Raw genomic sequence first — 107145 nt, 5'->3', positions numbered from 1 at the left:
TCGTTTACCCATACCCCGAGATATTTATATTATGCTACTCTAGCTATTTCGATGCATTGCGTAAGCACGAACAAGGTCTGATCTAAGCGTCTACTATTTCTAAACCCGTTCAGAAGTTCTCCGAGTACCTTTATACTTTCTACCCATGATTGCATTCCTAATTTCATCGCCTACATATCCAACCTGTATATAACAGCTGTTACCGTAATCGGCCTATAGAATTTTATGTGCATCCTGTCTCCTTTCCCGTTATAAATCGAATTCATTTTACTGTACCTCCAGCTATATGAAATTTCCTTATTTGTTATGACTGTTTCCGAAGCTTTTAACAACGTTTCCGTGCTTCTTGTACCAAGTTCATAATTCAGAGTGATCGTATATTTCATCTATTCCTGTAGATGTGCTTTTGGGAATATATCTGTTTCCACCTTTTTCAGTTTAGATTGGTCATTTCTATGCTACTTCATACCCGGCTATCTTGTGTTGCTCCCTGATTTGCCGAGATTACCCTATCGTCGCTCTTAAATGCCTAGGCTATAACTGATGTAATGTAGTTCACATCGTTGTCTTCGTTTAAACAATTTCCCTTCTCATCTTGAATTCATTTCTGCTGTTTTTTTTTATTCTTTTACCTAGCCAGCTTACATGGTTCATGAGTTTCCTTGGTCCTCCTTTGTGGCATGGTGGATTTCAGCCATCAAGCGATCGGTGGACTGCTTTATTTTACTTTGGGCCAGGGCCGGCATGTCAAGATTTTTTTTTTTTGTGTATACGATTCATATTTTGGTCCATTTGCTTTCAGGTACCCGTGCTTTCTTTACCACTTGGTGTTCCCTTGAAGCTGGCTGTCGTTGCTCAATGACTTTGCTGATTTTCTTATTCCACCAGCACCATGGGGGCTCTTTCCTTTCCTGCGGTTTGCTACTTCAACCTCATTTTTTCTCTTTATGCGTAGCTCTACCTTATCATAATCACAATATCCATGGGGCGTTTCTCTTGCTTTTCATATGCCTGCTTCTATTGTCACGTAGTGGTGACAAGGCCGTAGACACCTAAAGAAGACACAGGCTTGATGGTACCGAAAACGCTCTTTAGGATAGGATAGGATAGGAAATACGTTAGTTTCTCTACGAGGGTCTTGTGCTAGTAGCGGAAGAGTTCCATCTTCCGTCTTCTCACAGGGTCGGTGCCCCTATTCCAGGGCTCCGCTGAGCTTCGCTGCTCGCTGGGCGTGCTGGATTAAACCTAGTTGGCAATCCAAATCGCCGCTGGAGAGCCGGCTCTCCCACTGTTCCGCACTCGGGTCTTTACGGAAGCTGTCGTTATTTTTACATTGCCACGTGATGTGGTATAGCGAAGGTTTGCTACCACACCATGGGCAGGTGTCTCGATATTGTGACGGGTAAATTTTGCTCAGGGTATGCAGGTTAGGGAATGTTCCTGTCTGCAGTCTTCGCCAGTACACGGCCTCTTGTTGTTTTAGATCCCGATGAGGCGGCGGATAGCGGATCCGTACCCCCTTATAGTAGTTAAGAATGTCGGAGTACGTAGGGCCGACTCGCTCGGGTAGATCGTCCGATTGGGAGGAAGCTCGGCTCGTGTACCCTCGAGCTACCTGATCGGCGCGTTCGTTCCCCGCTATGCCGGTGTGTCCTGGCACCCAGTAGATGTTGTGTTTGACTTTTGATGGGGTCGTGCTATGGAGGAGCCTGAGGGCGGCGCGACCTATGCGGCCGTTCATGTAGTTACGGCACGCTTCTCTAGAATCTGTAACGCTCTTTATTGGGCTTACTTGCGCCCGCAAAAGAACTAAGCAACTCGGCGGTGGTGATAGCAGCAAACATGCTCGTCGATCGTCGAACAAAGAATGCCCGTCGCACTCGTCAACGCTCAATTTAAAGGCTGCTCAGAACAATATAGATAACGTCGCAACTGCTACAAGCACAAGGTGGAACATTGTACAAAGACGCACGAGTGGCCGGAATCTTCGAGACAGATCTCGGTGCATCTTGCGCTACAACGGAACTGATAAAGGTGCGTCTCGCGACATCGAGCATTATCAAAGAATACAGAACTGATACGCTATTCAGAATCAGTGATAAAGCAGCATGCCGGCGGCTGTTAAAAAGCAACAAATACAGTTTTGAAGGCTTCGCGGCACTATATACCCTATTTAATCGTCGTTTATTTGGAGTTTACTTTTTGTCCAAGTTTCATTTCTCTTTACAACAGGGGCCTCACCTGCCGACTAATACGTTTATGATCACTTCCCAGATTGCACTCCCCTCATTCCTATATTTGCATCTTTGCGAGCTTGCTATACATTCGTTGCGACAAAAGGCAGTAGGTAATTATCGTTCGACTATTCTAGAATTCCCAAGTATCTTGTCTCCGACAAATTGTTTCTGTATTTACAATAACTTGGTTGTGTCGCTCACAGAAATCTAAATTTCGATTCCTGTTACAATTTGTATATCTATCCAGATCATCGATGTGGCCATTCATGTGCCACAGTAGAATTATCGGCGCAGTCCCCAAGCTGGCTTATACCGTCGCTGAGACATTTAACGAGATCCTTGTATTCCTGGCTGTGTTACTCCCCTGTCTCTAAATAAATTATCCCTGGCCATGTCCTTATGCCGGCAATTGTTCCTACCCAGATATATTCTTTGCAAAATGATTTCAGTCTTTCCCTATTTGTTCCTTGGTGTACCAACATATCTACTCCTCTCACTTTTCCTCTGTTGCCATTCGGTTGCACTCTTCTCAGACGTAGCCTTCTTGTACATCCCCGAAATACGTCTCGCATAGAGCGTACACATCTATTTCGTCGTTCTTCAACTGCTGTTCTATTTCAAGTCATTGCGTAAAAGTAGCACACCCTCTATTTTATCAGTTTTGAAATACGCCCCATATAAAAGCGTTCATTGAAGCGTGTTTGAAAATTCACCGAAGGAGGTCGCGCCGCCCCTGCCGCGATTGATAACCAACGCACGAGCTATAGTCTGGCTTCTCGTTGTTCAGTCGGCTCGGCAGCCTGCTCATCATGGCTGCAATCTCTGGTTTTGGTTTGCGGGATTCAACGTTCCAAAGCGACTCAGGCCATGAGACACTTCGCAGTGGAGGACTCCGGAGATTTCGACCACCTGGGGATCTTTAACGTCCATTGACATCGCACAGACCACAGGCGCCTTGCTTGTCGCCTCCTTCGAAAAACGGCCGCCGAGCCTGGCATTCGGTCCCGCATCCCTGGGAACAGTAGCCGAGCACCGTAACTACTGCGCCACCCCGACGGGCTGCTGCAATCTCTGCGTTTAGCGAGATAACGTTTCGGTATGGCGTATTATATCCAGGCTAAGTGAAGGAGTGGCACCGATGGAACTTCATGGAGCCGACGATGCGCGATAGCGTTTTCTAGTTGGAACTTTATGAAAATGACATTTAAAGCGCAGCGCAAGAGTGTTGCAATTTTGCACCAGGCGTGGTCGGCTGAGGCAACACCACAGTGATCTTGTGCCCGGGCACGACGAATGCGATAGGCAAGCTTGATATTGAAGAGATAACCAAAAAAGTATACAAACGTTGTCGCGGAAAGAAAAGGTGATGTTAAAAGCGCTTCCACTCAACACTGCTAAGCTTTAACGTCCACCTAATTTTTCTAGCTCATCGAGTTTCAAGCGTGTGAATGCAATGCCAATTTAAAGGTCAGTTATTCTTTTCAAACAACTAGAAGCATGCTTACAAAGTTTATTTTTGTATCCCTTTGTCTATTGCGTGCAAGCTTTCAAGGGTGCCCACTTTGCCGTTTACTTTTTAATTTCTGAATATCCTCTGATATCAATTTTAGGTTTTTGCGGTCAAAGTGGGGCCGGGTTTTTTCTCAATATCGTCACCACAAAATAGGAATTATGGCCCATAGGCGCTTATTTTCGAAGCATTTCACAGAACAGTTGAAAGAGTTGTAGGCGAGGCAGCAACCGCGAGCTTACGTTGCTCCTGACGGGTGACTTCCCGCTGTTTTTCCTCACCTAAATGACGAAACGAAATGCATTCTTTCGTCCTAGTTTTTCTGATGTACCTACTGCCAGCTGATCGTCAAGAGGCTTTATTCATACCTTTATTTCTCACCAGAGTTTGCTTCGCTTGTTCCATGAAAGGAACGGCCGAGCTGCGTGAATCATTATCTGCATCTGTCGGAGTGCATACGCCCGCTGCTTCGCTGATGGTAGGATCTGTGGGCAGGAGCCGAGGAAGTAAGTCTGGTGTGCATGGCATCCCGTAGCAAATGCTGTCTTTCAGACTTTATAGCTTGCAAATGCAGAGACAGGAAATGAACATCTAGAACACGTTCGTGTCAGTTTACCATATTTTGTTTCATGTAATCAAATTCAGAGCAAGGTATTCTAGTAATGATCGCGAAAGCACATTTAAACGCTTTATTTTCAAGCTCTTCTAGGGACACAGCTCTTTGCTGTACAGGGTGTACCTCTGCGCACCACACTTTTCATCGAACTGTGTCGCGCAGTTCTCGGGCACTGAATCTTTGTCTTCGGTCTTCACAAAGAGGATGCAGTCTGCAAAAGGAAAATAACATGAAAAAAGCGAACACGGGCAAATGTTAGCATCTGTCGGAAATAAAATATTAGTGTGTGAAACCCCTACGATGAGGCAGTGTAGTTCAAATTATTTCGAACTGTGTTCACGATGCTCGTTGGACAAAATAGACAAAGCGATATCTGTATTCGATATCCGCTTACTTCAGGGACAAAATAAAGTGTACAGGCAGCAAAAAGCCCGTTCACGCTGCTTGGATGTTAATAATTATCGCTCGGTTACATCGTAGCGGGTGTCTGCCTTACATTCTGGGTAGTGCACAGGGCCTGATGAAGCATTTCCAGTTTCGTGTGTGCGCGGCTTAGACGTTTTGAGGCACATAAATGAAGTGAGAATTCCACCACCTACAGTCGCTGCCGTACACTTCCGATGAATAAATTAATGCAATGCTCTAAAATCTCTTAATTCCCCAAGCTTATACCAAATATTTCGCGTCTTAGTTTATGTATTCTTATATTTAGAATTTTTAAGGATGCTGAGGTTTCTTACAACACCCGGTATATCTGACTAACAGTAATTGATTAACATAGTTTGGTTTGCGGCACCAAACGTCGCAAAGTGACTAGGGCTATGAGAGACGCCGTAGGGGAGGGCTCCTGAAATTTAGACCTCTGGGGTTATTTAACCTGCACTAACATCACATAGTACACGGGCGCCTTGCTTTCTCTTCCATCTAAAAGCGGCCGCCGCGGCCAAGATTGGATCACGCACCCTTGGACACAGCAGTCGAGCGCCCTAATCACTGCACCACCACGGCGGGGCAATCTTATATATGATCGTGATTTTTATTTTCAGCATGCGGTGGATGTGCACAGAAACATCTCTACTTAATGATTTGGTCCCGACCTATACTAACTGAGCGACCGCCCATAAGCAAAATAATAAATGTTGTAGGTAACGTAGAAGACAGTTACCATCACAGAGTTATGTCGAATATTTAAAGGAAAACTTATATTACAGTCCTACATGAAAAACAAGTTAATGCAGAGCAATGACTTAAAAATTTAGCGATGCACACTTTCTAATTTATTATTTTCCGTTTGTTTTTGCTGTTGACATAGCTAGCTTTTGATCTATCTTCTACGTTCAGGCTCTCTTTACATGGAGTGTTCATTCTTTATTGTCATACACGTTCAACACGATCATCTACGAACAGCCTTGCTCTATTTATAGCGAGTTTGTTTTTATTTCGCTGGAGCATCCGAGAGTATTTCCTTGATAAGGATGAGCCTCAGACAGACTTTGGATTGGCCGTATACACAAGAGTGCATAGAGAGCAAACAGCAAGGGAACATGTCCCGCACTTGACTTTTCTGTCCATGTGTACCTACACTTGACATCCTTCTTATAAAAAAGAACTAGCACGGTCAGTCTCCCTTCCCGAAATAGTTTAAGACTGCTCGCTGTGAGTTGTCTCTAAAAACCAGTGGAATTCTGGCCGCATATCTAGAAAATGCGCTTAAATTTAAGCGAAATAAGCTCAGGACTACAGAAATTGAGAGCTTGTTCGAGAGGTAGAAAGCGAGAGAGTGTTTACAGTTTACCAGGTTCGTTGACGCCGGCATCTTTGAGACTCGAAACTTGGGCTGCACTGCTAGCTGGGCATCTATGCAAAGCATCTACCAAGCGAGCTGCGCAGTGCTGCGAGGAGCCAAATTCTTTCAGCAGCATGCACACCGGTGCCAGCATGTTGCCTCTTCCCCATCTCCTCTGCAGGCCATGGTGTGGCTTATCAAGTGCACGCCTTTTAGAGGCTAAGTTATAGCCTTGACTCAAATTTGCGTGACCTGCTATCGAAACGTCTCCCCCATCTCAAGCGGTCCAATGGCTGAAAACCACTGTTCTAACATGCACAGTGCTACAGGGCTGTGTCAAAATGGAACTGCCATGTTTCATTTTGCTATTTTTGTGTACTACCACTTGCATAGCCATATGCAAGATCTATTTGTGTATGGCATGGGCTGATGAAGGAGAATTGAAAAGATACATGTGTTTTCTTTTTTTTTCAGATTGTCTGACGCAGTACATAGCAAAACATCCGAAAACAGATGTGCCTGATGAAGTACAAATTCAGTCATGCCGCCAACATCTGAGGCGCTTCTTCATTGAGGCTAGCCGGCAAGGACATCGCAGGAAAATCTCAGTTGCCGATGATTCCAATAAAGCTGGAATCTGAGCTCGACTTTCTATATGCTGCTTATTCAGTGCGTGCTTCAGTAGGTGAGCCATTTCTGCTGCTACCTGGATGCATAGAAGCTGTAAGCTTGCATGCTCAGTATATCACTTAGCAGGTTAGCAAATACAGCATCGGCTCCTTAGCCATCAGGGAAAATAGGGGCACTACCAGCATTCTGTATTTTCTTCACCAATGAACTGTATCTATATGTGGTACGCAAGATGACACACCATTCAGTGTGCTGTACCACGGCCGGTCTCGAGGGAGAGCGCGCTTCTCTTCTCTTACGACCTCACCTAGTGGGGTCTGTTTTGACCTCCCGCCGCACCTCGGTGGGGTCGCCACCGCCCCACTGATGTGCCTCTGCTACCGCCGTTCATGCGCAAAGGAAACGCACTCGCTCTTTGTCTAGCCCGCGTCAGATGCAACCGGCAGGTCCTGACATTTCACTCCTTTTGTTTATACAAAGATGCCATAATCAGCGTCTAAGATTTATCATGTACGAGGAATAAAATATAGTCAACACCCCTTGTCCTTCAACGAAGGACAAGCGGTGTTGACTATAATTCTTGTCCTCGTAGAAGAGTGTACATGAGGCTGCTTCTTTAGCTAGTTTCAAGATAGTGCAAGCGTCACACCCGAAGTCGCCGATTAACTTATCAATGTATTCATCGACGTAAGCTAAACCTGAATATGTGACAGTGGGTAATGGGATGACAGGAGATGCTACCACAATTCCTTCATTTCTTCGGTTACTGATTGCGGCCAAGCAGAAATGATTTTTTCGGCATCGACGAAAGCTGCCTTGATTTTGCTCCAAGATGAAAGTTCAGTCTTGACAACGTGGTCAAGTGCCGCTGTTACGGCCCTTGCGTCTAGCATCTCGTTCTTTCCGCACATTGGCCTTACTTTCCCCAAGAGAGCCTCAATGGGGTCGCTATTGAGTTTCCTGGTGAGGGCAGAGCCGACACCATTCCCCAGGAGGTATTCTAAAACTTGTACGGTAGGCTCGTGATGAACAGAATTCCTTGAAACATTTCCTCAGTGAAAGTTCCCTTCTTTAATGCTTTAGAAGTTTCTTGGGTGCTTTATAAGCAAGTGAACTCGTTTGTCAGCCACTGCAATTGAGTATCACCAGCTGCGTCATTTATTAGCCTCTTTTTACCGCTTACAGCACAAGTGGTGTTATGAATATCAAACCATTCCTTTGTTTTTATAAGCATAATATGTAAAATTTCTTTAAAACAGCATTTTAAAATAATGTTTAAATACAACACATTTCCTAATATATAAATTATAATAACATTAAAAACTCAACCTTAGAGTCTACTTTGACTGTTATGCTAATACTTTATATCATGCAAGCATTATGCAACTCACATCACATTTTTATGAAATTATTTCCATCTTCGGTGCTATAAATGGATGGTTTCGCATCTAGCGCTGAAACACGGTTTTGCTGTTGCAGAGGAGTAGCTGTAATGTTAGCCTTGAAGAAGCTTCAATGTGATCACTGCTGATTTTTTTTTTTTGCATTTTTGTGCAGGCTTGGAAAGAATTCGGATTGAAATGGGCAAAAGTAGCTAACATGCCGCATCGTATGTCATATATGCTTCCGAGCGTCCGCTGAGCGACAATGTTTTTTATATAAAGTCTGTTCACGTGTATAGTACACTGACGATAGTACACTGACGACATGCCGCTGCAGCATCTATTCCGTGTTCTTTCATTTTGGGGCTGCACTCGCCATGAAACCCGCGAGTGACAACATGAAACCAGGCAGAAGCCACCCGGCGCCGCTGAAGCAGATGCGGAGCGAACAGTGAGCAGGTCGCGTGCCTTGCAGCGGTGGAGAGCGTAACTCGAGGAAAAACGTTCCCATTGTTCCCGCGGCTATTGAGGATGCCGGAAGAAAGAGCGCACTCTCTCCCTCGAGACCGGCCGTGGCTGTACATACCTACCTTGCTATCCACCATGCACACCATAACGACCATGTACACCATAACGACCATGCGTACCATAACGACCATGCGCACCATAACGACCATGCACACCATAACGACCATGCACACCATAACGACCATGCACACCATAATAACCATGCACACCATAATAACCATGCACACCATAATAACCATGCACACCATAACGACCATGCACACCATAACGACCATGCACACCATAACGACCATGCACACCATAACGACCATGCCCACCATAACGACCATGCCCACCATAACGACCATGCCCACCATAACAACCATGCACACCATAACAACCATGCCCACCATAACGACCATATGCCCACTACCATAATCCACCATGATCATGGTTCCATCATAACCACCATGAGAAAAATTTCCGACAGGGAAGGGGCACCTCCAAGCGGATTAATCTTAAAAACCCGGCGTACGTTTGAGTCGCTGCAAACATGCTGAGCGAGGTCTGCAGCGGCGCGCAGAAGTCATGTACTATGTTGATTTGTGGTCCCGTGCATACGGTGCGACACTTTCAAATATGGTTTGCACGAAAACTTTCCACGTTTCGTGACGGTATCTTTTTACGTCTTCGCAAGCAGTTGGATGTCATTACTATATACGTGTTATGTTAGGTTGCAATCACCCAAGCAATTTATAAAGAGCAAGAAACTAGCCGTGAAACTTTGCTGCTTCCGAGCGAAGGGTGGGAGAAACAGATGCGCGTCACCTGAATGAAGTAGAATGCTGGCACTCTTGTCGGCTTAAAGGCAGTATTGCATAGTAGCTGCGGTAATATTTAGAAGTCTTCAGAGGCTCAGTTAGGAGAAATGTCTCTTTCTCACAAGTGATCTAGCTTTATTTTCGTTGCTATAGTTAAGTGAAGATGCGGAAAAGAGGCCTACTTCTGTTGCGTTCGTATAGCTTTGAGAGAACATGACCGTGACACAAACTTGGAGGATACTGGGTAGAGTTTTTTTATTATTTTTTATATAATAAAAGAGCACGAAACTCGAAGCACCAGGATGGAAGCAATTCACTTTCAGTGCTTGGTGACATTTTTTTCTGGCTTCTGCTTTTCCATTCTTTTCGGGTTTAAAATACCAGTTGACGTGACTGCATAACGGCTATTTGTTTTTTTTTTTAAGGAGGTAGTTAGTGCTACAGCGAAGCTAGCAACCCTTGGCTCTATATCCCTGGCGATACGCTACGCTAACTTAATCACCATCGCCGGATTTATGAACGCATATGCATGGTCGGCTGGTTGCATAGGACAAGTTAATAATAACGTTACTCAAACCAGCAATCCGTTGCCATTTTTATTCAGTGAAGTTGTTGGCTAGGTTGGGTAGATCTTTAGTGTCACCATTGTAGCCCTGTTTTATAATATTTGCGCATATCAATTACTTGTAGCTTTTTTTACTAATGGTAGCACTTAGCAGTTTCGAGTAACTTTGGCCGGTTGTATTCTAAGTGGATGCTAAATATCTGCGGCGGTCTGTGCGGCTACAATTCTTTAGTGATCAATAAATAGTGCACAGTAGCTTCTATTTTCTGTCTAACGATTCTTTGCATTACTACTACTGTACGTGAAGCCGTAAAATGCATTTCAGACCTCGACTGACACAATACTTAAGATCATTGAATGCAGCTGTGCCGATTTTGGCGAACGAACCGAACATAACCATTTTTAACCGCCGGTTTTTGGCATAGAGGCACAGCCACCTATATCATGCTCTCCTCACGGCGAGTGCCGACTCCTCGCTTCGAGAAGATAGTGACTTCTTGTAACAGGCATAATTATTTGAAGCAAACACATCTTAGCCTCATGTGCTCTTTTATGGAATGTCTAATTTTGAGGAAGCAGTAAATACGGGATGGAGTTATGCAAATTTCGAACGATTTGGTCTTAGCTCAGTATGTTTAGGGAGAAGTTGATTTTAAAGTTTTTCCTGCTCTCCTCGAAACAGCGAGATTTTCATAGAAGCCCCACAGGGCTGTATATTTAAAGCTAATGGCAAGGCAAATGCGGAACATTTTGAGGTCATTTTCTAAAGATAATAACTGAATCCCGGTAGCTTAGGAAGCGTAGCTAAACGCTTGCTTTCGGCGTTTGCCTTAATGTTACGACGGCAATTTAGGCTGCAAGAAAACAGAAAAGAAAAACAAAGGCGTGTATTTTCGCAAATACGAGCAGAAAACTAATCCTGCTGACGAAGGTTCAGCGGATGCAGGAATTGCTGTGGTGGAGCTCAATCACGTGAAACCATCCGCCTTGTGCGCGAGAATTCTGCGCATGCGCGAAGTCGTAGCGGCGACCGATAGAAACACATTGGACGGCGTCGACGGCGTTTCTCGGCGCCGCCAGTGCACGGGGGCTAGCGGCAACGGGCAGCACGATGACCATCAGAGGTTTGGGAAAGCGATGCCAACCACATCTGCCGCGTACGGTTGCCACTCTCTAGGGGTCCCGGGATGCAAGACGCGGCTTTTCAGGTTTCCTTCATCGAGCCTCGACCAACAACGACGTGAAGATTGAATTAAGGCCTCCAAGCGTCAAGATGTGAATAGCCGACCTTAGCAACCGACTGCGTACTCTCGACTGTGCCCAAAACACTTCACTACAGGTATGCATGTTGAAAAAGTAGAAAGGTAGGCTTGAAAATCAATATGCCGAAGACTAAGGTAATGTTCAACGGCCTTGGGAAGGAACAGCAGTTTGCATTAGGTAGCGAAGTACTGGAAGTAGTAAGCAAATATGTCTACTTAGCACAGGTAGTAACCGCAGATCCGGACCATGAAAATGAAATAACAAGAAGAATAAGATTGGGATGGAGCGCATTTGGCAAGCACTCGCATATTATGAGTAGCAGCTTACAGGTATCGCTCAAGAGGAAAGTATACAACAGTTGCAACTTACATGTACTCACCTATGGGGCTGAAACGTGGAGGCTAACCAAGAGAGTTCTACTTAAGTTGAGGACAACCCAGAGGGCTATGGAACGAAAAATGGCAGGAGTAACATTAAGAGATAGGAAGCGTGCAGAGTGGGTCAGAGAAATAACTCAAGTTACCGACATTCTAGTGGAAATTAAGAAGAAGAAATGGACATTGGCAGGACATGTAGTGCGAAGAGAGGATAACCGATGGTCGCTGAAGGTAACAAACTAGATTCCAAGGGAAGGAAAGCGTAGCAGGGGGCGGCAGAAAGTTAGGTGGGTGGATGAAATTAAGATGTTCGCAGGGGTCAAGTGGATGCAGCTAGCACAGAACCGGGTTAAGTGGAGGAATATGGGAGAGGCCTTCACCCTGCAGGGGGTATAGTCAGGCTGATTATGATGGTAATGAAGATGTATGCATCTAAATGAAATGTGCATGATGAAAAGTATCTACTGGAGTTTGCACCAAGCCTGTACCCCACAAATGATAGCCGCAATGAGCATTTGTTCGGCGCGTGTTTACTTCATGTGCGACGGAGCCTGGTAGCGATGTATTTTGTCGTTTGTTTTCTTTAGGTGCGAAGGGGCCTGGTAGCGCAGATATCAGAGGTGGCTGTGTGCGCTAGATCGTAATATTTAGCATGTTCTATCACGACTGCCGCCTAAATAAAAAGAAACAAAAATTGGAGTTTGTTGTGACGCACTGCCGTTCGCGAGGCGAGTGGTCGAGCTGGCCATGAGGCTGTTCGGCAGTGTATTAAAACGCCGTATTTTTTTTTTCTTGTTATTCAGGTGGCAGTCACAATAAAACATGCTAAACATTACGGCCTAGCGCACACAGCTGCCGGTGATATCTAAGCTACCTAGCCCTTTCGCACATAAACAAAAGAAACGAGAAAATACACCGCCATCTAGCCCCGGCGCAACAAAAGCAAACACGCACCGAAGAAATCCTCATTGCAGCTATCACTGGTGCGTTACAGGCTGGGTGCAAACTCCAGTACGTACTTTTCATCATGCATGTTTCCTTTAGGTGCATACATACCTGTAGTATCTGTTTTTGCCGCTCGGAGCATATGACACACTTGACACTTTTGCACGACGCACAGTGTGTTTTTTTTTTTAGCTTAAAGGCTCACCTTCGTGCATTCGGATTTTCCTTCGCAATCAAATGAACTTCGTTAGGGAGCTTGATAATGTCTTCTTCGTCCAAGTGTTTACGACGGCAAGGTAACCGTCCGGTAAAAATGAGTCTTCTGGAGGGTTCATGCTCGTTCACTTGCAGAGTGGATCGCTGTGGACGTAGAAAAACGTTGGCTCCTGACCGAGATGCGCATCCGATATGTAGGAGATGCACATGTGTCACCAAGTCGTTCATTCGACCCCAGAAATCGCGGCGGAGGGAGAAAGGTTGTGGATCCTTTCACAACAGAGTGACCATTCTCTGTGCACTGAGAACCTTTTCACCACTGCGACCACATCCGTTCTGACTCCTGAGGGCAGATACCGGCTACAGTGCTGAATCATCCGTTGCCAGAAAAATGCCGCGCGTTTCCTGCAGGTGTGCATTCCGGCCGGGACAACGCCCTTTTCAGGGGGTGTGTACAAGTGCCTCTCTGCCGAGCTTCGTAGATTAATTCCTATAGCGGCACGCTTGTAGATTACGCGAGGAGGAAACGACGCCCATTGCACCATGCCGGCGCCGCGGTGACCGCATTGTGCTTGGTAACTCAAGACACCCCGCGCATATGCGCCGCTCGTAAGTCACAGGAGAGAGAGAGATATATATATTTTAATGGCAACAGGAGATGTCTGCCTGGTGGTAAGCCTAGCATGCTACTCCTGATGAGGGTTGAGGGATGAGGGTGACAGAATGTGGGAGGGGAAGGGGAAATAAATGAGAAAAAAAGGGAATCGGTGTCGCACACTTTCACACGCACATAATCACACACAGATGAGTTTTAAAGGGTATTAATCAACCCTGTGACCTTCAGAAAAGTTAGTAAGGCCTTGGTAGCTCGCGCAGCAGACGATCCGTCGCACCAAGGACCCAGGACATGTTCAAGGTGCAAGGTTGTTTCTTTAGGTAAGCTTAAATTATTGCGCAGTGTCCTGCGATGTGCAGTAAACCGTTGACAGGAGCTAGGTTACCAAATCTTCAAAATTTTCACACACATCACATGTAGAGCAGAGAGGCCTGCTCGCTATGCCCATTTTATGTATTCTCACAGGAGAATATTCCATTTAGCTCTGCAGCATCAACAAACCCCTGGATGCTTTGCCATTTGAGACCTCTTTCTCTCTCTCTCTCTCTGCCTCCGCGCTCTCCTGTCTACCGAAAACCTGCACGCTGAGAGCGTCACATTCTGTCACGTCGAACACAGCCCGCGCTACTCGCTCTTACAAAACGAACATAGTATATGCTTGCGTTATGAGTGGAATTTGAAAACGCTGTAACATTCCCCCATACTGCGTGAATATGATATACTGCAATCACTGTCACTACTTTCCGCTCCGAGGCCAAAAAAATGGGGAGCTTTCGCTTTCTACCTGCGTTGGCGTGGCCATTTCGTATGGTGCGCTTTCGCGTAGTCTGCTACACTGCCGTCCAATGTGTTTCTCGCCCGCTCCCGCATGATGGCGCCACATCCTCCCGCAAAAGGCGGATTACGTTACAAGCAGTTTCTCAGTATTTTCCCAACATTTCTGGGTAAGTATAACGTTCAGACTGATTTCTTTTTCGCCCCTCAAAATTATGTGGTGCTATGTTTTGAGAGTCACAACGCCTGAATAATAGTCTAAAGCGCATTTAACGCAAAATGTATACTATGTATAAACGCTAATGGCCTGTACAATGAACACCACTGCGAAATAAATACGAAATACATGAAATGGGAACAACAAGGTACAAGCAGCTCTCTAATTACATCCAGCCAAAGCTATCATGTGAATAGTGGTCTCAGTTTAAAGGAGTATTGACACCAAATGTTGGTGGCTTTTTTTTTTCTTTTTAATAGTGCGTAAGACATTCCTGTATATGAATCAGGACTCAGTTTTTCCCTAAGACCGCCGAATAATTTATATAAATTTTCGTTTCTCGCAGATTTCGGTTTCTGTTTCAGCAGCCGAGATATGGCTCTCACGTCACAATAAAGTATATGTTACGCGCAGCATGAAAAAACAGCAGTATAATCGCAGACTTCACGTTTTGTAATTGTTGTCCTTGTGGCAGGCTGGCTTTAGTGTTCTAGTGAATAAAACGACACAGGCATGATTACTCTTTTATTCATCCCTCTCGTGAACTAGACTTGACTATGACGTATAAGCTATCCCTGAACTTTTGAAACCAAAACAGAAACTGGTGAAAAAATAAATTCGATTCTATATTATTCAGCGGCCATATGCGAATATCAAGAGGCGATTTATGTATAGTAATGTCTTACGCCTCACTACTGTGGGGATTCAATATCCCCTTCCTCCATTATAACGCCCGCGCTTAATTAACACGCGTGATTACGTGCGCTGTTAGAGAGGTTGCGGAGGAGAGGGCACGCTGGCCACCCATCGCCGCCTCCCGGTCTCCTGCGGCGACGTTACCGTGGGGTCCCTCTTTCCTGCCGGCGTAACCGGGAGACCTCTCCCGTTCCGTGTCGAGGAGCCGACTGTAGCAACTCGCTCGGGGTCTTCGGCGGTTGGGCGCGGTTCATGATTTCCGCCGAGGAGACCACCGCCGTCACCGAGAATCGCCCATTGACCGTAGGCACTTACCGCAACGGGATGTGAGCGAGAAGCCGTGTCAGGTGAGAAGACTTCCTCTCACCTCCTTGACGCACTTCCCCATTAGGTGGTTTTTAGTTCACCCCGTACGCGGCGTTCGCTCGCTACACGGCGGTTGTATTTGTACGATGCTGATTTGCCGTGCACAGTTACTCGGACTAATTGAAGCTCGTTCGAGTGCGCAACTCGTGTTTGTCCCCACTGGCCCGAACCCGCCGCAGTGGCGACTTCTCGCACTGCGGGTTGATCTAGCTCTGTATGCTAGGGCTGGCACGTCGGGGCTAGAAGGCGACTGTAGCATCTAGCCCCTCCCTCCGTGGCGCATTCTTGCGAGAATGAACCCCCATACTACAGAAGATAAAACACGAACCCAAAAATGAAGAGTCTATAGCCCTTTAAGAGTCGGGAGCTGACATAGTAGATCAGAAGTCGACATATTACCTGCGCAGAGAAATTACAGCTCCCAGAGGTTGAAGAGTACGCCGAGATACGTCATACCTTTTAAAAAGGCAGACCTGATACTCTTGCCTTCACATTCTCGCATACTTGTAAGGTGAAGCTAATTACCGCGAGCAGGTGAACTAAACATCTTTTGAACCTAGATGCGTCAAAAATTATAAGGGGAAGTTTGGACCATGAATGTGCGATAAGAGAGACTTTACAGCACGGCGCTGTTTAGTCTTTACCGCGATGCTTATTGAAGATGTATCATACAGTTAAGATTCCTAGGTGCTAGACATTATTCTGTAACTCTTTACTACGGCATCTCTTTCTCTCTTCTTTAACTTACAGCTCCCCCCTTCCTTTGCGATGCTGGTCAGGTCTCCGCAGAGAAGTGACAGGTACAATGCTGTTTCTTTCCTGTAAACCAATTTGATGCCCCGCTGATTCCTTCTTTAGTGCGTCTGCTTCGGTTGGCTGTGGGTGCGGCGTTCGAGGAAGCCCAAAATGAAAGGCGCTTCAAGGACGCCTGGATCGGATCCCGGCGGGGTTAGCTTCACATATGCGGGAATCGCCTCGTGAAGTCATCGGTCATGGCCACACGTAGCGTCATGAGTGAACGTGACGTAATAGTGAATGATGTCAACTGATGATTGCGACACAGGTCATCATCATAATCATCACTAAATGTAACAGCCACTAGCTACCACTATCATTATCAGACACTATTACTAGCTTAAGTTCTTCACTGACAGCTTTAAAGGTAAACAAAGCCCCGCGGAAACTCGCGGTATCCCGCAGATTTAAAAAAAAATCACATTTCTGTGGACGCACGCACACACGCACGCCCGGACGGACACTCCTGAGCCTATAAAGGCTTATAAAGGTTATAAAGGCTATAAACATAGCGCTATGCAAATTATGTGCTACTCGACTGCGGCCCAAATACAACCTTTAGCGCACTGTCTATGATCCGATGTAGTATAGCTTCAAAGAAAGAGCCTACAAAAACTGCAATCTGCAGGAACTATGCATATGAGCCTCTAATTCAGGGACCACAGGCAAAGTCGCCGTGTGGATGTTTACGGAGCATGTGGAAGACCAATAATTACATGGTCCCTGCGTACGACTGCCCTAGCGGTCTCGCAAGAAGGGCATTCACTTGAGAACCAAAGCAATCCCAATGCTATGAAATTGCACGCGCCCAATACTTAGTCATTGGGAACAAACGTCAATGGCATCAGCCTTTTGTTTCGAAGGAGTTGTCGGCGGTCGAAACTATCCAAGAGGCTTATGCTGCATACAGCATTCCTACAATGCTGCGCCGCTGTTCAACGGACAGTAGCCGCGTTCAGGTGGGTTGGCGCACTGCTGCGTACGATGCCTTCCACACTCCATCCATTCATAGAAGGCAATGAGACGTGGAGCCCAGAGGAAACAGAAGGTGGCCTGAGTCATACGGCCTGGAGTGACGTATACATATGGATATTTCTCTGCGCTCACTATAAGAGCACACTTTTGGAGCAAAAGCTGTGCTCTCCGAGATACACACTTCAAGATCAGCAGTACCGCGCAACGACCTTCCAAGGAACGGCTGCGCGCGCATGACGTCATACCACGTGACTAGCTGCGGTAACATGACTATCCTCGCTGTAGTGTGGTCATGTGTCTGCCGCACCTTCTACAGCCACGCCAACCATGTAACTAGCCGAGTCTCATCCTTATCTTCGGTCAAGTACATTGTGAGCATTGAGAGCCAGCCTTCTGCCCACCACGAATACCCTAATAGTGATGGGCAGCTCAGTATACAAGAATCGCGCTAGTTTAGCTTACGGTAAATTCCGTTGAGTGGGATCCGTGTGACGTAGCAGAGGCTGCCATCGAAGAACAGTTGCTGGGCCAATTGGTCCGTTGGACCAGCTGGAAAAGGAAAGGTAAAAGATAAGCGTTTTGGTCTGGAAATACAATCAGTTTAAGAGGTAGTACGTTTACTTATGAAGGTCACAAATGCGAACGTCACGAGGCTGCTAGAAAGCGGCTCTACATCTTGTGTGAATTGCTTTAGCCGCCTGAAAAACAAAATAACGCGGATTCCTCTCCCGGTCGCCGCTGACCGATTTGTCAGTCTACCCTGAGTAGATTGGAGTCTGTCTGGCCCCGCCTGGTTGAAGGGAAAATAATTATTTGGTGAAACCGGTATCAGGGCATTACATTTCAACTCAATAAACGGACTAGCCCCGAAAATGTTCTCGAGGTGCTGCCATTGGTGCCCACATAGGTTGCGAATGACACGCTAACGTCTAGTTAGCGGTTATTTTATGCCTAAAACACGGGCTTCATTTTAGCATAGTGAAGGTACCAGCAGGCCACTGATACTTTGGCCTGCTGATTATAACTGAACAAGACTACTGCGCTGAACGTGCTATAGATATTTTTCTTCATGGCTGCAAAAATTATGTGTAACCCACTACAGAAGGTTGTGGAAAATGTTTAAGCAAGCCAAAATAATTTACACAGGTAGCCAGATCTAATGGTAATGTTTCGTCTCAGCTGCATGCTTCCAAGAGTCCCGGCGGATTCTACACTAGGATCGCAGTACAGGAGAAACATGCCTCCTACTTCAAAAACATAAGATGTAGAAGTTTGCCGATAACTCCTCAAAGTATTTGACAGCACAAAACACGTACAACTACTTTAAAATAGACAAGTGTTTTCAGTCGTCGAGCAGGTGACGCTGAGAATTAGGCACGTAAATTATTTATGAAAGCTCAACACCATGCAATTACCACATCGCTTCTAACATTCAGGCATATGCGCCACTTGCATCCTGACTCCCTGACGCCGTATTCCGCACCGAACAGATTTATTCAAGGTTGTAATTTTTCCTCGCACTGTAACCGACTGGAACGATTCCTTATCGCCTCTCATCACATTTTGATGTTTAATACCTTTATTATTGTTTGGATCTGACCAAGCTTTGCTGCATTGAAAAGGAAAGAAATAAGGAAAGGAAAAAATAAAGAAAGAAAGGGAGAAAGAAGTTTCTTTTTCAAATTTCCCTGGTGGTATCTTTTTGATAAATTTAAGCGACTGCTGATAGTCAACAAAAAGGAGAACCCGAAAATCGTAATGGCGGATTTATATTCCCTTTTAATTCGTTCCCGAGGTTGTTTCCTCAATAAAAACTAAAGCATGCCACACGCCAAGTACTGCTCAATGATTTTCAATATTTTGTAAGTCCAGTTCATGAATAGGCTTCACAGGATACGGACTGTCGATGCAGCCCGAATTATAAGTACTTCAAAAATATTTGGAAATAATTTATGAGGACCGAGAAACGATTGATGTCCTCCCGACATCAAAAGCAAAAGACGCTGATAGCAATGCTTGGGTCATGCAACCTCAAGCCGTCAGAATTAAAAAAGCAAAGATATTACTTTAAACTATTTTCGCAGGTACTCTAAGGGCAAACCCATATCTGGAAAGAAATAAAGACAAATTTTAGAAAACGGAGCTCTAGAAGAAGCAGCTATGAGGGTATATGGCTCTACCACAAATGTAATAATAACTGCAGGCATTCCCTCTTCCCTGAAATTATTGAACAACCAGATATATAGTCCTCATGAGTTGTAGAATAACACTAGCAGTTCACCTCAGCAAGCGTACCTTATTATGGTGATGCATTAACCTTCTGTTGGTTTTCATCACTGCACTATATAAATACTGTCGCGACCCGTTTTCTTGAAATAAAATAATTATTAAAAATGACAATTGCGTATTATTCTACGTATACTACTGCATTTACGGGACTACGGTATAATGACAAATGTATAAGCGCGTTCAGTTGATTTTAATTATGAAGATAACTAAGGCATTCCATATTTATGACGATCTGGTGAAGGCAACCCACTTCCATAGTAGCATCTCCCGAGTACGATAACCGCGAAAGGCACGCAATGTGCTGAAACCATTACAATGTGCTTCTGGGATGATTCATTCATTTCGAAGGGAGGAAAAAAATGGGCGAAGAAACAACGTCCAAATGAAAGGAAGAACCGAAACCCTGTCGCAGCTAGAATGCCAACTTTTTATACATAGAACCGGAAGCACCGCTGTAAAGCGGTAACTTAAACATGTGAGTACTTTTCTCGCCAGCTCGAGAAACCAGACATAAATGAGAGTAACTAAAGACAATCAGAATCAAACTAATGGAATAATATTGGAGGCTGGGTGAGACATGGTATTCCGATAGCGCACCACTCTGGAATACTCGTCAATACAAATATAGAAAGGAATCTAGGACTCAAAGCTGATAACATGTCCCTGAGCACAAACCACTGTACAATGCGAAGGGTGAGGCAAAATCCAGCAAGCGAGCCTGGATAGTAAGAATAAATAATATCAATCAATACCTTTAAATGTGAAGATGGCGGAATCTGTATAAAAATTCACTCGTGTAAAGAGAAACACACTTGACCGCAACAAAATTTAAATTCATGACAATGGAAACCTACAACGCGATGGAAACTGAGCGCAAAACGGCAAAAATTAAGGCCAAGAAATGACTCAAACCACGGATGGCAAGAGAGAGAGGAAAGTATAAAGCAATGCCTGGAAAAACTGCTCTATTTCTTTTTTTTTTTTTGCTTTTACAGGTGCATTCCAGAATAGAGTGGTCGTTAGCTGTGGTGATATAGACGGCGTTCTAAAACAGTTTCCATAAGAGGTACAGATATGAAACGCTCTTACAGTCAAGCTTTCGCTTTTTTTACCTGATCTCAAGAAAATTGTCGGTTCTTCAAGGAACGCTTCGCTAAGAATCTTATCCTTGCCCTTCGAATTTTCCTGCCATCACTTGCAATATCAGGTTTCAAGGCCTCCAAAGTCGTTCGTCGCTGAAATGGTGTGCATGATCGGGGCCCTTCATCGAAGCACGTATACCTGCCCGGCTAAACCAAAACCAGCTGCAGGCGAGATTGAAATTAAAAGCTGCCCAGAGGCACACTCAGGTAAATGTTTCCTGTGATGTTTGCGACACAGCAATCTACACTTTTTTTTTGCCATGCGTCCAGGGCACATGCGTCCAGTTTTCATCGGGTTCAAAAAATATTTGAACGCGTAATGGCCCGTCACTTTTTGACATTGTGCGAAACGAGATGAACGTATAGGGCGTTACTTGTAATTGGTTTTTCTTGAAAGCGTCCTTCTTCTGTCCTTTTATTTTTTCCGCAAACATTCACACGCACTAGTGATCATGTCGTGAGGTATTGCGTAGAGCGATACTTGCGGCCAGAGCGGTAGACTACATGGACGTAAAGTTCCTGTAGATGAAGAGCCCACCTGCTAAAACGGCCGGATGAGTCTTTCAGGGAAGAAAGCCAGCACAGCGCATGATGGTCCGTCAAAACGCCAAAAGGGCGGCCGCTGAGGTAAGGGCGGAGTTATGTTAGAGCCCAAACTATTTCCAAACTCTTTTTCAGTGACTGAGTAATTTGACTGAAGTCTTGTGGGGCTCGTTGGTGATCCATTGAGATGTACTAGTAACGCAGACATACATGGACAGAGGGCGGGAAATGAACAAAGCGCTGACTTTCAACTCAGGTATATTGGTAAACAGAGGGTAATTTATACATATTTTTTGTATCTTGTGAATCATCATCATCATCATCGTAGTCGTGGTCGTCGTCGTCAGCCTGACTATACTCACCTGCAAAGCGAAGACCTCTCCCATATTTGTCCAATTAGCCCGGTTCTGTGCAAGCTGCATCCACTTGATCCCTGCGAACTTCTTAACCTCAACTGACTCAACTGAACTCAAAACGTTATATTCACATGTAACGGTTTTCTCTCCTAACAAAGCATTGACAAAACCAAAAACAAAGTAGCAAGAAACAAAATCTCAAAACCCCAAATCACAGGTGAAGCATACGCCATGAGTAAGCACAAGCCTCACGGCTAAACAATCGACGAAAATGATGAATGAAAAAGCCCGATTGAGCTGTATATGGACTTCCGTTGTCAAACTGTAAAGCATGAATGAGCATGATTAATTCATGTGCATGTGGTGAGCATGATGGAGCTAGCGTCACACGGTGTCTGCAACGCTCGGCACAAGGAAGAAAAGAAAAGGACGACGCAATTATGTGGCGCGCGTGCGGGAAAGTGACACGTAGGACAGATCTAGACGGAGCAGTGTTGCCTGAGAACGGGTGGCCAAGGAGCGGGGGCTGATCGTATCCCGCCTGGCCTACGATCTAGGATACCAGACCTGGGATTGGCCACGGAGCTCCTACTGATCGCGTCCAACCTGTCCTCAACAGCGCTCGTCTTGTCTTCCTTCGTCCATGTAGTTTTTTCGCGCTGTTCTGCACAACAAGCGTGACGGTGACCTGAGACCTCTCGCCTCGGCCGAGCGTGTCCGCCGCCGAGCCACCTGCTGGCCTGACCAAAACACCTGTGGACACCGGGTGTTCCTTGCACTATGAGCCCACGCGACCGGGAGCGTCTGCATGGACTTCATGCTTATAGCGTCCGGCGACTTTTACTAGTTTGTGTTAGTCTTCGTCTTGTTTATTAAGCTCGTTATTTATCTGTTTTTATTTGCCTAGTCCTAGGTTTCTATATAAAAAGATATGTTCCTAGTTTGACCGGTCTCGTCGTGTGTTTAATCCCACCAAATCAGCACTCCGAATGCTGGGTTTTAAAGAACCTCAACCCAGTGGTTAGCCTTCAAAACCATTCGACATAAAACCGACAAACGGCATACAAGAAACGAAATAACATATTAAGCATTTTGACTAAACCTACGCTACATACAGGATCCCAAGTTCTATTTCATGGAGCATTATCGAAGGTGTAGTGACAAGCACGGCATTTTTGAATTCAATGTTTCTTGCCTCAAGAATCTCTCTTAATATGATTGTTGCTTCTACAAATAATCTGTCTTTTAAAGCCTAGGTATGCAACCTGTGCCCCTTCTGCAGTTCAAAAGCATCGTTTCCTTCAGAAATATTTTTTTTCGCAAGTTTTAATAGTTGAAGCCGTTCATTGAGGCATCTACCTGTTTGTCCTATGCAACCTTTCCACTGCTTGCGGGATCTCATAAACCTCACCTTTGCTGATTACAAACTAAGTCTGGTGTTTTATGCTACATGCGGGTCACTGCACACCCCCAGTTTGAATGATACTACAAAGCTTCGATAACGTCTCCGGAGCTGGAAAGTCTACTTACCGCTTACTTTTTGCCTATTCGTTTTAAATTATGCTATTTGCTGTTCAGGCAGTGTATTGCACTAGATTTCGTTGCTGTATTCCTTCCATTGCGTTTGACGTAGCTTTCTTGTTGTTTTCACTTGCATTTTTTTTATAAATTCCTTCAGAAACTGAGATAACATGTTCCAGATAGCCGGCTTCTTTCAACCTGTCAGTTTGATGAATGATGCTGCTTTCTATGGTATGCGAGCAGGATTGTCTCAAAGCATTGATTAGATACAAGTAGACAACTGAACGTTTTACCAGTTTTAAATAAGCTTAGCTCATTCAGAGAAAACATTTTTTTTTTTGCGCGCAGATCATTCGTGCAAAAGGCCTTTTCTTTCAACACTGGTACTCAAATCTAATAATCTGATCCTTCCGTCAACCAGCATCTCATTCTTCAACTGCATTAGTTCAAAATGTTCCTGAAAAACTGATACTTGTGATGAATCTACCCGAAACGAATTATTGATATAGTCAAAGGAAATTAAATAATCATCAATATAAATGAAGGCTTTTATGGCTCTAAATTCTTCAAGGCAGCTTGAAAACTGGTTGTCAATATCACCTAAAAAGATATCGCTAAGAATGGGCTCCAGGCAGGAACCAATGCAAGCGCCTTCTTTCTGTAAATCATTACAGCTTACAAAGTTGGAGGCGAAGTAGAACGTGAGTATTTCAAGAACGATTCGACACTTAGCCAAAAAGCATTTGGGAAAGCCACCTAATGGAATGGTCGATCCTATCTTCGATACAATAAAGTAATAATTCCTTCGGTAGAGAATTAATGCATCTATCTATACGTTGAAAAAATCCTGCCCGCACGCCACGGAAGCAGCTCCATTCATCAAACAGAAAGGTTGAAAGAAGCTGGCTATCCGGAACATCTTGTCACTTCAGCTGCTGAATGAATCTACAAAAAAAAAAATAAAAACAGCAAGGATGCTACGCCTAACACAGTTGAGAGAGCACAAAGAAAATCTGGTTGCAGTATACCTTACCTGCACAGCATATCGCATAATTTGAAACGAACAGGCAAAAAGCCAAACTTCAAAGGAGTCTTTACAGCTCCGGAAAAGTTATCGAAGCTTTGTAAGTTCACTCAAACTTGTGGTTTACATTGACCCGTATGTAGTATGAAACACCAAATTTAATTATTACCCTGTAGCATGATATCCCGTTAAGCGGCGGAAATGTTACATTGGACAAACGAGTAGATGCCTGAATGAGCGGCTCCGAGAACACAATACGAACTATGACAACTAGCAAAAAACAAACATCTGGAAAGAAAAGGTTTTACCCTGCAGCAAGTGCACAGGTTGCATACCCTGGCCTCACACAACAAATGTTATTGGCAGAAGCAACAATCAGAATACAAGAAGTTCTGGAGGCAGAGCTATCAAAGAGAAAGAGGACGTCTGCGTCAGTGCACCTTCGATAATGCTCCAAGAAATTGAACTTGAGATCCTGTAAGCACAGTAGGTTTAGTCAGAACGCTTGTTATGTCTTTTTTTTTGTACGACAGTTTTCGGTTTTATATCTGGTAGTGTTTAAGCCTAAGGAGTCATGACGTAATCCTGCTCGTTCATGTTTTACTTTACATTTTGACAATGGAGGCCCATGTGCAGCTCAACGCGGCTTTCATTTGCCGTTTTCATCGATTTTTTAGCCGTGAAGCATGCGATTGCTCATAGTGTATGCTTACCCTATATTTTTTGGGGTTTTGTGATTGCTTCTGTCTTGTTGCATGATTTTTGTTTTGTTTTTTCATAGCTTTTTTAGGAGAGATAACCGGTACATGCGCATATGAAGTTTTGACTTTGGCAGAGTCAGATACGAAAATATGTATAAATCCCCCCTACCCCCGCTATTTTCTAAAAACTTCAGTTGAAAGTTCATGTCTCTTTGCGCTACTGCTGCATCTCAAAAGTAATTTGACTCCGCCTTCCTGACATTTGGTTTGCATAGGCGACGATGTATTCAGCAAAGCCGGAATTCCGCTGACCGAGTACAGAGCCGAGACAGACACCACTGGCGCTGTGTACTTCAGTAGGGGCTGTCGGGTCGAAGTGACACAGGACGGGTGGTGTCGTGAGGATGCAACACAACGTATTGAAGGCGTCGTCGCCTGATGGTGACCAGAGCGAAGTCGGAACTGCCCGACAGCAGCTGTGTCAGAGTGGCAGCAATGGAGGCAAAGTTTGGAAAGAACCGTCGAAAGCAGGAGCAGAGGTAAAGGAAGCTGCGCAGGTCTTTGGTCGATTTCGGCTTGGGAAAGGCAACGACAGCACGAAGGTTGGCAGGGTCTTAAAAAAAATCCTTCCTTGGAAACAACGTTGCCTAGAATGGTCAGTTGATGGGCAACAAAACGAGAGTTTTTTTGTTTTTTTTAAGTTGAGCTAGCCGGCATCAGAAAGGCAGGTCAAGACGTGCTTCAGGCGGGAGAGATGGCTGTCGAAATCGGGAAAAAAGACGACGATGGCTTCATGATAGCAAAGGCAAGTTTTCCATTTGAGTCCATGCAAAATTATGTCCATCATTCTCTCAAATGTCGCAGCAGCCTTGCAAAGACCAAAATGAATAACAGTAAATTCGTAAAGGCCGTCGGGAGTAACAAAGGGGGTTTCACAGCTGTCGGCCGCTTCCATCGGGAGCTACTAATACCCGCAATGTAAGTCTAGGGAGGAAAAGTGTTGAGCCCCTTGCAAACAGTCCAGCGCGTCTTCGATGCATAGAAAAGGATAGAATTCTTTATTCGTATTCTTATTAAGTCGGTGGTAATCTACACAGAAGCGGATGGAGCCGTCTTTATTTTTAACGAGCACTACAGGCGAAACCCAAGGGCTGTTTGAGGGCTGAATTACGCCGTTCTGGAGCAGCTGGTCTAGTAGCTCTTCAATAACCTGGTGCTCAATTGCAGTCACACAATATGGCAGCTGTCGCTTAGTGCATGGGCTCCGATGTCGATGCGATGTGTGGAAGTTGAGCTTTGCCCCAGGGAATTTTGATAGGAGTCGAAGGAGCTAAACTATTGACGTAGGGCAAGAAGTTGAGTTCGCTGAGGCGTAAGAAGATCTGCGTCGATCCAGTGATATAACAGGCCTGTGGAAGAGGGGGCTGGTACAGCAAGTGGAGGGCTGAGCGCAGTCATGAAGAAGTGCGGCGTGTCGTCAGCCTCTTCGCACAGAAGAGATGTGATGGGTTGTGGGCACCCGAGACATTCACCTTCGCGTAAAGCAGTGGTGTTGGGAAACGGGTTAGAGACCCAGAGCACATTGAAGCCATCAGAAAGAATGAGCACAGCATAGGGCAACCGAAGGCAATTTCGGGCCAGCAATGTATGTGCTGATGTGAAGCGGACAGTTTGATTGCATACACATTAACAAGCCATATTTACAAGCAGGAAGAAGAGGGGGGAATGTGGATGTCTTCGGCGACGAGGGCTTGAGTGTTTAGACTAGAAGGAGCATTGTGCGACATGCCCTCGGGCAGCGCAGATAATCCGACTTCAGAGTGAGCACAATTGATGATAGTGGCGTGACGCGATAGAAAATACGGAAATACGGAAATACAGCCGGAAAGATACCACATGTGAACAACGTGGCAGCCGACGAGCTCAGTTGTATAAAAACAATTCTGGATTACTACTCCAGCGGTGCACGCTGCTAAATGATTTATTTGCTCAGAGCTGGCCGTTCGCCACAAAAGTCATGCCATTAGGGTCGTGACTTTCTTTAAACAGCTCCAGGGTTTTTCGTCCGTTACTAAAATCGCAGCCCCCCTATGAATAAGGGAGGTTGGCTGGTGAGAGATGAGGACTTGGAAGGTTTGACGGTGGCGCAGTTCTCGGCTCAGGAACTGCGAACTCTAGTTTTTCTCACGAGAAGCGCCGGTCGACATTGCATAGGAGAGATGGAGCGGGGTCGCGGCGATGGTGAACGGTGGTTGGAGAGGGCTAAGCGGCGTGGTGAGAAACCACAGGTTGCTGCAGGTTCAGTAGGCGCGGAATACTGAGGCGTTGATGACTAGTACCCGGAAGCATGGGTAGGTGATTTTGAGACTAAGAGACGGCACCGGCAATAGCGGTAATTATGCCCAACCAATACGCAAGAGTAGCAAATTGGCCTGTTATCTGTTGTGCGCCAGGAATCGCGTGGTCTTAGAGCCGGTCGAAAATAGGGTTCTGGCGATTTCCCAGGCACTGACGGAGAGTATAAGTTGGCGGTCAAGGTCGTACAATGATGTTGGCGCAAGTCAAGGGAGCGCCGACAGGCTTTGGGATGAGATCGTCATAGGCCATAGAAAAGGCAACCGGTCTAAGAACAGCATCGACGTAAGCCAAAGGAGGAGTAGCGACAACTTATGCCGGACGGACAGATGAAAGCGCCTCAACAACCTGCTCGTAAATAGCCTACCGCAAGGCCGGGGCCAAATCGGGTGGCCGATATTAAGGGCTAGGAATCAGGGAAAGCTGACGCGCCACCTCTTCAAGAATTAATGCTTTAATTTGCTGCAGAACGAGGGGTCGGCTGCAGTCGTCAGACTTGCAAGCGATAAAACCTATGCTTGGGACTGACACGTCAACAACATCTGCTTGCACAGCTCTTGATTGCAGCTACAGAGCTCCAGGACTGATGTTTCTACCTTGCGCGACTCCACCAAATAAGGCTGCGGGTTTATTGCAGGTACTGGGACTGGAGAAGCACGACAAAAACCGTCAGAGACAGGTCAAGCGCACACACCGATAGCGATACTACTGAAGACAGAGCGCAGAATTTTCTTCATCTTGCAAGTGCATAGTCATCTTTACATTATAGGTATTTACTTGGTTAGATCATTGATAATTTGTGAAAGCATTGCTTGATTTACCCGGGCTAGAACACGTGGTCACTAACTTCACGATCAGGCTGCAAAATCAGTTGTCAGGCACAAACGAGAACGTTGCTCTACTCTGGTGACTTAATGTTTTCGTACTCAACCGTTTTTTGCTGCCGCACAGCCGGCAGCTAAGCCATGATATGCCGAAGTATCGAAATACGTTAGCGCTCGGGTTTGATATAGCCGCGTCCTTGCGATTCCGTTAATTCATGATAAACGTTTGCAGAAGCGCTTTGTAGAATTTTTGAAAACTACCCAAAATTGCGTGACTTACTTTGACAGGGGAAAAACTGGTAGTCGCCCGAATCAGTGACGTTCAGTCCAACGCAGTAAGGGCGTTGTGTCTCCCCTCTGAAAAAATGAAATGTGGCATTAGTGTGATTGTTTGCTTAGAAAAGGCGCCCTCTCGTCAATAATTTTTGTGCGCTGAAATTCTATCAGTTCTCTCATAGTTTAGCTTGTCGACTGTATTCCTTGTCATTACTTCCTCCCATCACCTTGTTTCAGAGAGAAACGTGAAAGTAGAAACACGAATCAGATTAACAGTTTTTTGCTTCTATGCAGTTAAAACAAAATGCTGGCTGGTTGGTTCTGCACATCTTAAAGTTAGTGCGCCTTAGCTCTACTACGCCAGTTATGAAATTGAAAACTTTGTTATGCTTAGTTATGATGTGCTGCTAACCCAGGTCAAGGTCATACAAATAACCTTGTTTACAGTGTGTAAGTTCGACAGGGTGTTCAGACACGATTTTCTAGGGTTCAACTCTTGCACGTCTGTCTGCGATCGTGAAGGAAACTCAGCCGAATTACTGGTTTGAGCACACAACTCCTTCATGGCTGTAAAAGAACTTCAAATTCACCACAGCCGTGTCTAGACGACACGAAAATATTAAAGGCACTTTGAGGGGGTGAGGGGGATGCCCCAGAAGGCCAGCGAGATAGTCAATGGCGGCGGTAGAAAGGATTGCTGGAGACGAAGGTTGTGTAGCATTGTGTCAGGCAATATTATATATTGGTGTAAATATGTACAGGTGAGAATCAAGTTTATGAAGTGTGCGAACAAGAAGCATATTTGTGAAGTAGAAGCGTGACAGCAAACGATTTGGAAGGAGGAGCGAGTGCCGACTCCTAGCGCCGCACCTGAAGTAAAATTGGGACACCGATGACCTTAGCTTGACGAGATAAGTAAAGCGTTTGCTTCAAAATAGGCTAATATACAAGCATAACAAAATAAAGCAGAACTGACTGGGGCACACGGCTTCATTGTTATGGTGCTTTTTTTTTTTCAGAAAACATTGCCATTAAAATTTAATATTACGTGCAGCAGCCATCCTGCTGGCCTTAGAAGGCCGATGTGAAAATCAGTGTGGTTCTGCTGCATTGTGTATTCGCTGTTTTATGCAATTCAATCAAGAAATCAGTTTATTGTTAATTGAAATAAAATAATTTCAAAGCAATAATTAGCAGGAGGCCTAAAAGTGGAACCGTGGGGGAATTTGAATACAGGTTACATGTTGGAAGCACAATACAATGCGCGAACATTAACCACATATGTTAAACCGTTCAAGCTTATTTATTCTACATATCGAATAAGAACGCAACCAGCAATACAAGGGCAACAAAACAATTTGTACCCGCGAACAATGAACCGCCCAAGTTCAACATATCAAACATAAACACGTTTATGGTGATGTTAAAAACGGCATCATAAATGCGCAGTCATTATTAATGAATATAATATACTGTGCATAAAAAAGGACTTCCTTAAGCTTCTTTTTTGAAGCTAAATAACCAGGCGATAATTTTTAACTGGTCACTATGACTTCCTAATAGATGCGCCGGCCGAAACAACATCTGTTTGCTTGCCATAATTTCTATGAAAACCTAGACGAAACAGGTCGTTTTGCCGCCAAAATCGCGTCTTGTTCCTGTCTGGGACGGTGTGCTGAACGAAAGTTTCCACGTGAAGTTGTGCACTAAGTATTCGATACACTCAGGCGACTACAGAAAACATTCTCCACAGGTAGAAAGTTGCAACGAGCAAAAAGCTGAGATGCAGCTGCTGTGAAATGCTTGTTAGAGCCGCCGGCAAAAATTTGCTACAAACGTTGAGAAGGGCTTTTATTTTGCAAGAATTCTGTTAGTGCATTCCTTTTAAAAAGGTTGAAAATGCCGCGCATAGCAGTTGAGATGCTTCTCAGAAGCCGATTTCAGGGAATCGTAGCGCGTAACCCACGAGTTGTTTTTACAAACATCGGCTAGAAATGCTGGCTAGCCTTTTCCGCAAATCTTGCAGCCAAAAAGCGCGTCTCAATAAGTGTAATAAACTAATGACCTAGAGAGTCATATCAACGCCAGTTGTGCGCGTCCTTTCGTTACACTTAGGTCTTAAAGTCTGAACTCTGCTTCTTCCTACACCCAGGTCGCGAGAAGGCCTTGCCGTTTTCATGTCGCTGGACGGCTGTGTCAACTTCAAGTGTCCCCATGCCCAGCAGAATCAATTAATATGCATTTGCATGGGACAGGGGATAATTATCGCTTTACGGGTGAGCAACTCCACCTCCAAATGTAGCCTGCACAATCTTCGACAGACGGAAGATCTTCCTAGAATAGCTACAGCTTAGCTACGGGCAGGCAATGCAAAGCTAGTGCTGAACTGCTGTGGAGAGTGACAGACTGCTTCACAAGAGCGCTCCAGTGAACGGGAATTTGAGCTAAATACTGCAGTCGCTTTCCGTAACCTGGTCATGGTCGTTGATGACAGCCCTACGCACACCGATAAGTCTATCCGACCAGTTAGAAAAATGTGGCTGCCCTCGCCGCAGTACAGGTACGGTCAGGGACAAACGTTTCCAGGATACGGATTTGTGGAAAACGCATTTCTTCGTTACTTCGCTAGTTTTTCCTGCGATATTTTTTCTCTGAACTGGGCGTGCATGCCCCCCCCCCCCCCCCCCCCCCCCCCCGGTGATTCAGCACACTTCCTTTAATATGTTTGATATTTTTGAAATATATATTTAATATAATATAAATGATATTTTTTCTCAAACTTTTCTCCCTTAGTGTACATCAGAAGTTCATGGGAAGTTCTTCAAGTGTAAGTTACGGGTCCTTGAGCATTGCTCATTGTTTAGGAAGTCAGAGGTTTTGAGGGGCATTAGTGAAAAGCTGATCCGCATCTAAAATGGCCTGGTAAGTATTCTCGGCACGCTAAGCGACATAGTGTGGTTGCAGAGATCATCGCTCAGGTTGCTTGCGTGGAAGCCATTTCTAAAGAAGTACCCTATTTTCACACTTCCGAGTTTCTTGAGCAGAACTTGTTGAGGTCGCGTTGGCAATGGCAAGATTCAACACCGCAGTGGTTACGTCGCTCGACTACTGTTCCCAAGGATGCGGGATCGAATTCCGGCCTCGGCGGCAGCTTTTCGAAGGAGGCGAAAAGCAAGGCGCCCATGTGCTGTGCGAGGTCAGTGCAGGTTAGAGAACCCCAGGTGGTCGAAATTTCTGGAGTCCTCCACTACGGCGTCTCTCATAGCCTGAGTCGCTTTGGGACGTTAAACCCCACAAACCAACCAAGATTCGACACCGCTCTGCGCGCGCGATATAACGAATACCTTCCTGCAAGCTCTCGTGGCTTGGCGACAGTATATCCGGGTGTTTAGCGCAGACTTCGGCTAGGTAGGTATGTTTGCGGGCTCAGACGTCAAGGGTTCATTAGCTCAAATTTTGCACCGGTGTCAGAGGGTAGTGCGTGAGGCTAGTAAGCAGCTGCTACTTCATCTATCGCACCAATAGACTATGTGTGTCCTTTTATTTTCGTTGGACTTGAAAAGCCACTTCATTCCTTTGGTACAAATTACGTACGAATCTGAGTCCTTGAATATTTTTCTATTCGCGTACGGCGCTTGTGAACGCTTTTACTTTCTCCTGCGTCTACACAGTCGTCCATTCATAAGGTTAACACGTAAACTGGTCGTTCACATGGTCGAAAAGTCTAGGCATTCTTTTCTACACCACGGGAACAATCGCATGTAGGATTGAGTACGTTACGGTGCTGGGCAGCTACTACTGAGGCTTTGAAACTACGGCCATGTGCGCTGGTTCTAGTTTCAACCTCCGTTAGGCACCAGCGCTCAGGTAGCAGCCCTGGAAAAGAATGGCTGCCTTCATCTTAGTTTTGAGTGCGTTCTGCTTCAGAGTTGCAGCCTGCACCTGGTACACCAAGCGCATACCCGAGATATCGTGTAGTGGCGGAGATTGTCCAGAACGCAGGAAGAGACCAAGAAAGCTAAGCAACCTAAGTAACACTTAATCGAGCTTATGTTGGCGACCGGAAAGTGATTAATTGTTCTCAGTGGCTATAGCTACAATTGTGCGCAGCGGCCGTCGAGTAACAATGTTTGTAGCACTGAGCCACGCATGATGCTGGCTTTGAAACTTGAGATCTGGCGCAAATACAGCTTGCTTGCAGCTGAGATTATTACATTCCCGCCACATCTAGCATTCCAAAAAACTCCCTAAGGCCGCGTGCCAGTGGATTTGAGCCTCAGCAAACGAAGTACACAAAGCGTCCCTGGACTGTATGAAACAAGTGTGCAGCTCCTGAAATCATGGCTAAGGAGGAGGAAGATGAGGAGAAAGGGCAGGGAAGTTAACTCGTAACAGCAACCGGTTTGCTACCCTGTATTGGGGGAAGGGGGAGATGGTTAGAAACAAGGTTGTATTAACGGCTACAATGATGGGAAGCGAAAGCCTCTTTTAGCTTGCTCCAACACGATAACTTGTCTCAAGTGGAATCGTTTTTACCCCAAAATGTGGATCGACTTGAAATTTTACATGAACGCTTCGCGCTGTTCAAGGTTCCATAATATTTCTTAGCGCACTCACAGGTGTGCAATTGTGCGAGCCACTAGCATGTGTTGGTGGCTCTTCATGATTCTAGACCTATACGATGCCATTGCTCTCTTCTGCTATTCTCATGTTAAAACATATTCTTGTGTGCAGTTGTGGCTGTAGATATGCCAAGACATCAATATCTTTGTTTATTACTTGTATGAACAAAATTTGTTTTGACTGATTTTGTAGTACCTACTTCTATACATCCAACTGTTGTTACACTAGATGTTTTTTATTCAACAGTTATGATCACTGTTGGGTGAAATTCAATTATTAGCCATTTGGTGCTGACGTGAGCGAATGGTCGAGATTAGTCTGGTATCGCACCGTTATTTCCTTTCGAAATTCCTCACTGTGCTAATGCTTGAATGCAATCAAATATTAGCTTATTTCACAGTGCGAAAGTCTTGACGTATACCTGAGGGCATATTCGGCTGATATAAGGATGGCATCCTACTTCTAGTGGTGCGCTATCGTATTTCCAGGTTGTGCAATTAGTCAAAGTGTATCTAGTAAGTTATGAAAACCTCCAGGCTGTACTTCAAATAGCAGCTCTTTATATTGTCTGCTAAGATAAGGCCTCACCTGTGGAACGGATTCACGCAATTGTACGTTTTTGTAAACTGTTTAGAACCGTTGTTTAAGATGTAATTTCCCGGCATGTTTCGACGGTCCATAGACTGTGTACATACAATAGGAAGAGAACATGAGAGTTATTGAATTCAGATTTCGTGGAGTCTCAATATTTGATTCGTATGCGGTTCGGCTTTAACTAAATTATTTTATTAGATTAGGTAAATCTGTGTCATCTTATCTCAAACGCCTTATGATGCCATACAACGTTTCCTAGAGTCAATGTACCTATATAGTTCGTAGCTGTACTTCACGTGGTGAAACAGTTAAGTTGGCCTTGAGGCAAAACAAATTAGCGTTTCTTTACGCAGATATTTCACGCCACCTAGGTTGAGATTTCTGCTCCTTCTTACACATGTATTTTCAGCTTTGAATATATAGATGCTTGCGTTGCAAAGAAAAATGGTGACAGGACTGTGCGTCTTTTGCAGAGATTTAAATCCGAAATTCGGACATATGGACTACCAAAATTTCATAAGTGGTAGACCACAAATGACTACCAGCATTTTAGCAAGCCTTTCTTCTATGCAATGCTGCACATGCGTGCTTCCCTCGCGTTAAGATACCCGACTACCATGGACTGTTTTCTTTCCGAGAAAAATGCTGCTCCTGCAATTCCGAACAGCAGCTTAAAAGAAGCAATTTTAATTTTGAGGAAGAATGCTGTCCCTATTAATTACCTGTCTTTTCTCAGTACCATCTTCACGCCTGTCAATATTTAAGCAAGATATTAGTATTAAACACGTTCAGATATTCATTTAAGAGAGAAACAAAGACTGGAACATAAGACACAGCGCTAACCCACCCGTTTCCGTCCGGGTAGTGGAGAACGTAGACGGCGAACTGCTCTTCGGGGAGGTACACTGGCCGAGTGGTGTACATGCAACGCTGGCTGGGGTCCTCGACAGAGTCGTAAATCGCCACGTCGCTCTCAAGTGCTCCAGCCGCGTCTATCAGCGTCTGCGTCTGGTTGTTCTGAAAAGTAGGTATTGAAGCACTCAGAGCAGCGTATTTATAGTTTAACACACGGGTTATTTAAATATGAATAGCATTATAGTGCACAAATTACAGCGCAAACGCAGAAAGGATCGATGGAAGAGAACACCAGTTACTCTGGCATTCTATCCTTCCCGTTTGAAAATTAGGAAACATTACCATGTTCTCGCAGAAAAATAACACGTTCTCTACACTAATTCTTTCAAAAGCAGAGTTCGTGGCCATCTTTGTCGTATGTCAGACGAAATATGGCGACGTGGAGGCGCAGGCATGATTACTATCAAGAAGTTTACTGCATTTCCCTTTACCGTTATCTCTAAGGTCAAATAGGTAGTATACCTGATGTATGAAGATCCTAATCAATTTTTTTGCCATTAAGACCCTTGGTCTCAATACGACCCGGCGAAAGTTGAAAAGGATATCAATAATCATACTGAACTAAGCTAAAACAACAGAGTGCAAATTATTTATTATTCCCACAATGAGGCCAAACTAGTTTAGTGATGTAATTTTTGAAAGCTTGTGGACAGATTTGAATTATGCCTTATTCCACTGGACTCAACTGCCCACTACTACGAACGTTCAAAAAACATTATGATCCAGCGTCGACAAAATCATTGCAAATTGATTGAATATAAAATCGTCGTCAGCAATAAGGTTGGGCAACGTCTATTGACCGACGCTCAAAGGTGTAATAGAAATGCGTGCCGACCACGCAACGATAGTAACAAGGGTTCTGTTTTTGTAGGTCTTGGAACGTTAATTCCGTTTTGTAAAATTTTCGCGATCTGCTGTGGTCTGTTTTAGAAGCCGACAGTTGCACTACTGAAACAGCGAGAGTAGCGTTTACTACACAATTGCGCTCTTACTTTCTTGTAGTCGAAAGCGGTACGGGAGAGTACGATCATAATCAGGTAGAGCGTACCAGCACTAGTTGTCATCATCCTTGGATTTCGTAGGGCAGCAAACGTCTGAATTTGAATATCGAGTGCGCGACATGCAGACGCTTAGCAGCAGTGGTGACTCCTGCGATAACGCCGGGTTATAGATACTCAGCATGTCAGGGTGGCCTGCCACACTCACTGCCACCTGCAAGCCACGTATGCAACAATTGGGCGCGTAGCAGATATTTTTCTCAGAATTAACCTAGAATATTTTGATCCATACGCGTTGCGCCCCGCATTATTTCATGGCCATCTAGTGGCTCTGAAGCCTCCATCAAACAAGGCGTTGATTTACGATTGCACGCAGAGATCACATTTGCCGGCCACTATGCTCGACCATTGCACCATCCCAGTAGCTGTTCTACGTGTGAGACTGCCCAGTTTTTTTATGCTGCGCTTCACATGTATTCATCTTCATCGTCCTCTTCTACTTTGACAAAGTTTATATCATCCACTACATACTCAGCTGAACATGCCAAAAGATGACAAATGAAACGAAAGCGCAAAAAAAAAAACAATGGCTAGATAAAGCATCTCTATGCATATGCGAGCTTAGAAAAGCTACACCGCTGATAATCGTTGCGTTATTACATCGCGTAGAAGCATTCTCAGGATTCTTTCTGCAACACGCCAAAACAGCAATTCTGCTTTTAGGAACTCGTAGCGTCTTCGCGTTTTGTGTTTTAGGATGTCAGCAGCTTGTATTTTCTACTGATTGCGATTCACTTACAGACGCAGAGCTCCCAGAAACCACTGATGCGGCCAGGGCGAGCAGGAACGCAGAAAGAAGACAAGCCATGGCGAGAGCTGTAAAACGGTGCACACTGGTTACAGCAGGGTTTAAATGCAAGCTCGAACTTTGCCCGAGGACTAGCCTGACACCTGTGGCTAACAGATGTTGCGTTGGAGAAAAAAAAGGCTTCGACCAGTTCTGAACATGCTCATGAGTACCGAGCGGCACCGGAAACGCGCACTGCAAGTTATTGCACTACGTACTGACCAGCTGCTTATGTGGGGTATTCAAAGTTTGGATTCCAAGATTTTTAAAGCACAAAAGAGCACTGCACAATTGTTGCTTTTGCACATGGGATATGTGACTAGGTGGAGGAAAACTGTGAAAGTAATTTCATTTCATTGTCAGTATTGAACTAAAAATAATTACCTATTTTCCCGGCAGCGTGGAGGTTTTAATCGAAAACTTCGAAATAGTGGCATTTGAAGAATGTACTATACTGTTGACCTTTCCAGCACACCTGTGCCATCAAATATGTGTTGCTATATTAAGGTTAGCCATATCCCTCTGCGCTTGCAGGAACGCAGCAATCAGCATGGAGCTCCTCCCCGCTGGGACGCAACTGTTTGGTATCACCCATCGTCTGACAAAAAGTAGATTAACAGATGATGGTAATTACGTTTCGTTCTTGGCAGCCGAAATCGACGCAATTTTCTCGTGTAGTGTAGTGGTGTCACTTGCATAATATTGCAGGTCATAGCACGTTACTAAAATTCAAAACATTAGAATAGCAGTCTAATGCAGCTATCTCCAAGCTTTCGGTAGAAATATCCGTGCTATCAGCTGTTAACATAAACTTGATTATAGCGTTTATTTGTTCACTGCTACACGCTAACAATTATTTTCAGTTTGCTTCCGTCTGGCCTCATATTCCGTGTACAAGCGAGAAATTTGTCTAAAGCTCTCTGTATTCCTTTAAAAGATTCTGAAAGTCTAACATATAACTCTGTTCACAATGCACAATACTTTGCCAAGTAGTTTCATCAGCAACAAATTCTTTTGACAATATTGAGACTTCAGCCTCTCTAAAACAGAATATTATTTTCACTCGCAGTACTGACGCAGGCTTGGAACCTCGTTTCCGCACTAATGAGCTGCAATCACTTCAAAATAATTTTCAAATCTTGCAAACAAAATACAGACAGCCGGGCCCACAGTTCAGCATTTAGCTCGGCCATTTTGATCATGACCGGAATATTGCTTACATTTAACACCCAATGTAATCAGCTTTCCAAGCTGCAGATTTCTCTTATATTAAAAGCGCACAACATAAAAGTAACAACTGTACAGAAACTAACGAAAGGAAATTGAATATGCAGTGAATACCTGAAACTGCTAGTTTCTTAAGACAAAAACGTTTCATTACTGCCACAAACTGCAAATACTCATATAATGATGCCAGTTATGCAAAGTTTTATATCGCTTGGTCTCACATTTGCTGAACACTTGCTTTAGGTTTGGTTTGTGGGTTTTAACGTCACAAAGCAACTCGGGTTATGAGAGACGCTGTAGTGGAGGACTCCGGAAATTTCGACCACTTGGGGTTCTTTAACGGGCACTGACATCGCACACAACACGGGCACATCTCTTTCGCATCCACGGAAAAGCTGCCGCCGAGGCCGAGATTCGATCCCGCATTATTGGCAACAGTAGTCGAACGCCATAACCACTGCGTCCCCCATATTATATATGGGTGACGCAGTGGTATATCTATATATATATATATATATATATATATATATATATATATATATATATATATATATATATTGTAAGGCTGCGTTGAAGCTCAGGTCGGTGTTCAGGTCGACCGTTTAACTAACCGTTTAACGGTCGACGGAGTGTGAAGTGGCGGTCTGGCTTGTTGCCTCAGGCATAGCGGATGGAGGAGTGAGTGTGCGACTGCGAAGCTCCAGCGTGAGAGGAGGGAACGAAGAGCAGCCTTCACCAAATGTACGGGTGCGTTGAAGCTCAGGTCGGTATTCAGGTCGACCGTTTAACTAGCGTGTCAGTCTCTTGCGTCTTCGTCTTTGTCTGCCTGTCTTCTTTTTTTTAACACTCGCCTTTCGACATACGCTCGTCGTCTTTGTCACCGTCGACAATCACCGAGCGTTGGTGTGACACTACAATATATATATATATATATATTCTCAATTGTACTTTGAAGAAGGACGGTCCACCATCCGAAACTGTTGGAATAAAATAGATAATCGGGAAAGTTGTGTGCCATCCAGTTTGCATTTAACCCTGGCCCATTAGTAACAAGCAAACCATGTTTATATATATATATATATATATATATATATATATGAAGGAAAGAAGCCAACAGTTGGCGAGGCCAAGGAAAACGTTGGGGATTGTCCTTTAATGTTTTTTTTTAATGTTTGCTTAGATAATCACAGAAATTAGTAATGTAATCTGTTTAGGGGAAAGATAATTAAACGCAAAGTAGAAGAAAAAACAACGTGCCGATGGTGGAAACCGAACCCACGACCTCCGAATATCGCGTTCGGTGCTCTTCCAACTGAGCTACATCGGCCGCTGTCCCCCCTGCTACTTGTTTGGGTATTTGTGTTGTCTGTATACGAACCTTGAGAGTGTTCACCAGCGCCACCCTCAGCCATAGCGGCGGACGTAGAACGTCCTTTGTTACCGCCAGCGTCACGTAGAACGTGATCAAGAGCGAGGGCGAACACTGTGCTAGAACCCTCTTACGCTACCTATGGCTTCAAGACTGCCAGAACCGAGACCTCCGTAAGCTACAAGCAGATCAATTAAGGGGAAATCAGGGTGCTCGTTATAAAACATGAAGGAAAGAAGCCAACAGTCGGCGAGGCCAAGGAAAGCGTTGGGGATGGTCCTTTAATGTTTTATTTTTTTATTTTTTTAATGTTTGCTTAGATAATCACAGAAATTAGTAATGTAATCTGTTTAGGGGAAAGATAATTAAACGCAAAGTAGAAGAAAAAACGTTCTACGTCCGCCGCTATGGCTGAGGGTGGCGCTGGTGAACACTCTCAAGGTTCGTATACAGACAACACAAATACCCAAGCAAGTAGCAGGGGGGACAGCGGGCGATGTAGCTCAGTTGGAAGAGCACCGGACGCGATATTCGGAGATCGTGGGTTCGGTTCCCACCATCGGCACGTGGTTTTTTCTTCTACTTTGCGTTTAATTATCTTTCCCCTAAACAGATTACATTACTAATTTCTGTGATTATCTAAGCAAACATAAAAAAATAAATAAAAAAAAAACATTAAAGGACCATCCCCAACGCTTTCCTTGGCCTCGCCGACTGTTGGCTTCTTTCCTTCATGTATTATAACGAGCACCCTCATTTCCCCTTAATTGATCTATATATATATATATATATATATATATATATATATATATATATATATATATATATATATATATATATATATATATATATATATATATATACATACATATTTATATATAAGAACTTTCAAGGCATTCTAAGTGAGCATAAAAATAATTACTAACATAAAAGTACGAAACGTGTGCGGCCTCATATTACCAACTGCATCCAGATTTTGCTCTTTATGTTTTGAAACTATCTAGCAACTTGGTTAGTACTTAAAATCTGAAATGTGCAACTTTTGCTTAAGCCGCGATCATACTTATGCCGCGACGGGCCAGCATATCATAGTTTGTTTGCGTTTTCAAATTGTTTCCGCTCTAACAGTGAACTATCTCCTAAGCTGTGCTGAATGAATAATAGCATACTCACGAGTTCTTTTGTTAGGTGGGGTGGAAACAATTCATTTTTGGCATTTCTGTGGCTCAAACTGCAACTAAACATGGCAGAGACGGTCGATAGTAGCTTCAGAAGCTTGCATACCAAGATTACAAGTTCGCTTTGTTCATCAAAGTTACAATTTTGCCCTGCATCTTCTAATGAGCGCCTAGAGAGCGCCTGTTATCTCTTAACTTTAAACAAATTATATATTTCATTGAGGGTTCCGCCCATTACCAAGCCACCATTTAATTGTTGCTGTTAGCTAGGCGCAACAGCTCTAGAGGTATAAGCTTGGAGCCGATCACAGGAAAACGAATGGCTGCGAGAGCACCAACGTTTCTGCGACTCTCATTAGTCTGAAGGTACGCATGTCTAACGTTTCAATTCATAGTGCGTTCAGAGGTGGAATTTGGGTCAGCACATGACTTGTGATTTTTTTTCCCCTTCTCTCCTGTTATCTGCACACCAAAGCAGATTGAACTTGGATCTTCTATTTCGTTCTTTTTCCAACTCTGTGCGTTTCTCACTACATCTGTCGCTGCTTGATTTATTGATGGTAGGCATTACCCTATCATTCACATGGGTGCTTTGGTGACCGATACTGTCATTAAATAGGCTATAATAGAGGACATGGGAGAGGCTTTTTCTGCTGATAAGAACGGACACCTTGCTGCAGCAAAATAAAACTTCAAGCTTTCAGGCTTTTCCGCTTCCAGCACTGTATACTTAGATCACATTGCTTATAAAACGGTATTCGCTATCTTGCTATTCATAGAACATCTCTAAGCAGCCCTTGCAGCAACCGGCGATCCTCAAGAAAATAAACTGCTGTTTCACAGCCAGCCCGGTAGCTGTGTGTAGAATTGCCACAAGAAATATGCAATGAGCAGAGCAATTCTAAGTGCTCACTTTAAAAGCCAGACTAGCACAGGATAGTACAAACGCCAGAAGGCTCTTCTAGGTGGAGCCCTGGGACAGTGCATTGCGGGAAGAAGTGTAATCTGCTTTATTGCGGGCAGTACGACTGTGCTTTCGTGTCGCTACGCATGCGTCAACGCTCCAAGTGTAGCTTTCACACTGAAACCGACTATCTCGTTCACACTATAATATTCTCTTTTGCCGACGACAGCTGCTGGAGCGCGCCAGATTAGGGCTCACGTTTCCAAGCTCGCTCTGGGTCAACACTCGGCGGAATCAAGGCACACCACTAATTGTTGCAGCGCTGGTTTCATTGACTGAGCTACGAACAGCTGCAGGAAGCTCACATATTGCAGAGGTGGTCGCAAAGTAGTGTGAAAATCTCCTCCGGCACTTTCAAAAGCTAGGCGGTAAGACAAATGATCAACACCAAAGCCGGGATTTTGGGGGATGCCCCACCTTCATATGCGAAACAGCTGATGTAGCTGTGACTCTTGTATCTTGGCTGCATCAGACTGCGTGGCCGATGCTGCGGTCCTAGGATACGAAAGAAGTCATATCAAGCTATACTACAGATCGAACAGGTGTAGAGACAAGGCACGAGCGGGTCGTCGTATTTATTACTGTAGTTTGCTATGCATTTTTGTCTGTTTCTGTACAATGTCTGCAAAGTTGACGCAGCTCAGGTGTATATCTGCAGACAATATATGTTAACGCATCAAAATTCTTGATCACGTCCCGGTGGAGTTTCGTACTTGCACGCACATCTTTGCATGTTTGGTTTTGTGAAAGGTTTTAAAAATGTATGCCGCAAGTCTTTGTTGGTGTGTCCGATGTACGAATATTTTTTTTTATTTTATTTTCTCTAATCAAATTGGGCATGGTAACCAGAAGGTTTTTGGTAATGTCGGCATTATTATTGCCATAAAGAAATTTGACATAATCGCTAACCTTTAGCACAGCATCCTGTACGTACTTATAAAAAAATTACCAAAATATACATTTTGTATATAACGTTATTAGATTCAAGGTAAACAATTAGGGAATGTCAAGGACGTTTGATAGCAATACTCAAACATTGACCATTTTTAAATCAGATCTAGCGTAATTGTACGTGATACAAACGTTGCTAAGGAGCGCAAAATTCTAGCAGATTTAGCTAAGTTAGCCACTTTGAAAATATGTTAGTGAGCACGTTGGGTTTCATTTCGCTTTTATTTGGAAGCTTCTGTTTTGATGTAAGGCTTCAGGCAAACATCGAGAAAATTGGTGACTGTGACCTTACTCAGTACCGCTCTATAATATTTTGGACCGTTTACATTGCAGTGACAGGACAACGTTGCAGCGGTATGTTTAAATCTATTTCGCAGGGATTGAATGTAATGCAATGCATAGTTCGATATAGCGAGGTGAACGACTGCAGCGACAGACAGGAGGTTTTGTGCAAGCTGCCTGTGGAGCATTCCTGAGCCGAATCCAATCCGACGGGTCTGGGAAGTCGAAGTTCAAGGCTTCCGAGATATATCACGGCTTTCTAGAAGGAGTGCATTCACACAAAAGTTTTATCCAAATACTAATTTACTAAGCACATCATATCAATCTTAAAGAAACAGTTTTCCATAGCGTTGCCGTAATTTGAAGTCTTCATAACGAACAACTTAGAACACTTACTGCGGAGACGCCTGACAATACAGGGCTTGTAATAAGCTTAGTATCGCACGAAGAGCGCCTTAATCATTTTGTAAATTCTTTTATTTTTGTCTGAACGTTTTGTAAACTTAAGAATATTGATTTTGTTTGCTCACTGTAATGTTTCCTTCACAACACTTAAGCAGACTATATAGGCACAGCGCGCAGTTTGTCCTCTGTAAAAATAGCAAAATAATGAAGTTAACAGTTAGAACTTGAAAAGAATTGCGTTTAGAAGGAAATACTGCGACGCAACATGTATCAGTTGCGGACGACAAATTATTTTTGTAAAAATGCTTGTAACATTTGTAAACAGTACGCACTTACATTTATGGAAAAATCATACTCGTATCCGTCTTGCGTCACAAGCATGGGTAGACCGCATTAGCTCCAGGGAATGTATTCACATGGCTGGCGCGTTGTTCGGTATAATGGAAAAAGTAAATAACGGTGTTAGTAAACGACACGACTTCTGCTTAGATCCTGTTATACTGGGTTGTGGAAGCAAAACCTCATGTTGAAACCTTATTAAATTGAACAGACATTTTGTGGGTGAGATGGACTGAACGGTGCCAATCTTCAGAAGTGGACTGCTTTCACATTACTCTAGTCTGTCCTATTTCGACGATTTAACAAGGCATTTTTTTGCCGAAGTTAAATTTAGCATCGCCGACTGCTCTGGGCACAAGTAAAAATAATCCGTCGGCCAGCAAAAACGTTCGCTGCTATTTACGCACAGAGTTGCTTAGTTCTTTGCGGGTGAAGTCCTCCCGGTAAAGAGCTGTTTTCAGTTCTACACCTGTCTTCGTTTCTTCGTCAGATCAATGCTCATTTATTTTTATTTTCCTCTTCTTGTACGGGTTACGGAGACCTTCGGATTAAACTGAACAAATGTAGATACCACACCCCAGTACGTGCCATATGCTGGATTGTAACTGAAAATTATAGTTGTTAATTACCAGGAGTTGCTAGCTATGCTGGAAATAACTTTCGATGAGCTGTAGGAAATTACATCAAAAACTATAATTCTCAAGTGTGAGGAATAAATTTGTATGCTTTATTGAATCAAATTATTTTGAGAAACCTACAAAAATTCCTAGGGTTATATTTTTTCCTCAAACGAATGTAAAAATTTTTTATAGTTAGCAGCGCCGTTTCGGTTGATTTTCCTTTGATAAAATCAAATTGTGAATCTGATATAATTTTGTGTTTGTTTATGAAGCTAGTGATAGGAACCTGTAGAGCTTTTCAGAACATTTTAAGAAAACGGGAAAGATATAGTTCTGTAGTTAGCTAAGCTATTTTCGTCACCACCTTTGCAAATTACAGTATCCTTAGCAATCTGTATTTTTTTTTTTGGAGGGGGGGGGAGATTCCCGAGGAAAAGGACAAGTTCACTATAAGTTTATGTATTGGGGCTGGTTTTGAGATGTGTACTTTACAGCCGTTATTTTAAGGTCTTCGGTGTCTTTACGTTTAGTATTTTTCATGGACTGTAGTACAGAGAGAACTTCACTAGCTGTAGCAGGGGCAAGAAATGCGCTTTCGCTAACCTATCGACTCACAGTGCTCAAACATTGGCTAGAATGCATAATTTCTGAAACGGATGCAAATAACTTATTAACAACATCTGCCAGTTCACAACCAGTCAGGGAAGTGCCATCTACTGTTATTTCATTTATTACAGTCTTTTGGTGTAATGTCAGCAGAGTTACACCGTTAGGTTTATCGCAGCTTCGAACTTCTTAAGATCTTCTAAATCGCTTGCTTTTAGAAAGCGCTAAAGACTTTTTTATTCTTATCGCCTTCAAGCATTCCCAGTTATTCATGGCTTGCGTGTCTTTGAAGCTTGCATCTGTCTTGTATCGAAAGCAGACAATACGGCTGTTTATAAATGCAAATAAATGTACTGTACGCTTCCTCTGCGTCATTTGCCTCATAGACGCTGCTCCAGTTTACTTGCTGTAGGTTATCATGAAATGCCATTAGTGTGGTCTGGTAATGCCTTGAATACGGATAGAATGCACTGTTCTAGCTGGTTTACTATAAAGGTGGCTCAGAGGCTCAGAAACAAGTAAAGTGACAGATGATCAATGAGATCAGCTGCCAGTACACCAGACATTGGTGATTTATCACATGCATTAGTGATGAAAGTGTCCTGTAGAGTTGAAGCTTCCCTCGAAACACGTGTTGGCTGGTTTTATAACACTGACAAATTCGTTGGCCTCTAGCATGGTGTCGGACTCTCACTATAGAGTTGACATTTCGAGTAAGTTGATGTTTAAATCTCCGCCTAAAATAAGTGCTCAATAATGATTATTAATCCAGCTAAAATACTCGTTCATAAAGGAGCAAGTTGTGCGACAATTTCCGTTGGGTGGGCACTATGTGACGGTAAAAAGTAGATAATCGGTTTGCAGGGTAAGCACTTCGTAGTTATAACACAAAAATTATGGAGTAATTCGCGTTTTAAATATACAGTATCGCAACTCTTCCTCTAATAATGTGCCGGTTAGGAATAAATGTGGAGTATCCAGGAAGATATAGAACATCAGATTGGCTTTCGTGCCAAGCATCAGAGATAGTGACAACGACAAAAGTAGAACTAAAACTGGCAATAAAAAGTACATATATCACCATTTTAGTTCCGTGTTGATCGAGAATTGAAATGTATAAAGAATATGTTGCTATATTTTGTCATAAAAAAAAACAGGTGCTTAACTCTTAAAGGGTCAGAAAATCATGACTTCAGGTGACCTGCAACTCCATAGCCATTGAGGTCTAGTGTAAACATTGTTAGCATCCGTAAGATTAAGCCAGAATATTTTGAAATAAAAAGTTCAAGTGCATGCGAACGCAGATTGAAAAGGGACGAAGACATACCAATGCAGAAATGTTATCTTTACTGGTTTACCTGTGTACGTGCAGAACACACTATAGGATGCAGCAAAGAGCACAGTAAGAGGCGGAATCACCGCGAGGAAAGAGGTTTTAGAGGCTATATTAGCCCAGGTATCATAGATACGTTGAGATGTATCTAAATACCCCTTTGAGTGACCAAGTGAATATTATGTCTTTTTCTTCCATTCGTAAAAGCTTTATTCAGCAATCTATGCTACAGTGATGTCAATTGTGTTTGAACGTACTGTGCCACTCTGTGTTATAGCCTCACGGTCTTCTGCGTCTATTATTGCTGCCAGTTATGAGATATGTTCTGTCAACCTTGTTCTGTAGATGCACTTGTATTCATTTTTTTTTTACCAGTGGTCGTTCTTGCCTTGTGCCTACTGCTGACTTGTAGGGGTGGTGAGGCCCGTCAAGCGGTGCATAATTCACTGCTTTTTGCTCACCATCCCCAGTTTGTATGTACAAACTGAAATAAAGATTGATTGATTGATGTCGCTCATGGTAGATTTGCCATTGCAGACAAATTCAAGGAAAACAGTCACAAATCTGGACATTTGTTTCGTATATCAAAGCTTAGAATTTCTCCATACCGAAAAATATAAAAAAGAAAAGGAATATAAGCAACATTCTTTCTCATTAACTTAAAAAAAAGCAAAAACATTTTACGCTGACGATGCGAGTAAATACAATCGAAATTATTAAGCGACACTCACCAGGCCAGCTTCACAAGACACGCAAGATTGAAGAATTCGCAGTTTTCCGCATTAGTATCTTTCCCTGAAACACCCACACGTACAGCCGGTCTGATTTGTAACAATATAACGCGACCGTCAACCGAACTACTCGTCAGTTCATTATAACGGCGATAGTGTGGAACCGCGCCAAAGTTCGCGCACGCGCGCGAAAAGAGCATTTTCTGGTACGCTGTTCTGATCAGACATGCGCGCCATGTCCCAATATCTGTTCGCCAAAAGCAGAAGGGTCGTACAGCAAATGCGCATAAAATGCGACACTTAGAAGTGATTTCGATCTCTTTTTTCCTATTACGAAAGGCCGTGCTGGCGAAGCAGAGTTAAGAAAAATGTAATAGAAAGCAAATATACCAGCATGAGGAAAGAAAGCATTGCTTGTAATGGAGACTTTCTGATACTAGCTTCCGTCGGTGAGGGGCGAACAGGATAAAAGATGCACTAAGCAAAGGAGTTGTGCTCAGCTGCCCATCATGTTTTTTTTTTTGTTTTTTTTTTTTGCGAAGAGATATTGTCCGGGCGTGTGTCTTCGTGATGGAATAGCGTAGCCGACGACGCTCCAATTAGTGCTCATTCCCGAACTCTCGCCTTGCTGCAAGCTTATCGCCGTTACAAGGCGCTCAGCAGCAGTTTGGGCGATGCTCGCGCTATATTGTTAAAAATCAGGGTGGCTGTACTTCCAGTTTTGTTTCTTGAGCTTTCGAGCTCTACCCAACAGTATCTTGTTCTCGACGCACAAGCGCTGGTTTATGTACACACTGCAAGTTTTGTCAAAACCAAACTTATCAGCTCATTGATTTTCTTTGCGCGCAGCCGAAAGCAGCTTTTCACACTCTGTTCTTGAAGCAAACGTTATCACAACGTTAGGCTTCTCGTTATCTTTCGAAGGCGCAGCATGCACTATGTCAACGTCACTTTCAGTGAGATTGGTGCAGAGACATTTCTCTATGTCTGAAGCAGCTTTGTCTTCATCTTCGTTTTTTTACCACTGAAAGCCCATGAATTTCGATGTTGATACCTCTACTATGCTGTTTCAGTTCCATTAACTCCTTTGCCTGATTAAGCTCCCTGTGAGTGCCTCATTTGCCGCCCTGCATTGTGCAGCCTCAGCTTTCCCTTCATCAAGTTCCCCATATAACGCTTAATCTCCTTAAATTCTTCGAAGCCATCATTTATAAAGCCAATGGAACTACTAACGCCACCAAGTTCACCATGAATCTCAGTATTGGAGGCATCAACCTTAGAAACAGCTTGCTTTATTTCTGTTGCGAATGCATCAAGCTTGACTATCCGAGCTCTGTGAATACCTTGACATTTACTTTAATAGTGCTTGGTTGCTTCTCCAGAGTCTTTGAAACATCCCTCAGGGATCCCCCGGTTTTGTGCGACATGGCTGAACGGACAAAACTAACTACTGATAGCATGGCACAAAAGAAAAAAATTTGATTCCTAAAAAGGCACTTGTGGCAGTAACAGCGACTAAATTTCTGGCAATTCGCCTGTACAATATTTCATAAAAAATGGTACCAACCTGAAAAATTGCAGAGGAGCTGGTTAGATATCATCCGTGCCTCGTCGCTGCTGCTGCCAGAATGACCAGATCACACTGGTGTGGTACCGCCCCCAATGACAAGCGATAACAAGCTCCTGTTTGTTCCCTACAGGCTGACGTAGATGGCAGGCTTGGCGATGATGCGTTGATGCCTGCAATGCCGGCAGATGGCGTTACTTTCAAGGCTGAAATATTTAAATGCCGTGTGATTTAAACATTGCAGAAGGTATCCCCGATTGATGAAAGTTAAGAAAGGAGGGAAGGTTACCTTCAGGTTCTAGGTATAAAACTGAACAATATTCTGAAATACGCGGTGGGGCAACTACGATATCAGTGTTTGAGGCGTCGTTATTGTCTAATATTTTTATCAATATCTTCGGGCATAGATTGGCAACTTTCTAACATTTACGAGGGTTACTAAGAAGCATATTCGGAAGTGAGTTTGAATCGAGGGTTTCGTAGCTTGAGACAGATATAGCATGTCTGAGCAGCGCTACTTTTCTTATGGATGTAATATGTTAGTTTGCTTGGCGGTGCGTTAGTGCCTTTGGTTTTTGGTGTTATTTTTGAGGCTTTTATTGTGTTATCAAACCAGAGCGAAGACAGCCGTTTTGTTGGTAATGTAAGCTTTGATTTATCAATGCATTTTGGATTTAAAATTTAGTCAGCTATCTTCAATTGAAAGCGAAGAAAAGGTGTCAAGAAAGGAGACACTAAACTGGGTTTAGTTTTTATGTAACCCAGCCTAGACACCTAAATTGTACAGTTATTCTCTTTTTTTAATTTTCTCTAATTTGTGATTGATAAGTAGCCTGAATCATGGCATGGTAGTTAAATAATGTTAAGAACGCTAGTGTCGAATCTTTATCAGGATGTGTGTCGAATAAGAAATCGAGGAGGCTGGAAGACTGATTATCCTGCCTTGTAGGAATGTAGTGAGCTACGATAAACGAAACGAAAGACACATGTTAGGAAATGCGCCTTTTGCTTTGCTCGTATACATTATTACTGTTTGCATTCGTTCCTAAAACGTTTCGTGCATGCCATAAAAATGCAGCTCTAACAATGACGCCGCGTGCGCAAGTTGCATCCAACAACACAGTAGATGTTTATTAATATTGCACCTCTTTATAACAGGACGAAGGCACCCGCTCGAACAACCACGAGACTTTCCACGGAAAAAAGTGTGACAAATGCTGTGTCTTTTCTTTTGTATAAATCAGTTATTATTATGATCACCTATTATGAGTATTAACGCCGGGTGCAGTTCCAATCATGACCAATGATTGTGGTACAGCTTCGAAAAAAAGTAACAGTGGGATGGTTTTCTCACTAACACCAAGGTTGATCGTAGCACTGCCAATTATCCAGATTCGCTTATATGCGCGAATACACATATTCATTTTTGGATTCGAGTGGAACTCCTCTGTAATTATTAGGGCTCAATAATTAGTAGTATATGTTTGCGCCAGAAGTGTCCTCAAAATATATCGCTGGAAGTCGGTTCTCTCTAGACGTCATGGCCAAGTTACGTTATCTGTCAATGACAGACGAGAGTTGTAAGTCATCATATCACGAAATGGTTATTATCAACGAATCATGTATTACTGACCTGACATGAAAGTGCTGAGTCATGCGAATCAGAATTTATGGGTCATGTGAATAGCCTTACGCGCTCGGTTCCAAACACAAAATTTGCTCATTCTGAGGGCACTTCAGGACAAATTACAACCTTATCCACTTTGCAATCAGAGTGGTAGCGGTTACGCGTTAAAATAAATGTTTGTTCCTAAGCTATAACTAAAGACAACTGTAAGCTATTATTCTGCAGCGGAGAGAGGTGGAATAAGTTTCATCAGAAATATCCCCCCTGTCTCATCTCCTCCTTTTGGATGGAGCATACCTAAATGCGGAAACCACCGAGGACTCGCATTTTGCAATAATTTTGCCTCCATGTAAAACATCCGAAAAATTAAGAGTGGCGAACGTGGCAACACTTCCTCACTTAAATTGAGTTTTGCTTCATGTTTTCTCCTTTCGTATAGGCCCTATTGCCAGTCTACCATGTTATGCTGGAATATTCGAAGCTTTTTTCTCCGACATGCGACACCGTCGAGCGTAAAACGTTTACATTGAGCCCTAATTAGGCGACACCGAAACCTCGGAATTAGGTGCCTAGACCTCAGCAAATGAGAATTAGAGCATAGGATGTTATGGTATTGCCGCACTCACCTTGAAGAATTCCTCACCAGAATTGTTTTTCTCAGCAAATTCAAAGTCGCTGAGGCTCTTCTCCTCACACATCCCAGCCAGAAACACGGTCAGGCCTCAGCACATACAATTGACGTCATTTGCTGCTCGGTGATGTTTCGCTATCGAAGAATGGTCGAAGACAGTTTTCCGTAAAGGTATTTTTTTTTTTCGGAACCACGTACAGTGCTACTATTCTCATGAACCATTAAAATCCATGCTGCATATGGGAGCGGTACTCTCGGATTACATATTTAAATAGGTTCCTTCAGTTAACCAAAATAAAGCTTAGGTCGGTGTGCTTCAGCACTAAGATAAAACTCCTTTCGTGCCAAAAGATAGTTAAGAGAACGTTTGCCCAATCTAGTCGATGGAGTACTGAAATTGGCTTAAAGCGAGCAGACAAACAGAGAAAGGCACCAAGTGATAGAGCTCTGCCCTGTCATTTCTTTCTTTCCTTTGTTTCTTTCCCTGCGCTGAAAACTAATTTCCATAGTTAAGAGATAACTCTGAGGATAAAGAACTTAAACCACAGAATTTTAATTATGGTCTTCATTTTGACACCACGACTAGTAAAGATCTGCAGGCCAGTGAAGCAAATTATTAAAATAAGTATGCTCATTAATGAAGTGTTGTTCAGGTTAAAACATTAATTCAAAGCACTACCGTAAAATGAGGTTACTTTGTGACTGCAGGGGTTACTTTGTGACACGCGCTCGGTTTTCTGTATTTTACATCTCGCGCCACGACCAGGCGCCGCCGAAAAGCTACGAGCCGCTCAACAAGCTCGCCTGACATGCTGTGCCACCTATACCGGCAGCCGGCCGAAGTTCCCGCGCTCCGGAGCCACCCAGACGTCGATAGGGTGAATCGTGTTTTAGCGCCCATCGGTGAAGCACCGTAAACTTTGTGTGCTCGACCCTTCCGCACGAGAAAACCAGCGAAAACAGATATGTACTTCTGATTGCTAATATCTAGGCTAAAATAAACTGTAATATAAATTTAATCAAGTCATGTTTGTATAAGGTTGTAGAAAGGAAACTGAAATGTTGATACTTCGCGGGGTAACTTTGTGACATGCCAACAAAGAAGCCAGCAGGACGGGAAAAGCAACAACCGAAAAGAAGGGCAGCTCTTCCTCCGGTATCAGAGCTAGACGACCTAGGAAGAGGTCTCTTGAGGACGACCGCGCAGAAGAAAGCAGTGACAGCGAATCGTCTTCAGATGGTCAGCCTGGAGACAACAAAAAGTGGTCGGAAGGAGATACAAGTGATTACGAAGTACTCTCCAGAAGTCTTGACAACCTATCGGAAACGGACACTCCTACCACTTCCGTGGTTCCAAATACTAGCAACGTCCCGAGGGTCCGCGGTACGGTTTCCGGAGAAAGCACCTTCAAGGGGGATGACTTTGTCATAGTAAACTTCGAAAGACAACTTTTTCTGGGAAGAGCGACGGAAGTCAAACCTGAGGGGTACATCGTCAGCACTATGGAGAGGACCAAAAAGAATTGGAGATGGCCGGACCGCGAAGACCCCTTTTTTGTACTCAAAAGAAGAAATTTTGTGCACAATTCAATCCCCTAGCCCACTAGGCAAGCGAGGCATCTTTGAAGTAAAAGATCTTGATTGAGGAGGTACATGTATCAATCATTTGTAATACAATTGTAACGCTGCCGGAGCAGAAACCAATTGTAGACAACGCAAATATACTTTTGATGGGGTAACTTTATGTCAGCCCTTTTTTTCCCAATCATATTCAGCCAAAAACAACGTTGCCACAAAGTTACCCCATACGACGGGGCAACTTTGTGACAGCTTTTAACCTGAATATTGCCGTTTGTATTAAAGATGCGGATTTGTAGAACATACCGTCGTCTGAGGGAAGGCTTTAGCAGCGTTATGCCACTATTCATTCGTCTTTACGTTGATAACTGTTCAGCAAGAGAATGAAAACGTATGAAATCTGTCACAAAGTAACCCCATTTTACGGTAACTGAGAGTTGAAAGTCGAGTTTTGCGTGCCATGTGGACCAATATTTTCTCAATCGAAGTAACTTCACTTGGACAAGTATCAATTATATTACTTGTTTACCCCCAAACCGATGTTTTGTTCACTTTAATACATTAGCTAATTTGAGCACAGTAGGGTGCGCCGACAATGTGCTCAAACCAGATATATAGAAAACGGACTACAAGCTGGGAGAAAACTTCAGGGACATCGAATATCATTTTCAGGAATATGCACAAAATCTGCGCCATGATTCTCAGAGACGTGTGGTGCGTCTCCATCTCTCTCTGTATTGCCACCTCTTACGACCATAGAGACTTACGGGTAAAGGGCTTGACTGATACTCTCAAAGACGCAGTTCGACTCTGACCGCCATGGCTACTTTTCTGTGGATGCGAATAGCAAGACGTTCTTATACTCCACGTTGATCGTGCACATAGAGTAATCCGAGGTGGTGGAAAATTCTGGATCCTCTCAGTACTGTGTCCCCAATTGCCTGAGTTGCCTGCAACGCCAAAGCCAGACTAACCCTTACCATCTTCATGTAACCAAAGACCAGAAACGTGGCGTGTGCAAGTACACATAAACACCTTGGCCCGTACACAAGGTCTCGAAGATGCTCTACATCACGTGGTGTAGCTGTAGCCCTAGAAAGCAAGTGGCACTGCTTGCATTACTTTAGGAGAGCACGGCGGTACGTACGGCCGTTTGCACCGTTCAGCGAGCGCTAGGGACTAACTGACGTTGTTTGGTGTATAAAGTTTACGCTAGAAAATTGACTGAGGCTATGAGGGACGGCGTAGTGAAAGGCCCCGGATTGTTCGACCATTTTGGGTTCTTTTTAACGTGCACTGACGAAGGCGAATACATGAGCACCTCAATTGTCTCCTCCACTGAGAAGCGGCCGCGGCAGCAATAAATCCCGTGTGCTTGAACTCAAACAGTGAAGCGTCCTATCCAGTGTCCACTGGGAGGCAGTAAGGAGAAGGGGTGGCAATAATCGCATCCTCTGCACAAGTATATTGATTTTTATTTATTTATTAATACATTCCTCTTTGCGGGATTTTACAAAAACCTTTCACTAAATTCGAAAATTTTTGAAAACTACTCAACAGAGTTTCGTTCAGTAGCTGAGCACATTGAACCCGTAATAAATTTTTATATCTAATTGATTGTTTTAGAGAGCGCACTGGCAACGCAAAAAAGAAGCGCCACATGGCAAAGATTCCAAAGGCTTTCATACAAAACGATATTTGACCTGCATGGACACAGCTCCCAATAAAGACAGCATTATTTCATTAAGTGAAACAACTTAAACGCAGGCAATTGCGTGGCAAATAAATCTCACACTATCACCTGAACAATTTCTCTAAAGTATGTATAGTAAGCATGGCTTCGTCACCATATATTGTATCTCGCTGTATAGTTAACAAATATTTTCCGAAAATATGTCAAATTTCCAGAGGAGTATTTTTGGGAGGCGCGAATTAAGTTATTGAAAAGGAATTTTGAAGCGGAGCAGATATCTCAGTAACGTTGCCGATGGAATAAATAACTGATCCGCTACAGCATGCGTTCAAAATAAAGCAAAATACACCCCTCAGCACAAAGCATTGACCACTGATTATATCCTAACCCAAGACGTATGACTCTTGTAGCGGCCAATATAATTTTTTTCATAGAAAGCGCAAATAGCTTTCACTCAAGCACAGGTCTCCAGCCCAGTGGTCAGCCTAGCAGTCGCAAATTGTTAGAAAGATTATGCAGGGAAATCTGTCTTGATCGGTTTCTATTGGCTGTCGGACTCATCACACAACATGCTAATCGATGTTCTTGCGATATGGAAACTTATCAAAATCGATATTTAACTGAAGAGGGTAATTATTCTGGCACACCTGTTTGCGCTTAAAACGTATTGCCGGGAAACTGCGCAACCGCGGAATCGGGCTATCTCTTTCGTGATGGGAAAATATGCACTATTTCAGTGCCGAAGTAGCCGACAGGTTCATCATGCTTGGGTGCTTATACGGTACCGATACGATACATTTGAGAAATGTTCGCACAAAAGGATTAATATAATCTTCCGTCATATCCCTAGTCTTCGTGTTCGTGTACACTTATTTTTTTCCTCTCAGTAAACTTTTCCGTTTATTGAATGAAATCAGCTGAGCAAAAGATACATGCCTTCCCTCGGAGGAAACGTCAATATAACCACAAGTAGTGAAATCATTCTTGCTACTTGAATAGCTAAATAGAACTGCCTCTTTAGCACTGAGGCTACGTTACATACAGGTAAGGCGTTGTGATTTTTCCGTCCCTCCAAGTGGGGCTGCTTCAAATGAGGGTCTGCTGATAAGTTCGGCCACCGAGTATTCTTTAACGTGCCGTCATGAAAGCGCGACAGGGATCGTACCAGAATATTTTGCTCTTCTGGATTTAACGAGACAGTGCCTTAAGCACTGAGCTACCGCTGCTTGAGTAGCAGTACATTGGGGCCCTTGTAAGCATGTTAATTGCCCGCGATAGGTGCGTTTTCTTTTTGTTTTGTTTTGTTTTTTGTTAAAGACGCGTACGTTTGGACGCAGAGAGTTGGGCTGTGCTCGGCCTAGAGCCCCATTACTCTCTTCCAACGTAACAACGCAAAGTATATAAGAGAAATGCGCAACAACTTCAACAGGACACAGGAAGAAACACACAAAACAGTTCACGAGAGCTCGTGAACTGTTTTGTGTGTTTCTTCCTGTGTCCTGTTGAAGTTGTTGCGCATTTCTCTTATATACTATGCAGAACCAACTAGCCCGACAACACGCTCTTCTTAACAACGCAAGATCGCACCAGCTGAAGCTCTCCCTCTCTTATCTATGTGCTGTGTGCACGTGCTACTTCCGAGCGATAAATATGAGCGCAGCAAAGCGCGCCCCCGAAACATAAGCGGGCAAACAGCTGGCGACATCTATATCGAGTCGGTAAAATCCCTTAGATGTTATATCTGTTCTTGTCGAAGCCAGGTGGCAGTAGTATGTCCAACGTGCCTGGGCTCGGGCCTAATGTTGGCAGCGTTTCACAGACAACCGTTAGCTCTAACACCGAAAGGTCGAAACTCGCTGCCGTCATGTATGTGCTGTAAACGAGCATCCAAAGTCTGTTGCAATAGATTACGTAGAGAGCTTGTCACCATTGTCTAATCTGGTACGTCACAGGATAGCAAGGGTAATAGTTGGGCCAGTTGATAGTGTGTTCCGCCAACGCAAAGTTAAAAGTGCTGTACTTGATATAAATAGCTCATTCCAGCAGAAGAAGTAATGAAACCAGTAGAGACGGTAGGAGGGGGGGTGGGGGGTCACATTTAGGGAGGCAATGGAAAAAGAAAACAAAGAGGACGGAAATTCAGATATAACATTGAAGCGTAAAATTACGCAACTTGTATGCTAAATCTATAAGCACTATTGATTCCAGCGACAAGCTTCGGCAGGCACCTCTTTGCGTTGAGCATGTAGTGTGGAAGAACCTAAAGAGCAGCATTAGAACGCTGTGAAGGGTTTTAATGGCCAGCGAAGTCCATTTTTCTTCGCACTGCTTCAATCACTGTCGCGTGTAATGAGGAGGGAGCTGAAAGGGATTTTACACACCCTAAACACAAAAAGAACTAAAGGACGTCACAAACACGTAAGCAGAGGAAATTTACATGCTTGTTGATATCTAGACGCTATTCCAACGTAGACGAACTGGGGAATTTTTTTGGGCTGCTAAAATTACCTTACGATCTGTCAAGCCAGTCGTCGCATGGCAATATGAGAATATTTTAGGCGTTCCTTATTTGCTCTGACATGCATGACGCGTAGTCCCATAGCCGCTTTGCTATTTTCGGAAGTGCTTAAAATGCCATCGCCCTCTCTTCAAACTAATGCGATTTCCCCATGTCGAAAAAGATGCTATTGACTGTCTGATTGTGATGCATAGCACATTTAATGGAACCCCGTCTATGCAGATTCGATGCCAAATGTACTAGAGTTTTGGTTTTCAGATAGAGATATTTGTGCCTCTTTATTCAACAAGCTAAAGCAATTAACTTTCATGATTAGGCGAAAAATGTTTTCTCTTCCTGTAATAGAGAACGCAAATGTTAGGAATTAGCGCAAAGAACTTAATATGAATGAAATATTTTACTTCTGCGCTTCAAAATATTTTACAGATAATGGGCGTGCATTGCGGTTTTAATCACATAGCCAAGAAACTTTTAGCGAAACGCTTTGTGTTGTTCTATTTCTCTAGTTTTCACTCCAAAACACCGTTTTCCAGTGAAGCTATATACTCTTTCGCTTAATTACGAGCGACATCACATTTTTCGCCACTTCTGAATAGCATGTGCTACTTCATTAAATGGTTCAAGGGAAAAGAATATATTTCAGAAAAAAAATGGTGTTAAGCTTGGAAAAAAGGCCGCGTTTTGGGCCATAATATCGTAAGGCGGCTTCCTAGTAAAATTTTAAATTATAGCTAGATTCATAACTAGCGTCATTGAAATTTGGCTCAACGATGTTTATTGGAGCCATTTTTGTTTTAAAGAGAAAAAGGTTGAGAAGTTCAGTGCCGCACCGCGAGCCATGGTTCCCCCTACCGCCATCGCAATGCTCTGCATTATTTTGCCGGCTCTCGTGGAGTCATACGCTTGCCGGGAAGCACACTCCAGCCAATAATAAAGACGCTAGAGTGCTACAGGGGGCTTTGCATCGTTAATGAAGCCTGTGCGTTGGCCGTCTGGAAAATTATAACTGGTCCACGGCTCCACGACTACTGTCGTGACCACTTAACTGCAGTGGCGGGGTACGCATTACAAATGGAAATGAAATCAAACACAAAACTAGCTGCGAAAAAAAAAAATACTCACTACCTATTTAATGGGGCCTAATCCTATATAAAAATAAAATAGGAATCACTAATTTGTGCAAATTTGAATAGATTGTTCCTTTGGCAAGTAATTGGAATATTTTCTCCACCTCCCATGGCAAGAGGGTTGGTGACGGCACCTTGCATAATGGTTAAGGCTTCGAAGAGCTTACAAAAGCCACATAATGACACCCAATCAGCTGTTTACATGGGCAAAACTAACATTGGGGGTAGTTACGATAAACGACACTCTTTTGTTTTCTTCTGCTTCTTCACCTCCCGATTGCACTGGACCCCATATACAACCTGCTATGTACGAACAACGTTTATTTACATTATGTACAAGCTAAGTAAAGGCTGGACGTCTTCAGCGTGCGGCCTCTCTCTAGAGGCACCCGGGTCGCATCTTCGTACACGTCCAGCCTTTCCTTAGCTTGTACATAATGTAAATAAATTTTGTTTGTGCATAACAAGTTGTCGCATACGTGGTGCGGTGCAATCGGGAGGTGAAAAAGCAGAAGAAAACAAAAGAACCTCGTTTAGCGTAACTGGTATGTGATATTACAAAGAAGGAGAAGAAGATGTAGAAGAAGAAGAACTGGCGCAATCGGGTATATGTCATAAGTTATTTGTCAACAATAACAACAACGACAAGAATCCCGATAGAAGCGGATCGCCCATGCTACGCAGGCAAGAAGGAATTGGCTGTGGAGACGCATCTCGGACGCTAACCAGCAGGCTAAGCCATCTTCCAGTAAGGAAGCAGCGGGATCGGCAAAGGCAACGCTGGTGAAGGAGGCGAGTTCCTGACAGGGACAAGGCGACGCAGCGACAAGCTTCCCTGCCAGTTCATCCATGCTGGGCACCGACAGCCTCCTAAAAAGCGAGCTACGGTAGCCATCCGAGTTCCTTTCTGTTTCTGTCCGGCTGGTGTTTATGTCAAAGCCTTGGGTTTTGAGGAGCGGCAAGAATGAACAGGGAGAGATGGAGAATGGGGCGGGAAGCGGAGAGTTGATAGCCGCGAGTCAGACAAAGAGAAGTCTGTTCCTCCTACAGGTATGACGTCGGGGCTGCAAATGACAGAGCTGTAGGTGGAATTACCAATTGCAGAATTGCAGGTTGAAAAGAACGATTGGCACCGGAGAACGCAACACTGCGCTTCAAGCATGAGTGCAACGGCGAACGGGCTTGGCGCAAGCGCGGAATCAAACGGGAATACGGATGATGACAGAAGGTTAAAATTTGCAAACTTTTTTAACGGGGTTCTCGCACCGATGCCGCTTCAAGAGGCTCTAGTGCCAGGGTGGTTCGAAGATGTGGAGGTCACACTGGCGTCGTACGAAGTTCCGACACGGTGGTGGGCTGGGGTAGTTTTGCCCCGAATGAGCGATAGGGTACACGGGCTGCTCATGCGTTTGTCTGCCGAGGACCGGAGCGAGTACGTCCTCCTGAAAAGCTAAATTTTAGACAGCTTGAGGCTGCCAGCTGCTGAGTACAAGCGTCTCCTTTCATCCGCGTGCAAAGGCGTAAAGAGACATGGAAGCAGGTTGCGGTGCGTCTTGTGAATTACCTTGAGTACAACCTTGACAGCTGCCAGGGAACTTGTCTCGAAGGGTTCAAAGAACTAACCATCTCGGACCGATTGAGAGAAGCCCCGAGCGCAGAAGCGAGATCTCATGTCGCCATTAATGACAATCCAGGCTTCTTATAATCTAGCGAGGTCGTTAAGCTCGCGGAGAACTTTGACGAGAGCCGAAGGTTTCAGCCAGCAGCGAGCGCGTCGACGAGAGAGAAACAGCAAGTTGAACTAAAACAGGGCAGTGCAGCTCAGGCTAGACAGGACAGCTTGGAACCTCGTGTGAGAAAACGGTGTTTTAACTGTCATGGCCACGGACACCTGGCTAAATTTTTCCCAAAAAAGCACACCGCGGGAAAGCCAGAGGTGAGGGGTGGGCGCACAGGTGAGAAATCTGTAGTCGCCCGAGTATCTGTCCCTTTCCAAGAGAAGGATGTACTGTAGAGTTCAGCTGAAGTACAGCTCGCCAGCGAGAAAGCTAGCTCAGGACAGGTGTTACTGCTGAGTAAAAGCAATTCCATCAGTGCACGCATTGATTCAGGGGCCGACATAACAGTTATCCGTAGGTCACCCCTGCCCCGATACGAATGCGCTGGGTCCACAATGAAGCTCACGGGCGCTTTTGGGAAACAGGTCGTCGCGGAGTCAGCGTACGTTCCACTCGTCGCAGCTCAGGGTGCACCGCTCGTGTCATTCTACCCTTCAGAACGGAGCATATTGTGCGCAGTCACAGACGAGCTGTTACCTGGAATAAATGCGCTAATCACGCCTGACGACTACGAGCAGTTTCTCGAAGGTCGTGGGCAGGCTATAGATGACGAAGCTGAGGCTCCTGACGAAAAAAGTGATGAGAGTAAAGAGCGGGTTGATGAGACCCTAGCGGGGGCAGTAATAGCAGATCGCAGTGAAGGGCAGCCCATTGTAGTGCCGACAAAGCGGCAGCTGTTTCGCGAGGTGCACACAAAATTGCCGACGAATCACTCAGAGAACCTTGGGCTTAGGCTAGAGACGAACGCATGGTATGCCAGTACGGGACGAGCTTCTTTTCTGTCAGGAGCCTGTCGCCGGGCAGCTGTGTAGCCAGCTTGTCTTTCCTACGAAACGGCGCTCAGAGGTGCTTAAAATGGTACATGCTTTAGCGTGGGCAGGATAGCTTGGCGGGCGCAAGACGCTGCAGCGCATAAAGGCTTCATTTTACTGGCCTGCGGTGGCACGCGACGTGAAGGAATACTGTCGTTCGTACCGCTCGTACCAAGTGAGGTCACCCGCAAGCACAGTAGATAGAGTGCCGATAGCCCCGATCGCTAGACCAGAGGCCATTTTCAAAGCGATAAACTTAGACTGCCTATGTCCTATAGCTCCTCCGTCAGCGCGAGGGCATCGCTATGCGCTTTGTGTGGTAGATACAAACACGCGTTAGCCCGAGGTGGTGTTTTGAAAAGCACTAACTGCCAAAGCCACATGCGACGCTCTTTTGCAAATATTTGCCCGCCTAGGAGTTCCCGAAACAGTGTGTTGCGACCAGGGCACGGCCCTTACTGCAAGCCTTACGCAGGAGCTCCTCAAGAGCTTAGGAGCTTGTCCGAGATTTTCCACGCCCGACTAGCGATGGAATGCGCCTTTCAAAGCCATGCTCTTCCACATTGTTCAGGGGCAGAGGCGGGACTGGGACAAAATGGTACCGTTTTTGGTCTGGTGTTACAGAGACGTTCCTAATGAGACGAAAGGGCGGTCACCCTTTGAGCTAATGTATGACAGAATACCGACTCGACCCTTATCCATTCTTCAAAAAATGTGCACCGCAGATTGGGCGGTGCCGGATTCTCTAGCAACACCTGCGGTAGAGTACCTGTCGGCTCTGCGCGAAAGGCTAGCTGAAGCAAACGCGAAGGCAGGGGACAACACCTCGGTAGCGTAGCGCAGGTAGGTTGGGCATTAAAACGTGCGTACCAGTGATACAGTTCACTGCGGGCAGCATGTGCTGTGGCTAGAAAAGGATGGAGAGGGAAAACTGATGTCTAAATTGAGGGGGGGGGGGGGGGGGGCTCGTGACGGTGGTGCTAAAGACACGCCCGTACAGTTACTTGACTGTGCTCGATAACGGCGCACGTCGGAATGTACATGAAAACAAGCTCAGGGCGCATGACGATCGGGTGAGTGTAGTGGGAATTAGTTTTGAGGATGACGCAGTTTGGCGACATGCCAACGTTCCCCAGCTGCGCAGCATCGTGAGACCCGCTCTCTCCTGGCACTCTCGAACATCTGAGTGAAACGCAACGCCGGGAGTTAGCGGCGCATATTGAGAGAAATAAGCAAGCTTTTTTCGTAACAACGCCGACAACTGCACCTTAGGAGCGCACAAACCACGCTGAAGGAAGGTGCTGAGCTACGAGCAGGCCATGCGTACAAGGTACCGATGGCGTATAGAAAGGAAGTCGAGCGGCAGGTGGATGAGCTCCTGGAGTGGGGATTGATATATCCCGTAGAGTGCCCACACGCGCATCCAGGGGTTTGCGTCGCGAAAAAAGGATGAAGGGCTGCGTCTGTGCTGCGATTATCGGAAACTGAACGCGATAACAGAACACGACGCGCCTCCGATGAGCATCTATGTTCAAAAAACCCTCACCAAGATGTAAAAGGATCTGTTTTCGTGGCGAAAAAATGGGCTAAAGCAAATGATTTCAAGTACGTCTGGTATAGGAACGGCCACATCCATGTTCGGCGAGCGGATGGGGATACAGCCTGGCGTATTCGGTCTTTGAGCGATCTTGACAGTGTCGACATCAGTGGACCTTAATTTGCCCTCTTTTATAGATTCTACAATGCTATGGCAGTCGTCGACTGATCCGACGTGTTCGCAACTTCGGACGCCAACGCTGCGTATCAGTTATTTCTGCATAAATTAACCCAGCTGTACAAGAAGCACTTCCCTTTGAAAATATTTCGGTGTTCTAAAAAATTAGGAAGCCTTGGATAACCAAACAGCTGTTGTTGAAAATAAAAGTAAAGAAGGACTTATTTAGTAGGTTTTTAAAGGCACGGGATCCTGCATTGCTTCAAAAGTTCAAGAAATATCGAAACTTTCCAAACAAAGAAAAAAAGCGCGTTCAGTGCAGTTAAATACGACAACAAGCTTACGTGGAGAAGGCTTAATGAAGTCCTTGGCCGGTAATCCACACCAGCTTCACTTGAAGAGCTTACCATAGACGGTGAAATAGTACACGGCACTGCTTTAGCTGATTCCTTTAACGACCATTTTACAAATCTCCCAGTACCTTTTCTGTGGCATAGTAGTGACTAATCAATTAGCACAATGTCATCTAGTAGTTTATTAAGCGGCACAGTAAAAGTAACCGGCTACGCCGCGTACACCCCGCTAGAATTACAAAGGGGCCATAAACCTAGGTCGTTCACGGCTACGTTAGTGCAGAGAAATTTGACAGCAATACAACACGAACTCAAAAACACGAGTGAAGACTATGTAATGATTGTACTAATCCCAAACAGAAAGGGAGACAACAGTCTCTTTATTCTGAATACGTACAACTCGCCCCAAAACCGAGGGGCAGGGCTGGCAGATCTTTTACGGAAAGCCATAAGACTAGCTGACAGGAAAGGGCTAATAGTCACTGGGGACTTCAATGCCCCGCATCCGGCTTGGGGATATAGGATGACCTCCCCCAAAGGAAACAAATAATGGACGGAAATTCAACACTTAAGACTAACAATACTAAACAACCCACAAGACCCCACAAGGATAGGCAAAAGCATCAGTGTAGACACGTCCCCAGACTTGACTCTGGGCAGAGACCTTGAGGGCGAGAAGTGGTCAAACACAAGACACACCTTAGGTAGTGATCACTATATTATAGAGATTGAAATACATACCAGACCGCTGAAGGGGATGCTGCACAAAAAGAAGCTGACAGATTGAGATACTCTTAGAAAAGTCAGGGATAGAACCGCTCCGAGGGAGATCATGAATCTAAATCAATGGGTTGAACGACTCAAAAGTGATGTAAACACACACACTAAAGAGATCCCAACCCCCGGAAATGATATTACAGATTCGAGGTTGGCCCACATGTGGGAAGCCCACGAGAGCCTTACGAAAAGATGGAAAAAGCAGAGGCGCAATAGAAGGCTAAAGAAGCGAATATCTACACTTGAACGAATGATAGGAGAATACGCGAATGAACTTCAGAGTCAACACTGGGGGCAGATTTGCGATGAACTGAATGGGAATCAATTGGGTGTAAAAACATGTGGCAACTTCTTCGCCACTTGCTAGATCCAGGACAAACTAAGACCGCCGCTCAAGGACAGCTGAAAAGATTGGTTCATAAATACCAGGGCACGGCTGAAGATCTCATAGAGGAATTGAAGAGCAGATACCTTAATACGTGCAAAGGGGGTTCATCTGCACCATATCGAGGACCAGAGAACACAGAGCTAGATAGAGACATATCAATAGCGGAGGTATGGAGAGCAATAAGTCAGCTAAGAACCACATCAGCAGCGGGGGCAGACGGGGTCAGCAAAAAAATGCTGAGAAACCTAGATTTAATATCAGTCACTGCACCCACAGACTTTCTTAATGGGGTATGGAAACGAGGTAGAATGCCTTCAGAGTGGAAAAATGCTAAAGTGGTCTTCATTCTGAAGCCTGGGAAGAAACTTGAAGTAGGCAACCTGAGGCCGATATTGCTAACATCCTGCCTTGGGAAGCTGATGGAGCATGTAATACTAAATCGACTTCAGGAGTATGCAGAGGAAAGGGAGGTATTTTCCGAAACAATGCTAGGTTTCAGGAGCAAGCTGTCCACGCAGGATGTAATGATTCAACTCAAAGCAGACATAATTGACGCGCCCAATAAAGGGGGCAAAAACTGTACTTGGCCTTGATCTACAGAAAGCCTTTGATAATGTCAAACACGAAGCCATATTAAATAATCTGGAGGCAATTGCCCCTGGCAAGAGGATTTACGATTACGTTAGGGATTTTCTATCCGAAAGAACAGCAGAAATAAGCCTTGGAGACATCAGGTCTGAAACTATTAAGCTAGGAGACAAGGGCACCCCTCAGGGCTCAATTCTTTCCCCTTTCTTCTTCAACCTAACGTTAAAGAACCTCCCACCATTACTGAAAACTGTGAAAGGGGTGAAACATACGCTATATGCTGATGATGTCACGTTATGGACATGCACAGGCAACGATGGGGAAAAAGAAAAAAATCTTCAAACAAGCAATCGACATTGTTGAAGAATATGCGGAATGGGCAGGGCTGAAATGCTCACCAAGCAAATCGGAACTTCTGGTAATCCGAGGAACAAAAAAACGCAATATCAGCGCTGAAGACATTTTGGTGGAATTAAATGGCACACCCATAACCAGAGTGGACAAAATCAGGGTCTTAGGACTGATAATACAAGAAAATGAAAAGAACACAGAAATAATAAATCGACTTCAGTCAACAATTAACATGACAACCAGGTTGATAAGGCAAATAGCCAACAAAAGACGCGGGGTCAAAGAGAAAGATTTGTGCCGAATTGTTCAGGCTTTTGTGATAAGCAGATTAGCGTACACCATCCCCTACCTCAAGCTAGGGGTGGTAGAAAAGAACAAAATTGAAACGATCATAAGGCAGGCATATAAAGCAGCACTGGGGCTACTCCACTGCACCCCTACGGAAAGACTTCTTAAACTGGGGGTCTACAATAACACCATGGAACTATGCGAGGCACATATAATAACACAGCTAAAGAGGCTCGCCACTACATCCACGGGATGGAAAATCCTGGGTAAATTAGGACTACAAGATAGAATCCCGGAAAGAAATGCACAAGTAAAACTGCCGACTGTAGTCAGGAACGCACTTACTATTCAACCGCTACCAAAAAACATGCACCCTGCTTTTCATGAAGGCAGGAGAAAAGCAAAAGCAAAGGCCCTTGAGGCCAAGTTAGAAGGCTCTGAATACATTGTTTATGTAGACGCGGCGGAATACAAAGGAGGCAACTCTTTTGCTATCGTGGGCGTGAATGACTCGGGCAAAACATTAATGGCAGGTTCAATAAAAACAAACTACTCAGGGACAGCGGAGGAGGCGGCTATCGCCATGGCGATGGTCAGCACCAAAGCGGTTACCATAATTAGCGACTCCAAATCTGCTATAAACAATTTTGCGAGGGGCATGATCTCCAAAAAGACAGAGCGAATTTTAAGATATAAAGACTGGAACCAAAAAGAGGTGGAATTAATATGGGTGCCGGCACACTCGGGGAACAAAGGAAACGAGTTGGCTCACAGTATAGCTCGAAATTATGTCAGCCGAGCAGTGAGCAAGGTTGATTCCCCCAATTTCTTGAGATGCACTAATCTCATTTCATGACTATACTAATCACTTTAAACTAGAAAGGCAGATATATCCTCCACCAGACAAGAAACTAGACAAAAGGCAAGAAGTAATCTGGCGTCGCCTCCAGACGCGTGCCTTCTTCAGCCCTTCTAAATTAGCGCACATGTATCCAGCACAATACAATCCAAATTGTAAACACTGCGGCGAAATAGCAGGATATGATCACATATTATGGAGCTGCAAAAAACCGCCGCCACCAGCGGACCTACTACCAGTTCCTTCTTTTGAGCGGTGGGAGGCTATACTGGCCAGCTCAGACCCGTTAACGCATTCGGGCTACTGAGTGAGCTCAAAAGGTCGCCGAGAGCAACGGTCTTGAGGCCATCTAAGTGTAGCCCCCGCAAATCGCTCATTGCTGACAATAAATGTTTTCCAATCAAAAAAAAAATATTTCTCCTGCTAACGCTAACGAAGTGTACGCGATATTTGTGCCCCTTAAAAATTCAAGTGCGTGTGACGAACAGGGGATTCAAATAATAATCATCATCATCAGCAGCAGCATCAGCCTGATTATACCCACTGCAGGGCGAAGGCCCCTCCCATATTTCTTCGCTTAACCCGGTTCTGTGCTAGCTGCATCCACTTGACCCCCGCGAATTTCTTAACCTCATCCGCCCACCTAACTTTCTGCCGCCCCCTGCTACGCTTCTCTTGGAATCCAGTTTGTTTACCCCAAGCGACCATCGGTTATCCTCTCTTTGCACTACATGTCCTGCCCATTCATTCAAATAATACCGGTTAAGTTTGTTCTGGACATAATCTCTCCAGTTTTGGCAGATAGGCTTAACCTATGTATCAGCTCTGGTATGCAAAGATATGCAATTAGCAAAAGTTAAACCTATATACAAAAAAGGGGATCGAAATAGGCTAAATAATTATCGCCGGGTTTCGATCTTACCGGTATTTAAGGGACTTGAAGAGCTAATTCTTGTGCGTTTTTAATCCTACTTTGAAAAACACGCCTTCATTACTGATGCTCAGTATGGATTCCGGAAATGTCGCTCCACACAACTCGCCCTCTTGGACCAGAAGGAATACATACCAAGAAATACAGAAATCAAGAAGTTTGTACTAGGTATCTTTATAGATTTCACCAAGGCCTTTGACTATGTGAGCCGAAATATACATTTTGGAAAATTAGCATCTTATTGAAAACTTAACTACACCAAAAGGACGAAACAAGAGAAGAAGAACACAGTTAAGTTTTCAATAATGCATTAACAACTAGCCCCCCATCGCACTCTATTAGATAGCATCTTATGTTGTTCGTGGTAAATCACTTGATCTTATTAAATCATATCTTTCAGAACGTTTTCAGTATGTTGATGTCAACGGTTTTTTTTTTTTTTGGATAAAACACAGGTACACCTTGGGATTCCCCAAGATATCATTATGGGACCTTTTCTGTTCAACATATATTTAAATGACGTTGTTGCCATCGATGATAGGGCTAAGTTTGTAATCTACGTCGACGATACAAGTATTTTTTGTACGGCTGATACCTGCAGAGAATTGTTTTGTATAGCTAATTCGTTGTTATCTCAACTGGGTGCATGGGCTGATCACAATAGTTTATTAGCTAATCACTCTGAAACAAAAGGAATTATCTTTCGTTCCAAAGGAAAGCATGTTACACGAGATCTGGAACTTACCCTAAACAACAACAACAACATAGAAATTGTCACAGAATTTAAAACTTCGGGAGTTGTATTTTCAGAGAGTATGTCTTGGGAGAAGCACGTGGATTATGTATCGCCGAAACTTGCGCCAGTGATAGGCGTTCTTTACACACGCAGAAATTTTCTCCCCAAACACATTGTCACAGAATTTAAAACTTCGGGAGTTGTATTTTCAGAAAGTATGTCTTGGGACAAGCACGTGGATTATGTATCGTCGAAACTTGCGCCAGTGATAGGCGTTCTTTACACACGCAGAAATTTTCTCCCCAAACACATATTGCTCCTGCTGTACAATTCCATTTTCTTATCACACCTAAGCTACTGCGTTACTGCGTTATGGTCTGGGGAACGACTACAAATAACAATATACAAAAACTTTCCAGGCTACAATGTAAAATTATTAGCGGTATAACATACTTCCCTATGATTCCAACACTGAAGAAGTTTCTTTATATAAAGCAGGAATTAATACGGATAGAAGATATGTAGAACGTTAAATAATGTGCAACGCCGATAAAAGAACGCAAAACCAAAATTAATATTCTAGTGAGCTCAGCAGAACTTTCTTTTAAAGAATCTTCCCATTATGACACTCGATATCCGGAACGTTAGAAGATCCATTCTTATCGCAAAAATTTCGCTATGCAAACTCTACATTATAATATCCCTTACTTATTAAACATGTACCGAAATATTAACATTGACATCTTCGAATCGAGCATGAAACGCCTTAAAGATACCTTTATGAAGAGTGCTGCGATCTAACCTAAACTGACCCTAGCGATACAAGTGTCTATTGTGAACCATTTCCATTCAATTTTAAGCATACCTGACTGCAATGTGATCACCTGTTTGTTAAGCTATTTTTGTATTCTTCCGAAAAACAACAGTGCTTGCTAAATTTTTCTTTTCCATGATTTTTCTTACTGTCATTATCTTTTTTCTGTACCATCACTTTTTGAGCTGTTATATCATGTATAGATGAGTAGACTTTTATTTTTTTTTCTTTGCTTTGTGCTTGTGCATGGTACTTCCTGCAGTATTTTTGTTATCCCCAGAAAGTGTCTGTACTGTCTTATGCCCACACATTTTTGTGCTGTTTATTAGGTTGTAGCTAGGTATTTTGTACAGCGTGACACGCTGCTGTTTGTAGGGGACGGGGTCCAGTCAACCTGCGAAAAGAAGCTTTTTACCTCATCTCCACCATGTTCAATGGAAATAGGTATTTATCTGTGCGTTCCGAGCTGCTGTTCAATGTGACAAAGACTGGTCACATCAGCCTAATAGACATGCTGCGAGGCTACTGGCAGATACCTCTGGACGAACATTAAGAGGCAGTCACGGCGTTTGTCACGCCAGTGGGGCAATAAGCATGGAGGGTCATGCTCTTCAGTCTTCTAAACGCGAGCTCCACGTTTCAGAGGATCATTAACCAGGTACTGGCGCCGCTCCGCGATTACGCATGCGCCTACATAGATGACTTGGCAATATATTCCGAGACGTGGGAAGAGCACTTGGTTCACGTTCAGGCGATGCTTGCTTCTATTTCAGCTGCCGGCGTCACCGTGAACGCAGAAAAATGGTGTTTTTCGAGGCGAGAAGTTGAATTCTTAGGGAATATTGTTGGATCTGGGAAGGATAGCGCGAACCCGGAAATGTTCCGGGCAAAAGATGAGATTCCGAGGCCCCAGACAAAGAGGCAGCTGAGGAGCTTTCTCGGCTTGGCCAACTATTAATGGCTATTCTCGAGTAGTGCTGCCATTAACAGACCTAACGAACAGATGCACACCGCAATAGCTCCCATGGGATGACAAGGCGCAGGTGGCATTCCAGGCAGTCAAAAATTGCCTGAAAAGCGCTTCATCGCTGTATGCACCTGATCCCAATCCGGAATTCGTGCTCACGACCGATGCTTCGGACTACGCGGTAGGAGCCTGTCTTGCCCAGTGTGATAGCGAAGGGCATGAACAATCCATCTCTTTCGTGAGCACAAAACTTAGTCGAGCTCAGATTCGCTGGGCGACGATTGAAAATGAAGCCTATGTCATCATTTCAGCCCTAGGGAGACTTGAGGTTTGGCTGTGTGCTGCACAAATTCGAGTCATAACGGACCATAGTCCGCTCAATTATCTGACACTCAGCAGTCCGCACTGCGCCAAGCTCACTCGCTGGGCGCTCGCCCTGCAGAGATTCGACATTAGGGCAAAGGACAAAAAGGGGGTCCAAAATTCAAATGCCGACGCCATTTCGCAGCTAGCAGCTGCCAACTAGAAACTTCGGGGGGACGCGGGTCGTTATTGTTCGGAGGGCTGTAACAGTGTTTGCCTGATTGTGGATGCCCTCTGGCTTTGAGAGCACGTGTACCGAGGAGTAGGGGTGCTGCTTCGGCTCAGGACACGCGGCGCGTTGGCTTGCGCGCGCGCGCGCGCTCGCGTGTGCGTGTGTGTGTGTGCGTGTGTGTGTGTGTGTGTGTGTGTGTGTGTGTGCGTGCGTGTGTGTGTGTGTGTGTGTGTGCGTGTGTGTGTGTGTGTGCGTGTGTGTATGTGTGTGTGTGTGCGTGTGTGTGTGCGTGCGTGTGTGTGTGTGTGTGCGTGCGTGTATGTGTGTGTGTGTGTGCGTGTGTGTGTGTGCGTGTGTGTGTGTGTGTGTGTGTGTGTGTGTGTGTGCGTGTGTGTGTGCGTGCGTGTGTGTGCGTGTGTGTGTGTGTGTGTGTGCGTGCGTGCGTGCGTGCGTGTGTGTGTGTGTGTGTGTGTGTGTGTGTGTGTGTGTGTGTGTGTGTGTGTGTGTGTGTGTGTGTGTGTGTGTGTGTGTGTGTGTGTGTGTGTGTGTGTGTGTGTGTGTGTGTGTGTGTGTGTGTGTGTGTGTGTGTGTGTGTGTGTGTGTGTGTGTTGCATGATAAGATGGTATGCAGCACACTTGGAAGCGAGAGGTCGTGGACATATTTTTCGAGCCGGGCTCTGTGAACGAATGCCGGGGACGACTTGTGTTCGTGCGTCCTGCGCGAGCGGTGTGCCCCGTTTTATGACCACGGGCGAACGCCAATCCAGTCACAGGGCAGCTGCAGGCCGGCACCTCGAGGGCTTTGCTCAAGGACGGCGAAGGGGGAAGTGAACGCGCGCCCCGCTGTGCGCGCGGCACCGGGGGCGGGGGGCAGGGACTCCGGAACTTTTTTGTGTGTGTGTGTGGGGGGGGGGGCAATTTGATCAGGTCCCAATTGTTATTTTTCAGGTAACATTTATTTTATTTTTATTTTGTTTTCTTGTTATTTTATTATTTTATCTTAACTTTTAAATTAAATTTGGCTGCAAATTTACACTTCGTAAATTACGTTTTACGCAATTTGAAAGCATGTTTTACCTCTAAAGAAGAATGAGGCCATGAATTGCTCGCAGATACGGTCCTTCTAAAACACTATTGCACCTCATACTTTCAAAATGCTCGTTACTATACTCACTCAAAATTACCAACATGATTCAAGTTCAAGCAATCGAAAAGCTGGCTTAAGAGAATACGTAACTTCAGGGAACCAACAAAAGGTTGTTTAAGGGTCCCAATAACTCGCCTTCAGATTCTTTGTGAGAAGAAATTGTCACGTTGGCTCAAGGGTGCCCTATTCTTGCAATCTGTCAATTTTCACCTCCACTGAACATGCCAGGGCATGAGGTAATGACCTTGATTTGAAGAACTGCTTATACCATCGCTTAGGAAGCCCAGGTAGACAAGAATGTTGTGTCCTGGACCGTCGTCCGAGAAGCGTTTATATTTTTCTTTGAGATGTTCCACAGTGTTTTGTCGCTGTCATGAGTGGGCCAAACACCCTTCTTCCCAACGTTCTTGATTCGCTGCCTATAACAGTTGAAAGTGGCAGCTTGCAGTTTACCCCTTTATTGTTGGGATTGGCAACGCCGGCGCTACCCATTAGTGAGAGGATCAATCTGTCCTGACCACGACGTAGCAGGTACGTGTTGTCGTGGTTGTTCTGGCTACGTTGTGTGAAAGGTGTCTTCGCTGATGAGGGTGCACGCGCCGCTCCGATTCGGAGTACGTTTCGAACTACATCAAATGGTGGTTCATTATCAAATGAGCTATTACTTAGACTGTGTGCCGAGGTTAGCAACTGTGTCAAGGTCATACAGCATTGACGAAGCTGGCACTTTGCTACGTCTCAAATCGCATAATTGAAGCATCTGCGCTGTGGATACGTAAAAGAGCTGCTTTATCTTGCCTCTTTATTGTGATACAGGCTTTTTCTAGGTGTCCACGACGGTAGCAATTAAAAGTTGCACGTAACTTCTTGAAACCAGCATGTCTGTGTATTTTGTTTGTCACAGTTATTGCCGCGAACTTTTGCAGTATTTCCAAACTTACCTTCGTGTTGTGGCTCTGGTTGTGCAAACGACTTGTCTGGTGCACTGTCTCGATGAGTCGCCACATGTTTTCTAGAACGCGAGATCGTTCCAGCGAACCGGCGCTCTTGTAAGGTTTTGTCACGAAGCATGACCTCCAATGGGAACATAGTCGCGTTAACAAGCGATAGCGACGATACTGCTTTGGCTGACTGTTCAGTGGCTGCTGTGTTCGTATAGGCATTGTTTCAGTTGCAGTCGGCAGCCAGTTTTCAATCCAAATAGTCTCTTCATTGGAAGCGAGCCGGCTACTGACTTCAGATGGCCGCGGGTTTAAATGCTTCCTCAGTGCAGCTACAGTGGTGTAGTACTCCAGCAAACCAAGGCAGCCGGCATGCTTGGCTGGACCACGGCACAGACAGCGTCGTTCGTCACCTCCCCGCACAGTTTGAGAAACTGCGGATTCATTTCTGGGCGCTCTCCGTGGCACCATAGCCGAAGTAAAGCCGTTGAATTCCGGTACCGTGCGGGGAACTGCAAGCGTAGCCAAGGTGTTGTTTAAAGGTGTACTGAGCAAATCTCCAAAAATATTGAGAAAGCACCACAACTGCATTCCTAAGACACGATTACACTAGTACAGAAACATAATTAGGGTTTGTTTTGAGTGGATGGCTGTATTTTTGACGTTTTCTGAGCGGCCGCCGGGTCAGAGGCAGCGCGCTCCCGACTGCGAGCCGGCAGGTGTGACGTCACATTTGGCCTCAGCGACGTCGTGGCCCTGCGATCCCGCCGCCGCAGAGTTTAATTGCATAATCCTCAATTTTCTTATTGTGCCTAGCTATTTTTCGCCATAGATTTCGGTTCCATCTCTGACACCGGAGGCGTCTTTCCATACGCCGTTCCTCAGGCCTGAGTGCCAGGAGCAGGGAGTAGGGGGCCTCCTAAATTGGTGAAAAATAAAGTTTTAATCAATCATCAATACCGCCGCCGTAGCCCCCGCACCTGAAGTTGGTTGACCGGCTACAAGCAATGTCGGTTCCCCCGCGTGGCGTCATGCACAATGCTGAGAAGTGTGGAATGCTGCATACGAGGGAGGTCGAGGGAGACGCATGCGGAGGACAATTGTTTGCGCGCTGGGAGGGAACGATGAATTGCGCGCAGAAACACGAGCAGCAAAAAAAAAAAAAAACAAAAAAAAGTCCGGCAGTGCGTTTTGTGAGTGCTACGGTGGAAAGGAAAAATGAACAGGTGCGACCGCTCGCGATGGGGTTGGCTATGGAAGCATGAGGGAGGCAGGTAAATGTGACCTGTTATCCGGTATTTTCAGAGCTTTCACAGGAGCCCGCTAGGTGAGGCGATTTCAAAAATATTTATTAAAATACTTACTTTCCGCTCATTCCTGTTCTAAAGTGGATTGTTTTGTTCACTTCCAATGCGGGAGCTACCATCTGCGCTGGAAATCTCGGCGGCAATTTTTTTATTCTGTATACCTTTTACGCTGGACTGGGATCTGCTTCCTCGTCACCACTGTTATATCAGCGGTTGACTTTACAGCAGAAGTTTTTCGAATGCGAGAAAACTATTTATTTACACTCGTCTAGACGCCACATGTTTCGTGCACACGCGTTATTGGGTCACCCGCGTGAATCCCCCGCATAGCCTAGGCTCCAGATTAGCTATTGTAACGTTGGGAGATAAAGTAAGATAAAGGAAGGACGAAGACAAGCGACTTGGAGAGAAGAAGACGACAGGGGAGATGGACTCAGGTGCCATGCAGAGAGGCCGCACCCTGAAGACGAGCCTTTACGTAGCTTGTAGTACATAATATAAATAAATGTTACCTGTACATAGGAAGTTGTCGTATACGTGGTCCAGTGCAATTGGGAGGTGTAGAAGTAACAGAAAACAAAAGCACCACGTTTAGCGTAACTGGGCCACTACTTTCTTTGGGTTTCAGAAGCGCTGTTGAAGAAAAAGTAACCAAATAGACCGATCCCACCGCCTGTTTTCCGGAAGTTGCAACGCCGCCAGGTTAGTTGTAGTCAGCAGGTCAGCGCACGCACTTCAACGGCACTACAGCATCTCAGCGCCACATATGCTCACCAGCAGATTTCTCATATTTCAACGCGGGAAAAACTCGTCCTCTCAATATTTTACAAAATAACACTGACTGTTACATGTAAGGGAAATGTCATAAGTGTCCATCGCTTCTTTTTAAGCGATAGCTTATACAGCTCGTTCCATCGAAAAGCAAACGGCATAATCGCCAACGCCGGTCGAACTAATCGAAGGAGGCTTTAAAAAATCTCCTCAGGGTAATTTGCTGATTCTAGTGATTGATGATTAATTGGTGTGTGATAGGTGATATCAAGCTAAACAAATTTTCATAATAAAGTTTCTATTTGATAAATTAAAGACATCAATAAGTTAAAAATTAAAACAAATGGGGTTCAAAGGAGTCAGAATGCTCAGAATCAAAAGCCAATGCTTGATGATGCTAAATATATAAGTTTAGTGTGTGTAACTTATCAATTAATGGAACTCATTGAAACAATCCAGAATCAAAAAAGAGCTGTGGAAAGGTATCTAAACGCTCAGAATTAATAGTCAGTGCTTGATGATGCTAATTCAGAAAATTAATAGTGTAAGGAACAAGACGATACAGCGCCGAAGCTAACGACGATGAAGACGCCGATCAGCTGGCGCGCGCACTGAGAGTTCGGACTGTCTTGTTCGGATGATATTGTACCTCTCTCTACGATCGCCTTGTGTCAGCGGTCGCCGTCTTCAGTCCTCCGAATAACTCCCAATAAACCCCTTTTCATTTGGTGGAACGTACCGAGGTACGACCCTTAAACGATCACCGTGGAGCTCCGCAGCCGAACGATACCTATGGCGACACACGAGGTAGGCCAACAGCCAGTGGCAGCCCCTTCGCAGTCCATCGTATGCTCCGGTACCGTTCGGCAGCGAGATTCCGCAGTTTTCAGCGGGCAGGGTGACCAGGCCGACATGCCAACTTGGACCAACTTCAAGGCAAAGTTCACGGACATTTTCGGTCGTCCCACAGTTCGGAAACTACGCGCTGAAGAAGCCCTGCGCGTACGAGTTCAGCATGAAGGGGAAAGCTTCACAAGCTACATTGAAGACGTCGTTAATTTGTGCAAGCGTGTACACCCGTCTATGGATGAGGCTGCCGAGATAAAATACATAATGAACGGCATTGATGTCGATGCATTTCACATGCTGTGGGCAAAGAGCCCAACCAAGGTGGCATCAGTGTACAACCTTTGCCAAAGTTTCGACGAAATGCTCAAGCAACGACTCTGCACTCGTCGCTCTCCCGCACCTGCTGCGTCCATCTCTGGCCTGGCTGTGAGCAGCTATCTTTTGGCTGACATAAAAGACTTCGTTCGAGATGAGGTCTCCCGCCAGCTTGGGCTTTTGTCTGGTTCACGCCCGTCGTCTACAGCCCAGCTACTTACCCCTGCGATCCGACACACCATCACCCAGGAGGTTGCCGATGCACTTCCAAGTTTTGGCCAGCCAGCGCCTGTCACACCACATGTCGACCCTGTTCCACAGCAGCCCACACCTCTTGCTGCACCATTAAGTTGCAACCCCCATGTGGTCGTGCCGCCTCTATCTGTACCAGTACAAATGCCTCCCACATATGCAGAAGTGACCGCCCGCCCTCCACCGCCACAGTCTTTTGCGTATGTGCCGATTATGGTGCCACCGACTGTCGCTCCACGGTACCTATCAACGACGCCTCCCTACAATCCTTGGCGCACGAATGACAACCAGCCTATCTGCTATGCCTGCGGTATTCCAGGTAACGTCGCCCGCCTGTGCCGTCGTACTCTGCGTTCTGCGCAGGCACGCACTATGGCTGACAGCAGATATCAGTACGACTCCTTGCGCCCACCTTCGGGGACATCTCCAGGGCAGCCGCACAGCTCATCGGGCCGCCAGAACATTCTATTGCACCGCTCGCTGTCCCCTCGCCGTCGTTCCTTGTCGCCAATGCGGCGTCGCAGCGTGACACAAGACTCGGAAAACTAGCAGCCGCAGTTCCTGGGGCACGAACTGCTCACATTTCGCCTACCACAAGTCTTCGTCTGTCTCCGCCGAACGTTCTCGAAGTTTTTGTCGATGGTATTCGTGCCCTTGCACTCGTCGATACCGGGGCCACTCTGTCAGTCATTCGCGAAAGTTTTTGCAGCTCGCTTCATAAAGTCACCACCCTGCCTTCTGGACTTTCTCTTCGCACCGCCAGCGCCGATTCCGTTCGTCCGTCTGCTGCTTGCACAGCGCGTGTAGTTATCGCGGACGTCTTATACGTCGTCGAGTTTTTAGTGCTTGCTTCATGCTCGCATGACTTAATTCTTGGCTGGGATTTCCTTTCCCGCTACAATGCTGTTATTGACTGCGCCCGCGCCCATGTCGCCTTCTCTGCGCTCTGTGATGCGGTTCTTGACCATTCGCCATCTTGTTCTTGCGCCAAACTTGTTGTCGCCGACGACACCGACATTCCCCCCCCCCCAACTGTGCTGTGATTGTTCCCGTGTGTGTAACGTTTTCTTTCGATGCGACTGTTCTTTTTGCGCCTTCTCCCATGTTCGGCTCTCTCCGCCACCTCCTTCTTCCCTTTGCTATCATCGATAGTAACTGCGGTGCCGTTGACATAGCTGTTGCGACTGCCTCCACCGCTGTGGTCCCGCTACTTCGCGGAGAATGCCTTGGTCATATTGAAGTTACTGACCTCATCTCGCCTTTTGAGGTTGATGGGTATCTACCACAGAGTACCCACGTAGCCTCCATAACACCGATTACTGAGCCTTCCGATATACCAAGTTGGGACCTTTTTCAATCGTCTGTGGCCGGTGACCTCGACCCGACTCACCGTGAACAACTGTTTGCTCTACTAAACCAGTTTCGTTCTTCGTTTGATGCTCAGACGACTTCCTTGGGCCGTGCGACTGAGGTTGTTCACGACATCGACACCGGCAGTCATGCCCCTCTTCGCCAGCGCCCTTACCATGTTTCGCCAACGGAGCGGCGTGTTATTGCTGACCAAGTCGACGACATGCAACAACGCGGTGTAATTCAGCCTTCATCTAGTCCGTGGTCGTCTCCTGTGCTACTTGTGAAAAAGAAGGATGGCTCCATAAGATTTTCCGTTGACTACCACCGTCTTAACAAAATTACTCGTAAAGACGTATACCCACTACCCCGCATTGACGGCACCAGCGATTGTTTACAAGCAGCCGAATTCTTTTCGTCCCTGGACCTGCGTTCTGGCTATTGGTAAGTCCCTATGGCTGAGTCTGACCGACCCAAGACAACCTTTGTTACCCCTGATGGACTATGAGTTCACTGTGATGCCGTTTGGTCTTTGAGACGCTCCTGCTATGTTTGAGCGAATGATGGGCAACATATTAAGCGGCCTCAAGTGGAACATTTCTCTTTGTTATTTGGATGACATCGTCGTTTCCTCTCCCGATTTTCCGACGCACCTCGTGTGCTTGCACCAAATCCTGAACTGTGTCACTGGCGCCGGTCTCCAACTTCACCTTAAGAAATGTTGTTTCGGCGCTCGCAAGCTGACACTACTGGGTCATGTCGTGTCCAAATATGGCGTCCTGCCCGATCCGGACAAACTACGTGCGGTCACTGAATTCCGGAAACCGACGTCTGTTAAAGAGCTGCGCAGCATCGTCGACCTATGCTCTTATTTTAGCCGTTTTGTCCGCGATTTCGCTACCATCATTGCACCGATTACAAAATTGCTGAATGGTCCCGCCGACTTGTCTACATGGACCCCACTCTGCGGCGATGCTTGCACTACGCTCCGACGTCTACTAACTTCACCGCCCATTCTCCGCCATTACGACCGATCCGCTCCTACAGAGGTGCACACTGACGCCAGCGGCATCGGCCTCGGTGCTGTCCTCGCTCAACGCAAGCAAGGCTTTTCCGAATATGTGGTTGCTTACGCTAGCCGAGCGCTAACGAAAGCTGAATCTAAATTCACTGTCCCAGAAAAGGAGTGTCTTGTAATCGTGTGGGCCTTAACGAAGTTTCGCCCTTACTTATATGGCCGCCGCTTCAACGTCATCACCGACCACCATGCCCTCTGCTGGTTGGCTTCCCTGAAAGACCCTTCTGTGCGCCTCGGCCGCTGGGCTCTTCGACTTCAAGACTGACTTTGAAGTGATATATCGATCGGGACGCAAACACTCCGACGCTGACGCCTTGCCGCGCTCGCCGCTGCCTTCTCCTGCACCCTCGCTCTCGATATCCGAACCCTCCGTTGCAGCCCTCACCTCCGACGACCTGCCTTTTGAACAACCCCGGGACCCCTGGATATCTTCGCTCCTAGACGTCCTCACCGCGTCCTCAACGTCTTCACTACCGCGAGCCCTTCGTCGCCAAGCTTCCCATTTTACGATCCGAGGTGGTCTGCTCTATCGCAAAAGCTATCGCCCGGATGGTCGCAAATGGCTCTTGGTCATTCCCCGCCATATTCGCACAGAAATTTGTGCCCATCAACATGCCGACCCACAAAGCGCATATGCTGGCCTGTTGAAGACATACGAGCGTCTTCGCCAGCGGTACTACTGGCGGGGTATGTACAACTTTGTCCGCCGCTATATTCGGTCCTGTACTGCTTGTCAGCAGCGGAAGTCGTCTCCGCGCCCCTCCGCCGGACCATTACAGCCATTGCCTTGTCCAGCGCGACCCTTTGATCATGTCGGCATCGACCTCTATGGTCCCCTTCCATCTTTGACATCAGGCAACCGCTGGATAATAGTCGCCATGGATCGCCTCCCTCGCTACGTGGAGACTGCAGCCCTGCCTACAGCTAGTGCTCGTGACGTCGCCTCCTTCATCCTGCGTCACTTCGTTCTACGTCACGGGGCTCCTCGTGAACTTCTCAGTGACCGCGGCCGCGTCTTCCTATCTCAAGTGGTCAGCGAGCTGTTGGAAGCCTGCTAGATAATACATCGAACCACCACAGCTTACCATCCTCAAACCAACGGCCTCACAGAAAGGTTTAACCGAACGCTTGGTGACATGCTCGCCATGTGCGTTTCTTCTGACGCGTTTAATTGGGATCAGGTGCTTCCATACATCACCTATGCCTATAACACAGCGTCTCAGGCAACGACTGGATTTTCCTCATTCTTTCTCCTATACGGTCGTGAGCCTTCCTGTCTACTGGACACCATACTTCCTTACCACCCCGACAGTTCAGAGTACACTTCTATTTCTGCTGTTGCCCGTAATGCTCAGCAGTGCCGTCAGCTGGCGCGCTCATTCACGTCGGACATTCAAGATCTTCGCCGACATGAGAGCAATCACGGAAAGCCCGCTGGTGACGTTCCTACCAATACCCTCGTTTGGCTGTGTGTTCCGGCTGATTCAAAATTCTCTGCAAAGTATAATGGCCCTTATCGTGCATTAGAGCGTACATCACCAGTTAACTACGTCGTAGATCCGGCAACGCCTTCTTCAGACCACCGTCGTCGCGGGCGAGAAGTTGTTCACGTCAGTCGACGTAAGCCATACTACAACCCCCTTTTCATACCCTCGCTTTAAGTCGCCAGGATGGCTCCCTCTTTCCGCCGGGGTAATTGTAAGGAAGAAGATGATACAGCGCCGATGCTAACGACGATGAAGACGCCGATCAGCTGGCGCGCGCACTGAGAGCTCGAACCGTCTTGTTCGGACGAGATTGTGCTTCGCTCTACGATCGTCTTGTGTCGTCGGTCGCCATCTCCAGTCCTTCCAAAAACCCCAAAAAAACCCCTCTTCAATAGAATATAATTGAGGAACTAATTGAAATACTTTAATAACATGAAAATATTGAAAGCTGGTACACGGCTCAGATTGCAAGGCCAATTGATTATTGATTACCAGTTCTAAGTACTGGTGCATAAAAAAATAAAAATAATCATAAATGGAAAACTAATAAGAAAAAAATTCGTACCAAAATTAGAAAGCGACAATGAGAAACTCTGTTCATGTGTCTGCAACGCTATCTCCTCATACCTCTAACGGCAAAGACTAAGGGCCATATAATTTTCAATTCCGTTATTACCGACTTATTACGCACAGATTATCGTTATTTCTTCCATGTATGAATACATTTTGATGCAAATCAATTGTTCTGAAGCGCTGCTTTAGCACGCGTAGTTTGTGAGGTGGTAACGCTAAGTAAGCTTAGTGACGGACTTCAACGGTATACAACGAAGGCTGGTGACAGTTTCGAATTACTGTGCCGAGTCCGTGTCTTAAGAGTGCTTACGTAGATTTCGAGCACAACCAACCTTAGATAACAGACCTTGGTAACAGTCAACTGATTATTAAGAACATTACGTTACGTTTTGTTTTTCCACGGATCATTGCGAAACGAATCAGGTTTCAGAGATATATACTGCTAAACCTGAGGATAATTTGTGAAAGTTTACTTGTTCTTGGGCCAGAGAATTTCAATTAAGCTGTTGCAAAGAGCTGCGTAAAGCACCATAAGCCGACAAAGATATCAACGACTCGATTTATCATTGTAATAAAATAATTGATCATTTACACACTTTGAATTTTCTTAATTACAATCTCAATCATTGACTTTTTATTCACATTTGGATGCCTTTGAATCCCATTTTTCCAATTTTCATGGCAGTGAGAGCGGCCTGCAACGAGTAATGTGAGAGAGGTCGACTTACAAAGCATATTCATTTGATGCTGTCTGGTATGCGACTGCATTAACACTTATGTTAAGTCTGGTTGGTTCATATTTCAATTGGCTGAAAAATCCGCGAAACCGCGCAAACCACAATACAGTACGAAGACGAGCAATATGCGCTAACTCTAACATCTTTTTTCTTGACCTATACAAAGTTCTTACTGACAGTTTGAACACTAGCGTTCCGGCACATGAGCTCATCAGGGCGACCAGGAAAATTGCGTTTAAATCACGGCGTACTTGATAAGACAAGACCGCCGACCATGGGGCGCTGCAATGCATTCGGCGTAGGTAGATTTTGCTACACGAACACCGAGCCCACGTCCGACGCCCAGCTTCAAGAATGAGACGTCACGCAACCGGAAGTAGAGACGAAAAAGAGCCTAGGGAGCGCGCAATTTGATAGTACACATACTTATTAAGAACATTACGTTACGTAGGTAAAAAAGGCAGTCAATTAGGGTAACGTAAAGAATTTGACGTCACGCAACCGGAAGTAGAGCCGAAAAAGGGCATCAACTCCTGCTCCTGAATAATTGGCATTGAATTATCTGCACTTCAAAAATCAAAATCGCATGCATGTCTACAGAGATGGCGCAGTAAATCTAACCAGTTCCGCTGAATCTGTTGTCATACCGGCCCTTCAAATCAATCCATATAAAGGTTAAAACATCATACCTGACTTCTTTAACTGGTGCTGAACTAGTTGCCCTACACGCAGCAGTTGTATTCATCTACAAACAACGTCCACATTACTCGACAGTGCTTACAGATTCTAAGCAGCCCTTCAAGGCCTGCAAGCAGCACTACGCCACGAGTAACATGAACTCGTTGTAGAGATCCGTCAGCTGTACCATGACGCAGTATTGAAAGGTCATATTTTTTCAGTGGCTGCCAGGACATGGCGGCATCAAGGGAAACCTTCAGGCGGATGAGGCTGCCCGTTATGCCCACAGCGATGGCATTCCAGTTAAAAGCCCATATCGAGGGTTGATGCCGCATCTGCCCTTCGCCGTTTGGCCATGGAGACCACGATTTCACGATCACGATTGCAACCGCCGCCTCAAGGCACTGAATCCTGAACTGCGCCTCAGCCTTCTCAATCAGATTGCTCGTAGAGAAACAACGTTGCTGTGCCGTTTATATGGCTTAATGTTGCGTTCACCAACAAGTATGCTTTCAGGATTCGAAAGGCCGACAGCCCTGCCTGTGAAAATTGTGGCTGTGAAGAAACAATCGAACATCTCTAATGTGAATGCCCTGCATTGGTGAGTGAAAGACATAAGCTGCGTTGTGCGCTGGACAGCCTTGATCCTCGCTCCTTAATGGCGGGTAAGATTCTTGGTCCGTGGCCACGGCAGTTGACTTCCTTTAGGACACTAGTCTTCTAAGAACCACTGGCTTGTGTGAAAAACTCTGACGGTGCTCCCTGTCCCCTTTCTGTTCCCCTATTTAATCCCCTTATCCCTTTTCGCCAGTGTAGGGTAGCTAAACAGAGGCCTTCCTGGTTAACACACTTGCCTTCCATCCTTATTCCTATCTATCTTTAATTTTTAGAGCGCAGCTCTTTGGCGCCCGTTAATGCGTTTCGCGTCGTCGTCGGCGTTGCCATTGCCCCTCGTAACCAGCTCCGCAGCCGGGGCAGCGTGCGCTCCCACCGTTTCTGCGGCGTGCCCGGTCCATATGATTGGTCGTGTAAACCCGACTAAAATTCATGTTCTGCGAAGGTCGTGTTCTCCAGTGTAGTGACAGGGCAGAGCAAGAATGACTAAACGTACTTCGTTTATTCATTCTTTTTTTTTTGCTTAAAAAAGATGCTCTGATGAAAAAAGTTGGGAAAAAAATCAAAATACGAACTATGAATTCAGCTATATATATAATTTTATTAAGAATGCCTCTACGCCTCAAGACATTCTTTCTATGTCTGACATTTATTTTCTGCAATTATTGTGCTCTATTGAACATGAAGACACATAATGAGATAGCACATATTATAGAAAAGCCACACAACAGGTTATATTGCTTGCCAATGTAGCGAAAGAGTATAAAAAATTGCCACAACGGTTGTCTTTGGGAAAACATAATAAAATAAATTCAAAGGCTTTGCGCTACGAATTTGTTTGTTGTCCGACTAAAACAGCAATGCATATTCATTATTTCTAAGAAATGTTCGGGCGCAAAAGCAAAGTATTCGATTATCCACAAATATATACTGGGGCCGCCGTTTGCAATTCCAAGGGATGTGACATGACCAAGAAATTCTTCATCGCAAATTTGTCGATGGTAATTTATTTAGCCGCTTCAATAAAGAGCCACAAAATTTATCGAGAAGATCGGCGGCGGTGGAGCGCAAACTCTGGTACTTTTGGCATGGTGTGACATTCATAATGCAGTGAACAAGGATCCGCGAACAAGGCTCCCTATAGCTTAATTAGAGTAGTTCCAGTCTAATAACTTGGCTCTCCGATCCTGCTTAATTGATCATGCTACGGGTGCATGTTTTTGGGGAGGGGAAACGTCCCAAACGTGCCCTTGGATCATTGCAAATGCCTTGCCTTGCTTCCGCCTAACAAGGGCAACCTTTCTACAGCTTCCGCCGACTTGCTTATGCCAAATAATGCCGTCGAAATTTGCTTTTTGACCCCCAAATCTGATATTCATTAATCACTTTGGAAGACAGTTTTCTTGATATCCGTGTGTTCAAGTAGTTTTTAGAAGACCACAGTTTGATGACCGTTTGTTATGCTAGAGGGTACTCTGGTAGGCGACTACTGTTCGGACTACACATGTTCGGGGCCGCTTGGTACTAAAGAGAGAAGAAAAATAAGTTTAGGTTCCAAAGCTTACATGTAATGTCTTCGGCGTAGCCTTTGCAAATGTCTCTTCTTGCCCCTTTCTGGCGCGCTTCTCACGACTGCAATATATTTGAACATTCCATAAACAGCTTCGTTTTTATGCAATAACTCAGCTGCGATGATGAAGTCATATGCAATCACGGGATATGTGGACCCCTTGCTAAAATCACACATGCTTTTACTGCAGCGTAAACCGAATGCACGTGTTTCATTTCCCTAAACCTGCGGTATAAGCCGCGCTCTAAATTCTAGACCAACATCTCTTGTGATTGACTCCACTTTCAGGCCTCCCTAATTGCTCAATATTGAGAAAACAGCTATATTGCTGCCCTTTCCCCACCCAATATAGCCTCACATGGCTCGCCCTTTGTGTCAAGCATGTAGCGCGCGTAACGCGGACATGGATCATAGAACACAGATGCAGGCACTCTCTCAAAGCTACGTTTCACCTCTTTTTTTGTGTCTCGGGGTTGTAATTTGTATGAAATATCAAGCTTTCCCCTCGGGGTGGTGCATTGGTATGGCCGCTCGACTACCATGCTCAAGGATCAGGAATCGGATCCAGGCCGCGACGCCAGCTTTTCGATTTAGGCAAAAATCAAGGCGCCCGTGTGCTGTGCGATGTCAGCGCACAATTAAGTACCCCAGGTGGTCGAAAGTCGTACAAAACGGCGTCTCTCATAGCCTAAGTTGCTTTGGGATGTTACCTCCCCCCCCCCCCCCCCTAGCTCCCCCCGACAATATCAAACTTGGATTAATTTTGCCATGTAGATGTTCTGCTGACGACTTACGTTAGTGAAAACTGTACAAAGTTTTATTTCGCTCTTCGCATACAGTCAAAACCATGTTCTTTGATACAGCACTTTATTTTCTAACTTCAGTTGAGTTCGGCCCAGCGCTGCTGAAGGTTGGTTATTGAAGACCTGTAAATTTCATCGAAATAAGCAAGCTCGACTTTCATCCGCTCGTAGTAGCTGACCAACTTCGGGAACTTTGCCCGGTCCACAGAGCCATTCTGGAAAACAAAATACTTGATGAAGCATGCAAGGATATTCAGGTTTTATCACAGTCAGACGTAGTTAGTAACCACAGCAAAGCCAGCCCACTAAGTACCCTCAATTCAATGCCTGGTGACCAAAACATAATGCGTAATAATAAAATACTAAAGATGGGTTTTGGATCCTATGTTTTATCGTATGCCGAAGACTAAGCACCAACCAAGGGCTAAATACGACCGGTACGAAACCAAGAATGTCCAGACGTATTATGAGAGTGGCCGAATTTATGAAAGCGCTAATTTCGTCATTCTGTTGATATGAAAGCTGTGGTCCTAGGTGGAATATATGAGGCCGACTTCAAGTACAGACACACTTTGCTAACGAGCGAAGGAAAACGCTGAAAGTAAGAGGCTTCAATAAAAAGGGGCAGGTATTCGAAGAAGCCGCCAATTAATAAATATTTCATTCCAGGCAGGCAATCATTGGTTTGTTTGTTATTTAGGGTTAACGTGCCATGGCGACTCAGGGCATTACAGTCTTACAGACGCTGCAGTGAATGACTCCGGAAATTTCGACCACCTGGGGTTCTTTCCCGTACACTGATATCGCACAGCACACGGACGCCACTCCATTTCGTCTCCATTGAAACGCAGCCGCCGAGGTTGGAGTTCGAGCCCAAGTACTTCGGGACAGTAGTCGAGCATCTTAACCACTGCACCACCGCGCTGGAGGGGGGGGGGGGGCAATAAGGTGGGAACGCGGATTATATGGCCCACCCTAAAACTCAATTTTAACAATGCATTTCTGTTGGTGGCGACATAAAATGAACTGTGGAGAAAATGATGACGCTGGAATTTATTATTTCTTACACATTGGTTCTCCTCCCTCTGTGCCTACTTCTTTGCCGCCTGCTTGGCACCCCATTCCACCATTTGTATGCCGAGGAAGTCATCCATCACAAACCCGCAGCCGCTTGCACTATTTTAAAATCAGCGATGTCTCATCTATGCTTATACTGAACGAAGACGTGATAAAACCGCGTAAGGTAAAGCGAACTAGAGAGCAGCATCTCGTACAGAATGACAATAAGAGAGAAATAAAAACAACCCCCACTTCTGAACAGCCATAACCTTGGGAATTTTCGCGATGGGTTTTCGGTTTTACGGTAGGATGCCTGCATTTTTCACAGAATATAGCACTTTGAAAAAAACAAACTGGGTGGAGGCACTTAGATCTGCCATAAACACGGTAAGGCGAAAGCCTGCGACTATTGTCACTTAATTGCTGGCTGTTTAATTATTTGCTTCTTTATATTTCTTTCCTTTTTTTCTTTTCTGCTCCCTTTCCCTTTTTTCCAAACAGTTTTGCACGTTTGAGTATTTTGCTCAACTTCAACGTCCGTGGCTGTTTAGACGTCTGAAACACTATATCGACGTCCATGTCTATTTCGACATATAATTGACTTTCGTGGCTCTAATTATTTATCTAAATCCTCCGCATCATCGAAAAAATTAGGCACAAAGACGTATTGCCCTCCCCCCCCCCCCCTCATGCAAGCATTATTTTGCTCTTCAATGAATTCTTGTCGCGACAATGACGGTGTGACACCCTCCTTGGACGCACAAGTCCTGTCCACACTCAGAGTATATAAAAGCTTTCCCCTTAACATCTGTTACTAGATTTTCGTTAACACTAATATTTAGTGATGCACACTAGCTGCAAGATGATGTTTAGGGCTTTCACACCCCAAAAATGAAGACAACAATACAAAATTTGCTTAGAAAAGGGTCAGAATGATGATAAAACTCCTGACAGCCCACCTCAAGAGCGATGGCAAGGTTCGAGACTAGACAAAGATCTGCAAGTGTGAGCTTGTCGCCGAGTGCGAACTTGCTTTCGCCGATTAGATGCTCCATCCCACCGAGGACGTCGCGTTCATAGGCCGCCACCTCCTCTTTGGAAGGCTTGGTTTTGTCCCAGAAGCGGGGCCGCTGAAAGAAATGTCACAAGGGTTTAGATAGCAGTAAGCGAGGCCCGCTACGAATAGGTTTATAGGAGATGTCGAGGCGACGAGTGTGTTAATTTACGTTGCCAGGCTGACCCCATTTCACTCAGGCATTATGTGTATGAGAGAAATTGCAAAAGTGCAACTGAAAGAGTAGAACATGCAATCATCTAAGCAAGCAAACCTCTATAGTAGCAATAGCCTATTATTTTAGGGGTGAAATGTGGTGAAGGTTAACAAAAACCAGACATAAGGAAACCCTAGACAGCTCGCTACTTGTTCACATACAGGCAAATAATAAGAGAAAGGCTTGGGTTGACTAACAGTGATGTCATGGAAGAAGTGCGAAAAGTGTGCATCATTTAACTATGAAGAATAGCTCGTTTGTTTAAGGAAGGGCTGTGTATAATGGCTGCTGAGGCCTTGCTTTAGCCCACACCAAAAAATCACCACCATTCCTGGGATCGTACCAATGTCGTCGACTTAGTAGGTTAGGTCGTACACAAAGGCGGAACGATGTGTTTTAGTCGGCAGAGAGAATTTTATGTCCACTCGCATATATGCGAAAGTTGTGGCACCTTATATGCAATGGCGTATATACTGACCAAAAACTTATTCGAGAAGGTTTCTAATAAGGCATTTACAGAATTACAAAATTTTTCTTCACAAAAACTGACTGGTAAAATTTCACTGCTCGAATTTTGAAGGCACTTGACAAAGAGCGTTCTATGATATTGAGGTCTACAGAGTATGCTGTCCATTTGTACGTAAATGCAAGGAGCAAAACGATGACTTCTAGGCTGCCATCTTGCTGCTAATTTCAAGGACATCAACTAAGAGCAAACAAACAGCAGATATGGGAGGCTTATGTACACCTAAGTGCGATGTAGCAGGAAAAAGTGTCCAAGGTGCAGAATATATTGCATCATGGCTCTCACCATCAGACCAACATATGCCTGTAAAACCATGAGCAGCCTTCTCACATCAGGGCATCATCTGCCAGACCATGTCTTATCACACACTTGTCTAGACTGAAACCCCCGAGATCTCGAAAACACAAGGGTACCCAACAGCCTATGGGCGGATTGCGGTAAACAGCGGACTGGCGACCCTTTTGATGGCCCTTTCGGGACAGCAAATGAATCTGCGCGCACGGACTTTGTTAAAGTGACGAGAGGAAACCGCGAGCCTCGACTCCAATCCGTGCTCGAAGCTTCATTTGCTGGCACTTTATCCCCCATCCGCTGTCGTGACGTTCGCTGCTGGGAGAGAAAGTCATACATGTACTCCCTTGTTATATTTTCTATCGTGACGTTTAGACAGGCCTTTACTGAAGGAAATGGGCATAAACTTCAGAACTGACGGCAAGACAAGATGATATGTCCTCAGCGGCGTCGCCTACATATGCGCCTGCAGATTTTAGCCTTAGGCTATACACACAGGGACAAAATAGTTGAAATGCGGCAATTTAGCTTTTTTTTCAGCTCATACATCGAACCGGCTAATTAAAAAACGTTTTTAGACCACAGCTAAGCTTCGGGCACAGTACATAACTCGGCTCGGTAGCTTGCTCTTCGCGCAAACGTGTTGTCACCACGCGTATGGAGAGAAAACAAAGCCATAAGCCGTACACAGGCCGCTGATATCCCCGATAAATTCTTCAGGCTACACATAAAAATTATTGGCTTCAGTTTTGCCATAGCTATTTTTATCGCAATTTTTGGAAAATAACGTCAGAGAAGTCTCATATACTGCATGACAAGATTCGCGAAACTGTCATTAGGCATAACGAGGTTACGGAAGTGGGACTGTACAAAAATTAAAGAGCACTGACGAATCTGCATTGGAATAATGAGAAAGCACGAATGCTGCTGTTGGTTTTGCTTCTAGTTGCTTGATTCACTTCTTGTTTACCCATTTTAGTCTTTGGTACTTTAAAATTGCGTGCAAACTTCTTCCTATGCCCTTTTTAGGCTCTACTTCCGGTTACGTGACGTCACATCTTTGACGTCACCCTTATTGACGGCGTTAATTACCTACTTTAGCATTTGGTACTATCAAATTGTGCGCCAATCTCCTCCTATGCCCTTTTTCGGCTCTACTACCGGTTGCGTAACGTCACACCATTGGCGTCACCCTAATTGACTTCCTTAATTAACTACTTTAGTATTTGGTACTTTCAAAGGGCGCACCAATCCCTTCCTATGCCCTTTTTTGGCTCCACTTCAGGTTGCGTGACGTCACATCCTTAACGTCACCTTAACTGACTGATTTATTCAACTATTTTAGTTTGATACATTCAAATGTGGCGCCAAGCCATTGGCTAATGAGACAAATTTCGCCTTTACTTTTATGTTTCTTCCTGTAAATAATTATCTAGGTAACTTATCGACCCGATTATACTTTCGGACACAATATTATGTCACCCTGTATCGATTGACACCATTCATTAACCTCTACCACTTTCAATTACAACTGCTGCGGACACGATTTGCTTACGCGGTCTACGGACGTGGCCTGCGGACGCGGCCTGCGGACGCGGAAATCTGTGAACATAGCAAAGTAATTCTTTCGCATTAATAACTTTTGTAAATTATTGGCGGATTGTTGTGTACTTGATATCGAAACGCAAACTCTATACTCACATGCGTTACACAACGCAAGCACGTTATACAGTCTTTTCAAGCTGCTTCGCTTCCTATCTAGAAAGAAACAAGTATCTGGGTGCGCACATTATAACAGCTCTGTAAAATACTCCTAACAGTGAGAATCCCGAGCGGTGTTAAAATTTTGGAGAATGGGTTTAAATGCACACCAGGCTAGCGCAAGATGAAATCACAGTTGCTTTTTTTAGGACGAATGCAGCCCACTGCCGAATTCCTTTTGGGAATCTACCTGAAGAATTCCGCCTCGGCTCGATACCCACCTGACCACTGTGCGCTACGGTGTCAATACTTCTTGCATTTTGTAGCATATGCGCGGCTAACATTGTGGAGTGGACTCGACTTGTTAGAAAGTTGAATATGGGGAAAACCACACTCACTAAGAAGACTTGTTGCTTGGGGTGAATTTCGTTGGAGACTACGGCCAACAGCTGGTCGATGCGAGTGCGAAGCTTGAGACAGCTGGGGTACAGCTCGGACTCAGGGGCGTACTTGCGGAGAAGGTAGTAAGCAATGGCGTTGCTGCGGGAGAATAAAAGATGGGGTAAAAAACTGTGAGTGAGTGCAGCGTTTGAATTTTTGCTAAGCTATATCTACACAGCATCCACTATTAGTTGAACGGAACCGTGGGAGTGGAACGTTTCCTGACCTGCCTAACACTGAGATTCAAGTTTAGTTCCCGAATGCATAACAAGGCAGTGCAGGTTAAGCCGATATGTTGCCGCAAAGATGCTCATTTAATGGTAACGCCGTTAGTGCAAAAGACAATCAAAAGCTTGCAGTGCGGCCGAAAGCGTTTAAATCTCCAGAATTCAATATCTCGAAAGCTGAGGAGGCAAACTTTGTAAGGAACTAAACCTGTTTGTTTATATAGACCCTTTAAGAAGATCCAAATCGTTTTATTTCCTCCTTTCTTTAATCACCTTCCTTAAAAAAGCTACTTAGTTTATGCGATAATAACTTACAGGGAGGTACGAAACGACCTGAATACGTTATGCTCCTACAAATATTCCCATAACATTCAGCGTTTTTCTGCGGACTTCTTTTCGAAAAAAAGTGCGCGGCCTCATGCGACCTACATATCGGGACAAGTTATGAGGCGTATTTCTTGAAACAGTGTGACCGCTAACTTATTGTTCAACGTTGTTCAAAAATGTCTGCCCTGGCTTACGTAGACTGCAACAAAGTTACACTAGGGCAAACTCAATTTTTAACGACCCCAGCGTTGTGGGAGGCTTCATTTCCTTTATTATGACTAAAAGTGACTTTAAGGTAGACTTCTTATGATGATCATGCCCATTCATATCTCGGTGATCTTAACACGCATATCCTTGTACAGCCACCAAATATATTCTGCCGAAGCAGAGACAAATGCGACCAATGTAAGAAAAACATTTGAAAGTCTTTCTGAGTTCACGTTCTTATCCTAGTTTGCCTTTACCAAATGTTTGTGTTGCCGGCGCAAGGTGAAAACAGGAACCCTTGAATGAATACAAAAGGGTGGTCAAGCAGAGGGTTAGTTCTTTCAGGTTCATTATTCTACCTGCTTACAAAAAGCATATCGCTGGCCGAAAGTAACTCTGTAGTTATAAAACAAATCAGCAAATAGCAAGTTTTGACAGTACAAAACATTCCTTGCTCGGCAAAAAATTTCCTCCGGTCTATCTTAACTGGACAATATATATTTGACGGGAAGTAAGGTTTGAGGACTACGACAATGCTCTTATTATAGCAGTAAAACATACCAAAAGCACAATGCTCAACCTGCAAAAAAAAAAAAGCCGATGCAAAGAATTTGGCCAGAATGTCCCCAAGTGGATCGGATATTTTTCGTTTCTATCTTTTCAACCAGACATGTAAAGGAATAGGATATTTTTAAATATTACCAGGGCGCACCGGTGGAAATTGCAGTGTTATCAGGTACGCGTGCTGATGTATAGCATAAGCTTGACTGTTTACACGTGCCGCATTCTTGCGTATCATATTCTGTAATCAGTGCGGGTCTGTTATAAAACCAAGCACACCTATCAATAAAGGGGCAGTCCTTTGGCCTCCAGCCGCCGGCTACGTTCCGTTATTTCAGTGGCGACGAGGATGGGATAGTTGCTGCACGATGGCAGCCAGGCCACCCGAGTTCGACGACACGACTAGTAGCTGGGGCACTTACCGTGTTCGTTTGGAGGCCTTTTTTGAGGGCCACAGCATCACAGATCCAGGAAAACAGCGTGCGCTTCTGGTGTCGGCACTGAGTGACAACGTGGTGCGCGTGCTTCAAGGCCAGTGCCAGACGGAATCGGTGAACAGTCTGAGCTACGAGGCCGTCGTACAGCTCCTGGACAACCACTTTGATCCCCAAGCCAATAAGATAGCAGCTAGCTACGCTTTCTTTATGCGGAACCAAGCGGACGGCGAAAGGGTACGGGACTACATCACCGACCTGAGGCGTCTCGCCAAGGATTGCAGTTTTGATAAGTTTTTGGATCGCATGTTGCGGGATCGGATTGTCTGCGGAATCCATGACGAACAGGCTCGACGGCATATGTTATCGCAAAAGAAGCTGAGCCTGGCAGAGGCAGAAGCTTTTGCTCTAGCCGCGGAAACCGCCGAGGCGAATGTCCGGGTGATGCAAGAAAGGAGCTTTAATGACAACGAGGCGGCTGCCAACGTCGTACGGAAGCACAGCCGGTATCCGCAGAAATCCGGACGCAAGCAAGGATCCACGACCGAGTCCTCGCAATGGGGGATATGTGGCTCGAACCATGCTTCAGAAGTGTGTAGACACAAGAAAGCGACGTGTCACAAGTGCGGCAGGAAAGGACACCTAGCACGGATGTGCTCCAGTGGTCGCGCTAACCCTTCAGGAACATACGCGGTGAAGGAAGCAGACGGCAGCGACGGCAGTGAGCAAGATATGCTCTACGCTTTGGTGGCTCACAGCTACAGTACTAACGAGGCCGTAAGGCCATTCGAAAGGAATTTCATCTGGGAAGGTCGGAACCTGCGCATGCTCGTGGATACAGGGTCTACTGTCAGCGTCATTCCAAGGAAGGTATTCGAGAACCACCGCGACTATTGGCCGACACTGGAGAAGACTGCACTGCGCCTATCGTGCTTCCTGGGGCCGCTTCCGGTCCTTGGCCGAGTGGCCATGAAAGTCGAATGCGGTAACACGCAAGTGGACAGCTCGCTCGTGGTTGTGGATTGCGACGGGCCTTTGTTGTGCGGCCGGAACACCATCCAAGCCTTCCAGAATGCGGGTATGGCACTACTGGAAGAATGGGCGCTGCAGAAAGTACATCTGGTTCAGGGTGACGCAGCGACAGTCGAACTTTTGGCGGAATTTCCGGAAATTTTCGAGGATAGTTTGGGTCGTTGTAAGGGGCCGCCCGTGAAACTACACAAAAAAGAGGCCGCGGTACCACGCTTTCTCAAGGCTCGACCAGTGCCCTACGCGCTTCGGGAAAAGGTATCGGCAGAAATTGACCGCATGGTACAGGAAGGAGTGCTTTCACCAGTGAGAGTTTCCGAGTGGGCTACGCCTGTCATGCCCGTAGTAAAACGGAACGGTGAAATTAGACTGTGCGGTGACTTCAAACTAACCGTGAATCAGGCGACACATTTGGAACAGTACCCATTACCAAAAATCGAGGACATCTTCGCATCTCTGTACGGAGGGGAGGTGTTCACCACTCTGGATTTACGGCACGCATATAATCAACTTCCACTGGACGACGAGACACGAAAAATGGCCGTGTTAAACACCCACAAAGGGTTGTTTGCATACAACCGCCTCGCTTTCGGCATCGCATCGGCTCCAGCTTTGTTCCAGCGTCGCCTCGAGTCCGTTCTACAAGGCATCCCTCGCGTCAAGGTATACTTAGATGACATTATTATGGCCGAAAAACAAAACGACAACTCAACTCTCCGGCAAGTCTTCGAGCGGCTGCGTGATAATGGGCTCAAGCTGAACCGTGACAAATGCAGGTTCCGCGAGAAGCAAGTTTCGTTCTTGGGCCACAAGATTGATGCAACTGGACTACACCCCCCTGAGAATATGGAAGCCGTCACAGCCGCACCCAGACCGGAGACGGTGAGCCAGCTTAAATCCTTCTTGGGATTGATCAAATATTACGCCAAGTTTTTGCCCAACCTTGCCACTACGCTGGTTCCCCTCTATAGCCTGTTGACTAAAGGAGCGCGATGGCAATGGGGATGCGAGCATGAGGAAGCATTCCAGGCAGCAAAGCAGGCTATGGCAAAAGCACAGCTTCTCGTACACTACGACCCCGAAAAGCCGTTGCGGCTTGAATGCGATGCTTCGCCAGTGGGGGTCGGCGCTGTGTTGTCACACCGAATTGGAAACCGGGACTATCCCATATCGTTCCGTTCAAGAGCACTGACACCTGCGGAGCGGAATTATTCGCAACTGGAGAAAGAAGCGCTGGCTTTGGTTTTCGGCGTTACCAAGTTTCGAGATTATTTGTTGGCGAAACATTTTACTCTGGTGACGGATCACAAGCCACTGACAGGTCTGTTCCACCCGGAAAAGCCGATTCCGCAAATGGCAGCAGGAAGAATTCAGCGGTGGGCGTTGTTACTGGCGGCTTACCATTATGATCTGGAGTATCGGCCAGGACAGCTAAATGCTAACGCAGACGCTCTCAGTCGCCTTCCACTGCCGTGCATGGAAGACCGAGGAGGGCAAGAACCCATGGAATACGTACTTTATACAGAGAGCCTCAATTCCACCGCCCTTTCCGCTCAACAGCTAGTGGACCTAAGCGGCTCGGACGATACGCTTCATCAGATCAGGTGGTGGATCGCACATGGCTGGCCACGGTATTTATCAGCCGCACAGCAACACCTGATGCCATACTTTTCTCGCCGCAACGAGCTCGCGGCCAGTCACGACCTGATTTACTGGGGTCATCGAGTAGTGTTGCCGGAGGCGGCGCGACAAAGCATGCTAAAGGAACTGCACGACAGTCACCCCGGTATCAGTGCCATGAAGCGCACGGCTCGGGCGTTGTTTTGGTACCCTGGGTTAGATAGGGACATCGAAGTGTTGGTTCGAAGTTGCCCGCAATGTATACAATGCTGGCCCATGCCGGCTGCGGAAGTTCCCAGTCCCTGGCCGGTGAGCAACAAGCCCTGGTACAGGGTTCATATGGACTTTGCGGGCCCCATCAAGGGCTACCAAATTTTTGTGCTGGTTGATGCTGAGACAAAGTGGATTGAAGCCATACCTTTGAAAACGATCACAGCGGAGGTCACCGTTAAAGTACTTCGAGGTATTTTCGCACGCTTTGGCTTGCCATTCTGTGTGGTATCGGATAACGGACCACAATTTTCAAGCTCTGCCATGTCCAGTTTCTTGCAGGAAAACCAAGTGAAACACATAAGAACCGCCCCATACCATCCCCAGTCAAATGGGTTGGCGGAACGGGCCGTGCGAACAATAAAGGAAGGTCTTCGGAAGAATCCAACAGGTACACTGCAAGAACGACTAATCAAGTTTTTATTCCGTTATAGAACGACACCTTTGGAAGGAGGAAAATCGCCAGCGGAACGGCTGTTGGCCTTCCGTCCCCGAACCCGGCTGACAGCTTCTATCACGGCTACCAAGGTGATAAGACATGACGGTTCGAGCGAAGCGGTTCCAGCAGCAGCAGAAGTACCGACCCGGTTTCAACCTGGCAGGCATGTATGGTCGCGCCAGTTTCAGTCTGGCCGGAGATGGATGCCGGCAACCGTAGTGTCCACGACGGGAGCACGCATGGTGACACTGGAAACACCTGAGGGACAGCAACGACGCCACGTAGACCAACTCCGGCCACGACTAGTCACAGGTTCATCACCTAACAAGCAGAGCCATGACCGGACCAACGACGGAGCTCAGCGTAGTTCCGGGGAGGCAGAAACTCGCCAAGGTACGGAGGCACCGGAAGTCAGCTCTCAAGCAGAAGACCAACAACCACCACGTCGTTCGACTCGCCTGCGGAAGCCCCCAGATCGTCTTACGTACTCCAGCTTAGGGGGAGGGGATGCAGTGTTATCAGGTACGCGTGCTGATGTATAGCATAAGCTTGACTGTTTACACGTGCCGCATTCTTGCGTATCATATTCTGTAATCAGTGCGGGTCTGTTATAAAACCAAGCACACCTATCAATAAAGGGGCAGTCCTTTGGCCTCCAGCCGCCGGCTACGTTCCGTTATTTCAGAAATAATTCCTACTTTCAGCATCAAAAAGTTTTGCATGTATGCTTTCCACATTCATTGATATTCACTGATTACTAAAAACGCATTTTGGCAAAACCATCCTAAATACATCGCTGTGAACAGACATTAGAAATTTGGCTGGTGAAGTGAAAAAAAAAATGTTAGGTGCGCGCCAATAATGTTATTTTTTTTTTCTTTTTAGCATTGTTGAAAGATTGTGAATTAGCATACCTTTCATAAACGACAAAGCCATCATCGTCAAGAGTAGGAATCCTGTGGAATGGGTTCAGCTGCAAGAGGAGAGGCAACAGGTAAGCTCGGCGAAGTACCTTTAATTATCTCTGATGTCTTGTATAATACATTTACGAAATTATTAAAATATGTACACTGATCTTTCGACGTGCAACAAACCGTTTATTATAAAGCTTGCTTGTCTAAGGCTCGCGTCGTGTTTAGTCTACAATAGCAAACTAATGAGAATGTTTTTGATGAAGCAAAAGAGTAATAAGAAAACCTACACATCTCTAGAGGGATAGCTTTGGTTGTATTGATGGTTAAAACTGAACATTATAACCTGCTAACAATGCATCCATAAACATTGTTTTGTGTATGGGGTTTAATGTCCCAAACAGACTTAGGCTATGAGAGTCGCCGTTGTGCAGTACTCCAGAAATTTCGAACACCTGGTGTTCTTTAACCTGTACTGATAGCGCATAGCATACGAGAGCCTTGCTTTCCGCATATATCAAAAAGCAGCCGCGGCTGCCGGGATTTCATCTTCTATCCTTGGCAACGGTAGACAAGCGCCCTAACCACTGCACCATCACGGTGGCGTAACGCCCATTAAAAATAAAAAACATAAAACAATAAAAATGAAGCAATGGTTATCACGTGGCGGTGACATTGAAAGAGGCAAAAACAGACTGGCACTGTACAGAAATGAACGCTTTATTGGACGTACTTGCAGCCAAAACGAACAACCATATTTACTCGACTGTATGGAACCCCCTTTTTTTTTTCCTGATCGCAATACCCAAAATATGGGAGGGTGCTTATATTTAAAATTCTTATATGAACCCTGTTCCCTTAGTTTAGCGGTGATATCCCGAGGAGACGGGCGTAAGAAATAAATTCATTTGAAAACAAATTTAGAAAAGATCTTTGGCGACGCGACTACAATTCGCTTAAATTATTCTGTAGGCAGCCCTCCACGCACTCGTTCCGGCTTCCGTTGCGGCTCTCAAGAAACTGAAACCAAATGAACCGAAGCTCTTCCTTGATGCCCGTGAAACCACGTAACAACAAGCGCAGAGTTATCGGGCCGCTTTCGGCCGGATTACTGCACCCTGCGCAGCCGTCTGTATTGTGCTGCCGGAATACAGCAAGACATGAAGCCCGAAGAACACTTCACAGATACTGCGCCACATTGACACTGGCAGCTCCGGCTCGAGTACTGAGTGAGCACTCAAGTGTGGCGGCCTTAGATTCGCAGTTTTGCTTGCTAAAAGGGTGAGGGTGAGATTCGGATATGAAGTGCCTTTCTAAAAATGTTCTCGCAAAAATAGCGTGGGTCGGTTAGATCGAGGGGTTCTTCAATTGACGAAAATAAAGTAACTGGCTGTGCGGATAGCAGAAGTCGTGTCAACTCCTCATTTAAATATAAAATGAATGCTGCCTTAGGCTACGCTAAAATAAAGTCGGTGAAAGAAGCACAGAACATAGTCGCCAAAGGCCACTAGAACAACCCGAAAGTATGTGGAAGCGGTGGAGTGTGGCTGCAATCCTTCTACATAAATGTTGGCGCACTTCGCGGTACCTATAGTAGTATAGATCCACGTCCAAGCTACACTGAGAGTGAATACAGAGCGCAACATTTTCGTCGTATTACCTTCAACGTTCTGCGAGCTGGAAGGGAAAGCAAGAGGCGACGTGGGTGTTGGCAGCAACAAAGATTACAGTAGCTCGCGCTAATACATCTACATATAGAAGCATAAATTGTCATTTAGAAGCACATTCACTTCCTTTAGCTTAGCTGCGACATATTTTGCAAAGTTTGGCTTCATTTTGTTCGGGTGACCATCTTTTCTAAGAGTTCTATCGTCATAATAACCAGCAGTTGCAGCAACAGTGCATGGAGGTCGAAATGACGACTCGTTTAGCTATGTTTTCCCGCGCTTAGCCGTGCTTTCCACCTCTTTCTCCGTTTATCAATGCATTTATGGGTGATCGCGTTTTTATCAGGATGAAGGTGGCAAGGTGCTGAATGCAACCACGTTTCCCGAAGAGGAACGATAAAAACGCCAGACTCCGAAACAAGGCATGGAAAATTCACAACTTCACAGCTTAGGTCATGAAAAAGCCGGCTGCAGAGATGCTGCAATAGTCTAGTTTAGTGCATACTATTTATGATCTAGTGATTGGCTTTTAATCGTAATATACTTGCAGGGACATGTTTCGAGCACCTGCTCGAAGCAGGCTTCACATTCTCAACAGTAAAATCAAAATGTGTGGGTAGTAATCTTTCTGCATTAATATGCGCTTTTCTAGAACGCAGGAAGCATTTATTATTACAAAACGCTCTTAATGCGACGTATCCTTTCAGTCCATTAGAAAAACGTAGTCATTAGCAATATAATAGGGAACTGCCCACTATCCCAAAACTGCGAATATCCTGGGTATTTCTTTTTTAAATACGAAGACGATGTCTGAATATTATGATTTCAGAAGAATACTTGGTAGAAAACAAAACAACTGCTTGTAATACGTAATTATGAAGTAATCAGTAAACGAGTGCTAAAACTTGGTTCCCTCTCCTATTTTTCATGACTGCGCATTAATAATACGAACGAAAATAGGCGATGACAACTCCTTAAGGAATATATAAATGGAACTAAATTAAAATACTGGTAACTTAGAACGCTCTTCAGGAAGGAGAGATATTATGTGACGATCTGAGGAGCGCTTAGAAGGTGGCAGGTAGTAATTTTTTCAAAACACACCTGAGCTCACTATAAGGCCAAGTGAAACAACACTTTCAACTGATAAAGAAAGCCCTTTTCCAGTAGTACATCAAAAAGAAGGGGTAAAATGAAAATATGACAGTCCCGTTTGAGATGAGTAGGCAAGATTCTGGTTTTCAAAATCACTACCTTGAAAACTGAGTGCGCAAAAAAGGCTGCCATTACAGGTCGTAGGAAGTGACGTAGAACCGGACATGACTGAGTCATTTTTACCCAGGTTGCCGCGGTGGCGGTCGAGAAGTTGCCGTGGTTTATTTAGTTTCGACTCCGCCTTTTGTACTACTACTACTACTACTACTCAGTTCAGTCGTTCAGTCGTGTCCCGCTCTTCGTGACCCTATGGACCATATCATGCCACGCTTTCCGGTCTCTCACTATCTTCCTAACATCACATAATTTCATCTGCAGCGCTTCGAGGATGCCATCTAACCAACGCGTTCGCTTCCTACCCCTTCTCCGGTGACCCTCAACCTTTCCCAACATCAAAGCTTCCTCCAGCGACTTCTCTCTTCTCATCAGATGACCAAATTATCTGAGCTTTAACTTTAGAATTTGACCCTCCAATGAGCAGTCAGGGTTTATCCTCGGCAATATCGACTGATTTGATCTTCTGGCCGTCCAAGAAACTTTCAAGAGTCTCCGCTAGCACCACAATTCAAACGCGTCAATTCTTCGGCGGTCAGTCATCTTCACAGTCCAACTCTCGCATCCATGCATCACAACTGGAAAGAAAATAACACGAGTTATACGGATCTTGGTTGGCAGTGTAATGTCTCTGCTCTTTACTAGGCGGTCAAGGCTAGCCATGGCTCTCTTTCCCAGAAGCAAGCGTCTCCTAACTTCATGGCTGCAGTCACCTTCCGGGGTAATCTTTTAGCCCAAGAAAAGAAAATCTATCACAGCTTCCACTTCATGTTCCCTGATGCTCCGGGACTTGATAGGGCAAGACGCCATGATCTTTGTCTTTTTAAAGTTCATTTTAAGCCCAAACTTCTCACTCTCTTCTTGTACGTGCATCAGAAGTCTTTTGGGTTCCACTTCACGTTCTGCCATTAACGTGGTATCGTCCGCATATCTGAGGTTGTTGATACGTTTTCCAGCAATTTTCATTCCAGCTGAAGACTCGTCCAGACCGGCCTTCGTCATGATGCACTCAGCATATAGGTTAAATAGGCAGGGCGACAGTATGCAGCCTTGACTGCTACTACTACTACTACTCCTATACTACTACCACTACTACTACTACTACTGCTAGTACTACTACTACTACTACTACTACTACTACTACTACTACTACTACTACTACTACTACTACTAATAATAATAATAATAATAATAATAATAATAATAATAATAATAATAATAATAATAATAATAATAATAATAATAATAATAATAATAATAATAATAATAATAATAATAATACATATTTATTTATTTCCGGTTTCATTCATACAAAATATACTTTACACAGCTTAAGCACAATTTTGCTTGAGTGCGGCCCAGGAAGCCAGGGGTCCAAGGGTACAACAAACGCACATGAGTTGTAGTACATAAAAAAAAAATGTACATACGTGTTCAAACACATCTTGCATTTGAAAATTATTACAACGATATATTTATACAGTAAATTACAGGAATATTATAAAAACATTAAAAGAGAGAACAACAAACCAAAAATGAATTTAATTGAGCACAGTAAAGTCTAGGTATTATAACTTTTGAAAACACGCTTTTTTTTAATCGTTGACGTTTTTGAGAGAGATAATTTTAAGGCTATCCTCGCTTAGGCAATAAGACAATAAAAAGTCATAAACTCCCGGCATCTCTTTCTATAGTTGGTGTAAATATGTGCGCGTTTACACCAACTCTGATGTAAAAAGTGCTGGAATAAATAATACGAGTGCGTTTTTTGTGCTGCTGGAGTGTTAGAAGTCTCAAGACTGCATTGTATTGTGTGTAACGTCGATTACGCGTTCGCCGATGTAATGAAACCGCCAGAAGAACAACGATGAGACAAATCATATTGAACGGGATCAACATTGCGAATTCACCAGGCGGGATCTCATTTGACTGATGCGTGGAATTATTCGAAGCGAAGATAGCTGCGCGCTTTGGTGAAAGCACTGAAAAGTATATTTGTGTCAACGATATAGGTAGGTTTCAGTTCGCGTACTTTACAAGTAAATGTAACTTTCTAACGAAAGTATAGTTTTCGTGAAGTTAAGGCATCAGACTCTTGTCATACAGAATCGTTGCGGGAGCCCTTAGGCCTATAGCTATTTCGTGCCTGCAGTGTATTACCACATTAGCCAAGAATTGTGCTGGCAAACACGATGCATATTAGGGCTAAAATGCGGACGGAGGTCGGTGCGCGGTTCGTCTTCCCGCTCAGCACTGCCCACGTTTACACATCTAGATTTTCTCATCCAATTGTACAGTCTTTGTCAAAAGGTTCGAGCCCAGGGGGTGGGCTTCTGAGTCACTTCGTGCGGCTTGTAATGCATTTCCAATCTCGGAAGCCTCTTGATTGTAAGACGTTTTTTCCTATCCTCTAAAATGGAAAGGACATCCACTAATGCTATATAAGCGCCACTGCAAGGCTCAGAAGCAGCGCACCTGGGCTATATACCTTTGAAAAAGGATGTACGTACCTAGAGTCACAAATTCCAAGGCTATAGCGGCGGGCAGTGGGGCGGCCATGCGTCATACTTCAAAAGCCTAATAATTGTTGCAAACGGCAGGTTTCCGCCCAGGTTCAAGTCATGCACGAACTCGTAAATTTTCATATGAGCTCAACAAAGTGCGCTGTGTTTCGTCGCCATATATGTATCCCGTTTAATTGCCAACACCCACTGCTTTCGCAGCTTGCTGTTCTTCGGAGGTGCATGCTAACTTCGGCTACGGCGCATGTGTTCGGGCAGCCCACGACTGAAGATCAGCTAAGTATTGCTCTCGCATAGGGTACTGAGTATTGGTGCGAATAGAATAAACCCCGAGAACCGCAGAGTACAACTCTTTTTTTACTTGCCGAATGCACTCGCCATCTACGATCGGCGCACGATTGTCGTTTCGTAGTCAGCTCTCCGCGCTCGGTTATACGTCATATCCGACTATCCGCCTAACTGTTCGACAGCCACCAGTGGCACGCTTTCGTCTACTACAGGAATCTTAAAGCTCCTATATTTCTTATACATCGTTACATATAAGCCTCGAACGTGGTCACGACCGCTTCTTTGATGTATCGAAATGATTTACAGTCATTCACAATCGAGTAAGACTTCGTTTCAGTTCGCCTTTAAGGAATGCTTTCGTGATGGTAGTGGGAGGTGTCGAGATCTCAAAATGACCGAAATGCCAGTTCGTCTTGTAACTGGTACGGGCTATGGCAGCGATCGAACTCGCTTCTTTGGCTTCTGCACTCGAGTGCCCTAACGACTGAGCTACCACGACAAGGCTGTCCTTAAGGTCTAAGTCTGCAATCTGAAAATTGATTGTAGCTTGTTGTGTTTGGGAGTGTTACAAAGATGCCTAATCTCTTGAACACACACAACATGTCTTCTGATGCAGAAGAAGCGCTCAATCACAAATATTAATATCAGATAAGGCTATCGCCACTGGAATATAATAGTGGCAGATTTGAGTAGAAGAAACCAAGCTGCTGAGTCGCGATACACAGGTGTGACACGCCATGCAATTCTGCTACCTGGTATCTAGGCGGACCAGTAGGGACTATTTTTGTTTGTTTTTACAGCCTTAAATTTTAAGTGCCTAGAACTTCAGCAGGTAGACGCAGGACTATGAAGAAATGGATTTAGGTATGCGGTACTATAGCGGCGGATGTCCATTCGATGCAACCTGAGCACAATGAACGAGTTTGGAATGCTACGATCTTTTATTGTACCTTGTTCCCCAGGATGCCTCTTTCCTAATTATTGAAGGAGAGCTCTCAAGCACAAATTGTAGTTCAGACTCTGGAAGCATGAACTGTGTCTATATAAGGGGAAGCGATGACGTAGAAGAAATAAACCGCGAAATTCGGTTGGAGTTGTGTGATAAAGCCGTGGATAAAGGGACGTCAAATACTTAATTCTTGCAAATTTCATGCGGCAAGAATCATAAAATACTAGGTTTTGAAATAAAAATTTTGCTCTAATTGGGTGCCTTATTTCGTTTTTTTTTTTGTTTTACGTGTGCATTCTCGCGTTCCCGGTCTCGTCATGCTTCATATTTCGCCGCCCTTGGCCTACCTTGCCGCCTTTATATGCACAGTGAGAAGTGTATTCTTTGCATTTCAAGCTCAGAGGGAATATATGCGAGCTACGCACAAACTGATAGTATAGTGGGAAGATCCTCTATCAACATTGGAAATAAACCTTTGCAACACAAACTGCGTACACGCAGCCAGCGGTAATAAAGCTTTTATGGCCGCTGGCGAAGCACAGAGATTTTTCTTTTCGGATTCATTGAGGACATTTAAATATCAGAGTGCGGGCGTAAAGCGTGCCTACGAGCTGCCAAGTGTATACCTGTTTCAAGAAATCAGCTGTTATTCCACGTTCAGATTTCTACAACCATACTTTAGGAACGTTGGTATATGGAGCCATACGAGCGCCTTCCACGCCATACTTTTATACACGGGCGCTCGCTCTTCCAGTAGAGCAGAGAAATGCCCTCAAAATTGACTTCAAACAAAACGTTATAGCTCACATACTTTGGAATACTCTTCGCTGAGGTGCTCCTTCTTGCTAACGTCAAGGTCTCTCATGCTCATCTCCACGCCCAGGTGCCTGGCCAGTGAGCGAACGAAGTTGCAGGGCGGGCTGCCCAACAGGTTGTACAGTGTGGCGGGCATGGCGGCAATAGACGCGGAGCAGCTGCGCTTCGACCACGATCACCCGACCGATGGGAGTGAATAGGCCATGGTCGCGCCTATTTGTGCTCGTTTTTATAGACACTTGAGTGGGAGAAGGAAAGATTACCCTTCCCCGCCAGTAATGTAGCCTGCATTCTCTAGATACTAAGGCTGGCAGCTTAGCGAAAGAACGGCAATAAAATGATTTGCTGTGTATATGCGATGTAGGTTAAACTAATGGGAGCTGGAAAATAGAAGGATGAATTGTACATGTGCGGACTAAAATTTGACATGCCGCTAATTCAAAGGTCCCCACATTACATGGTTTTGCACAAGTGTTGCTTCGCTGTACAATAATAGACACAGTGTGGGCTGCTATGGCACAGGCAGGTATCCGATACGAAGACCGACGGTCACTTTCCGTGCTGGGCTGATATTTTTCATCTCTTAACGTTCAGTATAGACGTGGGCCGCTCATGTTGACTTTCATATGTCAGATTATCACTTTTAATAAAAAACCTGCCCTCTAGGTACATCCCTCGGACGCGGAGAGGTTTCTCGGGAACAGGCTAGAGCACTCAGTATATTTTGCCCAATTGCAACCTGCCAATATTCTTATGCTCATAACATTTGAGATTAGGATCGGTGAGTTCAATGTTCGTTGGCAACCAGTTTCTCTTTCGTCCTTACACTGAATGGCGGCGCCGCCTTCAAGTTAAATGTGATCTGTTACCGTGGCAGAAGCTTACAAGTACTGTGAAATCTCATGATGACAAGAATCCGCACATCCGTAGTTTCTGAAGTACGCCCGCGCATTGCATACAATCTAACTGCAAATTCTCTGGTGCGTACTTTCGAGGGCGTATTTTTAAACTGGTCAGTGGCTACCAAATTCTGTAAAGTAATCCCTCAAAAACCATCTCTGCTTTAATATACACTGGGCCTCAGGTAACCACCACCGCTATTCTAAACCAACTCTAAAACCCATGTTCTGACCACGCCAGCTAATTACCCATCATTTGGAGCAGCCATCACACGTGCATAGCGCTGCGATAAGGTCATTCGTCACTGCTCTGTCCACGTAACACAACCATGCATTTTTATTTTTTGCGCCTGTCTCGGCGCATGGACGAGCGCCTAATAATATCTTGTCCTGCGCTCCGCCCTGATATTGGCCCATCATTGCGTCTGGCACGAAAAAGAGGTATGCCATCGAATGATAATCTAGACTGGTCATTCCTTAGAAAACATCCCAGGCATCAAAATCGACAAGTGCCGATTGTTATATGAGAAATTAAATTTCTTGGGAAAGGTGTAAATACGTCGCCGCCATAGTATTTGTTAAAGAAAATTATTATTTTAACATGAACAGTTATTTCATGTTTCTACTAAACGACATAGGTTGGCGGCAACTCAAAACTTTTGAAATTGGTGTAAAGCAGGATAATTTTAGCAAATCTTTTCATAATAACTTTGATAATATTTCAAACAAATTAAACTTTCGATTTTTTATTTTTAGGTGTATTGATGTTTAAATTAATTTAAATTAGTAAATACAGCCCTTGTAAAATGTTATGTTGAAAACTCTGCGAAACATGAAATATTTACCAGATTAAAAAAAAAAACAAAAACAAATAATGATCCAAGCCCAAAGCATAACATACCCCAGACAACGCTTTAAAGGCATCCCCGTTTTAAGCTTTGAATTAGGATATTTTTGTGAACAAATGTTTTTTACACAGGCGAAAATATTTTCACGTGCCTATCCAGCCAGAAAGGATGGCATTGCCGAACAATGACTGCATTGCAGAAGACACAGGTGCCATCCTATTACCTTCTCACGAATGCCCACTTTGGTAGTAGCTTATGCCATGGATATCTATGTCGGTTTCTGGGAAGACTGCGTTTGTGATTACTTAAACCATTTTTAATGCTCAGTATACCACCAGCCAAGGCGGTGTACTCAGGTAGAGGACTATAGGCCTTTACGGCAGGGGTTCTTGCCTCATCACAAAATTATTTAAGTAGATGGAGGACTGTGATCATAACCACTGTACACACGATGCAACAGAATTGAGTCGATTTGCACATTTTCTATTACATAAAAACTTATTGCGTATATGCTACAAAAATACCAGAAAGAAAAATGTCTGAAAACGAACATAATATGTAATGCTGATCAAACTGAAATATTTCCTACACAAGAGGGTGAGTAAACGTGGGCTCAGTTGTTGATTGCTGAATACCTTAACATCCACCTTTTTGCTGTACACCGAGGAGGAATGCAGAGCTGCCGCTTCTTGCTAGAAGATACCCAGTGACCAAGAAGAAAGAAGGTGCCCTTAACCCCATTTGGTACAAACTAACTAAATCACAAAATATCCTTGTCCAGCCTCAAAGTTCGTTTGGAGTGGGCATTCAAAACCTTTTTTTCTCTTTGTAATGTCATTTTCCACTGATTTATTGATATGTGGTGGAAGCGCTTCGTTTTAGAGCGAAGCTCTTTGGCGCCCATTCTTGGGTTTCGCGTCGGCGTCGCCGGCCTCGTTACCAGTTCCGACCCCTTTCAGCCCCCCAGTTCTAGCCGGCGCTTCGGCAACCGCAACCTCGTAGTAGAGAGGGGGGGGGGGGGGGTACTCAGCGGCGAACGATGGGGCAGGAGTGCGCGCAGCAACCGGAGAACATGAGGAAAAGTGTGTGGGGGGGGGGGGGGGGGGGGGTTGCCGAAAACAGCGCGCTAGCAGCGACTGACTGATGCCGCTGACGTCGCTGGCGAGTTAAGAGAACGGGCTGCGTAGAAGTCCTCGCCGCCATGCAGAAAGAGGAGGAGCCCCCCCCCCCCTCTTCCTGAGTGGCGGCGAGGGTGCTTTGCGGTTGCCGAAACGCCGGCGCGGACCACGGTGCGTGCATCCCGCTCTCACTCGCTTCACTCGCTAGTGGCGTCAGCGGCATCAGTCAGTCGCTGCTATCTCTTCGTCGCGCAACGTTACTATAGACCCACGCGCTGCCTCCCGCTGCCTCCCGCAACCTCCCGATAACTCAATTACTTTCTTCATTTCTCCGACCACAAAGCTTCTTTCATGACAGCCAGCAACTGTTAGTAGAGTGGTTCTTGAAGGAATACGTGTGAAAAATTAAAAAAATATGTGGTCTCCAATTGTACATACGTAATTAAAACTTTCTGCAGTGTGAGGTGGTAGTTCGTCTTGATGTAGGGGATTTTTAGCGCAAACAAAGAGAAGGACAGGAAAGGCGATGTGTGTGTACGTCTCCCCTTTCCTGTGCTTGTATTTGTTTGCGCTAAAAAAAACCCTACATCAAGTTGTACATACGTGTCTTGCTCGAAATCGTTGCCTCAATTTATCGAAAAGGTGAAACAGCTGATGAGCGGCGTTCAACTTTCGCATTAGGAAGTAACGTAATCGTGGCAATTTTTTTTTATGTTCAGCTTCTTTTCGCCCTTGGATTGACGCAATCAAATCTACTTCGAACTCTTGCCATGGAACGTGCCCTCGCATTCTGTCGTCCGGTTTCTCATCGCGATTCTTTTATACAGTGACCAAGCGTGAGCAGCAGTCTGGAAAGTAAAATAAAAAGACGTAACATCTCAACAACGTAACTTAGAAACTGTAAATGGAGATTCTACACGCGGTAGCCAGAGCCCAAAAGCCTAAAGTCCACGCGAAGACCATGCGAAGCCCACACGCGAAGCCAGGAGGCCGAAATGGTTCTAAGGATTGACGCCTCCCATAAGACTGCACCCAAGGGCATGGTACTTTGCTTGGGTCCTGTTTTGAAAATTGCTGCTTCGCCGTGGTGGCTCAATGCTTAAGGAGCTCGAATGATGTGCCCAAGGATGCGGAATTGATTCTCGACTGCCGTGGCTGCTTTTCAATGGAGGCGAAAAGAAAGGCACCTATGTTCTTTGCGATGTCTTCGAGTAGTCTTTAGAGGACTACTGGGCCAAGGAGCAAGACGCATGACACGTCCACATAGAGAAGCACGATGTTCAGCTGTGTCTTCGTAGAGTAGTGTGCTTTTGGTTTTGGGGGCAGGGGGAAGGGTTGGTTTGCTTCGCAAATTCTGCTAAGCCAACATATACCAGTGCATGTCAGTCTCTCACGAAATTTTAGTCTGCGGGCATATAGTGATGCTAGAATACTGAGGTGACTACGTATGCCTGGCCTGCATGTTGCAGCAAGGGTAAGTAAGGCTGGAAACATATTAGTGGAGCAGTTTGACATAACAAATTCTAGAAAATGCTAGTGTCTTAAAGAAGTGGCCAGCGAAGGTTATCTGTTAACTTGACCTTGAGTTTATCTCCTTCTTGCGTTCATGATATTTACTCTGTTATGTTTTCATAATAAGTGTATCACGGATTGTGTAACGGCACACATTACGCACTACGGAATGTCTTCAATGAACGAATGCTTCATTGCTTGGTGCCTAACCGGTCCTCCTCGAAGAGCACGTTGAAATTAACAGGAACAGCTCACGCCACAAACTAAAAATTCCTCAAGGTAATCTCTACGATATCTCATGCAGACTGGAGATCCATGAAAACAGGCGAAAAGCGCGACTTATGCACGTGACGCAAGGAGCAACAACATAATTCTAAAGCACACCCGAACGTCAAAATAATTTCAGTTGAGGATGAACAACCGTACACTAACCACATCACCAGGGGTGGCACTCCTCCCATGTCTGAGGAC

General features: G+C 45.1%; 2 protein-coding genes across 4 annotated transcripts; both read right to left on the bottom strand.

The window, feature by feature from the left end:
- Positions 1-4106: 4106 nt before the first annotated feature.
- On the bottom strand, positions 4107-47933 carry LOC146194919 (uncharacterized). 2 transcript variants are annotated; one of them, XM_084596152.1, is made up of 6 exons: positions 47875-47933; positions 36255-36331; positions 34390-34559; positions 28330-28406; positions 17757-17843; positions 4107-4574 (listed from the first exon to the last, which is right to left on the bottom strand). In XM_084596152.1, exons 1-6 carry the CDS (start codon positions 47906-47908, stop codon positions 4453-4455), a joined length of 567 nt encoding a protein of 188 aa, XP_084452278.1. In that variant the 5' UTR covers positions 47909-47933; the 3' UTR covers positions 4107-4452. The 2 variants fall into 2 exon arrangements, with proteins under 2 accessions (XP_084452278.1, XP_084452277.1); XM_084596151.1 differs by lacking the exon at positions 47875-47933 and adding an exon at positions 40990-41130 and having other exon boundaries at positions 4108-4574; positions 36255-36339.
- A 35586-nt stretch (positions 47934-83519) lies between these two features.
- On the bottom strand, positions 83520-102487 carry LOC146194918 (glutathione S-transferase 4-like). 2 transcript variants are annotated; one of them, XM_084597584.1, is made up of 5 exons: positions 102293-102487; positions 94790-94848; positions 88719-88860; positions 85491-85661; positions 83520-83687 (listed from the first exon to the last, which is right to left on the bottom strand). In XM_084597584.1, exons 1-5 carry the CDS (start codon positions 102431-102433, stop codon positions 83550-83552), a joined length of 651 nt encoding a protein of 216 aa, XP_084453710.1. In that variant the 5' UTR covers positions 102434-102487; the 3' UTR covers positions 83520-83549. The 2 variants fall into 2 exon arrangements, with proteins under 2 accessions (XP_084453710.1, XP_084453711.1); XM_084597585.1 differs by having other exon boundaries at positions 85565-85661.
- Positions 102488-107145: the final 4658 nt, after the last annotated feature.

Source organism: Amblyomma maculatum, chromosome 3 (genome assembly GCF_055883805.1).
Source record: "Amblyomma maculatum isolate TAMU_Amacu chromosome 3, ASM5588380v1, whole genome shotgun sequence".
In the NCBI taxonomy this organism is placed as follows: Eukaryota; Metazoa; Arthropoda; class Arachnida; order Ixodida; family Ixodidae; genus Amblyomma; species Amblyomma maculatum.
The sequence above is the reverse complement of the archived record's forward strand: the minus strand, read 5'-3'. Positions and strand labels throughout refer to the sequence as shown.

Excerpts from the sequence above, each read along its gene's own strand:
- LOC146194918 (XM_084597584.1), bottom strand. The coding sequence starts at position 102,433 with ATGCCCGCCACACTGTACAACCTGTTGGGCAGCCCGCCCTGCAACTTC. Across the intron at positions 94,849-102,292 it reads TCAGCGAAGAGTATTCCAAA|CTGAACCCATTCCACAGGAT; the intron begins GTATGTGAGCTA and ends CTCCTCTTGCAG. Across the intron at positions 88,861-94,789 it reads GGCTTTGTCGTTTATGAAAG|CAACGCCATTGCTTACTACC; the intron begins GTATGCTAATTC and ends ATTCTCCCGCAG.
- LOC146194919 (XM_084596151.1), bottom strand. The coding sequence starts at position 41,063 with ATGCACTGTCCCAGGGCTCCACCTAGAAGAGCCTTCTGGCGTTTGTAC. Across the intron at positions 36,340-40,989 it reads GTGCTAGTCTGGCTTTTAAA|TTTTACAGCTCTCGCCATGG; the intron begins GTGAGCACTTAG and ends CAGTGTGCACCG. Across the intron at positions 28,407-34,389 it reads CACTACCCGGACGGAAACGG|AGGGGAGACACAACGCCCTT; the intron begins GTGGGTTAGCGC and ends TCATTTTTTCAG.